Source organism: Lutra lutra, chromosome 4 (genome assembly GCF_902655055.1).
Source record: "Lutra lutra chromosome 4, mLutLut1.2, whole genome shotgun sequence".
Taxonomy (NCBI): domain Eukaryota; kingdom Metazoa; phylum Chordata; class Mammalia; order Carnivora; family Mustelidae; genus Lutra; species Lutra lutra.
Genome location: NC_062281.1, coordinates 189287614 through 189424015, shown reverse-complemented (window position 1 = coordinate 189424015; position 136402 = coordinate 189287614). Strand labels below are relative to the sequence as shown.

The window sequence follows — 136402 nt, the reverse complement described above, 5'->3', positions numbered from 1 at the left end:
TGCTGGGCCAAGCTGAATGGACCAGGTCAGGGGCCCGTTTCCAGAGAACACTGCCACAGGGACAAACCATGACAGCTGATAGTCTTTCAAAACCAGTGGGGGCTCCTTACCACCCCCAGGATTTAATCCAGCCTAGCTAATCACCGACTGCCTGCCTTAGAATTGGTTGACACACGCCTCTGACACCAGCGATATGAGCACCATTAAATGGCCTTTGGCCTCAAATGTGCGGTAGAGGACACACACTGGACATACACTGACAAAGCAAGGTTCTGGGTTTAAATCCCAGCTCCAGCACGTGTGAGTTGCTTGGCCTTGGCCGAGTGTCTGCATTCAGGAACATTCCCTTCTCTCCCACCCTGGAGGTGCCATCCACCCATCCTTCCATTCATGCCCACATCTGGCACATATTTATGGTGTTGGGACTGAGTGCCAGACTGTGCTAACAGCTGGAGGAAATGGCCATAAGCAAGACCCGTAAGATCATGGAGTTCACTTTCCAATGTGGAGACAGACGTTAGCAGGCAATTTCACAAATAATTGATTATAATCACAGAGGGACCACAAAGGAGAAGCCCAGAAGACCCAACCAAGTTGGACAGGCGGATGTACTAGGAGAGATTTTTATGAAAAATGAAAATTTGAACTGAGGTCTAAATGAAAAACCAAGAGAAGAGGGTGGGGAAAGCATAAAGCGCTCTCAGCATCAGGAAGAATATGTGCAAAGGCCCTGGGGTGGGAGCAGCAGGGGATCCCAGTTTACAGGGACCTGAAGTTTATACAACCTGGGTGGGAGACAGGGCTTTAAAGAAAAAGAATGCAAAATCAGGCATCAAAATTAATGTTTATTTAGAATGAAATAAAGTTCTAAATAAAGTTTAGAATGAAATAAATGTTTATTTCGAATGGAAAACACATTATAAATTACATGCTTTCTAAAGCTGACAAATAACATAGACATCACAAAATCCAGGAGAGAAAAATATACTTTTATTAACTGTTTAACACACCTCTATGATATTTTCTTACATATACTGGCTGCAGACTCTTGGATTCCCTCTTCCTATGTCAAGATTTTGTAATATCATTTCCTAGAGGATGGGATAATCATCTGATAATCCCTCCAGCGTGATTGAGGGAAATACACACATGTGCATGCATGTAAATACACATTATGTAATACGTATATATGTAATAAATATATTTTGTTATACGGGATGCATAAAGCATGTGGCCTCACACATGGATACACCTCAATGTCTGTAGAGCTACTACAGATGTATGTCCCACTGTGGTCAGCAGAGTAATGACCCCATGGGACATCTACACCCTCATCCCTGTAAGCTATGAACATGTTAGGTTACATGGCAAAGGGCAATGAAGTGGCAGCTGGAATCAAAGTTGACCCTGAAAGACAGAGACAATATAAGACTATTTGAGTGGGCCCCATGTAATACCAAGGGTCCTTAAAAGTGGGAGTGGGAGGCAAGAGGGAGAAAACCAGAGACAGCAGTGTGAGGACTCAGCCCAGTGTTGCTGGAGGCAGGGGCCACAAGCCAAGGAGTGTAGCCAGCCTCCAGAAACTGGAAAAGGCTAGGAAACAAATTTTTTCCATCAAAGCTTCCAAAAAGGAAAGCAACCCTGTCAAGACCTTGATTTTAGCCCTTGATGGGAGACCTATTTTGGACTTCTGGCCTCTGGAACTATAAGATACCAAATTGGCATTGTTTAAGCCACCGAGTTTGTGGTTATTTTTTGCAGTGGCAGCAGGAAAGGAATGTACCCCCAAACACAGGAATTCTAATCAGTTCCATTTCACATGATCACCATTGAGAAAGGACACACACACACACACACACACACACACAGTGTGTTTATCCTGGTATATCATGTGTTTTCAAGGATCTTCCTGACTGAAGAGAACTGGTTTTGGCAAGATCTTTGTGAGAACCACTTAAGAATTTCCACATCCAGGATGCCTGGGTGGCTCCGTCTGTTAAGTGTCCGACTCTTGATCTCAACTCAGGTCTTGATCTTAGGGTTGTGAGTTCAAGTCCCACATTGGGCTCCACACTGGGCATGGAGCCTACTTACAAAATAATAATAATAATAATAATAATAATTTCCACATCCAACAACTGACTTCCTGCTCTACATAAGCCAAACCACATGCCAAACTTTCTGAGACAGGCACCTCAGGACACACACACACCTCCCAAGTCAACTCAACCCCTAGCCCACGTCTTCACGTCATGACCTTGGGCAAGTCATGGTTTGGAGGTAGTAGGAGGGCTCCTTAACTAAACTCAGAGATTGTGAGCCACATATGTAGATCCTGCTTAAACCACACCAAAAAGTGTCCCCTCAGCTTAGCCTTAGATGGATTCTAATGCTGTCATGGCCACCCCAGTCCCCTGACCCATAGGCAATGGGAAAGCAGAGCGTCTGAGTGGAAAGAGATGACAGTCTTAATGGGCTGCAGTTAATACATCTCCATTAGCAAAGTTTACAAACACACCTAATGGTGTGGACATGATGTTAGGGGAAGGGACCTATGTACAAGAAGGACTTGAATCTTGAGCACCAAGCTTGGGCAAATCCACGTTTATCCCATTCAAGTAACTCAAAGCAGGAGCAGTGCCTGGGGTACAATGGGCCTGGAGGGGTGATAGGAACAAGTGGTGGGCCAGATGGCTGGGCCTTGAACCCATGTGATTCACCAGTGGTGACTGAGACAGTGACAAGGTGAGGTCACAGTAGCTGCTAGATGTGAACAGCTGGAGGATGGGCTGGATGTGGGAAGGTTATTTCAGGGGTCCCAAGAAGAGCTGATGGAGGCTGGGGACAGGGAGGAGGAGCAAAGTAGGAGAACCACAAGACCTTGGGACAGACTGGAGGTGGGGCTTGAGGAAGGGGCAATGTCAGGGGTGACTCAGAGGTTCTGGCTGATAGACGGGAGGGTTGGAGTGGAGCAGGGGCTCCAGGAGGAAGGGTTGTGAGGGAGAAGAGGAGACCCTATGTGCTCACCTCTCCTTCCATCCACTGAACAGAGAAAGGAGTCTTCCCTCACTTCCCCTGCAGCCAATGAACCACGGCATTGAGACCAGACTAAGATCCTGCCACGCTAGTGCTACCAAGTGCCTCAGCCTGGGAGGAAGTGCAAAAACTCCAGAAACAGAAATGGGTTCTTTTCTTGGGGACAATTTCTTGCAGCTGTTCAGGCTCCCACTGGACCCGACCCATTCCCAAGGCCAGTGCTTATTCACCCCCACTGCTCAAGCCCCCATTTCTCACCCTCTGGGGATATCCATCCCCCCTACCCCAACTCCCAAGTCAAGCCCAGAGTCTTTGCTAGTGCTTATTAAGCTACTAATTAATTGAATTTTTCCCCCTCATTGCATGCTGTTAATTAGTTTCTTGTAGTAACAGAGACTATTATTCTTGGAAGTAATAACTTGGTCCAGGAGGCAGTTTTAATGTTACTTATAATTGCTGGAGAAGGCGGGTTCTTGGGCTCAGGTGGGTGGAGCTGTTTTAGGAAAGGAAGTAAAATCGACATGATTCTCTTACCTAAAAGATGACTTTTATGTTTGACTTTTTTTTTAAGATTTTATTTATTTATTTGACAGAAAGAGTAAGAGAGCATAACCAGGCAGAGCTGCAGAGGGACAGGGAGAAGCAGGCTCCCCATTGAGCAGGGAGCCCAATTCGGGGCTCAATCCCAGGACCCTGGGATCATGACCTGAACCGAAGGCAGTTGCTTAACCAACTGAGCCACCCAGGTGCCCTGACTTTTGTATTTGTCTTAATCTTGTCCTGTGTTTTCCAAATTTTCTCCAATGGTAAACATTGTCTTTATAATATCAAAAGTATGGTAGAACTAATACATGAATTTAACAAAGTCTCGGTTTATAAAAATCAATGTACAGAAATCTGTTGCTTTTCTATATACCAATAATGAAGCAACAGAAAAAGAAATCAAGGAATCCATCCCAATTACAATTGCGTCAAAACCGGTAAGATACCTAAGAGTGAACCAAAGAGGTTCAGAGTACACTCTGAAAACTATTGAACACTTACGAGAGAAACAGAAGAGGATACAAAGAAATGGAAAAATATTCCATGCTCATGGATTGGAAGAACAAACATTGTTAAAATGTCTATACTACCCAATGCAATCTACACATTTAATACAATCCTCATCAAAATACCACCAGCATTTTTCAACAGAGATAGAACAAAGAATCCTTACGTTTGTATGGAACCACAAAAGACCTTGAGTAGTCAAAGAAACCCTGAAAAAGAAAAGCAAAGCTGGAGGCATCATGATTCTGGACTTCAGGCTCTATTCTAAAGCTGTGATCCTCAAGATAGTATGGTACTGGCACAAAAACAGACACATGGAACAGAATTGAGAACCCAGAATTGGACCCACAACTATATGGTCAACTAATCTTTGAAAAAGCAGGAAAAAATATCCAATGAGAAGACAGTCTCTTCAACAAATGGTGTTGGGAAAACTGGACAGCAACTTGCAGTAGAATGAAACTGGACCACTTTCTTACATCACACACAAAAAATAAATTCAAAATGGTCAAGAAACCTAAGGAAGGTTTCAAAATCCTAGAGGAGAACACAGGCAGCAACCTCTTTGACCTCGGCCATAGCAACTTCTTACCAGACTCATCAGCAGAGCCAAGGGAAACAAAAGCAAAACTGAACTGTTGGTTCTTCATCCAGCTTCTGCACAGCAAAGGAAACAATCAACAAAACTAAAAGGGAGCCTACGGAATGGGAAAAGGTATTTGCAAATGACACATCTGATAAAGGGTTAGGATCTAAAATCTGTAAAGAACTTATCAAATTCAACACCAAAAAAACCCCAAATAATCCAGCTAAGAAATGAACAGAAGAGGGGTGCCTCATGGCTCAGCTGGTTAGCATCTGACTTGATTTGGGCTCAGGTTGTGATCTCTGTGTCGTCAGATGGAGCCTTGCATCAGGCTTCATGCTGGGTGTGGAGCCTGCTTAAGATTTTCTCTCCCTGGGGCCGCCTGGGTGGCTCAGTGGGTTAAGACTCTGCCTTCAGCTCAGGTCATGATCCTGGGGTCCTGGGATCGAGCCCCACATCAGGCTCTCTGCTCAGCAGGGAGCCTGCTTCCCCCTCTCTCTCTGCCTGCTGCTCTGCCTACTTGTGATCTCTGTCAAATAAATAAATAAGATCTTAAAAAAAAAAAAAGAGTCTCTCTCCCCTTGGCACTGCTCACTTGCTCTCTCTCTCTATCTCTCTCTCAAAAAAAAAAAAAAAAGAATGAATGAAAGAGGAAAGAATTGGGCAGAAGACATGAATAGAAAATTTTCCAAAGACATCCAGATGGCTAACAGACACAGGAAAAGATGCTCAACATCACTCATCATCAGGGAAATTCAAGTCAAAACCATAATGAGATACCACCTCACACCTGTTGGAATGGCTGATAATAACAGCACAAGAAACAACAGGTGTTGGTGAGAATGCAGAGAAAGGGGGACCCTCTTGCATTGTTAGTGGGAATGCAAGCTGGTGCAGCCAACTCTGGAAAATAGTATGGAAGTTCCTCAAAATGTTAAAAATAGAACTACCCTACAATCCAGCAATTGTACTACTAGGTATCTACCCAAAAGATACAAAAATGCTGATTTGAAGGGATACCTGGACCCCAATGTTTACAGCAGCAGTATCAACAATAGCCAAACTATGGAAAGAGCCCGTCGACAGATGAATGGATAAAGAAGAGGTGATCTATATATGCAAGGAATATTACTCAGCCACCAAAAAGAATGAAATCTTGCCATTTGCAATGATGTGGATGGACCCAGAGTGTTATTTTAAGTGAACTAAGTCAGTCAGAGAAAGACAAATACCATATGGTTTCACTCATAGGTGGAATTTAAGAAAAAAACCAGATGAGCATATGGGAAGGGGGAACAAAAAGAGGAAGAGGGAAACAAACCAGAAGAGACCCTTAATGATAAAGAATTGAGGGTTGATGGAGGGAGGCGGGTGGGGGAGGGGCTGGATGGGCGATGGGCATTAAGGAGAGCACTTGTGATAAGCACTGGGTGTTGTATGTTAAGTGATGAATCACTGAATTCTACTCCTGAAACCCAATTTTGTTCTGTATGTTAACTAATTAGAATTTATCTTTTTAGAAAATTTTATTTGAGAGGGAAAGAGAGAGAGAGCACGGGAGTCCGATGCAGGACTCAATCCCAGGACACTGAGATCATGACCTGAGCCAAAGGCAGATGCTTAGCTGACTGAACCACCCAGGTGCCCCTTAACTAATTAGAATTTAGACAAAATTTTGAAAATATATATATATATATATATATATATATAATATCTAAAGTTTTTTTTTTTTAAATGCAAGGCAGGCAAGGCCTCAGAGTGTCTAGGAAGATCATGCCGGGGCATGGAGCCACAGAGTGCTGGGCTGGGAGCTGGGAGAGTGGGCTCCCTTTTCTCCCACAGCTTCTCTCCCAAGCTATCCCTTCTGCTCCCTCTCCATGATCCCACAGCTAATAAACAACACAACCAGGGTGCAAAATCTGGGCTCTGACTCAGAGCCCAGGGACCTCATGTGGACCCCCCAGCGAGTTACGGAAAGAAAGCAGCTGGGAGCGATGTCTTCCCCAGTCAGGAATCGGGGGCCACAATGAGGAGATGATGAAGAAGCATCTGAAATCGTACCCCAGACTGCTAAATCCCTCCTTCCCATCTTCACAGAGTTTGCATTCTTTTTTTTTTTTTAAGATTTTATTTATTTATTTGACAGAGAGAGATCACAAGTAGATGGAGAGGCAGGCAGAGAGAGAGAGAGGGAAGCAGGCTCCCTGCTGAGCAGAGAGCCCGATGCGGGACTCGATCCCAGGACCCCGAGATCATGACCCGAGCCGAAGGCAGCGGCTTAACCCACTGAGCCACCCAGGCGCCCCAGAGTTTGCATTCTAGTGAAAAAAAAAAAAACAAGAAATAAGCAGAAAATAAAGTGAAAAAGAAGACCGTGGGAACAGAGAACCACACCGTCGCTAGGATGGTCAGGGTCTCCCCGAGGAGCCGACACTGAAGCTGAGGTCAAAAGGATGAGGGGGAAACCCAGCCTTACCACATGGGTATTCTTGAGGACATGTCTGGGTTTACCTGGGAGGAGGGCCTCAGCGCACCCCATCCTCCCCGGCCAGATTCCTGCCTAGTCCTCAGAGCACAGCAAAAAACTATCACTCACACCAATAAAAGCACGAGTTGACCTTGATGAGACCACAATTAGCCCGCAAGGTCTTAACTTCATCATTAGCCTGGGCGTGGGAGGGGAGGCCAGTGGGAAGCACATCAGATTCCCCAAATGGCCTGTGGTGTTGAAAAGTGGCCAGAGGCTGAAAACACCTGACTCTTCCATGGGAGTTCATTCTGTTGTTCCTCAGTTCTCCCCAGACAAAGCAGCGACTTGCAGGCAAGAGGGGCATCCTTGGCGGCTCCCCAGTACACCCCCATCCTTGGCGGCTGCTTCAGAAGACAACACCAGTCAAAGAGCTTAGGTGCAGTGATGTGCCGGCGAATGCTTACCAGCCCGCTCTCCAAGGGGGGAAAGCCCTGATCTGCGGCATCTGCCAACGCCCGTGGTGTAGATATTCCCACCAGGGCCCACTGCAAACAACCAGCCTGACCTTCCTGAAGACCAGGTTGGGAAGAGATGCAGACGGGGCACCACTGCTCAACCCTTGGCAAGTTTCTCATCGGCAAAGTGCAGATTAAATGAGGTAAGGTAAGTCACCGTCACCATCAGGAAGAGCTTGAACAAAAGTCAGTGTTGATAAAATAAAGATTTCCCTTTCCCACCCAAGGGAAGCGTGGGAGTCCCAGCACAAAATTGGGACATGTCACCGGAGCATTTAGGGATCATATATCCTGTTTAACCATCTGGACAGAGATGGCATGGAGTGGGATTGTGGGGGACAGGCAGGACACAGAATGTAGAAACCATCAATTCCCAGTCCCCACCAGTGCTCAGCGCCATCGCAACTCCCGGGTAGTAGCAGAGGGAGGGGTCCCCAGGACAGGGGCCAGGCTTGGCTGGTTCACCCCTGCGTGTGCAACCACCAGCCCAGTGTACAGCAGGAAACAGCAGATGTTTGAGAGTGTATGCCAAATGACTGAATGAATGAATCATAGAGACCTCTCCAAACGAGGGAAGGTAGCCTCCCCCTCTCAGCCCACGCACATGCACGACAAGCAGCCTAAATCATGATCACCAGGCCAGCACCCCCCACCTCCCAGACCCCCACCCCCCACCCCAGGACACTGGGAGAGTATCATGGGACCCAAAGATGGGCATGTGGTGCTGTGTGAGAGCAGGTTGGAGACAGCTCCGTTATTCATAGCAGCCAATGCCTGGGAAATAAATTTCACACTGCCCTAGCCCTTCCCATCTCAGCCTCTAATATCCTTTCCGCAGAAAGAGGCCTTATTATTCAGTGCCCGTGGTGACAGCTAATGAGTAAATCAGTGGCCTGGAGATTGCTCCCTGGGGAAATTGACTATGGCTTCCGGTGGCAGCCATTCTGTAGGGGCTGTGTGGGAATAGGAAGGGTCACACTGGGGCAGGAGTGGGGGCAGGGGTTGGGTATGGAGAGAAACTCCCCGCCCATCTCCTTGCTTCTCGTGAAACCCCCTCCCCACCCCTACCCCATCCCCATGCTGACACTTGCCTTCCTGGAATAGAACCAGCTCATGGGGGAAATAGAGGCACAATTCAAAGGAAGTATCATATAGTCTTCTGGGCACTAGCTCCCCCAGGACCCATATCTTGGAGGCAAATCCACCCTCCTGGGCTGGAATGGGTAAGAACCAAATTCACCAGTAACAGTGGTAAGAGATCACCTCTGTTCCCCCAGTGTCAATACCTGATTCTTAACTATTTGTCTGGCACATAATAACCCCTCAATAAATATTTGTGAATGAAGAGATGAATAAATGAAGGCACAAAGGAATGATAACAGAACAGGCATGGCTGTGCATTTTCTTCTATTTCTCTGCCTCGTTATCTTCCTAATCTTTCCAAGGACGCACCACCACTTTTCATCACTGCAGTGATATAATTCACTGGGTCACACCAATTTCTAGTCGCCTACTTCAAGCACCGTTTGGTTTTGCTTTCCCTTTCTCCCACAGTCAAAGTGACACCACCCCAAGGTCCTCTTCCTCCCTGCAGATGGTGGGCATCGTAAGCAAGCTGGACAACGTCCTCCTGGCCGGTGTAATGTCTTCTGACATCCCCAGCAGGCCCCCATGTGATGGCCTTCATAGAATGCCAGATGCTGGGCCAAGCAAGGAGATAGTTTGGGGGTAAGAGGGCGCTCCTATTGCCTTGAAACCCCACAGAAGAGTAAATTTCAGGGGACAAGTGCCTATGGGGCTCTGCAGAGAACGGGATCCACGAACTTGGTGAGGGTAAAAGGCCCAGTTCTGAGTTTTCCCCAAGGTCAGCAGGATACAGCAGCACCAATCCTGCTGCCTGCCACTCTGGCAAATCTCTCTCCTAATTATATCTGAATTATGCAAATCAATACCAATGTCAATATACGATTTCCTCTAACAAGTCAAGAACATGCAAGAAGGGAAGACCTGGAGAGATGGAAACCCATCTAATTAGGAGTGAGATTCTCTGTTTTTCTCTTGGCTGTGGGAGTAGTTGGCTGCATGATAACCCCAGGGAAGAGAACACTGGGGTACAGAGCAGGGCAGAGGGCAGACAGAACATGAAGATGGGGTGTGGGCAGGAGGGGTCAGGAGACAGGGGCCATGGTGACAGCATGATGAGTTTAGTGCCAGTCTCAGATCAAGCATGTAACCTTGGAAACTCTCCTTCCACTAAGCAGTTTCAAGTGCCTCGAAACTTGTTGTTGGGGGCCCAGGAACACAGAGAAGGCAGTCTGCTCCCCTTGGACATGGGCTAAGAAGGAAAGAATGAATGAATGAGTGAATGAATATTATAGTTATTATACATTGGACTTTCGCCAATTGTCTCTGCTCAACTCTGTGCCTCCAGGCTTTCATTTAATCTTCAACACTCTGAGTCAGATACTACTACAGATACTACTATGACCCTATTTCAAAGATGAAGATGGTGAGGTCAGAAAGGGGAAGTGTCCTGCCATGGTCCCATGACTATAAGTAGAAGGCTGGGACACCAGCCCTCATTGTCCCACTGCACCCCACTGCTTCGTTATGTACAAACTGGGGGATCATAGACAGAGTGTGGACAGGCAGAGTTGCCTATGGAAGGGTGGGAGAGGGAACAAGAACACCTGCTTTAAAGCCATGGGGGCCTTGGGCACAGTGACCCCTCCTGCAGGCCCCTCATGCAAGGAAGAAGTACCAAGACCTGAATCCAAGAAGAGGAAAGTCATCACAGGAAGGGGCTGGCTGAACTCCATTTGGAGTGTATGCCCAATCATTTTGTTATAGCATCTCTTCCCCAAGGGAGACTGGAACACCTGGTGAGCTCTGAGGGCTCAGCATGAAGCACTATGCCGTAGTAGCTAAGGACCTGGCCTCTGGAGGCAGACTGTCTCCAATCCCAGCTCTGCCACTAGTGGCCATCTGGCTTATAACAAATTACTCTCTATGCCTCAGCTTTCCTATCTCGAAAATGGGACTGATGGTAGTACTTGACATATAGTAGGACCTCAATAAATGTTAGCTATCGTGATTGTTCAGGGCAGAGCACCAGGCCTCAAGATGAACAAGGCATCATCTCTGTCCTTGAGCAGTTCATAGTACAAGGAGAATGGGAAAAGGCAGCACTGTGATAAGTCAGTTATGGAGGTGAGCAAAGGGACCATGGGAGACCAAGAAGGAAGTCCTTACCCTTGCCTGGCTCAGTGCTCTGGGGAGCTATGGAGCAGTCAGGGAAGGCTTCCCAGAGGTGGAAACACTAGGGCTGAGTCGTGAATGATAAATGGTGCTTACAAGGTAGAAAAGAAAAGCAATGGTTTTGCAGGCAGAGGACCCAGCCTGTGCAAAGGCCTGGAGGCATTCAGGATGTGTACATCAGCCCATAGCAGGAGCTAAAGATGGAGAGGTGGGCAGTACCTTGTCTTCCAGAGCCCTTGAATGCCAGGCTGAAAGATTGGGATTTTTCCTAGAAATGCCAGGAAGACCCTGAACACGGACAAGATGAGATTTACACGTTGGAAAGCGCGCCCTGCAGGTGAGTGGAGACTGGAGCAGAGATGTGGAGTGGGGAAGGCAGGAAGCTGTGTCCTGGAGCCTACGCCCCAAGCTCCCAGCTCCCAGCCAGACTCCCTCTGTGGGGGCTGAGGTGGGAGCCGGAGCTCAGCAGGACCAGAGAAGTTATTAATCGCTCCACAACGCTGTAGGCCATGGTCCATTTGCTGCTTTTCTTGGTCTGTTTTGAAACTGTGAAATGAGCTCCAGTCTTCAAGGCGGCTCTAATAACCATCCCGATTCTGACATTTAAATTACAGATGGCATTTTCAATTAAACAGGCGCTCTCAGCAGGTTTAATCTAGCTATCAGTTCTGGTCTGTTCTTTAAGTGCTTAAAAAAAAAAAAGGCCAACAGTGAATGCTAGGTCTCCTTCTAGGAGGAGGGAGGGTCTAAGAGATACTACACCAACTCTCATCTTCCAGCTCCCCCAGGGACTGACACAGCCTCCTGTCAACAGTCACACTCCACTGAATCCACCCTCTTGCACATCCAGTGACAGTCACAAAGCCACACACATAAATACAGACTCAACCTCTCAGCTGTAAGCCCAACAGCTTTGGAGTCATCTTTGTCACAAGTGTACAGAGGCTGTGCCTCTTCTGTCTGATCAGAGTCATAGTAAGAGATTCTAGAGCAAGACAAACCTTGATGGAGGTCCATTCTCTACACGAACCAGCTGTGTGACCTGGGACAATTTGCTTAAACTTGATGAGCCTCAGTTGTCTCAGCGGTAAAATGGGAATGAAGATAAGGCCAAGTTGGAGTAATGTATTAAGATGTCCAGCACTAGTGTGGGCTTATATGAATGCCTATTAATCCTTGTGCCCCCTACTCTCCTTCCCTTAGACTGTGCTACCCTGCTGTCTTGTGGTTCTCCCATTCAGGATTTCCACTCCTGGACTCCTGGATTCCCCCCCACCCCCGCCCCGGGGGCGGTGGTGGGGGCAGGGGGAGCTGTCGCTGTCCGCAGTGCTGAACCATGCTTATTGCTGGCTCTTAGTTCCAGGTGAGTCATCTCCTGTCCCCCTAGCCTGCTTCGCTTGCTCTGAAAACCTCACCACCACCCCGCAAGGCAGCCCCAAAGGCCCAAATGTCCTCCTAAGGTTCTGCCTCCCCATATCCTAAAGTGATTAAACCGAGCTCAAGGGGCGGAGACACTGAAAGGAAGTGCGCCCAGACCTCCAGCCTGTATCGACACAGAAAATCCCCAGCAATAGTCCAGCTGCTGGGCTCTAGCATGTGTGTCTGAGGCTTGTGTTGTTCTGGTTGATCCCTGCTCTCTTTTTGGGTTCTGGTTTTCTCTGAACTTTTGTTATCTGGACTCCAAAGTGCAGGCAATAAACCTTTGCCCTCTCCTTCCCTCAGCCCTAGTTCCACTTGGTCAGAAGTGGATCTGGAAGGGAAAGGACAGGCGGTCCATTCAAATATACCCCAGCTGGCCACTTGCAGCTTCTCCAAAGCCAGCTTCTCCCTGAAACACTGGAATGAGCACACACTGTGCATCAGGTCAAGTCTAGAGATCCTGTCCACCCCAAGGCCAATAGACAGGGTGAACATCCTCCTGAAGACATTAGAAATTGGGGGGCAGGGAGGACATGAGGTTGCAGCTCAGAATCTCCATAAAACAGTGTCTCCAAGGGAGGGTTTTATAAGAGAGAAAATTCTTCCAGTCGAAACTTATTTGCAGAAAATGAACAGTTCATAAAGCACGTTCTCAACCACCCCCATCACTGGTTCCAGCAGGTGTTCCATGTACTAAGTACTATTATCCTATTTTACAGGGAAGGAAGCTGAGTCAGAGAAGTAGAGTAACTTGCCTAAGGCCCCTGGGAAAAAGCAGCAGTATGCGGACTTGACATCTGGACTCAGGAAGTCCCATTCTCCCTGTCCTCACGCCCCAGGCCACCATACTCAGGAGGGTAGGGCAGTTGGCAGAAGACGAGGGTCAGTGCCCTCTCAGGGCAAAACATGGAGCCTGAACTGAAGCCTCGGGAATTCAGCCAGACATAAGAAGGCAGATGGGTGTACATACTGCCCCCACCAGGCTCTACACACCAGCAATAGGTACTTTCAAGGCAGGGCACACCTGGGCTCAGCAAGGCTAAAGCTTCACCTCCCCAGACAAGTTCTCTACTTTCATCCCCTCATGGTCCTTCCTAGCATTTCTCATCTGGGTTCTGTGCTCTGTCTCCCAAGCCACAGCCTTTAGGGGAAGCTGTGCCCAATGAGGCCCCCTTCAGAGACCCCACCTCTCCAGTATGTGCAGGACCTCATAGGAGATTTGAACCCCTCCCTGCACACATCCAAACCAGATCCATACCAGTCCTCGGTGAGCACCTGGAGTGTGTCCAGTGCTGTACACAGAACAAACTTAGCTCTGGAGTACGTATCATGATGTCCATTAAAAAAAATCTTACTGAGATTCTAAGGGGCACAGAACTTGTGCAAAGCCCTCCAGCTCACTAGGAGTAGAGACACATTTGAACCCAGATGCTGCCTACATTTTTTCCAACCATGCCCACTATTACAGGTTGATGGCTGGGAAGTGGGGGCAGCCTGGGGAGACGGAAGGGATTCTGGAAATTCTTGGAGGCAGAGCACTTCTGGACTCCCCCAGATCCAGCCTCCACACTGCCCCAGCTGCCCCCACCCCTCCACAGGTCCATAAGCTTCCATCTCCCATACCACCTCTGTTGCTCCTTCCACAAACCCCTGTGGACTACAGGAAGCAGCCTTGGATGACCTCACCCCTGTCCTTCATAAGGCCTCTAGCCCTGGCCCCTCTTCCAGAGCCCTCAAGTGCTTTTATGCCCTAGAGGAAATATAATGCTCATGAAATCGAATATTTGTTTTGAGCCAACCATGCCAGGTGTTGCACTGTGCCTTACACACCATCCACGTTCCTTCTCATGACCACCAAACAAGGTAAGCCCAGTATTGCTCCCTATTTGACAGTGGAGAAAACAAGCTCAGAGAAGTCTGGAGTCTTACTCAGAGTCACACAGCCAGCAAGGGCTGGAGCTGGTCACTCTGCACCCATGCCTGAGCTGAGGACCTCGGCACTGCCGTGGCTCTCAGAACCTGACCCCAGGTGTGCTCTCTGTGTCAGCACCAATTCCTCTGGCTTTCTGAGGTCCCATGGACCAGGCGGTCAGATCAGGCACCTGAAGACACCCCCCCCCCGCCAAAAAAAAAAAGCCCAGTGTCTGCCAGCTGTTCCTACTTCCTACTTCATTTCCTTTCTGGCTCCGGAGTCTTCCTGATGCACACACACCCTTCCCCAGCCTGGGTTCTCCTCCACCCAGAGGACAATGGTGTAGGACGCAACCCCCCCCTCCACACACATCTGATCCCAGAACCAAGGTGGCTGACTCGCAAGGAAGGCATGTTCACTCCCTCCTGTAACATGGCCTCAGTTCCCCCATCTGTATCTGGAAAGGTACAGAATAGGGGGTGCCTGGAGTGAAAACACCTAAGACAGAATGTGCCAGCAGTCTATGGTGAGTAGGAAATAGGACGGCTCCTCTTTTCCATCCTCTTCCTCCTCCTTCTCCTCCTCCTCCTCCTCCTTCCTTGATCCCTGGGGCAGGTGTCTAATGGATACAGTAGAGTCCATCAGAATCTCTCAGCATGTGTTGGGAGAAAACACTTGTAACATAAAAAGGCAACCGTAATATTATAACATGACTTTATATTTGGGGAAAATAAAACAGATACCTAGGGCTTTCACAATACAGGCTAGATATAATCGAGCCTGGCAAAATTGTCTTGGCCATTGGAGATCGTTCCTGCATGTGGGGGATGGAACACTGATGGGGCATCGAGGAGAGCAGGTACCCCTCAATAGTTGGCAGTGCCACTGCGGCTGAGCTGCTCTCGGCTCGGGGGCACAGAGCCCCCTCTGCCCCCACCCCTCTCTCCCTGGCCAGACCTCCAGCTCCTGCAAAGCCCCAGCTTCGGCCCCCTCCCCAGCAACTCCCTCGGCCCCAGCTCATTAGCCCTGAAAAACCTGCTCAAATCCAGGGGGAGGGTTTTTCAGCTAAAATAGCTCCATCTTGAACTAGCTTTTTCCTCTCTTCCCCACATCATTAATGAAAATGAAATCTCAGCAGCTCCTGGGCTGTGTGGGGTGAAGAAACTCCCCCTCCCTAGGGACCCCTGGCCAGGCAGAGGGCCAAGGCTGGGATCTGGCCTGGGGGTGGGCTGGGGGAACAGATGGAGTGGGAGACCATGAGGGAGGCAGAGAGTCTGGGCAGAGGCCGGTGTATCCTGCTCAGGCCGACACCACATCGTCCTCACTGAAAATTGGCAACACTCACTGACAGCAGGACCGTGGTTGGCAGACTGCTTGTCCTATGTCCTGCCCTATGTCAGACACCTGCTCATTCTTGCCTGGAGCCCATGAGTGGTGGGGCTCCGTCCCAGGACCCAGTCCCCCTTCTTCAAGCCCCACAGCCCTCTACCGCCTTCTCCCAGCCTGTGGTCCTCCCTGGGTGAGTCTATACCAGGTCTTGCCCACGAGAGGGCCATGACTGGCTCAGAGGCGGGTGCGGGAACCCACTGGACTTAATGTTGGGGGTGCCGGGCCCCTTCCAGAGTGAGCCTGTCTGGGATGAAGCCACACAGAGCCAAGAGACAAGGAGAAAACCCAAATCCTAAATATGCCATTAGAGCCCCTGGATCCAGCTATACCTGAGAGAACTCTACACTGGGCTTTTCTGTTATGTGAGCCCCAAATCTGCTTTTTCATTAAACCACTCTAAATTGCATTTCTGTCCTTTGCAGCTGACAGAGTGGCAGCCAGTACAAGGATTTTAGTAAACCAATTTTTTGGATTGGGAAACGGATGCCCAGAGAAATTGAGCTACTCTTCCCAGGTCACACAACTATGCCTGGGCAGAACCAGTATCCCAGAGTGAAAAGCTCTTCCAATTTGTTCCAGCTGGGATTTGGCGGGGGGGGGGGGGGGGGGGGGGCGGGCAGGGACAGGGGGATGGATTTGAGGCCATTTTCAGCTTGGCCCAGAAAGGGAGGAACAAAAAGGTAACAGGTTGCCATAGTTACTAGTTCACTGTGTGGCCTCAGAAAAACAACCTCACCTCTCTGAGCCTCAGGCTGGGAACAAAACGTCTCACTCCTGCAAAATGCAGGCGGCCTCTTGGGCAGGTGAGACAACTGCCTCTTGCCCCCCAGCCCAGAGTACTGTGAGGAGGGGGCTTCCCCAGCCAGGCGATAGAGGCCCCCGTGGTCGTCAGACACTCCCCACCAACATGCACACTCCACCTGGTTTTAAATTGTCTCGCAAAGACCAAATCCAATTTGGTATAACTCCGCCAGCTCTGCAGTGCAGAATTCATCGGATGAGGAGCCTGCTTTTGGGGGAATAATTCATTTTTCCGGTGTCGGAGAGCAGAGTAATTGATCCAGGGGGCCGATGTCTCCCTCCCTCCTCCCTCCCTGGGACCATCTGATTCCAAATGCAGCCCAAGACGGTTAGGTCAAAGTCACGGCAATAAATAGGAGGGGGGCTTCTGCTTTAATATATTGGATTATTCCACTCAGTGGTGACGAAAAACAAGATTTAATTCCCCGAGAACGCCAGCTGAGAAAATCATTTCCCTGCCTGCTTCTCCTTTCCTTTTTTTTTTTTTCCTTTTTATTTTTTCCAAAGACATCTTTGTCATTATGCAGGCCAGGAGGGCCTTGCTACATCCTGTACCACAAGAGATTTCTCTGCACCTGCCCAGGGTCTTCTATCTTTAGAGAAGATTCAGGACCCTCTTGGCCCACCACCCTCAATCGTGGGTCCCTAAGGACACAGACTTCTGCTCAAATCCACAGGACACTGTGGTGCTGAGCACATTGATAAATTATAACAAGAAGCCCCAGGAAATGACCGGTTACTACCGCGGCTCTGCCTGATGAGACAGGAAGCTAAGAGCCAGTTAGGGAAGTGATTTACCTTCTCACTACTCCTCAGATCGAGAGTCTACTCACTGCTTCCTCCAGGAAGCCCTCCCTGATTAAGGTCCAACTTAGATGCCTCTCCTCTGGGTTCCCAAAATACGGTGGGCCTTTTCCTCATAGCCCTTTTACTATTGATTATAAGCTGCCAGATTTATTCATTTTACTTCTTTAACAAACTCACATACAGTACTTGCTATGTGCAAGCCCTGACCTTTACAAATATTACTTTGTGCATTACCAATATTCATTCATTCAATCCTCATAACAACCTTATGAGGTTGAGTACTATGATCAGCCCTGTTTTATAGACAAGGAAGCTAGGGCGCTGACTGGTTAAGTGACTCGGCCAAGGTCACACAGCAGGGAGGGTCAGAGCTGGCAAACTAGGTATTACCCCCTTTCGTTAGTGAGCTTCTAGTGGACAAGCCCTTCAGGGGTTCACTGGAGCCTGAGACTCATGCCCTCCCTCAATCCCACCCCTTACAGGACAGGATCTGCCATGAAAGTCAAGTCATGTGGGGACAGCCTCTTGGTGTGGACAGGACTCCCTCCCTGGAGTGGATTCCAGCTGTGTGGCCTCCGGCAAGCCTGCGTTCTCTGACCCTTGGTGAGAGCCACAGTCTCTCACATGGGAAGGGAAACAGTGCCCAGGTGTGCTGGAAGGATTCAAAAGCCATGCACCAGCGCCTAGCACACAGTGAGCACTCAGTAGGTGTGCAATACCATGAACTAGAAAATGCGGACTTCCGAGATACTCTTGCCACACTCAGAAAACAACAGAACCTTATCAATCCTGGTAAATGAAGCAAGGCCTGAGATCTGGATGGAAAGGTGGACTATTTCTTAATAGTAGTAGCAAGATGGGTGAGTTGCCAACAATTACCAAGAAGAATTTTGCAATCAAGCACAACCCATTTGCTTCTGGGAGTTACTGAGATGCCAGAGAGTCTGAAATGGAGACCTACTGGGCCAGAAATGGCAAGTGAGGAATGTTTCATTCATTCAGCAAGTGTAGGCTGAATGCCTTCCAAGTGCATTGAAGCAACGTGGAGTGGGGGAGGGGCACAAGCCCAAGGGCCTCTCAGATCCAGGTCCATCCCAGCCAGCTTTGCAGGCCACAGTTTGTGATCTTGACCACTAGACCCCCCTCTCAATGTGTCAGACTTCCCTTCCATAAATTGGGGTGACAAGTGAAGCTTCCCCCAGGGGCTGTTACGGGGAGTCTGTGAGATAATGTAGACAGGGCAGGAGATGGACAAATGTTAGTCTCCTCCCCTACACCTCACCTCTCCACATTGGCCCCAGCGGTGTGGCAGTCCCCCTGACCCATGCGGCCCCCTGTCTTATACAAAGAACCCAGCAGGTGCCAGGAACTGGGCCTGGAAGCATCAGTGCTTGAGTTCCTCATAGATGAAAAGCAGGATGGCATGTGGGGTTGCAGGTCCCATTTTGCAGCTGAGGATGAGGGGCAAAGCCAGATGAAACCCAAGTGCTCTGTCTCCAAATCCATGCTCTTAACCCCGATTCCCAGGACAGGAAAGGAGAGGGCAAGGAGGGTGGGGAGAAGGCTGGAGACCCCTGCAGGCAAGTTCATTTACCAAAGCAACCCCCGAATGGAGCCCATGAGGCTGAGACAGGTCACCACGCGATACCCTAAGGGAGGACAGGCAGAGAAGGGTGTCAGGTGTCCTGGGATGGAGACGGGTGAGAAGTCAGGACCTTAAGGAGCAAATGTCTTGAATGGTTAGGGACCCAGATGCTCCTGGGGAGCCTCCCTCCTTGTCCTACAAACCTCACCTGGCCAGGTGATTCCATACCCTTCACAATACCCTCCTTGGCTTCAGCCCCTTCTCTCATCTTAGTTCTTCCTAACATCTAACTGAAAGTTCTCCTGCTGCATCACCAGCAGACCCCTGCTGGAGCACTAGGAGACAGCCCCCAGCCCTGATCACCCTGTCTGTAAGATTAGCGGTGGCTCCCGGCTCAGGGTGGTAATCCTGCTGACAATTAATTGGCTTTTGTTGGAGGAGAAGGAATACCGCCTCATCTTAATCTTCTTCATTATTCTCCTTGTTCAGCAGAGTCAACACAAGATTAGGTTTAATTTACGGGGGAAAAAATAGCAAAGTCATTACTCACCAGGAGATCAGGACCGTATCTGCCTGGTGTTCTGTGTTCACTGCAGGGGAGGGGCCAGGAGGAAGACGCCAAGCTGGGGGTGAACTAGCAGGGGTGGTGGCAGGGGAGGGGGCAGGGACGATGTCTAGGCCCCCAGACCTGTTAGGGGCTGGATTCCCGGAGACCACAGTCATCCTAATCTTAAAGAACACTAGCCTCAGAGGACCTAGCATCCTAAGTATCTCTTGGTAGCCTTTGGCATTAGAGCAGCCCCAAAGCGGGCAGGAGGCCCAGCCTCTCAGGCCCAGCCTCAGCCCCAGACAAGAAATCAGGCTTGGAATTCAAATCCCTCCTGCTGATGCCCCCCTTCCTCTGCAGAGATCCGGGCAAGAGGAGCCCAGCCTGGGAACTCCCTTGACGATGCTGACACCTATTGGTCGTCTGAGGAACTGGTCCCTCTTCCCTCCTCCCTATACTACAGCCACTGCTGAACGTACCATGCCTACAAAAATCCCGGTTTACAAAGAAAATAAATCAGAGGCGAAAAGGAGAACTTTTTCCCATTGCAAAACTGCTAAATAGAGGGCCCCATCAAGAAATCTAAAAGAAAATTAATTTTACCTTCCCCAGCCCCATTACCAAAATGACCCAGAAACACTTAGCATCCCCTCCTTCCGCCTGAGGCAATCAATAACATACTTAGAAGGCCTGGAGCCCGACAACCCTTGTCATCTCCACTGTTTCCATGCTTAGTCACCTCAGAGGCTCTAGCTTCTACCCGGGCTCTGTCACCCGGCATGTGCCCACCTTTGACCCTGTGCCAGAGGGAAGTGGCTAGGACTTGAGCAGGAAATTCAGCTCAACCGGATTTGAAACTGGAAAGTCATGACTATCTACACATTGGTTATATCCCTGGGCAAGTTACCCAATATCTCAGAGTCCAAGCTCTTTCATCTGTAAAATGGCAATATCTGTATCTACCGGAGAGGTCGAAGGAGACGGTGTGCTTAGCACAAGAATGGGCCCCCACCAGGTCCCAACCGATCCCTGTTATCATCCCCATCACTGCTGTTACTCTTGGGAAATTTGGTTTCATCACCTTGACTGTAAGCTGCTCGTGTCTAACCCCCCATTCTTAGGTCCTGCTGGATAGAGCAAAGCTTTTTCCTTTAAACATGTATACTTTGTAAGACAGAGCACACAGCAGGTGCTCAGGAAACTCTCAGGACTGCCTGCCTATATTTCCAACCTCACATCAAACCACTTCCCTACTTGCTCACTGAGCCCCAGCCTTTCTGATCTGTGATGAGTTCATTTCCACCTCAGGGCTTTTGCACTTACTGCTTCTACAATGCTTCCCCCCCCATACCTGCAGGGCTGGTTTCTCCTCATCCTTCAAATGCCCCTTCCTCAAAGAGGTCCTCCTTGATCAGTTTGACGAAAGAACCACTCTCACTCTCTAGTTTGTTTACTTCACTATGAAAGTCAAGTGCCTAAATGGCTAAGTGAAATTCCAGTTCCACCAGATATTTGCTGTGTGGCCTCAGGCAAGCTGCTTAACCTCTCTGTGCTCCGGATTTCTCTCCTATGAAAATGCAAGTAGTAATAGTTCCCCCTCCATAAGGTTATTTTAATGAATATATATATATATATATATATATATATATATATATATATCAGAGTATTGCCTGATACGAATGTTAAGTACTCTATCATGTTGGTAATTATCTTATTTATTTATAAATACCTTATTTATTTAGCCGCTTGTATTTAGTTTTCTCTGTCTAGGCTGTATATTCCAGGGGGCAGAGTCCTCGTCTAGTTTAACCCTTCCTGGCAGATAGTAGGCGCTCAATAAGCACTGACTGATTAGAAAGGCCCTTCAGGAACATGCACCTCTCCTGAGTCTATGTTCAGGGACCAGAGCCATGCGGCTGACCTGTCCGCTATCCACACTCTCCCAGGCGCCCCCTGCTGGTCAGTGTAGCTTTTCCCTTGAAGGAAGCAGACACCTGCAGTCCTATAATCAATGGGGGGGGGGGGCGGTTAGGGATGAAGCGCCCCCTGTTTGAAGCCCATTGCACCTAGGCTGAACCTTGTGCTTTTCAAATGAATCTGTGAGCCATATGCCAAGTCTTGGTTTCTCAGTATCCTCAAATGTACGGCAGGGTTAACAATGCCCTCTCCCACTTCCCCATCATCAACTGGGTCATGGGGATGGTGTGACAGGCTGTAACCCCATGCATGGCAAGCTTTGCTGGCCCACCTACCCCCTGAAACATCAGCCCTTTGATGACTCAGGAGCAGCTGTCTGGTTTTCCCAAGCTAAATGCCACCAGTGTATCCAACTATCCCTCTGGTGACAGGCACTGAGGGACAGTGGGTCTGAAGCACCCCATTATCTGAACCCCTCAGGTCTCTTCTATGGGTCCCATGCTCTGGGATCTTAGGGCAGAGAATCTGGTCTCTGGTTTTCTGGCTCCCTTCTCCTGAGAGCAGACGATTGTCTTCAGGTGGCCTCACAGGGCTTGCATCCTTCTTCCCCCCTCCCCCGTTCCCATCTCCCTGACTGCTCTGTCTCCCCCATCGAGGCCCTGGAGGCTAAGGTTTCTCTGTGCCCTCTCCCGCCTCACTCCACATTCGTCCCCAGCCCTCACCAGGGGCCTTGGCTTTGGCTGCTGGCCACATACGCTGCCACATACGATCCTGTCTCTCCAGCCCAGAGCCCCAGACCTCTCAGGAGCCTCTCTTCTGACTGCCCCGTGATGCGGGGGAGGGGGGGGCTCCTCCATCTGCGGCACCTCCCATCCCCACATCACAGCCCTGACATCCCATCCCCACGGGCACCTGGATTCAACTCCTACCTCTCACGCTCACTGAGTCTCCATCCAGCTTCCTCCTGTTGCCCCAGGGGGAGGTGGGGGTGTCCCAGTCCTCTCCCAACTCACCCTCATGGGGCTCCCCACACGCGCATCCTAGCCCATCGCCCCAGAGCACCACCTTGCCTATTACTCTTTTGTGTAAACCTGGAATCTCACCGGGGTGGGGGGGTCTTCCTTGACGCTTTCATCAAACCCATCAAGGCATCAATTCCCCTGACTGGCAACCCAGGTAGGTGTGGATGGTGCCTTCCCCACCAGACTGTGTGAGATCCCCTAGAAATGACTAAGGGTGCGCATAGGGCAGGGTCTCTGCCTCCACCTTCAGACTGGGAGTTCTCTGAGAGACTGAGGGTGTCCCAGAGATGGGACTCCAGCTGGACCCCCCCGCCCAGGACACTGGATATCTCTTTCCAGGGTGCCCCATATTCCTGGGACAAAGAGTGTCTTCCTCACCCCTGGACCCTCAAGGCCCTGCACGGAGCCTGGCACCAGGGCTGGGGCTTCAGGAATCATGAGTGAATGAATGAACCTGTGAACAAGTGCCGGCTGGCCCAGCTCAAACCCTGCCGTCCCATCTGACCAGCAGGTGGCAGCAGGGCTCAGAATCAAAGGAAAGCTGGACGGCCGCTGAGATTTTATTGGTCACCATTTCCAAGAGGAGAGCGGCTGCCTTGAGACTCTTGGTCACCCCCAGGACCAGCGTCCTGGGTTTGAGAGCTGCTGGGGAGGCCAGAAAGAGTGCCGGGCACCACAGCCCTGGCCCTTCCCCTCAAACCAGCGCTAAGGGGCCAGCCTCTGGGCAGGGCTGGAAAATGACCAAAGACCAGATGCGAATGACTCCTGCTCTGTCCAACACCAGAGACATCCCAAAGCCACCCTCTCCATCTCCCCATCCCCACCCGGGGCTACTGTCACCCATCCCTGGGCTCAGGAGAATTCCTATTCTAGGTGAGCGGCTAACAATCCCCTCCCCCCACCCTACCCCCAAAGATCCTGCCCTCAGAAAGGAATGGGATGGGGACCAAGGGATCCAGAGAGGCCTGGAGGGCAACGCCCCCCCGACATGCCCCGTTCTGGCCTCTGGGCAGCTTGGGTGTCAGTCAGGCGCCGGGCCCAGCTCCCCACTCCTCGCCCTCACAATCCCAGCCTTTGTCCAGCCGGCCCAGGCCTGGCCAACTCTGCACTGGCCCAAGGGCCCCTGGAAACCAGAGCAGCTGGAGCCCCACCAAGTATTTTTCCAGGCCGGGCCAGGGGCCCTCAGGAGACAGAGGATGCAAAGGGAGCGGTGTTCATTCATCCGTTTGTTCATTCATTCCTTCCTTGGACAAATATTTATTAGGCACCCACTTTGTGGCAGGCATGGTACTAGGTGCAGGGGGTTCAGCGGTGGGCCCAGCCCAGGCCCAGACCCTCACCCATCTTACTTTCCAGATGCAAACGGATGCCAACAAAACCCCTCTTTCCCAGTGTGGGGGCTGGGCTTAGAGTGTGGGGCAGGAGAGGCTGTGTGGGGGTCGGGGTGGGAAAGGGGAGGAGGCTACCCACTAGATCTACATACCCCAGACCTCTGCCCCTCCGAGGCGGCTGAGGTTGGAGAGGGGGGGCGTCCCTCAGGGCTCCACCCACACGCTGCTGTTGGTCACCCGGGCCCCGAACCAGCCCTTCCAGTAGACGGAGTCCTGACCCCCGTGCTCGAAGCGGACAAAGCGGACGCCGGGCCCATAGTCGGTGAAGGTGTGGGAGATCTGGGGAGTGGACGTAGGAGGGTCAGATTAAGGCCCTGGCACCTCCCCCAACCACCCCACCCGGGTGCACTTTCCCGCCTCTAGCCTCCCCGGCTATGCGGGATTTCTCAGCTGGGGTCTCTCTTCCACACCTCCGCCAAGTAGGCCCTAACCTCGTTCCGTGGGCGGGGTTCCCACGAGCCCCGCCCCTCTTTCCCAGGCCCCGCCCCATCACCCGGAGCCTCCAGACTCACCTGGATCCAGCCCGCATCGTCGCTGTCTGGGGGCACGGCCACCTGCCCGCTGCTGAACTCAGCCAGCACGTCCTCGTGCTCCGACAGCAGCTTCACGGTGAGCTCGTACAGGCAGCCGGCGTCGCTGCGGCCCGAGTACCTGCCCCGAGGGAGGGAGCGCTTGCCCGCCAAGCCTCGCTCAGCTGGTGCTATGGGCCGTGCCTGCTACAGAAGTTCTTATTTCCGCCCAACCCCGCCGGCCTGTACTGCCAAGGTGCCCGTTTTACAGATAAGGAAACTGAGGCCAGAGAGAGAAAGGACTCGCCCAAGGTCCAAACCCAAGGACTACACCCCAGACCCAACTCTGAGGCAAGCCAGCGGGCAGTGACACGTTTTGTTTTTTTCACTGGCAACATTTAGAAATCAGGAGGGGAGGTGGATTTCCACCTTCTCCTGAAAACCCCTGGCCCACGTGGCCACGACCACTAGAGTTGGGATGCAGTGGCCCCTGGGGCAGAGTAGCGGCTCCAAGCTGCCCTACACACACACGCGCACACGCACACGCACACACACTCCCTGCTTCACCTCCCCCCCCCCATCCTGGCCCGGCCCCATGGCCACTCACCAGTCCTTCGCCACGATGGCCGGCTGAGTGGTGTCCAGCAGCTCCTCCCAGTAGCCCTCAGCCTGCAGGTCAATGACCTGCGCTTTACGACACCACCTGGGGAACTGGAGTTAGGAAGGGGTGGCGACCCCTCTCCCCCCTTTGCCCTCCATCCCCCTTCTCCTTACTCAAAGGACGAGGCGAAGTACTTCTTGACGCTCTCATCGTGGATGAATTCCACCCCACAGTCTCCGGGCAAGTCCTCCACCCTCCAGCCGTCCCCACCGTGCTCCACGTCGCACCAGCCCTCCAGGTCCTCTGTAGGAACAGGACAGCCCCACGCTGGTCACCCACTCCCTGCTGAGGGTGTGCCTGGGCTGGCTCTTTGTCTGATAGTTGGGGGGGCGGGGAACTCGGGGCTTGAATGGTCGGTGTGCTCTGGGCAGATGATGGTGCGGGTAGAACGGGAGGCACTTCCTGTCCGTCCCCAGATTCTCTCTCCCGCCTGGGAGGGTCCTCCACGGGCCGGTCTCGCCCTGGCTCGCTGAGAGTGGAAGGACCTGGGACCCCACTCCCCGCCCCCAGGGAACAGGCGGCCAGGGAGGCAACATATTTGATGTACAGTATTTGATGGGGCCCCTCTGCAGGGTATCGGGCCAGGGCTTTATCTCACGTAGCCCTCCGAGCGGGCTAGCATTGTTCCTGCCCATTTTGCAGAAGGGGAAACTGAGCCCGCCCAGCCCCTTACCTTCTCCACACGGATTGCGCAACAGGTTGCGCCGCCGCTTGCTCAGGAAGTAGAACTGCTGCCAGTGGTCGCGCTCGTCCTCGGCGCCGCCCTCGGGCACCAGCCCCTCCTGCTGGCACTTGAGTAGCCAGAGAGGGGCGCCGTCCACCAGCTCCTTCCAGCGCAGGCACACCAGGCGGCAGGCCTGCACCAGCTGCGCGGCGGGCAGCTCCGCCAGCACGCGCAGCAGCAGCGGCTCGGGCAGCTCGTCCAGGTACGGCGCCGCGGCCGCCTCCTCCTCCTCCTCCTCGGGCCGCTCCTCCCCGGCGCTCGCCTCCTCCGCGCCCGCCTCCTCCTGCTGCCCCTCTGGGCTCACCTCCTCCTCCGGCTGGCCCACGCTCTCTGCAGGCGGGGGCGCGGGGGGGGGGGCGGGGTGCTGTGACTGCTCAGACCGTCCCTCTCCGAGCTCGAGAACCCCCACGCGTCGGGTATCTGCCTCCCACCCACCCTTGGATAATCCGCAGCTGGGGCCCGAGATTCTGCGCCCAGAGACTGGTGCCCAGTGGAGGAGGCCCACCCAAGGATGGGGGAGGGGTGAGGACCACAGACCAGCCCCCAATCCCAAGAGTGGCCTCAGAGGCCTCAGTTGTCCCTGCAGGGCCAGTAAACCTGAGAAGACAAGAGCTGATAAAATATTCCTATAAGGACATGCATGCATTGCACAAACTTGATGTGTCACACCTCCACTCCTTTATCCTTACCACCACCCCCTGAGATCCCTGCTCCCCTCACCTCCTCCCGGGAGTGCTCCCAGACTTCCCACCAGGACATCTTCCCACTGTGGAGCTCCTGTCCTGCCTAGCCATCGTCCTAGCGTGCGTGTGTGGGCTTGGAAACACCTCTCTCAGGACCAGACTCAGCGCGAGAGGGCAGGAACTGGGTCTCGGACACTCACAGCTTCATCCCAGTGCCTGGCATCTGGAACCCTCCCTGGCACACTGTCAGCAGCTAATGTTTACTGGGCATTGAGCAAGAGCTAGGCATAGTTCTAAGTGGTTTCTTTACTCTAAATCCTTACAGCCTCTCTTTGAGGTTGTTCCTGCTGCCGTTGCTGTTTCATTGATGAGGAAGCTGAGGCGTGGAGAGGGGAAACCCTCCGGGATCACACAGCAAATGAGTGGTGGGAGCCTGGACTTGAACCCAGGCAGTCTAGCTCCAGAGCCACCATTAACCACCATGCCCTCAATGAAATAAGGTGTTGGCTTTGGAGGCACCGTTTTGAGTTTGGTTTTGATTCACCAAAGGTTACACCCCTAGTATGAGGGCAGAGCCATGGGGATCTGAGGTTGAACAGAAGGGCATGGGTTGGAACCCCCTGACAGCAACAGCTGGGTGACAGGGATGGGGGGGTGCTTCCTAAAAGAGAGCAGGTATACGGAACAGGGACATATAATAAATGCTGGAGAAACGAAGGTCGTTTCACTCCCTTCTTTTCCTACCCCCAGCCCTCTGTTTCCTCATCTGTGAAATGGGAGTAATCATTGGGCCAGGCCACTGAAACAAGTGCTAATGTTCTGATCCCCTGAGGAGGGGGCCAGGGCACTCTAAATTGTAAGGAGGGGGGGGCAGATGTCAGGAGCTGCAGGCTGGACTGTCTCCTGGAACCCAGCCGGCCTCAGCTGGGCCATCAAAACCTTGAGTAAGCAGATACTGAGTGCAGTGTCTCCGGAGGAGGAAGACAGTGGCGAGGAGATGGGGCCACTCCGGGTGATGGGGGGAGGGCAGTGTTCTCAGACCTAGGATGGTGATGTTGGGGGGGGGTTCCTAAGGGTTAGAGACTGGAAAGCCCAGGCAGTGGTAGAAACAGGCTGAGCAGTGGCGGAGGGCACAGGCAGGGTCTAGACCCAAGTCAGGGTGTTGCCAGGACCCCAGCCTGCCAGCACTTACCTCCCTCCCATGTGCAGTATTTTCTCCCCCTCCCGCAGTCAGACCCTTGAGCTCAATCAGGGTTTACCTCTTCTTCAGAGCCCAGAGCACAGTTAAACCTGCATAACACTGTCCTTCGTTAATACCTCTTTTCTTTTTTTTTTTGAACACATCTTTATGATGTGGGGGTTTACCCTTTCTCTTTTCCAAAGAAGAAACTGAGGCCCAGAGAGGCTTACTAGCTTCACTCAGGAACAAAAGGCATGCAGAGAGGAAAATGCCAGGCCCCAAAGCCACATCACCTGCCTGTCCTGGTGCCCACAGCTCTCTGGGGAGCTGGGCCCAGTGTCCTCACCTCTCCACCCCTCCCCCTGCCCTGCCCTGGCCCTGGTGGACACCTGATGCTCCCCCGAAGGGTGCACCTTGCCCGGTCCCCTCTCCTGGCCTCAGGCCTGGCTCTCCAGGCCCCAGATCTGATTACAGGCCCCCCCCACCCTTTTCCAGCACACACAACTCCCCACATTGTTGCCGTCGGAAAGTTATCTGGCCCCTGGAAGCTGCCTCCCAGGCTGACTCACCTGCACTGGGCCCTGGAGGGGAACAGCTGAACCCTGGGAAAACAGCAGGGCCCATTCTGGGGCCCTATAGAGGGTGTGGCAAGGGGGTCATGGATGGGGAGCAGGGGCTGAAGGAACTGGGAGTTTCAGTGCTAGAGGAGAGGGGCTTGGCTGCCTGAGCGTGCATGAGTGTTTCCCGTGGCCCGCTCCAAGCAAGGCCCCCTCTCAGATGGGCCTGGTGGGGGCAGGGGTGGGGGAATCTGCAGACACGTCTTGTTCCCACCCTGACTCAGCAGGCAAACCCTACAGGCTCAGTAGGGAGTTCAAGGGATGGGGGGGGTCTCTTGTGCCAGACAAGATGACTGGGCGGTCTCAGAGGGCCCTGAGCTTAGGCAAGAGCTGTGCCCCAGCTCCCACTCACGGGCTCGTCTGATCCCCACTGGGCAACCAGCAACGCAGTTGAAAAGCAGCCCCACTAGCCAAGGGAGCCCAGGAGGAAGACTGGGATGGGGTGGGGAGAGGCCGGTAACCCCAAGAAATCCATGGGGATACAGGAAGCTGAAGGGCCACAGCTGGCAAATCAAAAAAGTTGATGGAAGAAAAAGGCATGCAGCCTCCTGAGATGTGTCCCAGACCCGAACCCAACAGACCCTCAGGTAGCGGAGAGGCGGGGAACGTGGGATGACTCCTGCGCTCTGTGCCTGGTAAACAGGACCCAGGAGCCCGTCACCTCTGGAGGCCTCCAGCCCGCCAAAGGTCTGTGCTCTTTTAAGAATGTCTCAAGCGGTTTGCTTGGGTGAAAGTTTGCCGCGCTGGATGTCGGGGACCCCCTCGCTCTCTGATGCCCCCTCTCTGAAGCAGTCGCCCGCCTGACCCGGTCTCCCCTCCCGGGCTTGAGCGAGTGGATCCGGCTGGCGGCAGCTACCTGGTTCACCGTCTCCGTCCATCGCTGCGGAGGGCGGTCTTGAGAGGAGGAGGAGCCGGAGCGCTGCGGGGCTGCCCGAGTCCCGCGGCGGAGGCGAGTCCAGGCGCTGTCCGCGTCTAGGTCGGGGCCCGGCTGGCCGCGCCTCTTAAAGGCCACAGCCTTCCCCCCCCGCCCCGCCCCGCCTTTGGCCGGGCGCCGGGACGCCCCGCAGTCTGGAGCGCTCGGCCCCAGGCCTGAGGCTACTGGTTCCTCGGCGGACCCAGAAGGCAGGGAAAGGTCGGGAGTCGGGTTTTTTAATTGGGGGGGGGGGGGGATCCGATTTGGGGAGTCTTCCAGCTCCCTCCAGGGGTGGCTGTTGGGAGGAGGAGACGATGGGGTAGCGAGTCTGGGTCAGGCGGAGGGTGCGGGGCGCGCAGCCCAGGAGGAGGGAGGGGGACAGAGGCTCCTCCGGTGCCCCCCCCCCACCCCAGGTAATTTTCCTACAGCGCAATGGGGAGGCACTGCACGGGGCAGGGCCGAAGGGGCGGGCCCGGGGCGGGGTCTGGCGGTCCGGGGCGGGGCCGCACGCTCCAGCTTGGGCAGACCGAGGCCCGCCCAGCCCCCCGGCGGAGCGCAGGTGACCGCGGGGAGTGGGCGCTGGGAGCTCCGCGGTGGGGGAGCTGGCGGCCCAGGGCCCTGCGGGCGGGCGGACTGCGCGGTTTCCGGGCAGGGCGCGAGGAAGGCCCGGCGCGGACAAGGCCCAGGCCTCGGGGACTGCGCGGCCGGCCGAGAGCGGCAGCGGAGGCGAGAACCCGGGCTGGGGTGGCTAATCGATGATCAGGGGTTGGAGCCCCTGCTTTGGGGGGTACTTGAAAGCCACAACGCGAGGTGGGAAGGCTGCAGGCGCGCCGGGGATCCTGGGGCTGAAGCCCACCCGCGGGGGTGGAGGTGGGCGTCTGGGAAAGGCCTTTCACCATCGCCCATCCCGTCGCGAGTCCCAGCTGGGCAGATCATTTTATTTTGCGGCCTTGAGAAAGTCTTTTGAGCTCTTTGGACCTACGTCGGAGACAATGATAATTATCCCCTGCCCCCAACCTCTCTTCCACCTCCGTTGGAGGACTTGCTGGATGGTTCTGCCGGACTGCGCATTGTTACTTACACTCCATAAATACAGACTGGCCTGCTGGAAAAGGCTTGCTCTAGAATCAGAGAAGACTCCGTCCTCCTTCCCTGTCCGTGTGACCTTGGGCAGGTACTCGCACGCCTCCCGGCCTCCTTAGCGTCCTTTAGAGGCTGTTGTGAGGTGACAGTAAAATCAGTCACCTTTTTTTTTTTTTAAGATTTTATCTATTTACTTGAGAGAGAGCGAGAGAGCATGAGCGTGGGTAGAGGGAGAAGCAGACTCCCCTGCTGAGCAAGGAACCTGATGCTGAGCTGCATCCCAGGGCCCTGGAATCATTACCTGAGGCTAAGGCAAGAGGCTTAACCGACTGAGCCACACAGGCACCCCCAAATCAATCACCTTTTATCAAGCATCTGCTGCATCAGGTTATCTGAAACCATTTTAGTACCATTCCTGATCCCATTTTACAGAGGAGGAAACTGAGGCTCAGAGAAGCACAGTGAATATCCCGAGATAGTAAATGGCAGAGCTGGGATGGGAACTCCGACTGCCTTGGGGTGCTGCAAATTTTCAAGTCTGGGGAGGGAGCCCAGTCTATATATCTTTCTATATATCTCTCAATAACTACAGGGGGCGTCCAGAAGCCACCCGCCATGGCCGTGGGGAACATCAACGAGCTGCCCGAGAACATTCTGCTGGAGCTGTTCACGCACGTGCCTGCCCGCCAGCTACTGCTGCGTTGTCGCCTGGTCTGCAGCCTCTGGAGAGACCTCATTGACCTGGTGACACTCTGGAAGCGAAAATGCCTGCGGGAGGGCTTCATCACTGAGGACTGGGACCAGCCCGTGGCTGACTGGAAGATCTTCTACTTCCTCCGCAGCCTCCACCGGAATCTCCTACACAACCCGTGTGCTGAAGGTGGGGTACAGAGCGGGTCTGTCGTGCCCCCAATGCACACACTGTCATGATAGCAGCTGGCTTTCATTATGCACTTACTATGAGCCAGGCACCCTGGATGGTTTAACTCCTTTAATCCTCTCACAATAATCCTAAGAGGTAGAGGCTGTTAGCGCTCCCATTTTTCAGACAGGCAAACTGAGGCCAAGAGTGGCATTTTTGTATTCCAAACCTTATTTCCCCAGTGACCTTTTCTAGCTGTGCCCAAGATACAAGACCAAGAAGTCAGAGCCATATTCTGTAGGCCTAGTTTCAAAACTCCAGGGCTAGGCTTCCTAGGACTGCCCCAAGAGTGCAAAGAGGACTTTACTTATGAAAGAATGAGAGATCCAGTCTTCTTTCCAGCATATTAAAACAACAGGTAAAACAAAATTTCTGCATCATCTAGAGCTCCCTTTGTCCCTTACTGTTCTGTAACTCATTGGCTCCACACTGGAATGAGATGGGAGCCTCGTTTCCCATTATGTGGCCAAATTCTGGAGCAAGATAATAATGACGTGACTCCAAGCTGTCCACAGTTTCAGATGCCTGCCTCCCTTGACTTCCCAACAGCCATGTTCTTCACCACCAGTTGGTATACTGTGGTCCATAAGCCAAATATGGCCCAGAAGCTAAAAGTCATTTTTGCAGTTTTAAATGGTTATTAAAAAAAAAAAAAAAAAAGACTGCAAGAGAGATAGATAGTATATAGCCCACAAAACCTACAGTATTTTGGCCCTTTGCAGAAAATGTTTGCCAGCCCTTGTTCCTAACTCTGGTTTATAGCGGACAAAACCAAAGCTCAGAGAGGGAAAGCAACTTATCTAAGGTCACACAGCCCAGTATCTGGACAAACCCCAGATCGGCCTGGTGGGGGTCAGAGTGTTCTCCATCCCAGAAGGGTCATTCACGTGGTCATTCACTTGGTCACGTGTCTTGGGATTCCCAGTGGAAATCACCATGATGCTGGGCACATAGGCAGTATCTAATAGAAGACAGCCACTGTTGATCTGCAGTGTCCTACAGCACGGGGCTCGAAGGCAGCTGCAGAGATTCAGGGAGAGGATTGGGGAAGAAGGGGCTCTTGTGAGAAAGAGACCACTGGGGAGGGGGGCGGCTTTCCTATGATGTAAATTCTGCTTTATGGCCAGAGGGCTTTGAATTCTGGAGCCTGGACGTGAATGGCGGTGATGAGTGGAAGGTGGAGGACCTCTCTAGAGACCAGAGGAAGGAATTCCCCAATGACCAGGTCAAGAAATACTTCGTGACTTCTTATTAGTAAGATCCAAGGCTGGGGAAGTATTGGGGTGGGGGAAAACCCAAGACACTTCGCCCTGGGGTCTCCTGCTCTGGGAAGGGCAGTCCTAGCCCCCCCCCCAGTGCCCTAGTGCTGAGCCCCAGCCCCTCCCAACCCTCTGCCTGCCCCCAGCACCTGCCTCAAGTCCCAGGTGGTGGACCTCAAGGCCGAAGGGTATTGGGAGGAGCTGATGGACACCACACGGCCGGACATCGAGGTCAAGGACTGGTGAGTGCCTGGGGCGAGGGTCTGGGGGAGGGGGGCCTGCCACTCAGGCGCCCCACCCCCACCCTGCCCCCCATCTCCAAGGCCCTGATGGGCCCTCCCTCTGCCCGCAGGTTCGCAGCCAGGCCAGACTGCGGGTCCAAGTACCAGCTGTGTGTTCAGCTCCTGTCGTCAGCACACGCACCTCTGGGGACCTTCCAGCCAGACCCGGCAACGATCCAGCAGAAGAGCGATGCCAGGTGGAGGGAGGTGTGTGGTCGAGGAAGAGGGCAGGGGGCACGTCGCCCAAGGTGGAGACTGCAGTCAAACAGGCTTGGGTTCAGATCCCAGCTCTGCTGCTTCTCACCTGGGCCTTGGTTGCTCAGGGTCTGAAATGATGCTGGTAAAGCCATATTCAAAAAGGTTGACTGTTATTAGTTATTAATATCAGTTATTACTACTATCTACACCAGGGACACCAAATATTTTCTTATCAGGCCAAATACAAATATTTTGGGCTTTGCAGGCCGAGTTGTCCCTGTCCCAACTACTCAGCTCTTCAACTCTGCCACTGCGTGGTGAAAGCAGCTTTATGGACATGGCTGTGTTCCAATAAAACTGTATTTACAAAATTCTACAAAAGGGCAGTGGGCCCCTGGGCCACAGTTTGCCAACCTGACCAGTGCTGTCCAGTAGAATTTTCTGCAGCAATAGAAATGGTCTGTGTCTGCACCTGTGTGGTATGGTATAGCCACATGTGACCATGGAGCGCTTCCTAAGAGCCAGATTCTGCTGTGACTGAGGAACTAAATTTTTAATTTTATCTAATTTTCATGAATTTCAGCTTAAATAGCCACACATGCCCAGGGATGACCATAGTGGACATCTTTTGGCAGTTTACAGACTTTCCTTCTGTTCCCTTCAGTTCCTTTGAGCTGCCCTTGGGTAATCCTGTGGAGTGGACCCAGGAGGATTTTGCTCCATTTTACAGATGAGGAAACTGAGGCAGAGAGGGGAAGTGGCCTGCCCAAAATCACAGAATTAGAGCTAGCACTGAGTTCTGCAGACTCTTGGTCCACCACTAAGACCTTGGCCCCTTCCTTGCTCTTGACCTCTCTCCCTCTCTCCACCTGTCCCCCACCCAGGTCTCTCACACGTTCTCCAACTACCCGCCCGGCGTCCGCTACATCTGGTTTCAGCACGGCGGCGTGGACACTCACTACTGGGCCGGCTGGTATGGCCCGAGGGTCACCAACAGCAGCATCACCATCGGACCTCCCCTGCCTTGACACCCCCCAAGCCCTGACCCGCCAAACCCTGACTGCTGTCAGAGAAGGGCTGGGTTAGGGAAGGGGAGGGGGACCAGGCTCCCCCAGACCTCCTAGTTCATCCTTGCCCCTCAGTTGCCTATTTTGTGGAGTCTCTCAGTTTGTGCGGCCCTCACAAGCCGTGGGGGGTGGGCAGTGCTCTAGGCCCAAAGTCTCAACCTGAATGACATCAGGGGAGGCCTGGTGTCGGGCTCTTTAAGAGATGGGGCCCCTGAGGTTGGGGAGGTGCAAGGTGTTCTCCCAGGCTCCTCCAAGAGCGGTCTCCAAGCTCAGATGCCAACCTAGATGTGTGTCTCTACCTTCCCCTCCTGGGTCCTTCCTCCCTGTCTCCATTGGGGGCCCTAGGAGCAGGGACAATATGGACATCTGGCAAGCCTGTGGCTGCTCTGGATAGTGCAGATGCTGGGAGGTGACCATGTAGCTCAGCCAGATCTGGGAGTGGAAGGGGGGCTGTGCTGGCCTGTCCTCTGCCTCATCCTGCCACTCCCAAACTCTTTGCCTGCCTGCTCAGAGACGTGACTTTGACCCAGAGGCTCAGGTCTAGTCTGAGAGGGACAGAGCCAAGATGGAGTGGGGGCCAGGTCAGGTCTGGACGGACCTCACTGTCAATGAAGCCCAGAAGTCAGATGGGTATCAGGTGGGGGTAGGATCTTCAAAAGACCCCTGGAATCCTGTGCATGGTAACCCAGGGCAGGGGAGGGGTGGATCAGACCCTGAATCTGAGAGCTGGGGCACTTACGCCCTGGGAAGAGGTGAGTGGGTGGTTTTCAAGGACCCCCTGTCCACCTCTATGCCTAGACCAGCTTCCCCGGGCTTGGAATGTCCTACCTACCCTTGGAACTGCCTTTCCTTGCACCTTCCCACCCTGCCCAACCTCACTCCTGCCTCTCCCTCCTACTGGAAGGACAGCAGTGCTCGGATTCTGCCCCTGCTGCATGCAGCTAAATAAAAGGTGTTTCCAGCCCTACCTTTGTCCTGTGGTTTCTGGGAGGAAAGGCAAATTTAATGGGAGGTCCTGCCCTGGACCTGCAGAAGGTGAGCCTGTGTGGCTTCTGTCCAAGGTGCAGGGAATGACGGACACTTCAGGAGGCTGACTATGGCAGGACCAGGGCCCTCATACAGACTCCTTAATGAGCTGCCAACATCTCACCCCAGCAGCCCTCCAGTACTGCTAGCTTCCTCCAGAGGCCCCGCCACAAAGCTGGGGTGAGGGGGGAGCAGTGGATATCTGAGATACACCTCATGCTGGGTGTGCCGTCGCAGGCTCACTGTTCACTGGTATCTTATTTACTCTGCCAAGAGCTTTACTGACATTAGGTGAAGCCAAAGCATTTAGAACGGTGTATGGCACACAGTACGTGCTCGATGTACTGTTTAATTATCTCAGTAGTCAGCTGGATTAGGGCCTCAGCCTTGGCAGGGACACCACTCACTAGCTATATGTAAGTTAGCAGAAGACACCCTTGGGGGACATGCAGCCCTGACGAGTTAAAAAGGTGGCCTGGGCCGGGCACCTTTGCGCAGTGCACAACCTGCACAACCCTTTCTGGTTGCCTTAAGTAGGTGCTTGATGATTACCTGTTGAAGGAGTTAAGGAATTGATGACAAAAATGTGGAGATTTTTACCCTTGAGTAAACTGAGGTCTCCCTGAGGCCGAACGCTAGTGAAGGTAAAAGCCCCGCTCCAGCCCTCTCGAGTGTCAACAATCTCCTTCCGGGGAGAGTCCCGCCTCCCTCCCTACGGCGGAGGGAACTCGCTAAGCGGCCTCAGAGTGGTCCGCGCAGAGGTGGAGACTAGGTTAGGTGAACGCCCTCTCTTCCCAGAAAGCAAAGGGAAGCGGTGGGACCCTGCTGCTGAGCCGCCGATTACCTGGAGGAGAAGACAGGTTGAGGCTACGAGGTCGGGGGAGCCCGTCGCGCGAGCCCCGGCACTGCGGACCCCAAGAGCCCCGCCCGGTAGCTGCGGTAGAAACCGGCTGCGGGCCGGGGAAGGCGGTGGGCGGGGCGAAGGCGGTGGGCGGGGCGAAGGCGGTGGGCGGGGCGGGGCGGGGCGAAGCGGTGGGCGCGGCCCCGGAGCCCGAGGGGGCCGTCCGAGCGCGCGCGTGACACGGGGCGGGGCGGGGCGACAGTAGACAGCGCCGCGGAGGCCGGAGGCTCCAGACCGACGCGGAGGTCCGGTCCCGCCGGGCGTCCCGCCCCGCGTCCAGGTCGCGGCCCAGCTTGGGGAACGGGCGCGGTGGGGGAGACAGGCGGGGGAAGGGCTGGGGGTCCTACACCCGAGGGCGGGGGTGGCGGATGTGGGGCGGGGCGTTAACTGAGCCGGTGGCGCTGTCCACCGCGGGCCTCCGGGACCGCGGGGTAGGGGCCCGGGCGGCGCGCGGTACGCGCGAGACCAGATCCCGCGCGGCCGGGCCCTGGCTCAGACTCCGGGAAGTGCTGCCTGGGAGCGACACCCTGGCCACAGCTCGCTGGTGACGCCCCAGCCCAGGGCCGATCTGGGACCTCCCGGCACACGCACGCCCTCCGGTCCTGGGACGGACCAAACTTTTCCAAGCCCCAGCTTCTGCTTTTGAGAAACGGGCTTAGTAACCGTGCTTACGGGGGTCGTTGAGAAGGTCGCGACTCGGGCCGGGCACGTGGGAAGCACAGGGACACCCCCCCCCCCCGGTGGTGGGGGAACCTCACCCCATGCCCCATTCGTGCGCAGTCAGGCCTCGCCCTAGACCCACGAACGCCAGAAACTAGGGGAGGGGGTGCGACGAATAACGTGCGACCAGAGCCAGAGACCAGACTCTGGACGCCTGGGTGAGGAGCATTTCGCACCTAAGTTGCCTCTGACTCCCACCCAGAGACTTTTATTTGATCTAGACGGTGCTTTTAGAAGTTGCCAACATTTAAAAACCGACAGGTTTCATATTTTCGAAACTGCTTATGTAGAGTTCCTTCTGAAAAAGCAGAAGACCTAGCCACATGGAGTTTTTCCCGTCATAGCATTTTTGCACAAGGTACAACTACCTTATTTATTGTTCTCTGCCGGGCTGACATGTTCCTGTCTGGGCGGGAGCCACAGGAGACGCTGTGCGTCTGCTCTCGTTTTTGCTGGGATGGTAGCTTTGAGAAGTCTGTGGGAGGATTCTTTGGCCAAGTCTCTGTGGAAAATGAGAAGCCTCCTCAGAGACTTCACCTGTGGGAGGAGAATAATCCCTCCCTCTCCCACCTGTGAGCGGATAAGGCCCATCTGAGTGACAGGGGCTGGCCTTCCCTCCCCGACCCCACCCTGGGGTGGGTGGGGGGCGGGTCCCCTTAGCGGGTCCCCTTAGAGATCTGAACAGCCAGGCAAGATTCAGGCCGGGGTAGTGGCACTGTAAAATTTTCCAAAACCCTTGTACCATTCAGGTGTAGAGGGAGGAAGGTGTTCTTGGGAGCCGCTGACTACTACTGAGGAGCGTTTTTGCTCTAATGATAGAGAAGTGATGTCCGCCCGGTGCTAAAGGCTTGCCTTGTACTAACTCAGACCTCCCCGCCCTGCTGAGGCTGGGACAGTCATTCGCTCCTCTTAAGGCTCCCCAGCTAGCCACTGCAGGCCAGGATTGAACCCCCAGGGCGGTCTTGCTCAGGGTCCCTCAATCAGCTTTGCAGTCTGAGCATTTCAAAATGGGCTCTGGCCTGATGCCCCAACCAGGATGGAGAGGCAGGTCCTCCTCGCTGCGGTGTCTTATCACATCTGGCTTCCAGGTCAACGTGAGCGATTTGGGGAGAAGTTGGTTTTAGCAACTAGCCCCACCACTTAATGAAGCTGTGACACAGAACGTGAAATCTTTCTTACACCCACAGATGAACAGTGAATTCCTAGCACTGAAATAACCTGACCACAGACTTCTGTAGAGCTTGCAGACAGTGGCATGGCCTTGGCAAGGTCTGCCAGTTCACTGGGCCCGGCAACTTAAAATAAAGCAATTATTTTTTTAACAGGGCAGGGGGATAGGGGAGGAATGGGTGCAGGGGGTGGGGGTCAGGAGAGGGCCTCTTTAAATATTAGCCCCTGAAGTCTTTGTTAATATTTTTATTACACTCTTTCAAATGTGTGTAACGTGTGAGTGCTCTGTATTCTGACGGCCCACTGCGTACCCAGGAGAAGGCCCGACCCCTCTTGTTTCACGAAAGAAAAAGGATGAAGAGCCCCTGGCCCAGGTCCCTGGAAATCTGAGGGGTCCACCTCCTTGGTCAGGGCTCATAAACACTGTTGCCCCCTACAGGCCTGAGGGCGCCCCCCGCCTCCCCCCCCCACCCCTCACCAGCCATGGCCTTGGTCAGCATCAACGAGCTGCCCGAGAACATTCTGCTGGAGGTGTTCACGCACGCACCCGCCCGCCAGTTGCTGCGCTGTCGCCTGGTCTGCAGCCTCTGGAGAGACCTCATTGACCTGGTGACACTCTGGAAGCGAAAGTGCCTGCGGGAGGGCTTCATCACCGAAGACTGGGACCAGCCCGTGGCTGACTGGAAGGTCTTCTACTTCTTGTGCAGCCTCCGCCGGAATCTCCTGCGGAACCCGTGTGCGGAAGGTGGGCTGGGGGCTGCCCCGGGGCTGGCTTCCCACCTTTCCTGAAACCCAGGGCCTTTGCGCCTGCGATTCCCACACTATGTGGAATGTTCTCTCTCACAACCCTGACACCTATACCACTCGCCCTTGGTTTCTCCTCGTTCTTCAGGTCTCCGACACCTGGCCTGGTCCCCCTGCCCCCCCATCTTTATCCTGTCTGTCCCATTTCGTTTCTCCGTAGCGCCTTCATAACCTGTAATTATGTTTTATCTCATGGCTTTGGGGTTTTGTTTTTTTTTTTTTCTCTGCTACAGACTTCAAGGTCCAAGGGCCTAATGGGTCTTGGTCACCACTCTACAGACACAAGTGTCCACAGGGATGCCTTCACATAGTGCTTGAAAAACATTTGTTGAATGAACAAACTGCACGTTCAGCTTTCCCTCTCTTGCTCCGTCTAAGCTGCCTGACTCATACAGAGGGTCCCTCCGTGCTGGGCCCTAGACTTCGCTGGGCTCGGGGCTTCACAAATGTCCTTATCCTCCTGTTGTCCCCATTACCCAGAGGAAGGAAAGGATTTTCAGAGATGACTGTAATCACATCATTTGAGGCCCCTGTTTAACTTACTAGGTTCTCTTGTACTTGCCAGGGTCTTTTTCCTTCATTGAGCACCTACTGCATACCACGCACCAGGCTTCTTGTGGGGACTAGGGCAACAGTTAATGGTGTGTACATAGTTTGTACACTTAGAATCCCCGTCGTGTCGATTTTCTCTCTTGAGCCTCACGAGGACCCCGGGAGTTAACCAAACAAGCAGGGTTGGCTCCATTTTATGGGTGGGGAGCGTTAGGGCTCATGGTGAGGGTCCTGCCCTGAAGCTGCCCAGTTGCCGGGGCCTGGTCCTGACCGATGAAGGCCCTCAGGCCCCTCTCAGAGTCCCCATAGACCATGGCTCAGACAATCTCTCTGCCTGCCCCAGATCCCGCTCAGAAGCTGCCCAGCCAGGCCGCCAGCTCAGCTCGCACAGCTCCACGGAGCCCGCCTGCAGCCCCAACTTACACTGGGCTGTGGGCTGGCAGCCGTCAGTCCAGCCTCGCTTGGACCTCCTTGAGCCTGAGCTCGGCACAGCCCGCTCCTGGATTTCTGTGGTATTCCTCTGCTTCTCTCCTGGCAGGCCCCAGGGCATCTGGGGAATAGGTGCGGGCTCCTAGTAGAGGGAACAATTTGGAAAAGTTCCCTTGGTGATTGTTCTGGAAAGCCTTGGTAGGGAAACACTGCTGGGTGTAAGGTCCTCTCAGTTCAGTGTGGAGGAGGAGACCGGAACCTGCCAAGCCAGCCTGGTGGGGATCGCGAATACGGGGTCGCTGTGCGCCTCCAGCACTGAGGATGGCCACCTTCACGGTTATCCCTCCCACCCTGGGCAGAGGGACTCCGAGCTGGCACAGCAGCAAACCCAGAAAATTGTTCCGTGGGCCCCCCGGGGTCTCAGTTACATAGTTAGGGTGTCAGGGGAAATGCGAGTCATCACGTAAGTGGTCTGCATTGGGACAAACGGACATTAGTCATTGAACAGAAATATTATCATAGGCCCTTCATAACTTCCTGTTTTGAGAACTGAAACTTCGGTATTTCCCAGAATCCCGCAGCAACACCAAAGGAAGAAAAGGCTAGTTTAGAATTCCTGGTAATACTTTTTTTTTTTTTTTTTAACCCCCTCCAGCCTCATGTTAGGAGTCAAACCAGTCAGGGACGAAGTGGGAGAGAGAAGGTCCCAGATCAGAGCTGATGTGGTGAGGACAGGTGGAGACGCGCTGGGAGGAAGGGCACTGTGTTGGGGTGCTTCGAGGCACAGCTGGGGTGCACACTTGAGATGGGAGCCTGAGCAGGCCATGCCTTAACCCCCTCCTCCCTCCCTGGCCCAGGTGGGCAGGACCGGACCAAACATTTACACAGGGGATCTGACCTTGGCTTCTGTTTTTCCCTAGAGGATCTGACATCCTGGCAAATTGACTCCAATGGCGGAGACGAGTGGAGGGTAGAGAGCCTCCCTGGAGACCATGGGACAGATTTTCCAGACTCCAAAGTCAAGAAGTACTTTGTCACATCTTTTGAGTAAGATTAACAACCGAGCTGGCAGTGTCGAGAGGGAAAAGGATCAGGACCCCTTTTGCCAAATGTAGGCCTAAGTGAGGGCCCCCCTGTGCACCTGGAGGAAGGCAGTTCCCAGATGGGCTCAGAGTCCCACTTTCCTAGAGCAGGAGTACTCAGTGGCCACAATTAACAGCCGTGGAGGGTGGAGACCAGTACGGGGCCTTGGGAGCCACTGGGTGACTAGGGTGAGGCAGAGATGCCTGTAGGTTCCTCATCTAGGAACAGGGGTTCCTGGAGGTGCCCTTGAACTAAATCACGTGCCACCTAGGCACAGCTGGGTCAGGGCCCCTGCGTGTTTCTCTTGGGCCAGCGACAGCCAGAGGCAGACGTCCTGCAGCAGTCTGGGGACACTGCTGGGTCCTGGCCATGCAAAGCACACCTGGGAACATAAGCCTTTCCTTTTGCTCCCCAGGATGTGCCTCAAGTCCCAACTGGTGGACCTCAAGGCCGAGGGCTACTGGGAGGATCTGCTAGACACGTTCCGGCCTGAAATCGAGGTTAAGGACTGGTGAGTGGGGTTCGGGCCATGCTCCGCAGCCTTCCCTCCTCTCTTCCTGAGGATACCTAGAGGCAGTGCCCACTCTTTGCCTGGCGGTGTCCTGGGGTAGGCACTGCCCCGGGAGCCGGCACTTGCTCATTTCACACCTCCTGGCCTTCCTGCCACTGTGCATCAGGAGATGCTAATTCCACTTTACAGATGGGGAGACCGAGGCCTACCCATAAGCTGTCACAGATGGTACTAGAGCCTCAGAGGCAGCACGACCCAGCTTCCCTGGACCTCACTCCCTTCCCTTCCATCCCATCTGCCTCCCCGGCCCCTTCTCTGGGCTTCCCGCAGCTCTTTCCCAGGCTCCTGCTCTGTGCCCAGAGCTGTGCAAGGCTCTGGCTTGGCCCACAGCGGAAGCAGGACCCCAGTGCCAGCCAGGGCCACCACTCTAAGGATGTGTGGGGGGGTGGTATTGAGGAATGTGCAGAGGGGTGGACAGCAGGGCTAAGCAGAGGGTGAGCTCTGCCAGCTCCCATCACACAGGCCGCCCCTTGGATCTCCCACTGAACCCCCACTTTGAGCCATGATAACATACAGATGGCTCAGCTCCCACAGCCCAGGCCTTTATCTCTGTAGAGAGCCTTTTCATGTGTTAAGGGAACATCTTCACTGGACACCCAAAAGGGTTGCCACTTTGCTCTGATATGGCCCCACACAGAGACTGCAGACCCCAGGGGCATAGGAGGGCCCAGAGAGCAGTGAAACCAGCTGGGCCTCGGGCTCCAGTCTGTGGGTCTGCTGCCTGCCCTCTTCCAAGGCCACCTTCTCTCTGGGGGTGCACAGTGCTGAGCCCCACCTGCCCCCAGGTTCGCCGCCAGAGCCGACTGCGGCTGCACGTACCGCATCCGAGTGCAGCTGGTCTCAGAAAACTACATCGTCCTGGCCTCCTTTGAGCCCCCGCCTGTGACCATTGATCAATGGAACAGTGCCGAGTGGACAGAGGTGAGGCCTTTCCTGCTTGGCCCTCACCATCCCCTTCTCGGGGACCTCCTGCGGGACCTTCCTCTTCCCCTCTCCAGCAGAGTGATCACCCCATCTTTCCCCTCCCCAGTCCTGGTGATCTCTTCTTCCTCTCCCTTCCTCCCAGGTCTCCCACACTTTCTCGGATTACCCGTCAGGGGTCCGCCACATCCTCTTCCAGCACGGGGGCAAGGACACCCAGTTCTGGGCAGGCTGGTACGGGCCTCGTGTCACCAACAGCAGCATCATCATCACCCCTAAGATGACCAGGGACCGGGGGCCCCTCCACGGCTCAGCCTGAGACCCTGTAGGGGCAGGAAAAGGCTGCCCACCTGCCCTCCTCACTTCATCTCCACGGGCCCTTCTGACAGTCTGACATCCGCTGGCCATTCAGCCATCCTCTCTCTGGGCCGCTTGACTTCCGGAGGTCCCCTCCAGCTGAGCCTGTAGTGGGCAGTGAGGGCCCCTACCTTGGGAGCCCCTACCCCAGTTCCAACCTTGGGCAAACCCAACAGTTTGTGGCCACTCCCTGTCATATACTCTGACATTTCATGACAATAAATGTTTTCAGTAAAACCAGCCTGGGGTGGGGTCTAGTGACGGAAGCCCTGGTTGCTCCGGTGGAGAAGCTGCCCCTCCTCCCAGGTTAGTTCGGCTGCTCCTGTCCCTCCCACTCCAGGTAGTGACTGCCCAGCTCAGCCCTTGGGGCCATTTATTGAAACAACTCACAGCACAGTATTTGAGACAGACAGTGTTGGCCGGCCAAATCCCAGGAGGCTAAGATCAGAAATCACAGTCCGAGCATCCTTCCCTGCCTTCCTGGGAAGAGTTTCTCCATGAAGGCAAGCAGCCCTGAGCAGCGCCGTGCTGGAGGGTGGGCGGTCCATACACAAAGGCAATAAGAGCACTTGGAATCAGGGTGACCCTACAGCACTGCCCTAGGCTGGGGCCCCCAGTGTCCAGCGGTGGGAGCGTCCACGGTGGGGGCAGGCACACCCTCAGCTGCTTTTATGAGCTCGCTCTTCCACGTAGAGCTGCATCTGGTGGACAGGAGTACACAGCCAAGGTCAGGAGGACAGCCTGGGCACCTCCTGAGGAGTGCCCACAAGCCCCGGGCAGATAGATCTCTGCCAGAGGCTGGGGTCGTGTGGCGCAGCCACCGGTTAAGAGAAAGGCAGTTTGGAGCCTGACACCAGGCACTCCCTGGTCATCTCCCACACACCTTGAGCCACGCAGAAGCCTCTGGCAAGGCCTCAACACACCTTCCATAAAGCTTACCAGGTCCCCACGCAGCTCACCTTTAAAATGTCTGACGTCATGGTTTTTAGTGGGATCAGCCGGGGGTCGTGCATGTGGACATCCTGCTCGTCTGCCAGGATCCAGGGAAAGTCCTAGGGTGGGAGACCGGGGGACGCTAGACCGTGGCCTGCCCTCACTGCGCGACGCCCTCTCTCTCCAGAGCTGGGGATCCTCAGACCTCAGGGAACAGCGGGATCACTAGGGCGCTCCCAGCAGGACAGATGCCCAGGCTCCTGAGAGGGCGAGTCTACAGATCCGAGCTGGGCTGGGAACCCAGTGGTTTAACTGGCCCCAGGCACCAATTCTGAATTGGGGCGGGGGGGGGGGGGTGGCAGCGAGAACTGCCACCAAGCCAGCAGCCCCAGGACATGGCTCCGCCCTCCTCTCCGTGCTGAGTGCCCAGGCTGGGCAATGACAAGCGTGTGACCACCCAGGAGACATACCACAAAAAGCCACCAGCTGCTGGGCACTGCCGTAAGCAAGGTAATGAGTGCGCTGTCAGCAGCACCCCTGCCTGCTCTGGTTTTCAGGGCCTCCCGGTTGTGTCTCCCTGCCCACCTTCCCCAGCCCGCCTCATCTCACCTTGATGACCTGAATCTTCTCCATGTTCCGCGTGGCAGCTTCTCTCGTGTGCACTAAGACAGTGAAGGTACAGCCTGAAGAGGCAAGAGTTTGGTCAGGGCCGGGCCACCTCATGCCTGCCACTGGGCATAGCCTCTTCCCACCTCCCCAGCTGGCTCGGCAGCCCCCCAAGAGGAGAAGAGTGGAAACCAAGGACCAGGACAAGACAGTCAGTAGGGAGCCCGAGACAGGTGGAAATCAGGGCAGCTTCCTGGAGGAGGTGGACTCTCAGAGAAGTTCTAAATGGCAGGAAGGAAGAGAGGCGGCTTGCTGCAGCCAAGTAGGAACCTGAGAACACAGACCAAGCCAAGGGAGCCCTGGCCATGCCTGAGGGCGGAGGCGTGGGGGGTGAGCACACCTGGAGGGTTGTGGTCCAGGACAGCATCACATACACTAATCTTCAGGATGAAGGCTCGGAGCAGCTGCTCCACATGAGACAGTAGGGAGTCTGAGCTGGAAGGAGAAAAGGAGGGTCTCCCATCACCCTGGTGCCCCCTCCCACCAGCAGGCAGTCAACCCTGGGAGCAGGCCTGGGGGCCCAGAGCCCCTCTCTGCTTCTGAGTGTGTTGGTTTCTAAGGGCCTGGCTACTTATCTTGTCTACACAGTTAAAACCATCTGAAAACCAACGTCAAGTGCCATCCCAAACTAAGTCCAAATGGGACACAGGGAGCTCCAGTAGGTCGTTCTAATATGCAACCCAGTCTGAGAACAAGGACACAGCCCAAGCCTGTTCATACCCTGGGACACCAAGCCAGGAAGGGAGAGGGATTGCCCGAGCCTACACCTTGCCCCAGGAAGCCAGCAGCTGACCAGTCAACAACCTTGCCCAAGGTCAGCTTCTGGTTGCCTACAGACTGGACACTTGACTGGAAAGGCAGAAAACTGGGTCTGTGTCCTAACTCTGTCACCATTTGGGTGACCCTGGGTAGCTCATGTCATCTCTCCGGTCCTTATCCATCTGGAACATCAGGTTGGGACTAGCCCTTCAGCAACACTATGATCTTCCAGGTGTGGACATCACAGAGGTTACATGGAGAGAGCACTGGGTGGCCAGCTGTGGCTCGGCTGCTAACAGGCCTTGGGATGGTGCACCTTGCCATTCTTCTCTTTACCAAGCTTCCTGGAGTAGGTGGACTCTCAGAGGGGTTCTAAAGGGGAGGAAGGAAGAGAGGCAGCTTGGTGCGGCCAAGGAGGGACCTGAGAACGCAGACCAAGCCAAGGACTTCAGGGGCTGCCTAAAGCGGTGAGCATGAGACCTGTTTCTAGAGACTTCACAGCAGTCTCCAGGAGACCAGGAAGAGGCAGTTTACCTGATGGACAGCAGTGGCGGCTGGGTGATTTCAAAGACGAATTTCTCCACTGGGCGGTGCTCTTTGTCCAAAATCACCACCACCACCTTCTCCACGTCATTCTGCAAGAACAGGAATCCCCTATTCCAGAACCGGGTAACCCACCACTACCACCACCTCCCCGCCCCAGGGAGGATGGGAAGGACCCACGCACAGCCCTGTTCAGCTTCTAGGCTGAGGGTCCCTGAGAGCCCAGAAGGTTTGAAAAGTTCAAGTAGGCACACTCCCTGACATGAGTGGTACAGACTGAGACAGGAGAGGCTGCCTGGGCCTTAATGGGGCTACATCTCAGAGAGAAGGAGGAAACTCTGAGGGGCCAAGCCCAGACAGAACTTAGGGGTGGGAAGAGAAACAGACGTGAGCTCTGGGGCAGTCAGGCCCCAATCAGCCAGCTCCACTCACCAGGGCTCCCGGGCCCCAGCACACAGATTGTGGCTCATGTGTCCTGACATCTGTCCCTGGGCAGGGACACTCCAGGACACTCCTGTACCCACTCCAGGGTACAGGAGACAGGCTTTAGGGTGTAGAGTCATTGGGGACCCTGCACGGTCCCAGCATCACCCAATCCTGGAGTGCTGAAGGAACAGACTGGGGGTAGAGGTGGGCTGGGGGACTTGGTGCCCTCACCTTCTCCAGGAGTGGCTTGACACAGTGCAAGGTGTCCTGGATATACTGGTTCAGCTCCGGGTGGCAGGACATCTATACACAACCCCATGATGGCTCGTGAGGCCCAAAGCACCAATGGGAAACCACCCGACACCCCTCCAGGAGCCCAGGGAGAGAGGCCGGCAGCTCCCTAGGGCTCCACACCCAAGACACTGACTTCCCATCATGAGGCTAAGAACTGCAAATTATCCAGAGAGGGACAAGTTAGAAGAATTCAGTCCCAACATCAGCACTTAATATAGCATTGGGGGTTTCTAATGGGTCCATGGGCTCCTCCAGGGGCTGAGAAGTCCCTAAATTGTGTGTATTTGGGCATACAAGCATTTTTCCCAGAGAAGGGATCCAAAAATTCAATCAGTTTTCAAAAAATTGAGAATCTGGAACTAAGAGCTATGTGGCCTTAGGTAAATCACTTAGTTTCTCTGAGCTTGACTTACTTCATCTGTGTAAGATCTCGTAAAGACAAAGTGAAGAGTGGATAAGCACCCTGTACACAGCAGGTGCCCAATAAATGCTATTCTGTTTTCACTGTACATCCTTCAAGCCTCCACCACCTTCCAGTATGGGGTCATCTATTTATTTTAACATTTACTAAGTGCCTTCTAAGGGGCCAGCACTTCTAGAGTGGGGAGAGGGGAGCACATACTTACTGCTTTGTCTGCCTTTTGGACCTGAGACAACCCATTACAATGAAGGCTGAAGGAAAGCACCTGAGGTTTCTAGGAATCACCTCCTCAAAGCAATCATTCATTCATCAGCCACAGGAGCTCTTTTAAATACAACCATGCCCCACGGGCAACTCTGATCCCAGGGCCTGGTCCCTAACTTCAGGCAAGGGAACTCCAAGGTCAGAGGGGACGAAAAGCAAAGTCACCGCAGCAGGGGTGGGAGGCTGTCAGGCTATCAACTGAGAACTAGAAGGCAAGGCCAGGGGCACCTGGGTGGCTCAGTGGGTTAAGCCTTTGCCTTTGGCTCAGGTCATGGTCTCAGGGTCCTGGGATCGAGCCCCACATCGGGCTCTCCACTCGGCAGGGAGCCTGCTTCCCGCCCCCTCTCTGCCTGCTGCTCTGTTCTTGTGATCTCTCTACCAAATAAATAAAATAAAATCTTAAAAAAAAAAAAAAAGAAAAGAAACAGAAGCCAAGGCCAGCCTGCTGGTGAATGTGGTGGGGGAAGGGGCCTGAGCCTGCAAGTGGAGGATGGTTCAAAAATCCACCCTCTAGGGACCCCTGGGTGGCTCCGTTGGTTAAGTGGTTAAGCATCTGCCTTTGGCTCAGGTAGTGACCCCAGGATCCTGTGACAGAGTTCACATCGGGGTCCTTGCTCCTTGCTCAGCGGGGAGCCTGCTTCTCCCTCTGCCTGCTGCTCCCTGTGCTTGTGCTCACTCTCTCAATCTCTCTGACAAATAAATAAGTAAAATCTTAAAAAAACCAAATCCACCTTCTACCCACCCTGTGGTGACCCAGTGGCCCCCGCCCAGATGCGGGGGTGGGGGGTGGGGCGCTCACCTGGACAGGCACGTTGTACTTCTTACGCTTCTGGAAGATACCCACCGGGTAGACCTCGCGCACGTAGAGGATGAGGTGCACAGCTACCTCCAGGAACTCGCAGAGTACGTCGGCCACCACTGCCAGGGGGACAGAAGCCGGTGAGCTGGGAAAGCCCGCCGGCCCAGGCACCCCTCGCCCCCCACCCGGAGTCCACAGGCCCCGCCTCCCTACCTTGACCAAAGTTGAGGTCCTGGCGCGTGAGCGTGGTCATCCTTACCGCCACCTAGGGAGTGCGGCAGGAGTGGGGGCTAGTTCCAAGGGGCAGGGAGCCGCAGGGTCCGCCGGCCTCCACCGCCCCTCCCCTCCATCTGGGTTCAGGACGCTCCCCCTTCACACAAAATCAGGGCCGCTAGAATGGACCCTCCCCCCGCGCTGGCGTCCCTGCTCGGGGACATCAGCTGCGCCCGATAGCCCTGCTGCCTCGGAAAGGCCAGAGCTGGGAACGGCGGGTTGAGCAGGCCCGCGAGCGTAAAATGGGACGCGCGGAGAGCGAAACTAGGCTGGAATAAGACTCGCCAGGCTCTGCCTGGCCGGAAACCTCCCCCGAGGGAGCCCCGCCCCCTCCCCTCCCTTCCCCTCCCCCGGTACCGGCTCCGGCTTCGGGGCCCGGCTCGGGGCCCGGCCCCGGCGCGGGGAACCAGCGAACCAACCACTCGCGCCTCCCGCTCAACCAGCGGCCTGGAAGCAGCTCCGTGACGTCCGCGCGGCGCTCCCGCAGGTCCTAGTGACCGCCTCCGGCCACGCCCACTTTCCCGCGCAGCCAACCGTGGGGGCGGGAGGGAGGAGCAGTCGGGGGCGGAGCCTGGGAGGGGCGGGGCCGGCCTTGGCGCCAAGGTCCCCAGGCAGCGCTGCCTCCCTTCCCTTTGGGGTGGGCGCGAAAAATGACAGCTTTGCAGATCGCTACGCATTTTGCTCCCTAGGCCATCTTTCTCGCTTTGGGAAGCTCTGAGAGGGGGCGGATAGGTGGTGCTGGTGAGAACCAGGTGGAGGGCACAGCGGGGGACTAAGACAGCGACATCTACTGCTAGCTCCAGAGTCACCATCCCCGGACCTCAGCTGCCCAACCGAAAGCGAATCCGCCGGCTCCGGGGGCGAGGACAGCGGAAGACAGGGTGCACCAGGGACGTCCCAGTCCCGCCCCCACCCGGAAACCAAATGCAGCCTGGGTTTACCTCCCACGGAGATAAAACCTCCCCGGCCCAAGCATCATAGGGGTAGCTGCCCTTAATAGGGTGCCAGCCCTGTGCGAGGCCCCGGGCTAAGTGTGCCAGCGGATTATCTCACTAAATCCTCAAACCAAGTCCGCGGGACAAGTACTATGATTGTCCCCACTTTACAGATGAGCCAAACGAGGTTCAGAAGGGTGAAGTAACCTGCCCTAATCACACATCTTTTGAGGGAGGGGATGCGTGGAATTGTCCTCGGCCACAAACACTTTACAGTTTTGGAATCCCCTAGAGACACGACTCTGGAAGGGCTGAGAGGCCCCTGGGATATAATAATAGTAATGTTAATCGTCACTAGTACGTATTGAACATTTATCTGTGAAGCACTGATTTCTTTAATTCCCTCATTAACCCTCAGAGCAAAGCACCCATTTCCTAGCCCCACTTCATAGATGGTAAACAGGCTCAGTGATGTTCCCTAATTTGTCAAAATCTCACAGCTGGTAAACAAACCCAGTTCTGACTTCTAATCTGACTCCAGAGCCTCAACTCATTTTCAGCCGCTTTATCTTATAGGTGGGAAAACTAAGGTCAGAGGAGCATGACCACAAGCCTGGGGAGCCTTCCCTGACCTCTGGGGACATAAGAGCTTGTCAGGAGTCACGCCCACCTGTGGGTACACAGATCTTGCCAGCAATGTTTATCAGTTACAGTTCAGTATTGGAAACCTGTACTCCTTTTCACTCCGGATGCCTTCAAACCTGCATTTGCCCACTTCTGCTGGGGTGAATGCAGGGGAGAGGATAAGTAACCTGGCCCATTAAGCCAGGAATACCAGCAAAGCATTTCTCAGAAGCAGTCCTAGAAAATCTGGATCAGAATCCCTGGGGAGCCCATTTAACACCTGGAACCCAGGGCTCACTGACCCACTGGACCAGTCTGGGTGCAAAGTGGGGTACTGGCCCTTTAACAAGTTCCCCAGGTGCCCCGATGCCCCCAAAAGTATGGGGATGGCCTTAGCAGTCTGGGCTGTTCCCAAGGAAAGTCTGCATTTCATGCAATTTCCAGGCTTACCCCAAAGTGATAGATGAATTATTTCAAGAATTGATACACTGGGGGCGCCTGGGTGGCTCAGTGGGTTAAGCCGCTGCCTTCGGCTCAGGTCATGATCTCGGGGTCCTGGGATCGAGTCCCGCATCGGGCTCTCTGCTCAGCAGGGAGCCTGCTTCCCTCTCTCTCTCTCTGCCTGCCTCTCTGTCTACTTGTGATCTCTGTCTGTCAAATAAATAAATAAAATCTTAAAAAAAAAAAAAAGAATTGATACACTGGCAGCCCATTTCGGGCTTGTAAACAGTGTCTGTCCCCTGCCTCCTTGAGATTTAATCATCTTGGATACTTTAGCACTCGAGACAGAGGTCCTTCTTTGTCCCTCTCTGGGGCTGTTCAAACAGCTTTTCTCACTGGCGACAGGAAGTGGCAGTCTTTCAGGGGCGGGGCGGGGGGTCCAGGGGCAATTCCTTGTAAATTGTTTCTTAGGATTGGATCTGGGGTGGGAAATTCAGAGTCCAGCTACTCCTGCGGGCTGGCTTCAGGGTACAGTGTGAGCAACATGGGAACTCATGCCTGGTCCCCAGCCTTAGCCCCCTGCCCTGAGAAGACACAGTGCAAGCCACCTGTCGGTCTCCCGACCCACGGAGCTAAAGCACGTCAAAGAAACCTTGGCGGACATATGACCCAACACTCAACATCTTTCAGACACAGAAAATGAGGTCCCAACAGCTTCTGTTTGACTCCGGGGCACCTCCTAGAAACTCATGGACGAAATGCCTACCTTTGGGGCTTTGGATTCAAAGCCAGACATAAGCAGAGGAAGGCAGGCTGGGAGACAGATGAGGAGGGATTCAAACTGATCTGCTCCTGCACCCCCAAAAGGCCTCTGTCTTTGTAAAATGAACAGGCTGGACAGATGTTCCCTAAACCCCTGGTGGCCTTGGGTTCCGGCGGGGGTAAGAAGCTGGAGAGGGGTGGGGGGCCAAGGGAGAGCTCTAGGAGGACTCATCTGTCAATTTTATCCATAGGGCTCTGCGGCATCTGGCTTTCTAGATCTTAAGCACATCAGTGTGATGGATAGTCTTGGGACCCAGATTACATTATGGGGTTAATTTATTACATTTTTGAATACCCATTTGCTGGGAGACTGTTTTTCAAAGTTATTTGCATATTTTTCATCATAATGACAATATGTAGGAGGGCATCTGGGAGGAAAGGATGGATGTTTAGGAGGAGAGAGCTTATTTGCCAACTGGAGCAGGTCCCTGAGGGTCTGCAATGAGGACAGAAAGAAAATCATTCTCAAGAGACATTGAAATTGAAACCAAGAGAAGGCAAGGTGTAACAAAGTCTTGCAACGACCAAGGCCTTCAGGGGCAAAGGAAGATTCCTGGGGTCCCCCCGAACAGACACGCAACGAGTGAACTGGCTAAAACAATGGGCACTGGAGTGTCCAGACCCCTGAGATGCTTCCAAAGTCCTCCCAGACTGAGAGACTCAACATTCGTCCCATCCCTGCCTAAGATTCCTAAAATGCCAAACACAGGAGGGGACTGGGGGGGCAGTCACAGAGAGTCAGCCACATATAGTCTAGTGACAATCCCACTGGTCCCCCGTTGCTCAAGGACCATTCCAGTTAGAACACCCACTGAGGGGTGCCTGGGTGGCTCAGTGGGTTAAGCTTCTGCCTTCCGCTCAGGTAATGATCTCAGGGTCCTGGGATGGAGCCCCAAGCCCCTCAGGGAGCCTGCTTCCCCCCACCCCTCTCTCTCTGTCTGCTGCTCTGCCTACTTGTGATCTCTCTCTCTCTGTCATATAAATAAAAATAAAAAGAACACCCTCTGAGCAGAGACCCAGCCCTGTTCATTCTTTTGGTCCAGCACCTAACCCAGGGCCTGGCCATACCCAGGTTCTCAGTGAAGGCATGCAAATGAATTAATAAAAGACAGGAGAGAGAAAGCCATGGTGCACAGTGACTCATTACCACTTGCCCCACTTGAACCCTAACTTATTCTGGATGAGAACAAACCCGTGGCTTCCACGCCTGCACTACGGGTAGCCACGTGCAGGGAAGAGCGGCTTTCAAAAATGAAGCAAGAGCTGGGGGGCCACTATGTGCCCCTCCCCTCACCCACCAGGCTGCTCCTGGGCCTAATGCACTGCTCCCCTCCCCACCACTGGTCCTTAGTCAGCTGTAAGGCCCTTCCCTCTCTGAATTGCAGGTTCCTCATCTGTAAAATGGGATAATGGTAGCACCAGTTCCATAGAGCTGGGGGGGGGGCGGGGAGGGGTGGAAAACAAGTGAGATGTTTGTAAAAATGTGAAGTCCACAATATCTGGCCCATACATTCTCAATTGGTGCTGTTATGACAATGAGATTAAGATCTACACGCACTGGGGCGCCTGGGTGGCTCAGTGGGTTAAAGCCTCTGTCTTTGGCTCAGGTCATGATCCCAGAGTCCTGGGATGGAACCCCGCATCCAGCTCTCTGCTCAGCAGGGAGTGTGCTTCCCCCTCTCTCTCTCTCTACTTGTGATTTCTGTCAAATAAATAAATAAAATCTTTAAAAAAAAAAAAAAGATCTACACGCACTATCCAAGCCCCTAGAGCAAGCACTCTGTCACCAGCCACCATGCTTTTCAGAACCTGATCTAAAACACCCTCGGGCTGCATCCCCTTCCCCATTTCCAAAAAGGCAGCCCCCAAGGTGCCTTACAGGAGGACATGCATCCCCACGCCCAAGATGCCTGAAGACAAGGGACTGTGACCCGCACTCAGCTCCTCCCCTCCCTGATCTGGCCTTCTGAGATGAGGCCTCACTAACATAGCTCCCCAGATCCTCTGCTGACCTCAGACCCAAGCCGGGGCCCTGACCTTAGGCCTGCGACACAGGGGGCTTCCAGCACCTCGGCCAGGGCAGAGTAAACACATGCTATCCCCTCCCTGGTGTTCTGCTGACTCCCCAGCATCATTGACCCCTTGTTCATCAGAAGGACCTTACAAATCATCTCTTCTTAGACTTAGAACCTCCACCCAGAGACACAAAATGTCTTGCACAAGTTCAGGGGTTCCTGGGCCTCTGAAGTCATCTCGGACCACAGGGTAAGAACCCTTGATCTGGGTCAACTGCCACTTAAAAAACAAACAAACAAACAAACAAACAAACAAAAAAAACGCTTCACTCGGGGCGCCTGGGTGGCTCAGTGGGTTAAGCCGCTGCCTTCGGCTCAGGTCATGATCTCGGAGTCCTGGGATCGAGCCCCGCATCGGGCTCTCTGGTCTCTCGGGGAGCCTGCTTCCTCCTCTCTCTCTGCCTGCCTCTCTGCCTGCTTGTGATCTCTCTGTCAAATAAAACAAAAACAAAAACAAAAAAAAACGCTTCACTGAGATGTAGTTCGCGAACCATGAAGTTCTCCCTTTAAAGTATGCAATTTAGGGGCGCCTGGGTGGCTCAGTCGGTGAAGCGTCTGCCTTCGGCTCAGGTCATGATCCCAGGGTTCTGGGATGGAGCCCCGCATCAGGCTCCCGGTTCAGTGGGGAGCCTGCTTCTCCCTCTGCCTCTGTCTTCTGCTCCCCCCTGCTTCTGCGCTCATTCTCTCTCTCTCTCTCTCTGACAAAGAAATATATAAAATCTTTAAAGTATGCAATTTAGTGGGTTTGAGTAAGTTGTATGGCAATCAGCACTAATTCCAGAACATTTTCATCCCTCCAAAAAGAAAAACCCCCACATACAGTAGCGGTCAAGCCCCACCCCCATCTCCCCTTCTGCCAGCCCCAGGCAACCCCTAGACTACTTTCTGTCTCAATGGGCTTGCCTATTTTGAACATTTCATATAAATCCTACAACAGGCGGCCTTTTATATCTGGCTTGTATCACTTCCATAATGTTTTCAGGATTCATCCACACGGTGGCATGTATTTCATTCCTTTTTATGGCCTAATAATATTCCATTGTATGAACCCCTCCCGCCCCCCCCCCCCCCCGCAGATTTTCTTCATCCTCTCATCAGTCAATGGATATTTGAATGGTTTCCACTTTGGCCATACAACTCTGGGGAAACTGAGGCTCAAAGTCACCATAACCACATGGGATAGGAGTCCAGGCCTCTCCTAACATCTGTCTCCCTGTGCATCACTCTGGGACAACCCAGACGACAGAGAGCATGGCAGAAGATCACCCCATTGGTGAACAGCCAGAGGAGCAGCCTTTGAACCACAGTCCCAGGGGATACTGCCGGAGTCTCATTCCTGAAAAGGAGAATCACGCCCACAGAGGCCCCTCCCATCCCAGCCCCCATCACCCTTCCCAGCCACAGTTCCTCACTGTCTGCCCACTTTTGTCCTTGCCCTCCTGCAGTCTACTCCCAACTTTAGGAATTGGAGTGAACTCGTAAACCCTATCAGGTCATGGCTCCACTCTGCCTAGAACCCAGTCCATCCTGGTGCCCATCGGGCTGATTATATTACACTTAATTTTTCTAGAGCATTTCCCCGTGAGGCCAGGATCTTAGCAACATTATTTCCTTACAAAGGTCATCGCACTTAATCCTTGAACTCTAAGAGTTAGGGATGATGATGAGCTCAGAGAGGTTAGGCGCCTTGCCCAAGGTGACCAGGAATGGCGTCCGCAGATAAGCCCAGGCATCTGGCCTGACCACAGAACGGAGCTCCTAAACCTCTGAGCCGTAACTGCCACATTCTGGAGGAGGAGGAAAACAGTCGAAGAGGAAGCCACTGGGTGAGCTCCGGGCGCCAGGCAAGACTGCCGCTTCTCGCGCGACGCTGTCCCGCCCTACTGTTCTTTGATCCTCGCCGTGCCTGTGGCCCCACTGACCCCGCCGTGAGTTATGGGGGCCACGGGACTCATAACACAGCATTCCCGGACTCCCAGGGTCGTCGGGACGCGGCGCCCCGCGCGGTGATGGATGAGCCGCCTCTGGGGCAGGCTTTGTCCCGGCTGGGCTGGGCTGGGGAGCATCAGATGTACTTTGGACAGGGCGTGGCTAGAGGAAGACTCTGTGCGTGCGTGTGTGTGCGTGTGTGTGTGTGTGTGTGTGTGTTGGGTAGAATTCTATTTCTACCTTCCCTCCCGGGGCGGGGGACGGGGGGGCACACATCAGTGCGGCCGTCACGCCCGGGATTCTCACCTGGTAACGTTTGAAGATCCCCCTATACCCCACATTGAAGAGCGACCTCTCCCAGAACCCCGCCCCCCGCTCTGCGCACTTTCCGAGGCTACAAAGGCCCTGCGGTGCCCCGTCCCGCCTTCCTCGCACCGGGCATTTCTTCCATCCCATTTGACAGCCTGGGCGGAATAATCCTTTTGGGGACTGGCCGGCCCCTGCCCAGCCAGACGCTGCCGCAGCTGAGCGCACAGCTCTGATCCATTGTTGGGGTCCGCCAGGGACCCCCTGCCGCGACCCTTTGTCGCCCGCTCCCGGCAGGGCCGTTCCAGATGCGCCACTGCTGCCCGCGCCCCGCCCGTCCCACGCGCTCCGGGCAGCTCCGAGGCGGCTCTTACGCACCGGGAGGAGTAGGCCCGCCTCGCCCGGTGCCCGCACTGCCGCCCGACTGCGCCCGCCTTTGTCTGCCTCCTTTGTCTGCCCCGCGCCCTCGCGGCGGCGGCCGCTGCTAGGCCTCTGGGGAGCTGGCCCCGAAAGCCGAGCGCAGCTGGCGAGGGCGCGCTGGCCAGGAGCGCGTGGGACCCGGCCCGGCCAGGGGCTGCCCCTCAGCAGGGGGCTAGCCTTGCCCGCTCCAGCCGCCCCTCCCCCGAACCCCTCCCCGCGCGCCCGCCCCCTTCCCGCGCGCCCGCCCCCTCCCCTTTCCTCCAGCCCCACTCAGCCTGGGCACATCCTCCTGCCGCCCGCGCACCTCTCCGTGCGGTCCACGCTTCGCGGCTTGGCCCTCGGCTGCGCTCGGCTCCCGCAGGCGCTCGGCCCCCGCCCGGCCGGCCGGACAGGTAAGGCCTGGCCTTGGGCCCGCCCCTGGCCCCGCCCTCCCGCCTCACCTGGTAGCGGGCCGGGACAAAGGTGGGCTACCTGGTGCGCTTAGGGGCGGGGCGCGCTGGGGTCTGTGGCCAGAGGTGAGGATCCCGCTTTCTGCCCTGACCACCCCGCCTTCGGAGCCGTGGGTCCGTGTGTCCGCCGCCTCCGCTCCTCGCCGCGTCTCGGCTGAGCTCCAGGCTCTGCTCCCGGTTCTCCGCTTCAGCCCACCTTCCCGCCGGACGCTCACTTTTCTAAGCTCTGACTCTCTGCCTCGCGCGCGCCCTCGCCGCCCTCTCTGGGTCGAGGCGTCCTCCCGCTCTCCTCCTCGATTTCTCCCTCTGGGACCGCGTCTCTCTTTGTCTCTCTGTCTCTGAGTCTCTGGGTGGTCTTCAAGGCCGGAGAGTAGACTGGGGAGTCCACCACCGTTCGAAGAAGCTTCGAAAACTCCTTGAGCCCTGGACAGAGCTGGCAGGTGTGTTCTCCTGGCCCTTTCGAGGCTGCCGGGACGGGCTGGGGGGCGGCAAAGTATTTCTGGAAGAGGAGGTTCTGGGTGCGCCCCTACTGGTACTGCTGGTGGCCCCGCGCCTGGGCCGGTTCCGCGCGGTAGCAACCCCGACAGCCGGGGCTTCCTGCCCACTGGCTTTTTTCTGTTCGCACATCTGGGTCTCAGCCGCCTGCGGGAGCCAGGAGCCCAGATTTGAGACCAGGGGGCTCTTGGGTTTCCCGCCAAGTCTTCTTGCTTTCCTCCACTGGGTGTTTCCTTGGCCTTGGCCTCCGTCAGGTCTCCTGCCTGGCACACTTCTCCACGCTGTCTTCCTCCCGGCCTGTATGGCACGCCGAAGTGTCCCGGGGCGGGTTCAGCACCATCCCTCTGTGATCCAGGAGACAGAGGCCCCGGGAGTGATCTTGGACAAAGGAACGCATGTCGCTGAGCCTCAGTGTCCCCTTCATAAAACGGGGATAATAGTACCTACCTACAGGGACGTATGTTGGAACAGTAAAAAAGAGCAGATTGTATACCAGCTTGCTTGGGGGTCCTGGGAGAGGCCTCAGTCCCTGGCTGGGTTGGGAATGGGGGCGCCACAGCAAGGAGGAAATGGACCACCAATTCCAGCCTTAGAGATGCTGCAGAGAAATGGCACTGTGGCCCTTTCCCGCATGGAGGTCACAGTTGCAGCCCCGGGCCATTACAGTTTCCCGCTCTCATAGGCACTGCCCTCTCTTCTCCATCCTCCTCTCCACCTGTCCTAAAATCAGTTTAAAAATCAGGGTGAAAAGGGTCTCTGCTTCCCAAATGAGATGAGTGTCGCTGTGTCAATGTTGCCAACAGCTGGTCATTCATCATGAGGCATCCGTGAGACTCATTCCCAATTCTGAATCTCTGCCTTGCACTGATTTCTTTTTTAATGGCCCTGGCTCACAAGCCATTTCCTTTCCTCTGGGGGCATTGTCTTGCTGTATCCTGGACCTGCTGTGTAATTGCCCAGAGCCTCTGACCGTTATAGCATTCCTGTCCTCCTAACAGGTGACACACACGCAACACCCCCACCCCCAGGAGTCCAGCAGGGACAAGGGCCAAGTAGTTTCATGAGGGTCACTTCAGCGGAGGGAAACCTTCTCCTAGCCAGCAAGTTCTAGGCTTCCTTGGCTAAGTGCTGGTTTTCAGCCCCAGCCAGAGCTGGCAACCTGAGCCTTTCTCTTTAGAGAGGCAAGGGAAGGACTAGGGGCACAGGCGCACCCCATCCAGCCTCCGGCTCATGCTCCTGCATGGCAGATGGGTCCATCTTTGCAAGCCGGGACCCTCCTGCCATGTCTGCCTCCTCTGGCCATAGCTTTCCTCAGGAAAGCCAGCTCAGCAGCCCCTGCAATCCCGCAGAAATCTCCTCCAAGCCGCCTTGCCCTTCACCCACTTTCTCTGCGTCCTCCTCACTGCTCAATCCACCCCCTCTCCCCAGCCCTAAATCCTGCAAATGCTCCCTGTTACACTCAGTTAAGGACTCTACCTGCCTCCCACAATACTCTCGTTTGCATCTTGGGTTTCAGCCACTGCGGAGGGCTGAGCATCTCCAGGCTGACTTCCTCCGAGCTTTTGCTAGGGCTCTTCCCTCCATCAGGAATGTCTCCCCTGCCCTGCATTCAGTCGAAGGCTGCCCTCCTTGCAGGCCAAGGTTAGCTGTCCCTTCTCATGGGAAGCCCTCCTGCTCCCCACTTGCCTCCCTGTCTCTCTTGGGGTCTGCCCTTCCCTGGGGCAGGGCTGGGTCCTATTTCATTTGTGGTCCCAGTACACAGAGTAGGTGCCCTGGGCACATGTGTTCTATCAGCTGGAACGCTGGTCACGGGGTTAGGAGTGAACTGAGAATTGCAAGCCACAGGTTATCCAGGGTTGGCCATAGCCGGGAAGGTTGGCGGGGGAGCAAGCCACCTGGGTACCAGGGGAAAATCCCTCTGGTACCAGGGGCTCTTCATCCTTCTGGAAGATGAGGATGATTTTGGTGCCCGGTTATAGACAGGGAAGTGATCGCCCAAGCCCCGCAGAATGGGTTTGAATCCCTGCTGTTGGCCTCCTCACCATTTGACCTGGAGAGAGTTGCTCCACTGGTTCAGGCAGAAATGTGGGGAAGCGGGAATTTGCATGCTGGCCTCCCTGATTCTACAGCCTGGAAAGAACAGGAGCTCCCTCCAGAGAGGGGTCCTGGGCATGTTCCCAAGAGTGGGTGACATACGAGCATCCTTATTCTGTCCTTTTCAGGTGACACCTGCCTCCCTGGCTGCCCCAGCCCCTCTGACCATCTTCGGCCAGCCCTTCCTCTTGAGTGGGCCGTTCGGCCACCAGAGCACAGGCCTTCTCCAGGAAGGACGTAGGAGGGCAGCTGAGCCCTTGCCGCTAGAGGCCCTGCCCCTCACCCCTGCCAGGTCCCAGCTTTGGCCACTCTCCGTACCACAACGCCATGGTCTGGCACTGACTATCTGGTACTCAACACCGGACTGGGGGGGGGGGGCGGCGGACAAGGCCCCTGCTGGAATCCAGACCTGTTTAGATGGAGTCATTGCAGAAAGTACGTTTTTTGAGGCTCTCTCTGCGCCAGGCTCTGGCTTACGGCCCCCCACATACGCCATCCTTGAGAGTCCCAGCACCCACATTGGTATGGGTCCCTGAGGGTAGCATGAAGAATGGCCAAAGACCCTGCCTTTGGAGTCAGATAACCATGAGTTCAAGTCCCAGCTCTACCACTTTCTCTACCGTGTGACCTTGGGCAAGTCCCACAAAGCTTTGCCCTGATACTGAGTCCTTTTTGCCCACTTCAAAGGGCTGAATTAGATAATGGGCATAAAGCTCTGGGCCCTGATTAGTACATGGCCCATACAGGATGCTCAAGCAACACATTCCTCTTTCACATGTGAGACTGAAGCCCAGAAAGGTTAATTGCCTTGCCCAGGGTCACTCAGCTATAAAGTGCCGGTGCCAGGATTCATCCCCAGGCTTGCCTGACACCAGGTGTCTTCCCACTCCACACTGGCCTCTGCCAGAGCCAACAGCAAGCATTTTGTCACTTGATGATTAAGTGGTGGGTCTGCCCAGACAGCAAAGTGGTGTTAAATTGTCTGGGTACCAAGATAATGAAGTTTGGGGAAGAGGGGCGCCAGGGGATTGCTTGGTGGTGGTGGTGGGGAGTGGTAGCTACATATAATGTAGCAGGAGGCAGGATTTGGACTCAGGAGGTGGGCATGGGACACTGGGAGCCTCTGGGAGGGGGGCTCCTCAGCCCCCCAACTCAACACCCCTATGTAGGTTTTTTGAGGTGTGAGGCCTTAGGGGGGTTGCCAATTCCCAAGGTTAGGGTTGGAAACAATGTAAACAGATGGGGCCGCCCCTGTGGGGAAGCCAAACCTCATTTGCCAAGACAATGGTCCTGTCCAGGCAGGCCGGGGCCTGTCCTGCCCCACCCCACGGAAACCATCGATCACCCCACTGAGGACTGAGGACATGGCCACCTGCGCTTGCCCCCCTACACACACAGGCACAGATGCACAAATGCTTCCAGGACCAACCCCACTCCCCCGCCTCCACTGGCCACCCACTCCCTCTCTCCCTTTCCCTGTGACAACCAGGGCTGCTGCTTATTTTGCCCTTACTGGGGACTGCTCACTTTATATACCTTTACGTCTCCTCCTCCGTACAAGGCCTGGCATTTTACAGAAGAAACTGAGGCCCAGAGAGGTTCGTTGACTTGCCCAAGGTCACACAGCTCTTCCCGCTCCACTCCATGGACCCCTCCCACGGCTCCGCTTCATGGATTTATGCTGCCCTCTGTGTTTGAATCAGTTCTAGTTACGTCTGGGCCTTGATCTGTCCTTTTTTTTTTTTTTTTTTTTTTTGAGAACGAGAATGAGAGAGAGAGAGCGCGCATGAGAAGGGGTAGGGTCAGAGGGAGAAGCAGACTCCACACAGAGCAGGGATCCTGGTGGGGGACTCGATCCCAGGATTCCAGGATCATGACCTGCACTGAAGGCAGTTGCTTAACCAACTGAACCGCCTAGGGCCCCTAAGGCCTTGCTCTTTCGTTAGACCTGCGGCCTCTCCACCTGGTCAGAGTGGGGACGCCTGGAGCACAGGGGACTGTGTCTTTGCCCGTAGACTAAAAACCCCCTCCAGCAAAGGATATGTTTTCCCCGTGTTCTGGGAACTTCCAAGGCCCAATCTGGAACTCTCCTATCGGGTTGGGAAACCCCTAAGGGCATCACTGGATCTGCCCCTTTAGACGGCAGATTTCCTTGGGTCCAGGGCTGAGGGCTCCATGTGGGCAGGAGTGGTGTCTCTCTTATCAGCCTAGGAGTCCTCTCTCCTAGTCTTCCAAGGCAAGACGTGGATCTCCCCCATCACACTGGGAGCTCCCTAGGGCCCGACCTAGTGTCCCCACTCAGACCAGCAATTATCGGAGCAGAGACCAGGTCTCCTCCTTCAGACTGGACCAGGCTGACGTGACATCTAGGTCCCACACCCAGAGGGGCTCAGCAAGTGGTGACCCCCTGGTGTCCCTCTCCCCACAGCCTTCATTACAGAGAAAGCACCCGATGCTCAGCCGCTGGGGCTTCACGGGTTAAGATACCGCATCCTCTGCATGAGGCCAGATTGGCTTAAAGTCCTCTGGAAGGGTAGGTGGGGTTCTGGCTCTTCTGATGCCCCTTCCTATCCACCAGGGAGAGGGGCAGGGACTAGCTCAAGACTGTCAAGGCCTCAGAACATCAGTGAGCACCCCCCAGGGCAGCACCCCAGTAGTGAGCTCCTCTTTGCTGCCTTCTACCCCATACGCACTACTTGGGTTCCATGCATACAGGAATCTCCTCCCCCCCCCCCCCCATACACACAGCACACAGAAATACTGATTTCCTAAATAATCTTATGTCGTGACAGGCTGATAATCCCATTTCACAGACAGGGACATCATGACTCATGAGGAGGTCTGATGGTGGGAGTAGCTAGAGGGGTGAAGTCTTGTCCCAAAATGCCTTGGGAAGAGCCCAGCCCAGGAATTTAAAAGCCACCTGCCCCCCCCCCCCCAACCCAATCTAGGCTATAATGGTTTTGATTGAACGAGCAAAATTACCCATTTTCCAGCCCTGGGGGAGTCAGCTCCCTGTAAAGAAGACAGGAATCTGCTCCCATGAGCTCTAAGACCCCCCAGCCAAAGCTCCAGCTTGGGCAGCCCTATTGTTCTAAGAGCAGAAGAGCAGAAGGAGGGCCTGGGGATGGCCCCCTCCATTCTCCACTTCCAGTCCTTCCAGGAAGCCACCAGCCTGGGGAGGAGGAGGCACCAGAGGGAGGAGTCAGGCAGATGGGTTCCAAGTTAGGACATTCCTAAAATCTTCATGGACATATGGGAACATAGAACCAGAGATGATTCTTGCATCGAACAAAATCTGTCCTAAACATTACTGAGCCAGGCTTCCAGTCCTGTAGTCACTCCCAGGTCTCCCAGGCTGGGGGTGTCAAGAGGCTGGGAGTAGGTGAGAGCTCTTTATTTTTTAAGTTTTTATTGATTTATTTGGCAGAAACAGAGAGAGCACAAGCAGGGGGAAGGTCAGGGAGAGAGGGAGAAGCAGGCTCTCGGCCAAGCAGGGAGCACGATGTGGGACTTGATCCCAGGATCCTGGGATCATGACTGAGCTGAAGGCAGCCGCTTAACCAACTGAGCCACACAGGTGCCCGAAGACCTTTCTATATATTGAGGAGTTCATCTCTTGTCCATTGGATAGGTTGCAAAAATGTCCCCCAAAGAGTTTTAATTAAGCTTTAGAGGCAGTAATCACATTTGTTCTTCTGAGCATAAGGCAGAGAATGTTTTGGTGAAAAGCAGGAGCAGAGACACAAGGGCAGCGGGGGGGGGGGGGGGGGGGGGGGGGCGGAGGGACTCGGAGGCTGCTGCTCTGAAGAGCAGAATCATCCCAAAGAGAACACTGTGTTGGCCCCAGGGTGGATCCCAGCAGCTCTGGGGGTTAGGGTCCCACTGGTGCCCTTTAGAGAGATGGACAGAAAGATGGACAGGGCTCCTCCAAGAACAAGAGAGAGGGAAGGCCAGCCCTGGCATGGGGTTGTTACCATATGATTGTGCTTTAATTTTTAGCATGCGCCAATATGTCCTCTGAGTTCACGCTGCTCAGGAGATGGTCCTAGACCCTGGGTCCCTACTCCAGATCCTGGAGGATATCACCTGTCACTGCTCCCCACAGGGGCTGTCAGTTAGATAGGCAGGCAGATGGAGAAGGCTTGTCACTCCGGTGGGTCGTAAATTCCCAGGCTTCCGAGGCAGACAAGACCCTTAGGACACCCAACTTGTGACCAGTGGTCTTTTTCTTCCACTCCCCTCACCCCAACTTTTTTGAGCAGTGCAAATCATTCCCCATGGAATCTTATTCATAATCCCAACCCATCAAACCGAGAAAGGGAGTGTCCTATGAACAGAGTCCCCCCACCACCCCCACTGAGAATCTTTTCCTGGAATCAATTTTCTCTGTCTCAGGTAGACACAACTTCAAGCTCTCCTAAGCAGTCAGCCCCCTACGTAGACATGCCAGGTGACAACCTTATGCCCTCCGATTTACAATCCTGCCTTAAAGCAAATCAGTGAGAAAAAAAGAACTCATCCCCAGTGATACGATGGCATGGAGTGGATGTGGTCTGCACTTGTCCCCAGAAGGCTGGGCCTCTAACTGGCTTCATGGGTCACATCCAGAGAATCCCAGAGTGGGTACATAAGTAGGTGCAAATGGTCACAGTTCTTCTTTGAAACTGTTCCCCTTGCATCCTGGGGACAGTCTTCAATGACCCAGGAGAAGCCCGAGTTGTGATCGCGCCGTGCTTGCATTCACATCTGAGCAGAGAAGGCGTTTGAGAGCGTCTGCTGTTTTTGTTCCAGAATAGTTGGCTTTCAGAATAATTTAAAATATATTTTTAAAATGAGACGTTAAAAATGGAACATCTAAAGGACCCCTGAAACATCTCTACCAAATGTGGGGGCTCCAATGTGTTGTTTTCCCGCGTGAGGAGGAGATGCAAAGTCAGGGAGAGGGGTTCTTGGGCCAAGTCCTCCCAGCGGGTGGTTGTCTGGCTCACAGCCTGGACTGAGCTCCACACTCCTCAGCTCCATCAGAGCATCACTGATATTCCTGGCCCAGATCCCCAGCAGCCAGCCCTCCTCCCATCCCCATCTAGCTCCCCGCTACTCCCCGCCCCCAACCCACCATCCCCCAACCCACCGCGCCGAGTGAGCTGATCAACAAGGTAGGAATGTGAGTCCTACAGCTGTCCTGGGATGCCCAGTGGCAGCCCAGCAACACAGTTGTTGGCCAGGCATGTGGGGCAGGAGTCCCCCTAGTCTCCCAGCCCCCACATGCCAGGGTGTTGGTGGGGGAGGGGCTCAGGAATCAAAGCCAACTCCAGGCTCAATTAATTGCCTTCATTTGCACGTGCAGCCTTTGGATGGGGACAGTTCACAAGTCAACTATCCCCAGCATGCAGGGACAGCTTCAGGACATGTCAGCTCTTTCCCCTCTGTCCCCAGCCGCCAGTGCCCGGTCCCCTTCTTGGGCCCTGACTGCACTCACAGCAATAACCAGCTATGAGGGGGAGGCAGGGGACCCCTGATGAAGCTTAGTGCACGGGCAGTGGCGTGAAGGACCGTCCCGAGTGCATCCTGAGTGGCATCATCTTGGATGTGTGACTGAGCAACCCTGCCCCAGAGTGTCCGCTTCCTCGTTGTAAAAAACATGGAAAATGGTGTGCTGTGTAGGGCAGCGGAGAGGACTCCATAAGAAGTGGGTGAGATCAGCATGTAGAGCCGAGTTTCCCCAGGAAGCGGAGACTCCGAAGATTACTGTTTCCTTTTGTTTTGTTTTGCTTTTAATGAGTCACTTAGATCTCAGTTATGAGAGGACCGAGGGCCACCTCTGGGCTGTGGACGGTCTTGATGCCCCTTGACAACTCTCATCCAGGCTGCGGGGGAGGCGGTGAGACCCAGGCCCAGAAGAGACTTTGTGAGCGAGCAAGCCACAGGCAGAAGCATCCAGGGCTGACGGGGCTGGGGGAGGCGGGCACCTGCTGCCCCTTTCTGCCTGGATGCCTGGCGCTTTGTGACACTGCCTCCAGCCGGCTTCCAGAGTGACAGAAATGGATTGGAGCCCTTTATCGCTGTGGATCCCGGGCACGACTTCTGTAGCATCCCACGTGTGCTGAGTGGCGCTTTGCCAGGCTGGCATCTTGGCTGCGGGGTCGGGCCAAGATCCTCATACAAACCCTGCGGGCTTGGAGAGAGGGCTCCGTGTAGTCCCGGGGCAAAGTGGTGCCAGGATCCCAGCCCTCACTCCAGCAATCTTTCTCAAACCCACACACACAGACACACGCATGCACATGCGTGCACTTGTGCACACACACGCACACACACCACCACCACCACGCCCTGAGAATTTATGATCTCCCACTCGGCTCTCAGTTTGTGCTCAGTCTGCTTCCATCCCGACCCAGAGTTAGTGCCTGTTATTTGCAGGGTCCTATAGATGTGATAGGAACAGAGAGAAGGGGATGGAGTCCCCTAGGATCTGTGGACCCCATCAGAGTCTTTTTTTTTTTTTTTTTTAAATGGCTGATTGCCCCAGCAGAAGGCACGGGCGGTCTTCAAGAGCTGGGCAAATCTGTGTGGGAGCACTTATAACTGGGGGACTGATGAGACTTCCTGGGGGAGAGGACATTTGGGGTGGACCCCAGAGGATGGGCAGGATTTGGACAGAGAGAGATGGGGGTGGAGAGAAGAGGTTGTTTCAGGCAGAGGGAACAGCCCAAGTGAGAGCAGAGACAGGAAAGAAGGGTGTGTTCGGGGCTCAGGAAATAGTCTCTATTGGCTGTAAAGGGGAGGAAAAAGTCAAGGTTGCGAAATCAGGTCGGGGCTACATTACACAAGGTCTTAAGTGCCAAGGTCAGGAGACCATGGTTGAATGGGAAGGCAAAAGGGAGCCAAGGACAGTTTTAAGCAGGTGAGGGTCAGGGTCAGAGGAATCTGTCAGCAGTATGGGCTGGTCTGGGACAGGACAGTGCTGAGAGAGGGAGAGAGGGACGGTTCCCCGTGGGTCCATCCGCACTGCACCCTGAAATCCCCTTCTGCTGGCCCCAGGCAGGCTTGTGCATGATTTGTGGGGTGCAAAGGGAGGGAACAAATATGGTCCTGAAATTCATTGGGATACGTTAAACAGACCCACAGCCATTGGAAGTCTTGGCAACAGGGTGTCAGTGAGAGAGAGAGAGAGAGATGGCAAAGGGTGGGCTCATGTTGCCTGAGGGTGTGGGATGGGCCTCCTCTCCGGGTTTCTGCAGAGTAGGGGGTGTCCTCAGTGCTCAGACCGCTCAGACCTCGGCTCTCCGAGTCACTGGCTAGCTTCCTGCCAAGCACGCTGCCCATATAGGCCCGCAGTCCTGCCCACCCCTCCTCCTGAGCCAGCCTCCCCGGCCCCTTCCTGACCTGCCTCGCTGACTCCCACCTCGGGAGAGGGGATTCCAAAGCTTCCCTCCCCTGAGGCCGCTCTGTGAGCTTCTCCCGGGCTATTGTCCCTGCGAGACAGAAGGGCTGGGCCGGGCGGGGACCGCATTCCACACAGCCTCCAAGCCTTTCTCAGCCACAGGGAGAGCGAAGTCTGGCCAACACCAGTCTGGAGAGTGGCCCGCATCTGCCTCAGGCCTGGAAACCCTCTTTGAGGGGTTTCCGGGAGCAGAACAATACTTGACTGACAGGCCTTTAGAATGGGCCCCTCCTCTCTCCCAGCTGCCTCAGGAGCTTGGAGCAGCAGGCCTGGCCTGGCCGCCTGAGCTGGGCCTCCAGGGCCCTCATTAGGGAAAGGCTGGAGGTGAGGCTGAGGGGGCAGAACCAGCTCATGGCCCGTGAGGCGGCCAAGACAGCGGGGCCAGGACTGCCTGGTGTCCGGTCCTCAGAGCAGAAGGCTGTGTGATGAGATGGGAGCTGTCACGCCAAGCCACCCCACGGTGCCACTCTCCCAGAACGTGCAGGCAGCTCCCAACGTGTGAGGGAATATGACAGACTCTCTCAGCCCATGGTTCTAGAAAGAGCAGAGCTGAGGGCAGTGGTGGGGACAAGGCCTGGGCCTCGCAGGGGACCAGCACACTCCAGGCTGGGAGGAAGGGGGAACAGGCAAGGTGGGAGGAGCTATTCCCCACCCCGCCCTCTGGTCCCCCTTCTCCTCAGAGTGGGTCAGCCTGGCAGGGCCCCAGCCTCCCTGTCCCACCCACCCTCCCCACCCATTCCCAGGGCCTCACTGGGCATTGGCTAAAGGTGAACCTGGTATGGGTGCAGGGGGGTGGTGAGGTGAGGGAGAGGACTGGAGGGAGAGATCCTAGGAGTTATCATGGGCCCACCAACCTTTCCTCTGCCCTGCATGATCCCATGGCCACAAATCACAAGGAAATGTTTGTGTAAGCCCCCTTTCCAGCTTAATGGGACACATAGGAGGCCCGGGGAGGCCATAAAAATGCAATCAGCCAGCTAACCTGGTGCTGAGCTTGTCCGGACGCCGTGAGACTGGTGCAGGGTGGGGGTCGTGGGGGAGGGCTGCAGGGGGTGGTCTCCGGACTTCAGTAGCCTTCCCACCCACCCCCAGCCACAGGACTCATGAGCCTTATCTCTGAGGTCCTCCGGGACATCGAGGGTCGCTCCCTCCTCCCATAGGAGGATACCCCACTTCTGATGGGGAATGGGGGGGTGACCCTGAGGTTAGGTCAGGGTCAGCTCACCCGCTACCCCACCTGCCGGAGGCAGAGCCAGGCTTCCAGAGTTCTGCAGCCCCAGCAGGGACAGGGCTGGATCAGAACCTGCCAGGCCCTTAGAGGGAAAGAAAGCAGTGAGGACAGGACTGGGCTGTCTGGGTAGCTGCGAGGCAGGTCCAGAGCACAGACACAGCAATGCCAGTTCATTTCTGCTGCAGGAAACACTAGGAACCACCTTGGATGCTTGTCGGAAAGACAAAGTGACATAAATTCCCATGAAGCACCAATAAAGCTGATTCCTGCCTGGGGCCCATACTCAGGGGGCTGTTCTGTTTGTTTGAATTTACGCTTTGAGTCAACCTCCGGGATGACAGTCCTGTTTCTCGTTCTGGGGTACTTGGCAAAGGGCAGAGGTGTGTACAGAGAAAGGGATTCTAGACTCATCTGGAACTGGGTGCTGCTCACACTATTTAAACCAGGGCTCTCCAGCCTTAGCAGTGTGGTCTCTCCAGTCCAACAACTCACTATGCTGGGGCCATCCTGTGCACTCGGGGGTGCCCAGCAGCATCCCTGGGCCCAGGCCCTGGAATCAGAAGCACCGCCCTGCTGTGGCAACCAAAAATGTCTCCAGGCATTGCTAGATGTCCCCTCGGGGCAAAGTCGCCCTCCGTCCCTGTCGATAGACACTGGGCTCTAATAATGTGGGCAAGGGGACTTGGAAGTAGGGAAGCAGAAGAGGAGGAGGGCTCCTGGGCTGTCTACTCACGGTGCTACTTTTCTTCCAGACCAGAGCTCATGGCTGGGCCCAGCACCCACATGGTTCCTATGCTGTTCCTCACCCTTCTGGTGCTCCTGGAGCTGAGCCTGGCAGGCTCCCTGGGACCTGGAACCTCTGCTCGGAACCTCCCTGAGAATCACATCGACCTCCAGGAGCCAGCACTGTGGATGCCTCCAGCCAGCCACCACCGCCGGCGGGGCCTGGGCAAGAAGGAGCGGGGCCCAGGCATGCCTGGCCAGGCCCAGGACGGAACTGTGGTCTCCACCACCAGGCAGGCCTCCAGGCTGCCAGAGGCAAAGGAGCTCCTGCCTGGGCAGAGTCCTGCAGGCCTGGTGCAGGACAAGGAGCTGTTCCTGGGGTTGGTGCTACCCTACCCTGAGAAGGAGAACCAGTCTCCTGGGTCAGAGAGGGTCAAGAAACGCAGCAGGGAGCACAAGAGACGCAGGGAGAGGTTGAAACTGCACAGAGGTAGCCGGAGGTCTGCAAGGGGGTGGGGTCCTGCCCCGGAAGGGAGGGGTAGGGGGATGGGGGAAGGTCATACCCAAATGACCAAGGGGGCTCTCCCAGCAGGAGGGGGAGACCATGAGGGAAGTGTGAGAACCCTGGGAAGATATTCAGAGCCCCCAAAGAGGGCAGGCAGTGAGCCCCCAGAAGTGGGGAGGGGTCTCTCAAAAGTCAGAATGATCTGGGAAGAGGAAGGAGCTGGGAGAAGCCTGGTGGTAGAGCGTGGGAGGAGAGGGATACACAGATGTCGAAGCTCCATCTTCACAATGAACAATCCTCCTAAATCAGGAAGTTCTACCTTGGGTCTGACCTGAATCCAGCCCACGATGAGCCCTGAATGGAGATGCACTCCTTCGGTGCCCTCCAAGCACATCCCTTAACCAACTCTGAAGCCCAGAGCGGGGGCCAAGCATTTAGACCCTGATGCTGGGTCTGCCCAAGTTCAGGTTGTGACTCTACCACTTCTTGGCCGTGTGCCCTGTGCAAGTCACCTTTCTGTGCCTCAGTTTCTCCCTCTGCAAAATGAGGATAATGGCCCCATCTACCTCCGGGGCCGATTCATAGATGATTTAGATGCTTAGAATGGTGCCTGGCAGGCATCAGGGGCAATGAGCATAACTAATTCTCAACTTGCTCTTGACGTGGGAATCGCCGGCCCCTGACCCGGATGCAGATGACCCAGGGAGAGACGTGGTGTCCTTATCCCTCCTGTCTCTGCCCTGCGTGTCTCTTGAGGTGCTCCCCAGCAGCCCTGCTCACCTTCTTTTAGGTCTCCCCACAACCCCAAATCCCTGTGAGGGCCCTGCTGTCCCTGGCCCCAGCTGCCCCCTCCCTTTGCCCACTCAGTCCTTGAACAAACACACCCCAGCCACTCTGTCCACGTGGCTCCTCCTGTCTCCCCCTGCCCCAAGGCTACCAGGCAACCTCGGCTTCAGGTGACCAGACAGCCTCCAGGGGCAGACCAAGTTTCACAAACGTGGGACAGGTATTCTGTAGGAGGAGAGTGATAGAGACTCAGGCCCCCCGTCTCTTGCATCAGTAGGGGCTTGCTTCTCTGCCAGGCCTCCTGAGACCTCCCCCCAAGGTGGACAGAACCCAGTTGAGAGACCCCAGCTTAGACTCAGCCTCCCACCCCTGGAGGTCAGTGTCAGGTTGGAGAGGGAACGCTGGTATCCCCAAGGCAGGAACTCATCCTGGCTCAGCCCCAGACCCCAGCTCCGTCAAGCCAAGGGGGCCCTCCGAAGGGAGTCAGCGTGTTGGGTGCATGGAGGAGGGGACAATGGAGGTCTAGAAGCCAGGCCCAGCCCTGCTAACTTGCTGTGGAGCTCCGGTTGCCTGAGCCCCAGTTTCCTCTTCTATAAAACGAATGGAGTGGATTCAGTGGTCCCTAAGTCCCCTTTCTACTCTCTGCGGTTAGTTTCTGGAGGGTGAGGTGGCCCCAACGGACCCAACCAATCTTAAAGTCAGATCTTGCCTGAGAAAAAGAGTCAAGGATGAGCTCGGGTCCCCCAGCTTCTCTCAAAGTCTCTTTGCTCTGATCACCCCAACCCTGTACACTCTGTCCCCCTCACACTTAACCTACCCCAACGACCATGGGTCTTGGAAGGCAGCATTAGTTGTTAAAAAGCATTGGCTTTGCACTCAGATGGACCTGGGTTTGAATCCAGGCTCTGTTGTCTGCTAGCTGTGTGTTCTGAGGCAAGTTGCCTAACCTCTCCGTGCTTTAGTTTCCTCCCCTGTAGATGAAACTGAAGGAGCACCCATGTCCTAAGAGTTCCTACGATGGTTAGATGAAATAATGCTTGTAGGGCAGGACCCAGCATGTGACAAGGACCCAGTACACAGCAGGTACTTAATAAAAAGGGGGATGATTATCACCACATAGGAAGACTCATTTATACATGATAAGCTGTAGCTCTTACCTTCTCAGTCTTCTCCCCTACTGCAATGCCTCTTAGCCTCATCACGTTACGCCCCTCCTCAAACTTCACCTCTGCCAGGAAGCCTCCTGTGGTTAATCCCACTAGTTTCCATTTGTTGCACCCCTGGCTGCACCCACCAACCCGGACTTGAACTTGCGAGAACATTGCTCTAGAGAGAGAATCCTTGGGCTGTCCCCTCAGCAACACCACAAGTTCATTCAAGACATTCCCTCCCTCCTCTTTCCTGCCAACCTGAGTCCCCCATTTCCACCTCCCCAGGAAGGGAGCAGCAGGAATGTTGGCTGCGCCAATGGCTTTTCCCATGGTCCCTGCCACCTCCTTGCTTGGCGTTGGAAACGTGAGTTTTGCTGTGGGCTGACCCAGGATGGTGAGCAATAAAGCCCCTATGTGTCCCCCTCCGTGTCTCAGGCCGAGCCGTGGTCCGAGGTCCTAGCTCCCTGATGAAGAAGGCAGAGCCCCCCAAAGACCAGGCACTGGATGCCACGATGGAGGAGTCCTCCACCGGCCTGGCCCCCACCAACCTCTACCTAACCACTTTTGAGGCAGCACCTGCCACAGAAGAGTCCCTGATCCTGCCTGTCACATCCCTGTGGCCCCAGGTAAGGGGCCCCAGAACAGCCTCGGAGTATATGCAGGGAGACTGAGGCCAGGGGGTGGGAGGGAGTTGGTTGAGGCCATCGAACCAGGTCTCTTGATGCCCGTCCAGGTCGGGTGCACCCCAGCAGACACTGTCCAGGAGAATGTGGTCCTAGGGGCTCACTCCAGGGGCAGCAGGGAGGCGAGGACCCTCTCTGCACAGTGACTCTCCATGGAAAAGAGCCGGGACCTCGGGAAAATTTTCATACAGACCCAACAGTCCAGAGAAGAAAAATTTTTAAGACCATGTCCCTGGGACGCCTGGGTGGCTCAGTTGGTAAAGCATCTGCCTTCATCTCAGGTCCTGATCCTAGGGTCCAGGGATTGAGCCCTGCATTGGGCTCCCTGCTCAGCGGGGATCCTGTTTCTACCACTCCCTCTGCCCCTGCCTCCTGCTCCTGTGCACGTGCTCTTTCTGTCTCATATGAATAAATGAAAAATCAACAAGATGTGCATCCTTCTTCGGCCCCTTTTGAGCCTTTGAATATTTTCCAAATAAAATTATTGAAGATCAATAAAGTATATGTATAGAAGAAGTCAGACTTTTTAAGCAGTAGGTCATCCTCACTCCCTTTTGGGTCTTATACCCCCTCTTGAGATTCTTTTTTTTTTTTTTCTAAGTCATCTCTACACCCAATGTGGGGCTCGAACTTACAACCCCGAGATCAAGAGTCACAGGCTCCACTGACCGAGCCAGCCAGGCGCCCCACACCCAGGCCCCGCCTGTGTCTGATGAAAGCTGGGGACCATCTCCAAGGAATACACGGTGTCTCATGCTGTCCGAGGCACCCCAGAAGCTGCTCGGTTGAGAACCCTGCCCTAGAAGATGCCTTTATTGCCTATGTCTTACCATGTGCTGATCCAGCCCTGAGACCTCTGGCCAGGGCTGTGAGTCCAGCTAAGCTATGGTCTCAGGGTGCCACAGAAAGCTAGTAATTTTGCAGGGGAGAGAAGGGACATCAGGGAAGTGAGTGGCTTGGCTTCATCCAACTCCCCCGGCTCCTGAGGAGTCCCTCCTTTGCCCTCTGGATCCGGGTCCCACATTTCCGCTCCCACCGGTTGGGAGCTCCAACCTCATTCCTCTTCGTGCCCCTTCTGCAGGCTCAGCCCAGGCCTGATGGGGAGGTGATGCCCACGCTGGACATGGCCTTGTTCGACTGGACCGATTATGAAGACTTAAAACCCGAAGTCTGGCCCTCGGCTAAGAAGAAAGGTATGTCTACCTCCCCTGCCACCCCCATGCCTGGGCTCCCTTCCCTCCCCACCCTCTGTTGTGACGGGGCGGCGCTGGGGGAGACCAGTGAGCCCAGCCTGACCTACAGATGTCCAGAGTGGAAAGGCATGGAGTCTAACCCGGGATTGACACCCAGGACGCCAATGCCATTCTCAAGTGCTAATCGAGGGCCAAATGTTTTCCTCAACCAACTCATTTTACCCTGAAAAACAATCTGTTGGGTCTATCCTGCTGTTGATCCCATTTTAGAGAGGAGAAGACTAAGGCAGAGAGAGAGGTAGAGAGTCTCATCCACAGCACACAGCGCGAGTGGCTGTATGAGCCCCGGTGCTCAGTCCCTCTGCTCTGCTGGGCGTCAGCTTCTGATGACACATCTTCTTGTCCCCAGAGAAACACCGGGGTAAATTCTCCAGCGACGGTAATGAGACATCACCCGCTGAAGGGGAGCCATGCGACCATCACCAAGATTGCCTGCCAGGTACCCAAGCAGCACCCAGGATCAGGGCAGGAGGCTGGTGCAGGGGGGTGGGGGGAAGAGCCCGCACAGGGGTGAGAGCCTTTGGGGGAGGACAAATGATAACAATCAGGGCTACCCCTCTACTGAGACTTGATGTTCTACTGTAGTAAATCTTCATAGCAACCCAGAGAAAGGGCCCCTCTCATCCCCAGGGTTCAGGCAAGGAAATCGAGCCTCAGAGAGCCTAAGTGTCTTGGCTGAGGTCATACAGCAAGGAGCTAACTCAAACCTGGGTCTGTGTGGTTCTCCACCCCAGCCCTATGCTGTCTCAAGTCAGGATCAGCCCTCACTCAACTTCTTCCTCTTAACACCTGTTTGGGCTTAATTCTGTCCTTGTCCCCTTATGACACCGTGGGGCCTCATAGGGGGCTGGGGGGCGGGGGGGAATGCCATCATCACATCCTCCCTGTAGAGCAGCTGTGCCCATCATACAGTTTATAAACAAGGAGCCTGACGTTGGGACTAATGTCTCAAACTGCTGGCCCTTGTTGGGTCAGTTTAGACCCCCGGAAAGTGGATACCGAGGCGGGGTTCCAAGGGCAGAAGGTTTATTCTGGGGGAAGTGGGAAGGCCTGTGAATGGCAAAAGTGGGGAGGAAGCAGGAATGGACCCAGAAACCTGGGATGCAATCTCAGCCAGCCCGGTTGGGGAGCTCCGGAGCAGGATGGCCTGCTGATGGAGGTCACACTGGGCAGGACTGGCCAGGCCCTGGTCCCCATGCTAGGGGTGTTGGGCTGCTGGGGAACCAGGGTGCCATCAGCCCAGCCCTAAAGGTGCTCACTGCTGTCCTCACCTCCGGACAGCATAGGGCTGCGGCAGAGGGGGGAGGCCAGGGGAGACCCAAGCGGCCACAGTGCCATGCTTGTTAGTCCAGCGGCCGGAATATTTCACAGAACAGCAACCAAAGAAGCAGTTTTGCACTGTTTAAGGCAGACCACCAGCTCCTGGACAGGTTGCTTCCTCTCCAAACCATTGTTTTCACCCTGAGCAGAAAGAAAAGTCTTGAATTTGGGCCAACTGGACAGTCACCCTAGGAGCTGGCCAGGTCTGTGCGGGGGAAAACCCGGTCCTCAGGCCTCCCTGGGGCATCCTTCGGGCCCTCCTGCTGCTCCCCTGGGCCTTCAGTTTCCCCATCTGTCAAAGAAGACGCTGGCGGCAATGATCCCCGAGGCCCCTCCCAGCTCCAAGCTGATTACTTACACACACACACACACACACACACACACACTGCTCTGCCCCCTCTCCCTGGGAGGCCAGCCTACACTGCCTTCGCTCGGCCATGATCTATCAATTACCCATCTGGGGCAGCTGGGGTCTCTGCCACCGGCCCCCCCCGGGCGGGGGGCCCTGGCCATGATATCCATTGGTGGTCCCAGCAGGGAGCCTTGGGCACCAGATGGCCCACCCTGCCAGGGCACGGCCCCGCCACAGAGATGATGGATCTCCTGTCCGGCGGGACTGTGTGCACGTCGGTGGGAGGGTCCGGGCAGCCGGCTGAGCCTGACCGTAGGCTTGCTGTGCCGGCAGGCACCTGCTGTGAGCTGCGAGAGCATCTCTGCACGCCCCACAACCGTGGCCTTAACAACAAATGCTTTGATGACTGCATGTGCATGGAAGGTAAGCCCGCGCTCTCCAGGGAGGGGGTCCCCCGTGCTCCAGAGCCAGTAAACCCCTGCTCCTCCAAGCTGGATCTGCACAGAAAGGAGGCCAAGACTTCCCAGTGGAGGGTGAGCCCAGGGGCCGATGGCAGAGCAGAGGGTGGCAGGATCCCTCGGGAGCAGAAGACGCGAGCAAGAACAGCTTTGCTCGGTGCCTTCCAATCTGTGAACTCATTTAGTCTCGATTCCTGGCATCGTTTCTCAGATTTGCTTTTCTCACCTCTTGAAATACAAGCTGGCACGCTCTCCTAGGATCTGGGGGTGGGAGGAGGGAGGAGAGGAGCACATCTCTTTAAATAAGATCAAATCTGAGAAGGCTGGTACCCCAGACTTCTACCCCAGGGTAGGCATTCCAAGTGTGAGAATGAGGGGTGGGGCTATCCCAGCCCAGTCATGGCCGGGGCGGGGCTGGGGGGGTGCGGGTGCACTTGGCCATCTCCATCCTTAACTATTCTGACCTCCCACCTGCAACGGGCATGTCCTCCTGCCCAGGTGTGCCCAGCGTGCCAGGCTCTGTGCCCAGCACTTCATTCCCCTTATCTCCAATAATCGTCACAACCATCCTGAGAAAGGAGTTCCTACCACCCCCATTTCACACCTGGACGCACTGAGGCACAGAGAGGTTAAGCGACTTGCCCATACTCACACAGCTAGCAAAGTTGGGGAATACTTTTAATTTTATATTCCAAAAAACTTCAGATATTCATGTTTGAAATAAGGAGCCTCCATTTCCCATCACTCAGTTTCAATACTTACCAGCTCACTGCCAGTCTGGGCTGCCTCTCCCCCACTCAGTTCGCCATTCCAGTATGATTTTGAAGCAACTCTGGGGAGTTTGCCAATCATTCATCTGTGAATATTTCAGTATATATCTCTAAAAGATAAGTACTCTCTGAAAAATAAAATACCGGTCGCCTGGGTGACTTAGTCGGCTCAGCGTCCGACTCTTGATTTCATGCTCTCAGGGTCGTGGGATCGAACCCCATGTGGGAATCCGTGCTGAGTGTGGAGTCTGCTTGGGATTCTCTCTCTCTCCTCCCCCTTCCCTGCCCCTCCCCACTGCTCGCACACACAGTCTCTCTCTCAAGGAAAACAAGCCAACACACACGAACAGTAATTACTCAATATCATTCAGTAGCTAATTGTTTTCTCACACGCCCTGAGTTGGAGAATTTGGTCTTGGTCCTTCTATTAGCCATCCTAAGATATGAGCCCTGTTTTTGCTCCTAAGAGCCTCAAAAATTATCTGCTGCGAAAGCAGTAAAGCTATTTGGGCCTAGTCAGTCAAGAAATATTTACTGAGTGATCACGATGTGTCTGGTACCGTTCTGGAGACTGGAGATTCAGCGGCGAAGGGAACAGGCAAACCGCCCCCCACCCTGGATTCCATTCTAGTGAGATGTGCAGATAGTAAGCAAATCAGGAGATGAGATGTCTTTTTTTATTTTTATTTTTATTTATTTATTTGACAGAGATCACAAGTAGGCAGAGAGGCAGGTAGAGAGAGAGGAAGGGAAGCAGGCTCCCTGCTGAGCAGAGAACCCGATGCGGGGCTCAATCCCAGGACCCTGAGATCATGACCTGAGCCAAAGGCAGAGGCTTTAACCCACTGAGCCATCCAGGCGCCCCGGAGATGAGATGTCTTTAGAAAGAAATAAGGGCTGTAACGAGAATCAGGGAAGTCTGATGAGAAATCCAGGCTGTTTTAGAAAGATTGGACAGGAGGGGACAGCAGAACCAGCCAGCTGAGGATAGGGCTGCGGAGAAGGAGGGAGAGCCCCAGGCAAGAAGCAGAGCAGAGGCCCAGAGCTCAGGTAGGAATAGAGCTGGCATGTTTAAGTGGGCCTGGCACACAGTGGCCAGCAAAGAAGGTGGCCTCGGGGCCGGTGGGGAGAAGCTGACAGGGAGGATCACACAGGGCTCTGTCAGCTTCGTTTGATTTATAATTGGAAGTCACAGGCAGGTTTTAAACTGGAGAGTGACATGGTCCAGCTGTAGGACTCTTGGGGGGCAGGAGTGGAGACAGAGAGGTGAGGGGATGGAAGTGGGCAGGGTTGAGAGGGGCAGGAGATGCTGGAAAACTACCTTCTGTTACCTGTGTGCAGGGTTGGGGCCCCATTTCACAGAGTAGGAGACTGAGGTGTGGAGTGGGCCAGAGGGCACTCTAGTCCACAGGGTCCAGAACAGTGCTGAGGCCCAATCACAGTCCTTGGCCTCCAGGTCCAACCCTGGTGCCCAGGCGAGGCGGGTGTGGCCCTACTGAGTCCAGGAATCCTTCCTCTTTCCTCCCCTGGACCTTGGTTGGGAGGGGTGCAGCTTTCCAGGCACCCAAAAGATATATCTGCGCCCAAAGCCACATCTGTTCATTTCCTCTAATCCCTCTGGCCGTCCCCGATCCTGGAGGAAACTCTTGCCTCCTCCCTGGAGACTCAGGCTCCATAAAAAGAAGAAGAAGAAGAAGAAGAAGAAGAAGGAGGAGGAGGAGGAGGAGGGGGAGGGGGAGGGGGAGGGGGAGGGGGAGGGGGAGGAGGAGGAGGAGGAGGAGGAGGAGGAGGAGGAGGAGGAGGAGGAGGAGAAGGAGGAGAAGAAGAAGGAGGAGGAGAAGAAGAAAAAGAAGAACGAGAAGAAGAAGAAGAAGAAGAAGAAGAATGGAAATGACAACTCAGGCAGCTCCTTAAAGCTGGTCCAGGAGGACGTTGGTCACCAAGATGCCACACTTGAGGGATCTAGGTGATGCCAGGAACCCTCAGGAGGAGCAAGAGTCCAGAGGACTCCTGAGGGCCCAGGGCTGAAGTCTGGCAGTCAAGGCTAGCCTGGGTTGTAGAGGGTTCTGGAAGGGCTTCTGCAGGAACCAGGCACTCCTGCTCATGAATCCCCTGCCCCTTTCCAAGTGTCACTTGTGTGACCTCAGGACTGGATGCCTAGTGACCCAGTTGTAAATTCTAGGCCCCTAAGCACAAACTTCACAGCATTTCCTTTATTCTCTTGGTAGTGATAGAAGTGAATCTTCAAGCAGCAATGTCCCATCTTCCTGGGACCCTGAGACCAACTCCTAACCCGAACTGTAGGGATTGCTCAAGCCACACTCACATCTCTTGCCCCCACCACCAAGAGGAGGTGGCCTTCTGAGGCCTCAAATGAAAAATACATCCACCCATGTATCTCAGGGGATGCCTGTGGTCATGACAGAGAGAGCTTCAGCTCTGAAACCCACCCACTGGTAGGCCACAAGGGCCACACAGACTTTGGTTTGAGTGGTCAGGGAGGGTCTCTGAGACCTGAAGGCCACAAAGGAGCCAGCGATGTAAAGAGCTGGGGAAGAGAGTTTGGCTGAGAGAAAAGCAAGTGCAAAGGCCCTGAGGCAGAACATGGGTGGGTATTGAGGAAAAGCAAGAAGACTGAGTGTGGCTGGAGCTCATGAAGAGGAGAGTAGGAAGTGAAGAGGGCAGACAGGAGGCAGGTCCACGTCCCAGGGGGTCTTGTAAGCCAGAGTAGGAAGTTTGGATTTCCTTTTGAGGACAAGGGGGAGCCACAGGTTTTATAGGGGAGAGCAGAATCTGCATTCCTTCACAAATTTTTTTTAGGAGATCCTTTTTTTTCCCCCTAAGCAGTGTCGGGTTTACAGAAATGTGGCACAGAAAACACTGTTCTCCTACGCCCTCTTCCCCTGCACGGTTCCTCTGCTATCACTTGCACTATTTGGTTCGGTTTTTACAATGGAGGAACCAACGTTGACAAAGTCCATAATCTGCATTCGCATTCAGTCTCTGCCCTGTGCATTCCGCGGGTTTTGATAAATGCATGGTAACAGGTATCCACCATTACAGTATCACACAGAGTAGTCTGGGGGCCCTGAACAGCCCCTGTGCTCCGTCTGTCCATCCTTCCCTTCTCCCCCAACGATCGCCTTTTTGAAGCCCATTCAGGCTGCCCTGGGTGGGTTGCAGGGCAGCGTAGGGTGGTGGTGAGAGGGTGCAGGGAGTCCCAGAGGGCTCAAGGAAGGAAGGGGAGGAGGGCCCCGGCGGTGGGCACTCCTGACCCCCTTGCCTCTCTTCGCTCAGGGTTGCGCTGCTACGCCAAATTCCACAGGAACCGCAGGGTCATGCGGAGGAAGGGGCGCTGCGTGGAGCCCGAGACGGCCAACAGCGACCAGGGATCCTTCATCAACGTCTAGCGGCTCTGCGGGGGAGGCGCCTCCCCACCGGCCGCGCGGGGGTTCGGAGAAGCCGGGCGATTTGTTGAGAACTAGCAGTGGGAGATCAGGTGGGGCACGGGATGACCGAGGCTGCAGGCTCGAGCTCGGGACCCTCAGCCCCGGAAGGGGAGCCCCGGGCGTGCTGCCCCCGCCCGGGCGCCGAACTGCCGCACACCTGCGCCCACCTCCCCGCCCCCGGAGGACCCGCACCGCCTGCGCCTCCCGGTGGCCCGGTGCTCCGCGGATGGCAATGTCGGGAGTGCCCTCTACTGCCCAACCTCCGCACTGCAACCGCTTCAAGTCCAAGAACGAAGAGACTTCTGAGCGCCTTGAAAGGGAAACTCCGGGAGAGAGACAGAGAATCCCAGGAGATGCGTGCGGAGCACCTGTATGTACCAGGCGCTGTGCTAAATGCGTGCCATGCGTTATCTCATTTAGTTACCACAGTGACCTTTCAAAGGATGCATTACTACCCATTTACCAGTGAGGAAACGGAGGCAGAGTTGGTTAGGACTTGTCCAGGGTCCCAGATGGATGCCCCTCAAAACTTAACCTGTGTAAGAACCCCTGGGATCTGGCTAGAATGCAGAGTCTGGTGGGGTCGCTTCTGCATTTCTAACAAGCTCTGGGGGGCATGCTGCCGCTGGGGAAGCCCCCTGGGAGCACCCAGGTCCTAGGGAGGAAATGCCGGAGCTGGGATCTGCACCTGGGCCAAGCCTGTCGGGTTCCTGGGCCCACATCCTTGCCTCTCCACAACCACAGACTTATTCCAGGTTCTCCATGGCCTTCAGTGAGAGAGAAACGTTCCCTGGGAGTTCCTTTCACGGTGGTGAGATCTGCAGTTACGGGCTGTTCCCTTCCCTCCCTGGCCAAAGTTGTATCATCTTTACAAACAAAGTATGCATTAAGCCCCTGCTTGCTGGGAAGGAATGATTTGGGAAGATTGGCCGCTGCCCTCTGGGAGCTGGTAATATGAGACGCGATGTGTTTGGAAGAAGCGACAGTGCTGTTCCTTCTACTTTGGTGGCTCTGCTCATGCAGTCCCAGGACACACACTTTGACATTACCCCGATCGCTTCCTTAGTTTCTGTAGTTCATGCCCTTCGAGAATTGAATGCTGATGTGGGCTCAAAAAAATACACGCATTGTGCATGTGCGCCCATTTTGCATACTGCCATAGTGGCTTCCAGGCCTCCCACAGACCGGCTCTAGACCGCCCCCTCCATCCCACACTTCTGCAGCAGAGCCTCCTGACGCACTGGCGCACCTTTGAGTTCAGGTGTTGTCTGAAACTAACTGGCCCCCACAAGCTAGACCCACCACGATGCCCACCCAGAACATCTGCCCCAGCAGATCGGGCTCTAAGGGCCACTTCAGGAGCCACTTAAACCCCCCCACCCACCTCACCTGGCACCTCACTCCTGGTCAGCCCTCTGGTCCAGGGCAAACCAGGTTGCAAACGACAAAAGCCTTCCCCGTCCAAATTCCTCTCTGGCCTGGATGCCTGCCGGGGGGACCACACCCGCGATGCCAGGGCTGTTTACTCCATTGGGAAAATCAGTCAGGGTCAGGGGTCTGGCACCAAGCAAAGCAGACGGATCAAAGAGAAACGAAATATCCTTGCTCACGTCTCCTTAGTCAAGTTCTATGGGCAAAGGAATCTTAGGGGTGAAGGTGGGGCAGGGGATGAAAGAGATCAAAGCCGGCTGTTTGGAAATCAAACCCCCCAGCGGTTTTGTCTAAGACTGCACCAGAAAACACCCATGCCATGTTTTTCACTGGGGGTGGCTGATTTGAGATTGTGCTAGAACCCTAAGGGCGTAGGCTGCAGGCAAGAAACACAGCATTGCTTAAGTCTGGGGGGTAGCAGCTCAGATGGCCCTAGGGCCTCAGCCATGGAAAGCACAGAAGGTCGGGACAAAGCTGAAAGGCTCCATGGAACAATCCCTGTCTAGCAGGGGAGTTCCACGTTTGGACCTTCAGGGCCTAGCTCTTTGCCCCAGCTACCTTCATTTTGAGGTCGCAAAGGTAGACGGTCACAAAAGCTCCTAACCCCGGAGCTGGGGATCCCGAAGCGCCCCCTCAGTGTTTAACAAACCTCTCTGCTCCCGGAAGTTCTGCCTTAATTCTGTCTTAGATTTCCTTGGCTAGTACGGAAGTCAATACCCACCAATCCAGGATTCAGCAAACGTTTACCGTAAGGGCAGGTAAATGTTTTTGGCTGTGTTCTCATAAAACTACTGATGGATGCTCAGGCGTGAGTTGCGTATCACGTTCACATCTCGCAAACTACTATCCTTCCTTTGGTGTTTTAAAACCCATTTCTAAACGTAAAAACCTCTCTTAACTTGCAGATTACCCCAAAACAGGTGGCGATTTGGATTTGACCCATGGGCCATAGTTTGCAGATTCCTGCTCTAGTCCACTGGGCTCAAACCTGGCTGCACGTTAGAATAATTTAGGGAACTTTCAAAGGTACTGATGATGGCCCAGGTAGAGGTGATGGTTTCATTGTTCTGGGTTGTGTCTGGGCATCATGTGTGTTCAAGGCTCCCCCAGACGACTCCAATGTACAGCTGGGCATGAACTCTGCCCTCGTGCTCCGACCATGGGAATGCCACTAGTGACAAACCGCCTGTTCCACCTCTCACCACCGTGGTGACCTTAGGCAAGTTACTTTTTTTTAATTTCTTCATCTGTAAAATGGGAATAATGGCTCTCCTGTCATAGGGATGTTGTGAGAAGTAAACATAAAATCCTCATAGCATGTTTAGAACAGTGCCAGGCACAGAATAAGCTCTCAGTGTTGGCTGATTTGTTTTCTAGGATAATTTTAGTAGGTGGTCTGTTCTGTGACAATGATCCATCAAAGTCATGGTTTAGGCTCCATCCCCGGGAACCCTGGGGCCAGGAGATGCTCCTTTAGAAAAGAGAGAGTGGAGTTCTGGGGTCAGAGAAGTTTGGAAAACTGTTCTGGGCTCAGCCTGAGGCAGCAGGTTCCGATCCGGGGTGCAGAGGCAGAGCAGGAGGAGGGGTAAGTGCCCTTGGTGTGGGGTGGGATTCATGAGTTTCAAAAAAATACTACCGGAGGGAGAGCTGAGCAGGAGGCCAAGTGGAAACCAGTAGCTGCTGGGCGGGAGGCCTGTGCCCTCCTGCATTCCTTCTGCAGAGTCGCACACCATTCCCCAGAGTTTTGCTCGGTTCCCACGGGACTCCTTTTTGGGATTCGTCCGGCCATGTCAAGAGCGGCTCCCAAGCCTGCTGGGAACGGGCTGAGGGGCACAGGACATGAGAGCCGAGCCTCATGGGAAAGTGACAGCTTCGCTTGCCCCTTGAGGGGTGATGAAACCCCAAGTCAAATCCCAAAGCCACGACCCCTTCCACCGCTGAGATGGATCCTTACTCGAAGCCATATTCACCCCACCCAATAAAATCTACTCTTGAGAGGGTGGGCGCACAGCTCCCTGGGATGGGATCTGTCTTGCAGCAGGAGAGGCAGAACTGCAAGGAACGTGTTGATAAGACAACAGAACAGCAGGGAAAGTGGGTGCTGGGAGGGACACTGAAGGAGCCAGGAAAGCAAACCATGTAGGGCTTCGTGGGCCTGGCACCATCACCTCTGGGAGGACCTTTCCTCTCATGGGGGACAGGAATGCATGTGTGCCTGTGTATGTGTGTGCATGTGTGTGTGCGTGTGTGTGTCAGGGAGGGGGCAGCAGGAATTGACTTGCAAAACCAAGGAATTTCATTGCAGGGAGCATGTTTTCTGAATTCTAAGTCAGGACAGGTAGTCTGATCCAGCTTCTTCTGGGTGCACAAGGCTTCCTAGTCCCTCCTTCCGCAGAGTGTGCTCCTGGACCAGCAGCAGGGAGGGCATCACCGAGGAGTTCAGCAGGAATGCCAGGTCCCAGGGCCCGACCCTGATCTGCTGAACCAGAATGGGGGGTGCAGCCACCTGGGTTTTACCGAGTCCCCAGGCCGTTCTTGGGCACAATCAAGTTTGAGAGACCCAGGTCTAGGATTCCTAAGAGGAAACAGAAAAGTTGGACGGTCAGGGACTTTACCTTCAGGTGTGAGTTGGCAAATCTGAGATTGAGTTTGCCTGGTTCATAACCAGCAGTGACGGACTCCCAGGCTTAAGGCCCCGGCCCCTGGGCTGGGAGTGGCCTGTTTTCAGGGGAAATCAACTGGAGCCCCTGGACTGGCCCCACCACAGTCATTGGCTTTTCTGACTCTTGGGAACTTCCTCTATAAAGTGTGGGGCAGCAGGGGGAGGGGGGTGCTATGCCCTTGTAGTCCTGTGACGGCGTGTTGCATGTGCTCTCTTGAGCTGTAAATAAAGAGCTGATGGTTAATTAGCTGCCTTCGTGTTTCCGTCTGCCTCTCCTGGAGACGATCTGTGCGTGCAGGCGGGGAGCACGCTTAGGGCATTTGGAGGGGACCCTAAGCCTAGTGTTTCCTCTGCCACATCTTGGAGCGTTTGCTCTGAGCTCGGCCGTAAACCAGACAGAGTCTCTATCCTCACCTGGCCCTCATCCTTCTCCTTCAACCAGAGCTCTTGGTGGGAATTTCGTATCTTGACCTCCTTCTCCATTTTAGGGTTGGGGCAGCTGAAGTCCCAAAGAGATGACAAGACTAGTCCCAGCAGGCTCGCCTCATTCGGGACCTGGGTGGCCACGTGCAGAGAAAAGCAGACGTCACCTTCAGCAGGACAGGGAACAAAGTACCGCCAGCTGACACCGCTGGGGCCTGGGCAGGCTCAGATGCCGTCTTGGGAAAGGGCATACATTGGCAGTGGGGTGGGTGGGGAGGCTAGCTTAGTCCATGTCTTATCTCTGCTGACCAGGCCCTGCTAGGCCTGGCTGACTGTAATACAGAAAAAGGCTGTGTTATGGCTCTGAGTGGCTCCACGTTCCAAAGCCAAGCCAGGGCCCAGACTCTCCTGGGGGTTAGGGTGACCACAGACATGGGAGGCCCTTAAGGGCCTGTTGTCCCTGTGGGACTCTCCCTGCCCAGACACCACTGATGGACCAGCTTCTGCAGCTTGGATGGTTGGGAATCCTGGGTGTCCCAAAACACAGGCTGGGGATTCCCAGCAACAGGATCCTCTGGAGGAGAAAACCCAAGTTTCCGAGCCCCCGGGCCTATGACTCAGAATCTCTAGGGGTGTGGCTTGGCAAGCTGCATATTTGATGAGCCCCCTGACCTAGGTTTGAGAACTGCATCCTCAAACCTTCCTGAGAACTCACTTTCCTCCCCACTCAGGCCTCCAGGTGGCTGGTGAGCCTCTCGCTGGGGGATGGATTTAGGGAACGGAGCCCAGAAGCCCCCTTTCGTAATAGCCTCAAGAGTCCTTCCCTTGCTGGCCCAGCTGCTCAGCTCTGCCATCATAGTGCACGGCAGTCAGACAACACTGGACATGGATACGCACAAATGACCGAGCGTGGGTGTGTTCCAGTAAAATTTTATTCACACAGAAGGGCGACAGGCTGGATCTGCCCATGATCCGTAGTTTGCCAACCCCCTACGCTATACTGCTGACTCCTGGGTAACTTGTTTTGCAGAAAGGTATGCTAGGCTTTTAAAAACTGTTCTGTCCTGGGACGTCAACTCAAATCCCTCTCTACTCATGAAGGTCAGAGCAGTACCCAGGTGAGGAGTCAAGGTCAGTTGAACCCAAGGCCACAGGGATTTCTCTGCTGGCGGCCTGGGTGCTGCCCTCAGGGGATTGGGTAGCTGGATGGGGTGCGTATCAGCCAGGGTTCTCCAGAGAAACAGAACCAATGGAATTTGTATTTATATATCTTTAAATATGTCTGTGTATTTGTATTATTTCTTCTCTCGATAAATATTTATACAAATTTGTTTTAAGGAACTGGCTCACGTTATGGCAGGGGCTAGCAAGTCTGAAATCCATAGAGCAGGCCGGTCAGCCTGCAGGAATCGGTACTATAGTCTCCAGACCACATCTCTGAGACCTCAGTTTTTGCTTTTAAAGCCATCAACTGATTGGGCAAGGCCCACCCACATGCTGGAGGGTACTCATGTGCAATTAAATCCTCACATACTCCAGCTGGCCAAGCTGAGACAGAAAACCGATCATCACAGAGGGGCCTCTAGGGCTCAGCTCCCCAGCTCTGAATCACAGCCTGTGGGCACATGACAGAGTTGTCTTTGGTGTGTCCTGAAGTTCTGGGCTTCCTCTCTCCTTTGTCAGTTTGAGTGTCAAGTGGCAGCAGTGACCGTCATCTGTCATGTAAGTAGGCACGTGTCCCAGTGTCAGGACATGAAATCCTGGTGGGCATGGGGTGGGGCCAGGTGTATGACGGACACTTGGAAAAGCAAGTGGCGAAACAGAGGCACTCCTGTCCCTACTTCCTACCCCTCCATGATGGCGTATCCTGAAACCTACATATTTGTGTCCGGGGGACCACACCGGTGACTGGTCCATCCAGTGGGGCAAGCTGGTCAGCTCTGGGCATTGTGGTCCTCAATGGTCTCTCCATGCCCCAGCCTTGACCTTGTGTCAGCGCCTGGCACAAAGCGGAGTGCATGGTGAGAGAGGGAATACATTCATCCAAACACAACCGTGAGCTCATTTATGGAGCTGTGCCTACGACCAGAGGCACCCTCCTCTTGTGTAGCTAGAAATTTGCAGAGCCCCCTTTTCAGAGCAGGCAAATGAAGCATCGAGAAATAAAGGTCACCTGTCCAAAGTAGTGTAGCTGGTCAGTGGCAGCGTCCGGAACCTCAGCCAGGTCTCTCTGACTCCAAAACCTGAACGTGTCCACCAATGTCACGTTGCCTCTCACATCCCACAAGTTTGCTGAGCACCTACTAGGAGTCGGTCATCAGTCCTCCTTGTCCCCCACTGTCCCCCTACCCACACCTAGGTCACAAGAGCTGCTCAGTGCATTTGGAGTCACCAAGGGGACAGGAGTTCTGCTGGGCAGGCTCCAGCCCTGGGTTGCCAGAACCGGAGATCATGCACTCACCAGGCCGCCTTCTAGAAAGCCCCTCGGGTTGAGATCCCTCTCTGGGGCTTCCCAGAGGGTGGAACCTGCAGAGGTACCCTGCCTGACCCCAGCATCCACTTCCCCATTCTGCTGTTATGTCTCCCCCCGCACCCTGCCACACACCTGGGCGCAGGCTCCCCTACTGTCCCCCAGCAAGGAACGTGAGACCTCACGGAGCCTGTTGCAGACCTGGACCCGAAAGCCCTCGGCACTGAGCTGGCCCAGCAGAAGGGCGTGAACAGCAGGATAAAGGCCCACGGCAGATAGGCATCTTGGGGGCTGCAGGGCCCGGGGGCCATAACTGGCTTTGTTTGTGTATCTGAGCAATCACTAAGGTATAACCACACCCCTCAGATGCCTCCCTTGAAATTCCAGCTCCAAGCACACGGAGAGATGGGAAGCCTGACAGAAAAAAGGTGGCAGCCTGAACTCAGGACAGACCGACAGATCTGGGACAGGCGGTGGGAGGCAGGAGGCACGTAGTTAATGAGAGCCTGGGCACGCACGCGTACACACACACACACACACGCACTCACTCACACACACGCACGCACACAATGACATAAAGAGGGTTGCTGGAGTATAGACCAGGGGGTTGAAAGGTACAGGGCGTGGAAGGGGTGTCCTGGCAACAGCTTCTTCTGGCTGCCTTCCCTGTAGCTGGCATCTCACACAACCTTTGTTTTCTGCCTCTTCCACGCTCACCAAGAGCTCCACGGGGCATTCTGACGTGTTCCCTGACACCTGCCATGAGCTGCGGGCCTCTGTGGGGATGGGTTAATATCACAGAGTGTCCGGTGAGGACAGGACGGGGCTCACCCTGCAGCCATGTTCATAGGACCCTGATGCGGTGGCCAGGCCACAAGGACATTGGGAATTACAGTCTCGTTTTAAAGCTCAAGGGAGAGTCTTCAAGGAGCCTGACTGGAACCTATGAAAGTCAGCCATGGATGCTGCTAGAAGCTCGAATTCTGTGCCACTGGAATAAATACATCAGAACCAGCCCCCACCACCCTCCACCTGTGTTTTGATTAATCATAAAAACAAGTGTCCTCTAGAAAGGAGTTCTCTCCCACCTCCTGGCAATGTCCAGGCACCTCTAGAAAACCAGGAAAAGAGAAGTAGTAGGTTCGTCCACCCCAGCTCCCTCTGGGCCCGGGGCTGCCCCAGGATCGTGTCTCTCTCCTGGCCCTGCGTGAATGGTGCTATGGACACGGTGACTTTCCTGACGAGTTATATGGCATTTGATACTTTCAGGATCTTGGCATCCACTAGAGACTGGGTTGAAGGACAGGGAATGAAGCCTGGGAGCCTGAGAGAGTCACCCCAACCCCAATCCTATAGGGTTCCTTTCTATTCCATCATCTCCTGCCCCCGTGCCCTGCTGTCTGCTCAGGGCAGCTGGCCTTCGGAAAAAGGAAGACCACAGCCACGGATCCAAAGGCCAACACCTACCAACAAAACTCGCAGGCCTTTCCTGCAACCCCACTAGACCTTAGGTCAAGAAACAGAGCCAGCGGGTTGGAGACAAGCTGACACAGACGCTGGAGGACAGGTCTCCAGATCAAACCCCAGAAACAAGCCCTGTGTCAGCAGGGGACACGGCTCTGGGTCTGCTTCCAGGCCCTTCTCTGATGCACTTCCTGCCGGGGCCCTGCTCTCTGGCAGGCGCGTGTGACTTTCCGACAGTGTTTAGGTGGTGTTCTTGGCTGTCCTTCTTCCAGCTTGATTTGCCCACTCGGGAAAGGACGTGGCTGGGCCCCATCACGAATGTGGGCCTCCAAGGGCGCTGAGAATCAAAGGCCGTGGGTTGGTGGGTGGGAAACCTTCTCAAAACCTTTTCGTATTCGGTGCCTCCTTGTGCCTCACGCAGCGCCACCACCACCACCCCCGCCACCCCGGGGACTGATGATCACTGTTCTCATTGTCAAAATTCAGAGGGACTCAGTGACAGATGAAATGACATAGATACAAAGTGGCAGCTCTGGGGGTGGGGGTGAGGCGGCAGGGTGAACCACAGAGTCTCTGCTAATAGGAAAGGGGGGAAGGGCATCTTCTCTCCATCAAAGAGGTCTGCCAGGCATTAATTGTGGGCCAGGACCTGCTGGGAGACGCAGAAAGATGCTGTGGGGGGGGGGGGGGTCGCTTTTTTTGCCTTTGCCTACTGAGCATTTATGAAGCGCCAGGAGCTGGGCCGAGCACCCTTTGTAAAGCATCTCACGTGACCCCAACAGTCATCCTGGGGCTCTGTGTGGCTCCCTAATTTGCCCAAATCACTTTGCTAGGAGGGGAAAAGGCAGGGATCCAAAAGCACATGTTTACCCGAAGGACACCAGCAAGCCAGGGAAAGAGAGGGGACAGTGCTTGCGATGCAGGCGAGCTGCGTCTTGAGCACCCCAAAGTGGGAGGTCTGGCAGACCCACCAAGAGGGTCCTTGGCTTTGTGCGGGATGCAAAGAAAACATGCACCAGAGGAAGTGACCACAGAGTTTAACGAATAGGGTGAGTGACCACATGCAGCAGACGGAGAGTCCGGGAGACCCGGACAGGAGAATGAGACTTGTCGTCAGCCGGGGTTAGGGGTTTCCACTGGAAAGGCCTCTGGGGTATGTGTTCCTTTGGGAATCCAGGGTAAGGTAGGATCAAAGACGAGTGGTGGTGAGTAACAGGTGGTATTTTTTTTTTTTTAAGATTTTATTTATTTATTTGACAGACAGAGATCACAAGTACGCAGAGAGGCAGGCAGAGAAGTGGGGGGAGAAGCAGGATCCCCGCTGAGCAGGGAGCCCGCTGTGGGGCTTGATCCCAGGACCCTGGGATCATGACCTGAGCCAGAGGCAGAAACTTAACTGACTCTGCCACCCAGGGCCCCAAGGAAAGCCTGTTTAAAACCAGGCATTACTAGTGACTTTCTGGTGTATCTCCTTAATGAGCTCCTCATTGTCCTAGCGGTACGCTGGCACATACGCCCATCTTCATCTCCGGTACCACGGAAAGGCCTTGTGCCTGCACAAAACCCTGGGCATCCACCGGCAGACTTTGAGGGGGTCTGCATGTTTTATGTACACAGCTCCCATGCAAGCTTTGCTCGTTGTGACTTTGGCTACGTCATCCAAACTGTAACCATTTCTCCATCAACAAAGCAGGAGTTGCTACCCTACCCCATGAGAATTAGAGAAGTGAAAAGAGTGATGAGCCTTTTGAAAACCAGCAGGACTGACTGAGTGGCCTCCTGGGCAGATCCTGACACTTAATGGCACCTGGGGACAAGCAGGGCTGGGGGCCGCTGGCAGGTCTTCCAGGGGCCTGTGATGGGAGGAAGCGGTGGGCACATACGTGTTCAGCGGGTGTGTGCTGGTTCAGTCCCCGAGTGCCTCCTATGTGCCAGGCACGGGGCTGAGCACGGAGGACGCGAGACACAGTCTGGCTGGCGGGACAGATACGAAACTGCAAACAAGTAAACGGAGAGGCAGTATCTGCAGATATTGGTAAGCGCCACAAAGAAAATAAGACGGGATGCCACAACCATCTTGGAAAACAGTCTGGCAATTTCTTAAAAAGGTAAATAGAGGCCTGCCATATGATCCCGTCATTCTGCTCCCAGATATCTACGCAAGTGGGTGTCCAGTGACTGTGCCCTGAATGAATGAATGACTGTTCTGCATGTCTGTATTGAAGGTACAAAGATAAAACTTGGCTGAGGCAGGCAGGATGGGCGAAGGATAGGGCAGAGTTACACTTGAATTCCAGAAGCGTGCTCATGAAAGCTATCACCCCAAAGCCTCGTGGAACGTGCTGTGTGAGGGCCGACGTGTCCTGCATAGTCGGGACTGAGTCATGGCAGAAACTCTGGCTCCTTTGAGAACAGTCACTCTCCTTTGTTCCTGTGAGCTACCCTCCAACCCCAGCCAGCTGGGCTTTGTGCCCCTCCCACCATGCCTCCTGCGCCAGCTGGTCAGGGTGAACACAGTGTCACTGTGTGACCGCCGGCAACATTCCACAGACCCAGCCCTGTGCTTCCCCCGCAATCTGTCTTCCCCTCCTTGCCTTGCCCCATCCTCTGCATATCCAAGCCTGGGCTATGGTTTCCTGAGATGGGGCAGTGGCGCTAAGGGGCGAACGTCAAGTTCCCAGAGCCAGACCTCCTCGGTCCCCAGCCCAGGTTCATACCAACCAGTGACTTGGGCAATCCTTCCAACTTCTCTTAACCTCAATCGTTTTAGGTAAACAAGGATGAGGACAGTACCCACACCATGGAGTCACTGTGAGAATTTACTACTGAGAATTCACTGCAGAGCGTTTTTCACACTGCCTACCACAAATTAAGTACTTAATTAATGACGGCCTTAATCTAGGACTTGCATTTTCTCCTTCTAAGGTGATCATGCTCTTGTTACACACCTATAGACGTGAATGAAACACCTCTAGGATCTCAGGTGGTTGGGGACTATTTCTTAGAAGAGCACTGATAGAGGCGCCTGGGTGGCTCAGTTGGTTGAACATCTGCCTTTGGCTCAGGTCATGATCCCAGGGTCCTGGGACCCAGCCCTGTGAGGGGACTGAGCCTTGCCTCAGGCTCCCCACTCACAGGGTAGCCTGCTTCTCCTCCTCCCTTTGCCACTCCCCCTGCTTGTGCTCTCTCTGTGTTGTCTCTCTCTCTCTGTCAAATACATAAATAAAATCTTTTAGAAAGAGAGAATTGATGAATAATAATGTAATGTCATCATATCCACCATTTATTGAGGAATTGTGATCTCTTCTAGGGATCACATAACCAGTAATTAACAATTATACTGAATAATAATGGCCAATCCTGATTTAGCACTTACTATCAGCCAGGCCCTGTTCCTAATGCTTTTTGTGTATTAACAAATCCTAACAACACTTTGATGAAGAAAAACTATTATTATCCTCATCTTACATATGAAAAAACTAAGCACAGAGAGGCAAAGCAACTAGCCCAAGTTCAACCAGTAAGTGGCAAAACCAGGATTCGGATGCCTCTTCCCCTGTGTGCTAACTCTGCAAAGATCAAACTAGGTGTAGTCGTTTCCCAGTTCAAGATCCCAGTGGCAGGTGTTGGGGTGCTCTGTCGCCTGGGCGGGAGGACTGTATCTCCAAACAGGGCATCAAATTAGGCCAGTGGTCCCTGGAGTCCTGCAAAAGTCCCACTTTCTTTGTGTCTGGAGAGAGTACTCGTCTTGATACCATCTCGGGACCCTCCCACTCCTCACCACCAATTCCAGGCAGTCTCGTGGTTTCTCCTTCCCAGAAATGAGAACAAGCACTCAGACCAACTCTAAGGAGACCCTTCCCCCAAGTGACTCTAATAAAAGCTGGTGTTCTCCAAATGAAAATTTTCTCTGGTTATGGATGAGGGATGGGGTGGGGAGGGATGGGGGTGGGAATTACTGTTCTTGTTTGGGATAGGGAGAGCGTGGTCAAGTCTTAAGAGAGATGCCAGGTAAGACAACCTTTTCTTTTTTTTTTTATCATTAATTTTTAAAATTTTTTATAAACATATAATGTATTTTTATCCCCAGGGGTACAGGTCTGCGATTCGCCAGGTTTACACATTTCACAGCACTCACCATAGCACATACCTTCCCCAATGTCCATAACCCCACCACCCTCTCCTGACCCCCCTCCCCCCAGCAACCCTCAGTCTGTTTTTTGAGATTGGGTCTTTTATGGTTTGTCTCCCTCCCGATCCCATCTTCCTTCATTTTTTCTTTTCCTACCCCGGAAACCCCCAACGTTGCATCTCCACGTACTCATACCAGGGAGATCATATGATAGTTGTCTTTCTCTGATTGACTTATTTCGCTAAGCATGATACCCTCTAGTTCCATCCACGTCGTCGCAAATGGCAAGATTTCATTTCTTTTGATGGCTGCATAGTATTCCATTGTATATATATACCACATCTTCTTTACCCATTCATCTCTTGATGGACATCTAGGTTCTTTTCACTGTTTGGCTATTGTGGACATTGCTGCCATAAACATTCGGGTGTGCGTGCCCCTTTGGAGCACCACGTTTGTATCTTTAGGGTATATACCCAGTAGTGCAATCGCTGGGTCATAGGGTAGCTCTATTTTCAGTTTTTTGAGGAACCTCCACACTGTTTTCCAGAGTGGTTGCAACAGCTTGCATTCCCACCAACAGTGTAGGAGGGTTCCCCTTTCTCCACATCCTCGCCAGCATCTGTCATTTCCTGACTTGTTAATTTTAGCCATTCTGACTGGTGTGAGGTGGTATCTCATTGTGGTTTTGATTTGTATTTCCCCGATGCCGAGTGATGTGGAGCATTTTTTCATGTGTCTGTTGGCCATCTGGATGTCTTCTTCACAGAAATGTCTGTTCACGTCCTCTGCCCATTTCTTGATTGGGTTATTTGTTCTTTGGGTGTTGAGTTTGTTAAGCTCTTTATAGATTTTGGATACTAGCCCTTTATCTGATATGTCGTTTGCAAATATCTTCTCCCATTCTATCAGCTGTCTTTTGGTTTTGTTAACTGTTTCTTTTTTATTTATTTATTTATTTATTTGACAGATAGAGATCACAAGTAGGTAGAGAGGCAGGCAGAGAGAGAGGAGGAAGCAGGCTCCCTGCTGAGCAGAGAGCCCAATGCGGGGCTCGATCCCAGAACCCTGAGATCATGACCTGAGCCAAAGGCAGAGGCTTAACCCTCTGAGCCACCCAGGCGCCCCTTGTTAACTGTTTCGTTTGCTGTGCAAAAGCTTTTGATCTTGATAAAATCCCGATAGTTCATTTTTGCCCTTGCTTCTGTTGCCTTTGGCGATGTTCCTAGGAAGAAGCTGCTGCGGCTGAGGTCAGAGAGGTTGCTGCCTGTGTTCTCCTCAAGGATTTTGATGGATTCCTTTCTCACATTAAGGTCCTTCATTCATTTTGAGTCTATTTTTGTGTGTGGTGTAAGGAAATGGTCCAATTTCATTTTTCTGCATGTGGCTGTCCAAATTTCCCTGCACCATTTGTTGAAGAGGCTGTCTTTTTTCCATTGGACATTCCTTCCTGCTTTGGCAAAGATTAGTTGACCGTGTTGAGGGTCTATTTCTGGGCTCTCTGTTCTGTTCCATTGATCTATGTGTCTGTTTTAAGACAGCCTTTTCTTTCCTCGATTCTTCCCATTTACAATTGAGGGGTAGACAGTGTTTAGATAAAATCTGTTTGTTCTCCAGTTTCCTTCCTTCTGGAGACAAGTGTGTCCTATAGGTTTCCTGCTGGTTTTCCAGCTAGATTTTCCTAACGTTTCTGGCATACGGACTCCAGCGGACTCCAACCATCATATCGATAATGACCTTCTGTATTGGTAATAACAAGAGCTCCAGCGTACTGCTCATTTACTACATGACAGATGCTGTTCTGGGCACTTGACCTTGACAAAGACACTATCCTTGACCAAATTTTCCTTAGGTTCCTCTGAGCCCTATTCTAAACTAGGCCTGGCCTTCTCTGTTCAGCCCGTCCTTGCTGGGACTGCAGGATCCGGTTTTAGCAAGAATCCTACTGAGTCCGTTGAGCGAGTTTCCCCCAACCCTTGATATCTGGTCACCCTCCATATCTGATCAAGTTCCCCGTTCCCCATCTTTGGTGTCTAAGTCCCGGGCTGCTTCTGGCAAGAATCCTGCTGTTTAGCAAGAATCTCCCTACCCTTTACATCTCCTCTCGGTGTTTTCCACCCACGGATCCCTTCCCTCCGTCTGCGCCTGTGCTGTCTGTCCCGGAAAGCGAGTTTCCGCACTCTCCCCCTATTGCAATACCCCTCTGGCAACAGTCCTGAATGAACTCTCCCTTACCGCTCCAGCAAGTGTCAGAATAGTTTTTCATCAACGACATGAATGAGTTCAAGGATCCTAAGAGGTAGACGAACAGTCAACGTCTCCACTTAGAAGCGAGGACGGAGGAAGGAGAGAGGATGCCCTCGGGGGTGAGACTTCAGGGGCTGGCACCTGGACGTTCCCCCGAGTTCTTCGGCTGCGGGTGGTCCCATCAGTCCATCTGTGGGGATCCTAACCAAGCAAGATACCGCGCCCTTGGCGACACAGATCCCCATACTCTCCAGCAGCCCGCCGAACTGCGTGGGAAGCAGCGGGCGCGAGAAACCCCGAGGAGGGCGCACGCGGCGGGACGCCGTCTCCTAGCAACCGGGTCTGGGATCACGTGACCTGCCTCACGTGGCCGGGCGGGGCGGGGCGGGGCGGGACCCGGCAAGTTTGTTTCCCGAGTTTGGAGCCCAGGAGCCCCCGCGGTTGCCGCGCAGGTGCCCTTCGCCGGGTCGGGATGGAGCTGCCTGCCGTGAACCTGAAGGTGGAGACGGGCAGGGCGCGGTGCGGGCAGGGCGGGTCCCCCAAAGTGTGCGGCCGGGGCGGGGGGACGTTTGATTTTTTCAAGAAGGATTTCAGAAGGGAGAGGATCGACAGCTCGGGGCAGGAGGGGGTGGTAGGGGGACAGCGAGAGACGTGGACCCCGGGCGGGCAGGACGTGGGCAGACCGACCGTTGGAGGGAGAGGGATCCAGGGAAAGGCCCGCAGGAAGACGGAGGGCGAGCTGGAGGCGGTGGAGGAGGGAAAGGGCCGCCGGTTCCCCTTTCCGGCCTCGGCGCCTCCGGCCGCTTGCCCCGGGAGCCCGAGGATCGCTTCGGCCTGCGCGCCCAGAATTCCCCTGGAGAGAGGGAGGGAGGGAGCCGCGGGGTCGGGGCGGGCCCTGAGAGCCCGGGGCGCGGGGGTAGGGTCCCGGGGCGGACACCTGCCCGTCGCCGAAAGAGGGGCTGGACGGTCCACCGGCACGTCCAGCACCGCCGCGCTGCTTCGTCGGCTTCATCAACTTAAGAAAACCCGAAACGCCCAGACCAGTGGTTTCCAAAGCGCTTAAATCCAGCGTCCTAATTTCGTAAGAAACAGGAACTCCAATAGTAGTTACTTAGACACAGAAAACCCCAACTTTGTGCCTTTAGGGAGACACTGCGAAGCTTCCTGGGCTGTCTTCATTTCCTGTGGCATGTCCTCAGCTCCTGGGTGCCAGCGGCTTCTTCATTTTGTCCCCGCCCCCGGCGGGCTCTGCTTCTGGGCTGCGCGGGCCCCAGAGGGGCTGGGGCCTTTAGCTTTGGGCTGGAAGGTGTGAACGTCGGCCCAAACCTGCCAGTTGGGGTCACGGTGCTGTCCCCTTGAGACTGTATCTGAAAACACCCTTTTACTCGCAGTGACAAAGCATTTAGCACACGTGGTACCCAGCACCGAAGGCCTCTGAGGGACAGAGGAGCACAAAAGTACACATGATCCACGTCTGGGTTACTAGGACTTCACCGGGCAGATTTCCCTTATCCTCATTTCCTTCCCAGAGGCTTCCAGCCAGTTTGATTTATAGGAGGAAACCGAGGTTTGTTCCTATCAGCATTCCCTGTGTTCCAGGCAGTGTCTGGAGTCAGTGCCCCCTGCCTTTTCTCTGATGAGAGTTTTGCCTAAAATCATTCCTAAGAGAGCATCAGGTGAAACGGAGAGGGCAGGGAGCCCTGGTTCCTGGAGCATCTGTGGCGTGCCAGGCAGTTCATTTGATCACAGCCACCTTCTGAGAAAGCTGATATTGTCACCTTTTTTACTCCTGAGCAAACTTCGGCTGGGGCAGATAAGTAATTTGCCAAAGTCCCACAGGGATTAAGTGGCAGAGTCCGGCTTTGAACCCACTAGGGTCAGACTTCAAAGCCTTGCCCTTTCCTGGCCACCAGTTAGGGCTGGCTTTGGCTTTGATGGTTTCCATCCGCTGGGAGGGCTTAGTCTGTCCAGGGCTTTTTGGTTTTTGTTTGTTTGTTTGTTTTGAGCAACTTTATGGGCCTACAGTCGAAGCACGCCCACAGGTATGAGCTGTGCTGGCTTTCTCTGCCCCAGAGTGAAGGGGGGCCCTTCCCTTGGCTTAGGAAACAGGACCCCGTGTTTCCAAAGGTTTTAGCTGCCACCAATCATAGATAAGTCAGTGCTGGGAGGCCCTGAAGGGCCAAGGTTGCCAGGAACATAAAGGACATCCTGTTGAATTTGAATTTCAGATCAACAGTGGATAATTTTTCAGCGTAAGTCTATCCTAGGCAATATTTGGATCATACTAACAAAAGGCTTATTAACCAAAATTCAAAACGAACTGGGCATTTTGTATTTTTGTTGTTGTTAAATCTGGCCACCCTAGGGAGGGCGGCTGTGGACTCCTTGCTTGTAGGCGCTTAAGTGGGATGTTGTGAGATCAGGGCTGCCCGGGAGGCTGGGAGAGCGCACCCTGTGGATCTGCCTTCCCTCATATCATATTCCGTGGTATTTGGTTGAATCCTGCTCATGCCCAGCCCCGCCAGAGCGGTCATTCGTGCCAGTTGTCAGAAACAGCTGCCCCAGGCCCTTCACACAAAGGGCCCTAACTGAGTCCCACCTGGGAGAAATGACATTGTGACAAGCTTAGAAAGGAGCAGACTTGGGCTCAGGAGGTCTTGTGAAAAAAGGCCAAGGGAGGAGGGCCCAGGGAGCAGTGTAGCATTTGGTTAAGGACTCAGCAGGCCAACTTCCTAATGGTGATGGCGATGAGAATGGCCGCACACTGAGGGCTGACTACCCGGCGGGCACTGTGTTGTGTTTCGCACGCCTCTCCACCTCCCTGTACCACTAGATCCACAGAACAACCCCGTGACACAGGCGTGATGGTCCCTACTTCATAAAAGTGCAAACGGCAGTTCCGAGAGGTCAGGTGACTTGCCCAAGATCACACAGCGTCCACGGTCATGGAGCCCTGGCTCCCTGGGACCAGATCTGCATATCTGACTTCGTTGCCCACACAGTTAACCACTGCCTAACTTTGCCTCCCTGGCCTGGCATTCCTGACTTCGGTCTCAGCCTCAGCTATCCTTGGAGACCTTTTTACCTCATGTAACGGGCTGTGTTTACACAGGACTAAGAGAACTGGATTCCCCATATTAATCTGTCGACCTTAGGTCTGTCTACCGCCTGTCTAGGAAGTCTCCTCCTGCCCCATTCGCCCCTGGGCCTTCAGTAGCAAACAAAGGGTCTGAGTCCTGGTCCCCACGTCCCCTTGGCTTCTCCTTAGCCTTCCCTTCTAGTTAAACCTCCTCATTTCCATCCTCCCTTCCCTTACTCTTCGAGATCCTGATGGCGAAGCATAGTCATGACCGCTTACTAGCTGTGTGACCTTGAGCAGGTCTCCTAACTTCTCTGAGGATCCTTTCCTCACTGTACAAGGAAGATAAAAATAAACCCTACCTTCTAGGGTGATAAGAGGAGGATCCCGTGGTCCTGGAGCTGGTGGGGCAGTACATTTTTAGTAGCAGAAAAAGTCAGACCAGATAGAGCGATTGGGACACTTGGCTCTGAGCTCTCTTTCTGTAAGCGTCACGGTGTGGGCCGATTGCTTAATCTCCCACTGCCTCAGTATCTTCATCAGTAACAGAACATGACTGCTCCCCCCCGACACATGGTGGCCAAGTGTTCAGGGCAGTGCAGACACATGGCAGGCAGGTCCGGGCTGGTACCAGGAGTTGTGTTGTTAACGCTGTTAACACAGGATACCTGTTCCATGCAGGTACTTACGGTCATTATGTGGATTCATTCAGTGACCGTGAGACACCTGTCTCTGTGGTTGAGGGATAGCAGGTGGGAGAGGGGGAAGAAGGGATTGCCTCCATTCAGAGACAAAACCTGGGGCACAGACACAAAGGGACATGACCCCTGGACCAGAACCCACGCCTCCACTCCAGCACCTGCAACCCCCGGCTGCCTTGGCTCATCTGCCCTCTCCTTCCCTGTCTTCTGGGGAAGAGCCAGGCAGCCCCCGGGCGCCGAGCACTATATGAAGAGTCCAGGAGCTCCGGTCTGTCTTTGCTCTGGCCCAGCCGGGAAGGGCTGCCCAGTCACATTCTCAGAGGCCAGTGCCTCCCTCCCCAGTCTCTCAGGCAGTACCTGAGAATCCCTGGTGTCCCCTTGGTTACCAGAAACATCCCCAGCAGCGGGCAGACAGTCCTTTGTGCTGAGATGAGTCACTATTCCCTCCTGTGTCGGGAAGAGCTGGGCCCATTTGGCTCGGTTGCTGGTTGGAGTGCTCCTGGACAGCAGGCCTCTGGAGGCCTGGGTGGCTGTGCCCTCCCATTACAAAGATGGGGAGACTGAGGAAGAGGAGACTTTGTCTTCTGGGGCTTTCTTTTCCCAGGGGCTTAAGAGATGTGATCAAAAGCTGCTAAGTTTCTTAACTATAAAACAAAAGTGATGGCACATGGAGGGGACACTGTATGTCCTTAGGGATCCTCTGTATTTCCAGGTTGTGCTCTTCCCAAAACAGGTGGCTGAATTTGGACTTTGGGCAGGCGCTCACTGCATGTTCCAGGTCTCTCTGGCTCTTGGATAAATCTTTGTCTCGCAGGTGACACAGAGCCCTTTCCCCACAGGCTTGCCTGTGTATCCGCTGGTTTCCGGGTCTCAGCTTTTCACCTCCCCTTCTTCAAGCAGGGCTCTGCAGGGCCAAGAAGCACCCAAGTGTTAATGACCCGTTGTGTGTGTGGTCTGGGTGTGAGAACCAGAGCACCTGAAAATGAAGACGGTTTCTGGAACAGAAGCCAACAGCGGGCAAGTCTCAGGTGTTGATTTTCAGAAGAAATGTGTTCATGTGAGCTGCCTCCCCCGTGCTCCCTTCCTCGGTATCTTCTCTTAGTCTGAAAGCCGGACACCAGGACCACTGCGGCTGGTCACATGCTATGGTCTTTGGGGCAGGGTTTCTCCCCTCTGTGGGCAGGGTTTCCTGTGAAGACAGAGGGGGTAGTGGTTGGCTCTTGAGATAAAGATCAGAATTCTTCCCCACAACCCCCAGGCCTGGTCCTGCCCACCCCCAGCTTCCTGTCTGTCTTCCACTGTCTTCCATCCAGCTACATTGGCTTCTTTTCCATTTCCAGAATGTTCTATGCCGGGTGAAATGTTTGAGAAACTTAGCGCCATTTCATCCTGTCTCTTGAGAATTCTGGGAAAAGAAACCCACGGCCGACTAAGCCTCCTCTCCCTCGGTCTCCCCATCTTTGTAATGGGAGGAGCACACCCGCCCAGCCCCAGGGAGGCCTAGTGGTCAGGCAGTACAAGGGTCACAGTCAGGTTTGAGCTGTGGCTCTGCCACGGGGCAGCTGTGTGACCGTGGGCAAGTCACTCGCCTCCGAGCCTCCCAATTCCTCAGCTGTAAGTGGTGCCTCCGTGGGCTGTGAGGGTTAAGCGCGTCTGTGTACAGAACACAGCGTGGTGGCCACATTCAGGAAGCGTCCAGAGCAAACAGAGGTAGCCGGTCATGGAGCTGCCTTCTAGAGCCAGCCTTCTGTGGTGCAGACATGGCTCATCAGAGGCCCAGCCCCTCCGCAAGGTTAGGAGCCGTAAGGTCCTTGCAGAGCTCTTCTCCCAGCCTAACGCCTTGCTTTCGGGCCACGGTTTCTTTGGGTTCGCTGGCACGGGGCCTGGGGGTGAAGGTGGGACGTCCCGGCCACCTGCTCTGATTTGAGCTCCCCCCCACGTGCAGAAAACGTCCTCGTTTGTCACAAGCTCCCCTCCGCTGAAAGCCCAGTCTCCCCCCGCCCTGTGAAGGTTGGGAGCAGTGGAGTCAGACTTACACTTGAACTCGAGTTTCACCGCATACCATCGGTGGAATCTGGATCAGCTTAATTTTCCTTGGAGTCTAGTTTTCCCGTGTGTGAAATGGGAACGATCATGGTATCTGTTCCAGAGGCTCTTGTGAGGCCCGAAGAAGGGGGCGTGAGGCGTTTGGCGCACAGCAAGTGTACGATAAGTAGTACCTCTTCTCGGAGGGCTTTCCCCTCCACAGCCAGAGTTTTTTCCTACAGGTGCAAGCCGCACTTCTGCCCTTTCACCGGTCCGGAAGCCTGGGCTGTTCACTGCACACCCTTGCTGTGTCTGCCCTCATTTCCAGGCTGGTACACTGCTCCCGCCCCAGGCTCTTGGCACCGCCCCCCCCCCCCCCAGCTTACTGCCCTCAGTCCCTTGAGTAACTCCTTTAAGGTCCCTCGTCTACCACTGGGACCCCATGGAAGCTCCTGACGCAGGACTTCTGGTCCCCTGCCGGTTCGGGCCCACCCCCTCCTCCTCTTTTGGGCTCTGGGTCCTGCCTCCCCATTGATCTTCCTACGTACCCGCTCTGGAACACCTCGCTTTCCTCCCTTTGGCCTGGCTGGTCCCTGCCTGTCCCTGAGTACAGAGCGGCCTCCGGTTTCGGGAGCTCCAGCCAACAGCTGCCCTCCCTTCCCCAGAGCGTCTGCTCCCTCCTTCTTCATCTGCTTTCCAAGAGGGACCCTTTTGATTACCAGGAGTAGAGACAAGTTCCTAGCAAAGGGGGCTGTGATTTTAAGGGCTGTGATTTTTAAGGACGTATGGGACAATGAAAGGGGTTGTGGAAAGGTACAGAAATCTAGAAAAAAGCCAGAGGGATTTTTTTTTTCTTAAACCCTACCAAGTTCCTTGCTTGCAGAAAAGCCTTCCTTGGCTTCCCTCCGTGCACTTAGGATGAAATCCACGCTGAGGCCCTCAAGGCCCGCCTCTCCCCCTGGTCTCCCGCTCCCCTCCCCCTGCTTTTCCCCTTTTGCCTCTGGTGCTCCCTTGATGCATGGGGCAGACAACGCCTGTGCCCCATACCATACACCAGCCCCGGTGTGCCAAGAAACCAGCCTCTTGTGAGTCCCACGCCGCCCCTCCCCCTCAGCCGTTTCCAGTCCAGGTATATCCTCTGATGCCAGAGCTGATTGTGAAGCAGGAGGGGGTGTGGGTGTCTGCTGCCCCAAGGGAGTAGGGCAGAGCCACGTGGCGGCTCCCCCAGGCCTGACCTGCGCTCTTCCTCCTTCACGCCTGCTTTGCTCACTGTTGCTGGTGTTCTCTTGTTTTTGTTTTATTCTGTTTTGTTTTAACAGACATTTGTAAAGCCCTGTTAGGCGCTAGACAGGGGCTTACTGTGTGTTCTGCCTCCAGAAGCTCTCCCTACCTCTCCCCAGATGGTGGTGTCACTCCTCGTTCTTTTCTTTCCTTCCCGCAGATGATCCTGCTGGTTCACTGGCTGCTGACGACCTGGTGAGTGACTTCGCAGGTGTCCACTCCTGTGTCCTCCTGTCTCCCGGGATCCGGGTCCACATCCCCCCAGGCTCCCGTCCACGTGTCTCCCTGCCAGTTCCAGAACTAAATAACAGCTTTGTCAAGAATGTCATCAGCAAGCTCCCCAGGTCCCAAGAATGTCTGAGGGGCAGGCAGTTTCCAGAGGCCTCTGCCATTACTCCCCCCCACACACACCCAGAAGCTTCAAGTGTTCATCCTAGGGGAGGTGGCTGGCCCAGGACAGTCCCCACAGCTCAGATTCTCCTCCAGACATGCTCAGGTCCTTTTGGGGGCTTGGCGTGACTCTGGTGCCTCCCTCAAGGCCTTTATATCTGGAAGGTATGAGGTGCTGAAGCCAGGGGGCCAGTCTCACATAGCCTGCTGGACTCCCCAAGGCAGCCAGGGGTGTTTGCCAGCCAGAGCTCTGTGTGTCTTTGACCTTGGGTCCGTCAGTTAGACTCCCTGAGTCATTTTGTCACCTGTAAAATGAGAGCATGACTGACCTTTCTGTTTACCTTCTAAGGTCATTGGATGGTGAAAGCCCCTCTTTAGAAACTGTAATAACCACTAACATTTCTTGAGGGCGTCCAGGAGCCGGCTTAGCAAGTGGATACTTCATGACCCTAGACCTGGGGTGGGGTCACTTGCTTAGGGGTGGGCCGCAGTCTTATATCACACTCCTGCCCAGAGATGGTAGACAGAGATTCAGATGGACCTGGCGAGGTCCTGGGTGAGCCCTGGCCCATCTTAGGTTTCCATCTGTAAAATGGGTATTAGGATGGCACAGCCCTCAGGGGCCGTGTGGGAGAAGCGTGTTGCGTTCATCCGACCCCAGGGCCTTGCGACAGAGGAGGCTCGAGCATTACGGACTGATCTCATGATTACTGTCTGTTTCACCTGCTGAGCTGTGGGGCCATTGCCCTGCGGAAGCAGGACTGGAGACCGCTGGCTTCCGTGTGCCTGTTGCTCACCTCGATGTACACTGCATGTGTAAAATGGCTGGGAATAAAGCAGACGGTGAAGGTCATGGCTAATGACTTGGGGAAGCAAGGTCCAAATAGAGACTTCTCAGTCATACCCCCGAAGATTCTGAGTGGAAGGCAGGTGACTTGTTCAAAGACTATCGAGCCAAGTCACGTTCTAGACTTCACAGCTTTGCCTACGTTCTCTGTAGGGTTCTCTTCAGAGTCATGTCAGTTAATGAGGCGCCCCACTGCGTGCCGGGAGCTCCCATGACTACTGTGGGTGAGGGCGCGGCCTCTGGAGCCGGGCTGTCTGAATTCAAAGGCCACCTCCGCCCCTTAGAAGCTGTGTGGCCTGGGGCAAGTTACTTGATCTCTCTGTGCCTTAGTTGCCTCATCTTTAAAATGGGGATAATAATCATGCCTCCTTTCTAGAGTTGTTAACATAAATGCACATAAGTGAGTTCATTTAAAGCATCGAGAAGCGTGCAGGACATTTTTAGGGGCTCTGTGTTAACTAATATTTTCAGTGGGTTGACGAACCAAGAAGTAAACCTATCAGATGGTAGTTGGTAACGATGCCCTAAAAAATAAAATAGGAAGTCACAAGCTGGTATTTAAAACTAGGCGGTCTGGGAACGAGTCTCGGCGTCCCCATGGGGCTGAGACTAACACGACAGGGCTGTGTTCAGGGAAGAGGACGCTGTGCGGGAAGTGGCTGGAGGTACAAGGGGGCGACGACCGCATCACGGGCCGTGGCCCACAGGGCTCCTCAGGCCACGAGAAGAGTGTATTTTGTTGCAAGTGGGAAGGAAAACTGGGGGAGACTCTCAGCCGAGGAGTGACGTCCCTAGATTTACACGACTCCTGGCTGTTTGGAGAAGGGCCTGGATGGGCAGGAGTGGAAGTAAGGAGGTGCACGGGGAGAGGCTGCGGTGACAAATTCTGGCCGGAGAGGATGGGGTTTTGGAGCCGGAGGGATGTGGCCAGATTGGGGATCCACTTGGGAAATACAGGCAATGGGCTTTGCTGACGTTTCCAGGACCCAGCCGGGGAGGAGGAGAGCAAGTGCCCTGTGCCCTCCTCGAAGAGGGCCCGGGACTCAGGAGTGGGAAAGAGGGGGCCTGCGGGAGGGGAAGGGGTGGGCCCCTGTGGGGCGGTCACCGGACATGACCTGGGTGCTCCTTCCCACAGGGGCTGCATCACGTTCTCGGGCCCTTACCCCTGGGCCAACTTCACCATCCTGGCGGTGGGCGTGTGGGCCGTGGCTCAGAGGGACTCCGTCGACGCCATAAGTCTGGTGAGGCGGGGGGAGCAGGGTGGTCTGTGGCCCCCACTCTTGCCCCCTCACCCATCCCAGCCCTACCTCTTCCTTGTAAGCAAAGGGCCCCCCACCTTGCTCCCTGTTTTCCATTAAGCCTTGTGAAGAAGCCGTCCCCAGCTACCAGCCCAGGTGTGTCCTCTCTAGCCTGGCCCGTTTCTCGGCCTGCGTGGCTCCGAGAACCCAGAGTCTGCTGATTGCCTTCCCCGAAGGAAGCACGGGTGGGTCCCCCCAGGCGCCCCAGCTTGGCTCCTTCTCGAGGGCACTGGAGCATGTCCCCGGTAACCCGCCTCTAGGGCCCTATTAGTCGGGGGGGAGCCCCATGGAGAGGGAGCTCCTCTACCTCGTGAGGTCAGAGCGGACACAGCCCCGAGGGGCAGCGAGAGCTCCCACACGGGCCTGTCGGGATGACTGAAAAGTGGACTCCCATGGTGCAGATGGATTGAGTGAACTCTATGGGACCTTCCATTTCGAAGGCTCTAGAACCAAGTTTGGTGCCCCACGTCACAGGGGGAGTGGTGACAGGCTGGGTCCAGACCTGGGTCCTGCAAGCTAGCCGATCTGTTTTCCAGCAAGACCTAAGGACACAGGCGGGCAGGGATGGAGCTTCCATCTGGCTTACATGGTAGGGCAGCCGTGAGCACGGGACGGAGCATCAGGGAGGGCACAAACCCTAATGGCACGTGGTCACCCTTGCAGTTTCTCGGTGGCTTGGCAGCCACCATCTTCCTGGACATCGTCCACATCAGCGTCTTCTACCGGCAGGCCAGCTTCACGGACACACAGCGCTTCGGTGCCGGCATGGCCATCCTCAGCCTGCTCCTCAAGCCCTTGTCTTGCTGCTTCGTCTACCACATGTACCGGGAGCGTGGGGGTGAGCTCCCGCTCTGTACTGGTGAGGCCACCACCTCTGGCTGGCTCCCTGACTGACTTCTTGCTGGCCAGGGTGCTGGCAGCGCCGTCTACCACGTCTCCCCTGTCTCTGTCTTGCCTGACCCGCAGACCAAGTGAGCTGACCTTGCCCTGGGGGACAAGGGCTCAAGGCACAGGGGCAGTGGGGGCGGGGCCTGGTGCCGACCCCAAAAACCAGGCTGGAAGGGATAAAAGCTCCGGTCTCTGCTGCACGAGCCCAGTGCTCCTATCCCCGCCTCCCGTGAGCTTTCCCGGGCATCCGACTGCGGGCAGAGTTGGCAGCGGGACCAGAACCCCCTCTCAACCCCAGGGCTGAGCGCCGATGCAGCTGGGTGTGCCTCAGTCCCGCCGATGGCTCTGGGCGGCCTGCAGCCTGAGACCTGTCAGCATTCCCGAGGCTGGCCCCTCCTCTCAGCACCTGCCAGCTGCGGGCCTAGAGCCTGCCCTCCTGCCGTGTGGGGTCTGGGTGGCCAACAGAGAGGGGCTGCTGGCATGCACCATGGAGCCTCGGCCGAAGCTGGCCCTGAATTTGCCCTGCTCACGTCCCGGTCACCTCAGCCTGGCCCACCGCAGCCCCTCCCACACCCCCTGCTCATGGTGGCTGGGCCGTTTTCCTGTTCTCTCTCACATACTGCTCATCTCCTTTCTCTCAGAGAGGTGGGGAGAGAGTGGGGGGTGGTCTTCCACTGTTCCCTCCCAAGAAAAGCAGCCCAGAGGGGCCCATGACCCACAGAGGGGAGCATCTGGGCCTGGGCAAGAGGGGCCTGCCACCTCCCTGGGACTGATCTCCGCCCTGGCCTGCCCTGGGGCTAGGGGGGGCCAGTAATGTTTCTCCCATTAGGCAGATGAGGGAGCTGGCGCCCAGAGCCCCTGGGACTTGTTCAGGGTCAAGTGTGCAGGGCAGGGAGGGGAGCAAAGAGCATGGGCACTTAGAGCCCTCGCCCCTACCTTGCACCCCCAGCTCAGGGCTCTGGGCTCTGCAAACTGCCAGCTCTGGGCCTTCTGGATCCAGTAACACGGTGTCCACTGTGCCCGGGAGAGGAGGCTGTGAGCCCACGGCTGGGTGTCCCTCTGCTCAGATGCGTGCTGCTCCGAGAAGGCCCCAGCGTGATGGCCAGGAGCACTGGCATTGGGCTTATGCTGCCTTGGCTTGAATTTTCATGTCCTCTGCTTCAAGCACCGTACTGGGGGCAAGTCAGTTCAACTCTTTGACCCTCAGTTTCTCCATCTGTAAAGTGGGGCTGCCCAATACCTGCTCTGGGGGGTTATGGGACGGTTGGCTGAACACCTGCTTAAAGCTGGGGGAGCTGCTGCCACCGTCACTGTCGTTCCTGGTTAATCTTGGTTTGGACTTACAGTAGACCGTCGTGAGTCTTCACCCTTCGTTTTTTCCTTCCCCCCTTATTCCCCCCCACCCCCAGGTTTCCTTGGACTGTCACAGGAGCGCAGTGACTACCAGACGATTGACTCACCAGAGGCTCCCACAGACCCCTTTGTAGGCTCAGACGGGAGAGGTCACTCCCCGCAAGGGTACTGAAGCCAGTCCGCTTTGGCCCAGCGCAGGGGCCAGTGGAGCAGACCCCAGAGATGGCCCAGGATGCATCGCCCTCCTCGTGCCTTGGATGGCATTCCAGAGCTGTCCCTGACCTCCACGCCCCTTTCCTGGACTGTGTTCTCCTGTTCCCCATCACCCCAGGCAAGTGCCCTGAGTGGCCAGGAGCCCCGTGCACATCCGTCCCAGACTCCCTGAGGCCTCCGCTCCCTTCAAAGTACCCCACTGGTCTGAGGCTGGCAACTGTGGTCTCTTTCCTTGCCTCCGTTAGCAGCTCCGGGCAGCCCTGTCCAGCCGTACCTGAGCCAGGCCTTGCCCACAGTTGGTTAACCTTGCCCACAGAAGCTCTGAGAGCTTTGGGTCATGATCAGCCCCCAGAGCAGTCCAGCATGGAAGTGAGGCCCCTGTGCTTCTCATGCCTAGCAACTTGGTGCTTGGGGACCTTGGGGCTGGAGGCAGGAGACGTCTGCAGCCCTGAGAACCCCCATGGCCGCCAACTGCCCTTCCCATGGCCATGGCACTCAGGTCTGGGGAATCCGTAGCTGGGGTGTTTTGAGCCATGGTTAATCTCCCAGCTGTGCTGGGGCCTGGACCTGCCATTCCTGGGAAGGTTTCTCCTTTGAACCCGCAGGGAAGCTGGCGGGGCTTAGCTGCCGGCCCTGCTGTGGCTGGAGGAAACACATGCTGGTGACCCAGCTTTGGCCTAGCCTCGGTCCCAGCAGCAGAGGGCGCTGTTCAGTGCGGCCAGTGGGCATCCGTGCCTCTGAGTCCGATGACTTGGGTATGGGTTTGCCTCCCTCTCAGCCACTTTCTGGCTGTGTGCCTTTGAGCGACTTAACGTCTCTGACCTCAGTGTCTTCTGGGAAAGGGCCAGTGCCAGCCCTGGGGGTGATGATGTGAACCGAGTGTGTAGTGCCTGGCCCTGCAGCTCCCCAAGCCACAGTGAAGCTGGCGGGTGGCTCCGTGATCCTGTGACGATGTGGGGTCAGTAGGCAAGGGGCGACCTCTTCCTGGCAGACCCCGTGTCTTGGTTTCAGGGCCGACTGGGACCAACACCCATCCAGAAGCCCCAGGCGCCCCATGGCCAGGGTCCTAATCTACATCAACTGGACCGAGTGTTGACCTCTGGCTCTCCCAGGCCATCCCGGCTTGTCTCCGGTACAGAGAGATCAAGGCCTAGTGCACAACCCCACCACCCGCCTGTATCCATCCATGCCCTGGGGCTCGGTACCTGTTACCGCTGCACGAGGGCCGCAGGGCTCAACTCTGGTGCCTGCTCTCAGGAAATAGACTTATTAAGAGTCCTCAGTCAGGAGGCAAGAGCTCCAGAAGAGACCCCTGGGAAGGGACCCGTGCTCTGGACCAGAGTGGCTGCAGCTGCAGGAAAGCCGGAAACAGCTCCACCATCAGAAGGGGACAAATAGATAATCTGTGGCACATTCATTGTATGGCTGTGGTTTGGCAGTTTGTGGGAATAAACCAGATCCCCTTTCTGTGGACATGAGTCGCCCTGTTGTGAGCAAAACAGATTCCAGGATGGTATCAGCAATGCGAGAGTGTTGGCCTGAATTTAAAACCTCCAAGCAATACCATATATCGTTCACGAGTGTGTATGGAGTGGAATAGAGAAGTGTGGACTAGATGGAGAATCTTTCGAGTCCGTGGTTGAGGCAGCCTTGGGTAGGGGAGAAGTGTGGCGTTTGGGGTATGGGACTAAAAACCCCAGTTCTGGTTCTCTTGTTCAGACCGGGTCTTGGCACACGACAGGTTGTGCTGTGCCTTCCCCTGGGTGTATGTGGTCAGTATGTCAGTTTCCAAAGGGAATAGAAAGGTGGGGGGGGAGGGGCACAGCTAATAGAGCCTGTGTCAAGCGGAGGGGAGGGTATGTTCAGAGAGTCCGGTTCTTCATAGTCCCAGATCCTCAAGTCCAACCAGATCTTTATGGGGTTCGAGGAAGGCCCCCGTCTTAGGTAGGGGTCCCCAGAAGCAGACACTGAACGCAGTGTCTGGCTTGGTGCAAAGCAAGGGGGCCCAGGCTTTCTGGTCATTGGCCAAGGGCTGCCCTATAGTTGAGGACAGTGACTTGACTTAATCTTCTAGGCCCTTCTGGCTCCCTGGCCATGCAGGACAAATGGTCCCAGGAGTTGGAGGGCTGTCCTGCAAGAAGAGTGCCATCAGAGACACAGGGATAGTGAGGGCCACCGGTGGGATGTCTTTCCAAACAGCTGATCTCATAACTGTCATCCTAACATTCATTCAACAAGCAACCAAGAGCCTATGGGAGCTAGAGTGTTCTAGCTGTTGGGGATACCAGAATTGGGGGGGGGGTGGATTCAATATGGCATGAGAGGATCCAGGCAAGGGAACAGCTCACAGGAAGGCCTGAGCAGGTTTGTGGCTGCCCAGCCTGTTTCTGGGCACAGTCGGGAGGCTGGAGTGGCTAGAGCCACGGGAGGGAAGAAGGAATGAGGTCGGAAAGGCAACAGGGACCAGGTAGCAAAGGGCTAGTAGGTCATTTTGAGGACTTTGGCTTGTTCTCGGTGAGACGGGGGCCGCTGGAGGGCTTTGGGCAGAATGGGACACAATCTGACTCACACTCTAAAAGGACAATGTTGGTGGCTCGGCCTGGGAGGCAGAGATGCGGATGGTGACAAGTGGCCGTGTTGAGCTGAACAGTGGGCACCGATTGTCCCTTGCAGGGAAGGACATCAGGCAGTTCTGCCCACTGTCAGAGCAATCGGAGGCACCAAGGAAAGCCGCGCACTGGCTGGACCACGCTTTACTCACACCAAGAAAAGACCACATCAGCCTCAGGGTGGGAGGGTCACGTCGGTCCCCTAGGGCTGGCAGTAACTGACACAGGGCAGTGGGCTCACTCTTCACCTCTCTCCTGCCACAGGGGAAGGACACTCCCCTTCCTCCAGAGGACAGACATAGCCATGGGCAGGAGAGGTGCCATGAGACACTCATGTGTAATCAGAACAAAAGAACAAACCTGGCCTTGAAATGGGATGATATTCCCACACGAGGTGACAAGGTCAGCACAGGCTGTCATGGGCTCTTTATCTCCTGGTAAGGAAGTGTTCCAGCCTCAAGGCTCATTGGTGCCCAGCCAGTGGGTTTGAAAGGAATTCGCCCACCAGGGCTGCTCTTGGAGATGTTCTGAAGGCAAGGTGCTGGATTCACCCATGGACAGGACGGAAGAGAAAAACAAGAATGCACCATTGCAAGGTTTAGGGCCTGAGCAGCCTGGGGTTCAATCTGCCACTGACTGAGAGGGTGGGCGGCAGAAGGCCAAGTTCAAGGAAAGGCCAGATGAGCCACACTGAGAAAATGGGGCTTCTTACATTGGCTTCTCACATTGGCTTCTCACTGTGAGGCCAGCTTTTGTAGACACTTGGAAGTACTCTGTATTTTAGTTTAGAGCGTCTGCCATTCCGGAAACTGTTGGCCACAGGAAGGAAATTTCTCATGCCTCTGGTCTCCTGTCGGTGAGGGCTGAAGCCACTTGGCTAGTTTCCAAATCTTGTATTTCTTGTTTTCACAAAGCTGAGCCTCCCAGTTGAGGGAACCAGAGGCAAGCCCTTGTCCCGGGAGAGGTCACTGTCTTCTGTTGGCCAAAACGGGGCCAGAGCCATCCGTACCTGCAGGAGCCCCCGCCTTAGGCCCATCCTATGAGTCAGTCCCCAGGATAGCCTCAAAATCCCAACTCTCCCAGCCTCCCTCCAGACTGGCCCTAGAGCCAGCAAGCCTTGATCAAATCCCTACTGCAACCCGGGACTGGCTAGGTAAGAGACATGACAGTCTCTTAACCTCACCGTGACTCAGTTTTCTCATCTGAAAAGTGGGGGTACTCACAGTGCCTGACTCAAGGATTAGTGAAGTCTGACCATGTGTAACATCAGTGTTTCTCATTCCCTGTTTACTGGGTTAATATTCAGAGAGAGAGGGATGGGGTGGCGAGTGTAGGGGAGGAAAGAATTTTCCTCAGCCCTCTTAGGGTCCCTGGCTGGGTCTGAAAATTAAACTGACAAAGATTAACAGGAGAAAAAAGCATGTATGTTTTCTCAAACTTGTACATGTATACGAGAACCTTCACAAGAGAAGGAAGGCCTGAGAAAGTGACGAGACCAGGGGGCTTTTATAACTTTCACACAAGAAAACAATAAATGTGTGAAATATTGACAAGACGGGGGTGCTGGGGTGGCTCAGTTAGTTAGGCGTCTGCCTTCTACTCAGGTCATGATATCAGGGTCCTGGGATCAAGCCCCGCATCAGGCACTTTGCTCGGTGGGGAGTCTGCTTCCCCCCCCTGCTTGTGCTTGCTCTCTCTTTCTCTGTCAAATAAATAAAATCTAAGAAAAAAAAAAAAAGGAATTGACAAGACAAAGGGTCTGGCCTGGGGTAGTGAATAGTGAAGAATTAACCAGGAAGTTAAGGGTTAAATTAACAAGGTTTGTTTATACAGATTTCTTGGCTATAAATTCCCCGTCTCTGGTGATAAGAATCATCTTCTTTCCTCCTGGTACAGGGAGAACACCTTTCACATAGGAGATTCAGGACCTATTTCAGGAAAGGGTAGGGTCAGAGTGACTTTCCTGCTTCTGCCATTTTTTTCAAACGCTGAGGTTAAGATGTTCGGTCTGTCACAATGCCAGAATTTGAGGGGAGCATGTCCTGAGCCCCATCACCAGTCTGACCATCTGTTTGTGTATTCATTTATTATCAATTCTATCATAACTTACTAAGTGCTTTCTACAAGTTTTGAAAAAATGGTCAGGAAGTACTAAACAGGGATTGTCTTCACTGGCCACTGCAGAACCCGGAGGGCCCAGTTCCCCAGGTAGTCGAGAGCTTGTGTTCATACCTATGAATCTAAAGACTATTGACAGATTCAACGGGTTATACTGTTAGGGTACGGAGTCGACCACCCCTCACTTAGAGAACACTCTCGGTAATGCAAGTCACACAGCGAGGTTTTATTTCCAGCTCGCTGGGGTCCAAGTATCCGCCCGGAGCAGTGGGTTTCAACAAGGACCCCGAGCACTCGACGCTAAGGGTTTATACAGCATTTTCAAGGCACTTCTTCATGGCTACATACATCTCTTGCGCCCCACTTTGACAGTTTAACTTCGTTTAACCTTTTTGCCACCCCGGTGTCACCCTGGCGGTTAAGTGAGATTTAGAAGAACTTTCACCTTAACTACATTTCCTTCTGCTTCAGCCTCCCACAGTTTTGTGGTGGGGAGGGCGACCTTTGGCTTCGAGGCACTGAGCCATTTGTCTCTGGAAATTGGGCCATTGAAGAGATGGCCTTTTTGTTGTAAATCACCAGGACATTTGCAAACCAAGGGAGATTCCTGTCTTGCAGGATTGTGATCTGTGCAAGTTAACTATTTGTTTTTCTTTAACATTTGGTCCTGGTAGCACCACCACCTAACCGCCCTGGTGGTATATGATTAAGTTGTTTTTTCGGGTTTTAGCTACTTTCTCTTGTCTCAAGTCACGTATGCCCTGTGGGCTGGTTAGGGACGCTCAGTGAAATGGCTTCCGGGCCTTCAGGATGGCCACTCTGATGCTAACCCACTCTTCCAGGGCAAGGTGCCGGCTTTTGCTTTGCCAAGATGGCTGTACTTACGTCAGGGCTAGGCTCCAGGTGGGTACAGTCTTGTTTTTCTTGGCCTTCACACCTGGAGCTGGTTTCGGGGACTTGTTTTTAAGTCCCTTGGGGGAAGGGGAGCAGGGACAGTTTATTGTTTAACTTCAATGGAAGCCTCTGGCTAAAATAGAAATATAAAAGAGGTCCTTGCAACACAAAACATTATCATAGCGAAGATCTACACACAGATTCACAGACTTGAGCTTAGAGCTCCCGTAGCCCAGCAGTTTGAGACGTTTTTCCTTCCCTCGGTTCAAAAGAAATCTTAGCCAGGGTATAAAACAGAGCGGGTCTGACAGAGCCCCCCAGTGCTACCGCCACGCTGAGGCTGGGGCCCCAGGGCACAATATGAAAGCTCTTCTCCTATATCCACCTTATTCCGCAGCTTGGGACACAGGCCCCCAAAGAGGAGATGTGGCCAAGGGCCCGTGGAGACTTCTTGGTTTTAGGGTCAGGACGTGACAATGCGGAGACTGGGGTTTCGGGTAGAATTTAAAAGGAAAGCAACACAACTTCTGCAAATGCACAGCTAGAGACTCGATGGTTGGGTTAATTCATAGAATAGATATAGCAGAAGAGAGAATCTGTAGCCTTGAAGATATATTTGAAGGAATTACTCAGAATGGAGCAAAAAGCACAAAAGAAGAGAGGTTGAGAAACAAGGGATAGCATGAGCAGTTCGGACGTAACTCTGTGGGAGTTCTGAAGGAGACCCTGGGAGAGAGGCAATGTTCGAAGGAATAATGGCAGGGAATTTTCCCAAACAGAAGAAATCCACATATCTAGTTCTCATCACAGCACTGTGTTCAGCATTGCTTACGTGGCACAGTTCCAGGACACAGCAATACTTTATAACAAATATAGAAACAGGGATACCCAGGTGGCTCAGTCGGTTAAGTGTCAGCCTTCGACTCAGGTCATGATCCTGGGGCCCTAGGATCGAGTCCCCCGTTGGGCTCCTTACTCAGCAGGGAGTCTGCTTCTCCCTCTGCCACTTCCCCTGTTTGTGTTCTCTCTCACTCTCTCTCTGACAAATAAGTAAATAAATAAAATCTTAAAAAACAAAATAGATATAGAATGAATGGTGCAGAACACCAGAGACGAACACTAGGATCCCCAAAGCAGGGGCTCCTGTCTGGCTCAGTCAGTAGAGCATGCTACTCTCAGTCTCAAGGTCTGGAGTTCAAGCCCCATGTTGGACAGTGGAGATTACTTTAAAAAGCTAATTTAAAAATAAAAATTTAAAAATTCCCAAAGCAAGCTGGTAGAAAAGATGTTGTCCTAAAAGAAATGACAATTAACACTGGCTACTGATGTCTCACCAGCAACAAAAGGAGCCCGAAAACAGGGGAATGATATCTTCAAAGTCGTGTGAAAGACAACTGTCAACCCACAATTGTGTACAATGAATGAGTTACTTTCAGGAATGAAGGAAATAGGGGCACCTGGGTGGCCCGGTCCTTAAGCATCTGCCTTTGGCTCAGGTCAGGATCCCCACATCTGACTCCCCGCTGAGTGGGGAGCCTGCTTCTCCCTTTCCCACTCCCCCTGCTTGTGTTCCCTGCCTTGCTGTGTCTCTCTGACAAATAAGTAAATAAAATCTTTAGACAAACAAAAAAAGAAGGAATGAAGAAAACAAAGGCGTATTCAGAGAAATGACAACAGATTTTTTTTTTTAAGATTTTATTTATTTATTTGACAGAGATCACAAGCAGGCAGAGAGGCAGGCAGAGAGAGAGGAGGAAGCAGGCTCCCCGCCGAGCAGAGAGCCCGATGCAGGACTGGATTCCAGGACCCTGGGATCATGATCTGAGCCGAAGGCAGAGGCTTTAACCCTCTGAGCCACCCAGGCGCCCCGATGACAACAGATTTTATCACCAACAGACCTTTAATACAGAAACATCTAAAGAACCTTCTTGTGGAAGGAGGACATTTTTCCATAAAGAAAATCTGATATACACAAAGGGAACAGTAAACATATGGTTTAGTGTTCAGAACAATGCTGGTACATCTCAGGAGGGGCGGGCCAGGCACAAAGTATTACAGAGTCCCTTTCTGTCTGGAAGGCGGGTAAACACCGCATTAACTTTAGACTTTGCCGATTTAATGTCTTGGAGAACCACTGAAAGAGTAGAAACAGAATGGGTCATTTCCAAGACAGTGTTGGGTGTGGGGTGGACATGGGGGTTGTCAAGGGAGAGAGACTTGATCAAGTCTTGTTTTGTTTGTTTGTTTGTTGTTGTTGTTGTTATTTTGATTTTGTTGTTGTTATTTGATCACTTCTTAAAAAGCCAAGAAAAGAGAAAAAAGAAACATGAATTTGGACCATGGGCAAACACAAAACTAAGATGGGTTTTATATATCCACGTCATGATCATACCTTTGTCAATGATTTTCTAGAAGCTTCCAGCCCTATTGTGTTTATAAAAGACACATGTAAAATAGACACAGGAAGGCTGAGAGTACAAGAGTGAAAAAAGTTAAACCACGCAGGGGCACCTGGCTGACTTGGTCAGTGGAGCCCCTGATTGTTGATTTCTGCAGCCTGAGTTCGAGCCCCACGCTGGGGGTGGAGTTTCCTTAAAAGTAAATCTTAAGGGACGCCTGGGGGGCCCAGTTGGTTGGGTCACTGCCTTCGGCTCAGGTCGCGATCCCAGCGTCCTGGAATCCAGTCCCGCATCGGGCTCTTTGCTCGGCGGGGAGCCTGCTTCCTCCTCTCTCTCTGCCTGCCTCTCTGCCTGCTTGTGTTCTCCACCACACCCCCCCCCCGACAAATAAATAAATTAATTAAAATAAAATCTTAAAAATTAAAAAAAAATAAATCTTAAAAAAAAAAAAAACCACCAAACCGGCTAAGGGAGCTGGTGTAACCAAATTGTTATCTGACCAACTTGCCTTTAAGGCATCAACTCTTGGAGCACCAAGATCTAAATAACAAAAGGTTCAATCCACCAGATTTAGGAGGTGATGTTAGCTATGCAGATTCAGGGAGGAAGTAATAATTACCCCCTCCTTCAAGAATTGCTTTAGACTTTTAAAAAGTTCTTCGGCGTTGATTTGTTAAAGGTTCACAGCAACGAGTGAGATAGTAGAGGAAGTGTTACAGCCTCGCCTTTGCAGATGAAAAGCCCGAGGGTCAGAGAGGTTAGGGTCTTGCTGAGGCGCGCAGCAGCAGAAAGGCTGGCGATCACAGGTTCTTCTGACCCCAGGTCAATTGTTCTTTTCTCTCCCGGTTTGCAAAGGGAAAAGCGTACAGTCTGGACAGGGGGCGGAAAGGCTTGGCAGGGATCCATGGGGAACAGCGTGGGCAAAGGCTTGGCAGGTGCGAACAGCCTAGAGGGCGCTGTGACTGGGCCCAGCGCGCCCCACGGGAGGGGGTTTCAGGGGGACCCGACAGCCAGCCGCGTCGCCTATCCCGCACGTGCAAGAGGCTTGCACAAGGCCACGTGCCTCGCAACTGGAGGCGCGCCAGGACCGGGGCCCTCGCGGAGGACGCGCGCTCCAGTGGATGCCCCGCCCGCGCCCTGCAGCCCTCGCGGCGGCCCCCGGTGGCCGCCCTCCCGACTCCTGGAGCCACCGCGTGCCCCTCCAGGCTCCGCGAGCGCTGGGCGGCGCGTTCTCTGCCGTCCCCCCAACCCCACCCGCCTGGGTCGTTAGTTAGCCCTCGCCGGAGAAACCCTCCAAGTTCAAGCCCGACGGGGAGAAGGAGGACAGACGCCGGAGGACCGGCCCAGGAGGCCAGGAAAAGTGACCGCCGGTTCTTTGGGTAGAAAGAGAAGGGAGGCTCTGGTGTCCTTCATTGGGCAGGGATGGGGGGGGGCGTGTCCAGGGGGCGGACAGAGATGGGAGAGGTGAGGAGCACATGGATGGACAGACGCGCCCGGGCTCGGGGTGGGGACTCCAACCTGAGGGTTGAGCTGTGTCTAGGCTTTTTTGGAAAGCGTTGGCGGGGGTTGGGCGGGGGGGGCGCGGTGTCCTGGTTCTGAGCATGCGCTGTGGCGTTAGTCCCCTTTCCACCCCTGGCCCCTCTGCAGCCTCTGACCCACTGCGGCCGTGGGCTAGACCCGTAGCCCCTTTAAGCTCCAGCTTCCCCATCTCTAGAACAAGCGACCTAATGCCTACGGCTACGGTGTCGATTTGACAAGGTGTGCGCTAAAGGCTGCATGCCCTTTGCCATGGGCCCTGCGCTCATTTTGCATAGTGTAGAAGCCCCTTTATGGGCCAGGTATGAGTCCAGCTGCAGCAAATACTGAAGGGGAAGAAAAGACAGTGGCTCGCAGCTCCCTGGAGGGAGGGGAGCAAACTGTACTTTCTTTTCTCTGTTAGGCGGTGGCAAGTCATGGAGAAAAGTCATGCAGGGTAAAGAAAGGATAGAGTGGGGATGCTGTGATCTGATGTGGGGTTCGGGATCGAAGAGTCAAGAAAGAATTCTTGAGAAGTTTTTGGTGCAGAAAAGGTTTTCTTAAAGCAGGGGGACAGGACTCATGGGCAGAAAATGCTGCACCAGGATTGTGAGGAGTCACTGATTCTAGACTTTTAAGTCTGGGGAGGAAGAGGTGGGGGTAGAGATCATGTGAGTTCCTCAGGAATTTTTGTGTGCTGAGATCAGGGTCTGCAGGACCTTGGAGGTCTGGCTGTTGTCAAGATAAGGCTGGTTTTCGTATCTAGTAAAACATCAACGTGAGGGCAACCATGAGTTCCTTGAGGAAGGTCACGCTCTGCCTGTCTCTGGAATTCAGCAATGGCTGCGGGCTGTAAGGAAATGTAATTTAAGCTACATTTCTCTGGCTTTTGTTGTCCTCATCAGAGACCCACTACAGTCAGGGGAGAATGGTCAGGGAAGGGCTCACTGCCATGGTTAAGGCTGGCCTTGAAGGGGAGAGGGAGAAAGTTCCAGGCAGAGGGAACAGCAGGTGCAAAGGCCCTGAGGGACACACACACAGCATTTTTGAAGAACAGCAAGGAGGCTGGTGTGTTTGGAGGAGAGAGATCAAGAGGGACAAGGGGTGAGGTCAGTAAGTTAATGAGGGAGGGGCTGATAATGCAAGACAGGGGGTCAGCAAACGTTCTTAAAGGCCAGAGAGTAAATGGTTTAGGCTTTTTTTTTTTTTAAAGATTTTATTTAATTATTTGATAGACAAAGATCACAAGTAGGCAGAGAGGCAGGCAGGGGGCGGGGAGCAGGCTCCCCGCTGAGCAGAGAGCCCGATGTGGGGCTCAACCCCAGGACCCTGAGATCATGACCTGAGTGGAAGGCAGAGGCTTAACCCACTGAGCCACCCAGGCGCCCCACTGGTTTCGGCTTTGATGACCATAAGGTCTCTGTTGCAACTACTCTGCCATCATATCAAGAAAGCAGATGAGCCATAAATCACTAGAGGTAGCTGGGTTCTGAGAGAACTGGACTAACATAAGAGACAGGCTCCCTGGTATTGGACCTTGAGGGCACAAGCTCAGAAGAGGAGGAACCAAAAGAGGTGAGTAGGAAGGAGGCGGCAGGCAGGAGGGAGGGAAGGAAACTCAGTCAAAATCCAAACTCTGCACACTGAATAAAACCAAGCAGAAAGACTTGAGTCATGGCAAGGTTCTCTCCCTGCGAGCCAGGAAACTCAAGGCTACAGAAGCGTTGAGTTCTGACTGCGCACAGAGTAAGAGGGTTTTATGGGATAAATGCAGAAGTTATTTGGTTTTTAGAACTGATTGATCTGGAGCTAATGGTCTTTCTTACTTGGATTCAAGGGACTCCAAGGGAACAAGGAAGTCCAGAGAGAGCATGAACAGACTTTGGTGGTCAGGAATTGGCTGGTGTCCTTGGCTGATTTGTGAGAAGGACTGTAATTCCTGTAAGGTTAGGTTAAGTGTCCTTTATGCACCTGCGTTGGCCATCTCCATTCATCTCCATTTTAGTTTGGTTCCACACCTTAGAAGAGGGCATCCTAGAGTCAGGGAGGCCAGGGGTCCCACGGGGACGAGTGAGTGAGCCCCATCCTCTGCGGTTTCTGCATCCAGAAGGCCCAGGGCTGTGGGCTGGCCAGGGGCGTGGCATCTCGGGGATCAGCTGGAAGAAAGCAGCTTTGGGCAGGTGGGAGTGGGGGGAGCCGATGGCAGGGAGGGCAGAAGAGGTGGAGATGGGAGAGGAATTGGGATTTGGGTGTGGTGAGAGTGGGAGAGGTGACCTGGAACCTGGAGGCTCAAGAAGGATGATGGGGGATAGTTTTCCGTTGTTTCGCTTTGTTTTTTTAAAGTTAGGAGAAGTACTCAGAGCAATGATTAAGTCCTTAAGTGCTTGTAGGAATGATTCAGTATAAAAGGGGGAAGGGGGAAGCTTTGGTGGGGGTTGGTTTCTGGAGCAAGGACACCGAACCAGTGTCCCACTGCCCAAGCTCGCCCCCCCCCAGTTCAGGCCTGAGTCTGCTGTGGGACTCTGGGGGTCATGGGTGCTTTTCCTGATTCACAGAACAGCACCTGGGAGGCCAGTGGTGGCCCTGGGCGCTGTCCTTGAGGAGGCAAGATGGGATGGCCCCCGGAGGGCAGAGGGGGGTCAGGCTGGGAATGGGACCACACAGGATGGGGGAAGGAGTAGGAGGCTATGGCCCGGAAGCTGGCTGGCAAAGGAACACAAAGCATTTCTCCTCCGATCACCCTATTTTCTGACTGCAGCAGAAAGCAAGGGCTGCTGGAAGGGGAGGGGGGAAGAAGTGGTGGAAGGGGTTTGAGGGCAGAGGAGAAAGTGTGACTTGGCATCTGGGTGGGGGGAGGGGGGCTAGGGTGTGAGTCTCCCACAACCTTGCCCTGACTTGGGATGGAAGGTGGTCATTTGGAGTGAGGTGGTCCATGCAGCAGTAGGTGAAAAGTACTGATGAGTGTTGAGCAGAGAGAGGAGGGGTGCGGGGCCAGGGGGAGGGTGTACCAAGGGTGCTTATACGCCGCGTGGTTAAACCTTGGAAGGAGGGATGAGACAGCAAAGCAGCAAGGGACTGTCGGAGGTCGGCAGGGCCAGAGGATAGGGTCTGATGGGGGAAAGACCACTGTATTGGGTGCTAGAGGGTGGGGGTGGGCTCTGGAGCCGAAATTATGGAGTGGGTGCAGTTATTTAGGGTGACCGAGTCTGGGGGCCCCATGGGAGCAGGTGGTTGAGATGGGACAAAGGGCAAGATGGTGGGAAAGGAGAGATCGAGGACTCTGCACACCAGGAGTAGGAGGTGTCGGCCGTGTGGATGGTGAGATTGCCAAGAACCGTGGTGTGTGTTGGAGACTGCAACAGTGAGCCAGAGCTGAAACTTTCAAAGAACGAGGGGACAGGGCCTGGACTGGTTTCAGGGCCTGCCTGGAGCTTCGGACTAGAGTGTTCTGGAGAGAGGTGAAGGCGGGAAGCGGCAGCAGGAAGCAAAGAGGGCCCCCTCTCCCGGCCCAGTGGTCTGAGAGAGCCCACACCTGAGAGGGCTGCCTGGGAAGCAGGGGCCACAGAGAGAGAGGTCTGTGGTCAGCGTTAGAAGGAGCAGGTGCTGGAGGACATGAGACATTTTCAAAGGAAAGCGGGTAGTGTGGTCTGACCAGGACAGCTGGGGTTGGGCCCCAGGGCAACCAGGGGTACTGGTGAAGGGTGAGGTGTGGACCAGGGCTGGGCTGTGGCCTGGCGGGGACCGGGCATCCTGTCCTTGCCCTTCAGAACCCATCTCATCAAACAGGTCAGACTGTTGGCTGTGGTGTGGACCAAGGACGCTGTCGCCTTGGCTTTGCCCTGGAGCCTATGGAGCTGAGACCTGACGCTAGCCACAAGGAGAATGTGCCCCCCAGGCCCGCGGTGCCCCTGAGGCCAGGCAAGACGCTTAATGGGTCTGGGCTAGGTGTGGCAGGAGCAGCTATTGGCCCACAGCTCCCTCCCCATCAGGCCAGCCTGGGACCTCCCTAATTCCGGCTGTACCAGGACAGCAGGCCCAGGACAAAGTCTTCCCAGCCTGGGGCTGAGCGGACCATGAGTGGGCTTGGCTGGGACCCCTGGCTGAGAAGGGACCCACCCCCCCAACTCCCAGGATGGTCTGTGCTGGGGTAGTGGCTCAGGCTCTTGGGGCTTCAAGAAGGCGACAGAGCTGGTCCAGCCAAGGACAGAAGCTGACCCCGAGCAAATTCAGATTCTGAGTCACATGCCACTTTCTCCAAGTTCTAGCTGTGTGACCCTGGGGCGAGTGGCCGAACCTCCCTGAGCTTTAGTTCCTGTCCTCAAAGGTGCAAGTCTTCTGGCCCACTCCAGATGCTGGGTCCTCCCAGGCAGCCCCCAGGAAGCCTAGTCTCCCACTGTGCAATGGCCTTGGGGACCGGGGAGACTATACCCCACCCCGAGTCCCCCAGAGCCGCTCCCTCGCAGCTGTTGGAGGTGTTGTTGGGTCTTGTTCTAACCTGCAGGGCTGTACCCCATCACCTCTTCCCAAGCCAGAAATCAGTCATCCTTGACTCTTCTCTTCCCTTCACGTGCTCCCTCCCGCCCCCGTTCCGAGCCTCCACAGCAGATCCGAATTTGTCTCCAAATTCCCTCCTCCATCCCTGCCACCCCTGATCCCAGCCCTGTCATCTCTCACCTGGGATGCCCTCAACAGCCTCATTCCTGTCCCCCCGCTTCCCGCTCCCTTCCTCCCTGCCTGGACCCCAGCCCTGCTCCCTGCAGCCAGGCACCGAGTCAGACCACCTCTTGGTGCACTGGGGGAGTCCTGAGCCCCCCACCTGGGGCCCTGTCTCTGACCAGCACCCCTAACCCACCCGAGCCCTGACCACCAGCTCCTCCCCAGGGCACGACTGTCTCTCTTCTCTTTAGAGCAGCGGAGATTCCTGAAGAGCCCAGGTGTCAGCCTGGGCAGCGGCCATGGTCAGTGGGTGCTCGCAAGCCAGGCCCAGAGGGGAGGGCCTGCCATCACCCCCTCCCCAGGGGCCGTGCTGTGCCAGAAGCCTTGCCGAGTCCAGACCAACCTGGCTGGACAACCGAGCCCCGACCTGAGCCCCGTCCTGAAGGGCACAGCTGGCCAGCTGATGAACGCAAGCTTGCAACAGCAGAGTAACCTGCAGCCCCCCGCCGGCACGCCCCAGGGGAGGGCCAGAGAGTTCGCCATCCAGCAAAGTAACCTGAGCAAGAGGGGGACCAGCTCGGCTCAGGGCAGAAGTCCCATCAGCCACCACCTCTGGCCCCACCTGACACCTCAGGGAAGGCCTCGCCCTCAAGGATCACTGGCTTGCCCGTGGTCCAGCCTGAGACAGTCCCAGCTGCTGGCCACAGACATCCCCGGCCCAGATGTCCAGCCTGATGCAGGCTTTGGTCCTTTCAGTGGGCACACACGGCCAGGCTCCAGACCCTGGTGTGGCCTGGGGAGCTGGCCCTCTGGGCTCAGAGGGAAACCCCTCACCCTGGAAGACCTGACCATCCCTGTCCAGAGCCAGGCTCAGACCCCATCCCAAACGGCCATCCGCCAGCTGCTGGCCTCCGTGCGACACCTGGAGCGCGCAGTCAACCATCTCAGGTGCCAGGTGTGCCAAGAACCCAGCAATGGCCAGGTACTCCCTGCCCACCCCCCGTCCAGCCAACCTGTGCCTGCTTCCTGGGATGGGAGGGAGGAACACCTACCTACCAGGTCTCAGGGAAACTGTGCATTTCCCAGAGACACAGGGGACCCAGGCTACCCTCTCAGACTCTCAGGCAAGCAGGAAGCCTGTGTCCCTAGAGACCATGCTGGGGATCCTGACTGGGGATTTCCTTGACCCTAAGCAGGGCGACCTCCAGGCCAAGCCCCTGAGGCAAGGAGAGAACTTCTCCCTGGGTCTGACATACAGCAGCGGGCAGAGGGGAGCACCCCGGCTCCCTCAAGGTGCGGGCAGCAAGGAGGCCAGACTCTGCTCTTCGGCCGGCTCCTGGGCTGCCTGGGGTGTCCCACCCAGGCGGGAAGGAGGAGAGTTGACTCCACAGGAGCAGGTCCGCAAGGAGGAAGAGAGCGTGGCTTCCTGCCCGCAGGACACAGCCCCAGCAAGGATCATCGTGCAGGTGGAGGCCAGAGGAGGCTGGGCATGGGAACTAGGGGACCCCCGGAGGGCTTCTCCCGGGAACTCTCATGGCCAGCTCGCTGCCACTACCCTGTTGGGCAGGCAGGCTTGGCAGAGCGTGTCCTGTCCTGCTCGCTCCTCAGCCTGAGAACTGTCATGTCTTTTGGCTTTCCAAGAAAAAAGCCCGAAACGTGCTGAGCCTGGAGTCCGAGACAGCCTGGTGAGGCCATGGGATGGGGGTGGGGGCTGGCCACCCTCCTGGGAGACCTGCTCCCCCATTTGCCTGGGCCAGGGGAGACGAGCCTCTGATGGAGGTCAGGCCCTGACGGCAGGTCCTCGTGGGCAGGGGACTCCCTTCCCACTACCCCTGCTGGGGAACGCAAGGTCCCTCCCTGGCCCCAGGGACAGGGACATGGGGACTGCTGTTGCTGCTGCTGGGAGTCTGTAACCACTAAGGCTGCCTGGCACTCTTGGCCATCCAGGAGGCACTCTGCGGCTCCGGGAGCTTTCCTGGCCAGGACTTGCTGGGCTGGCCACCAACAGAGGGTGTTGTTCCAGCCCGCAGCTGGTCTTCCTGCCACAGCATGGGGCATCAGGGCTGGGCAGGTGCCCCGGGTGGGGCGCGGCCCCCAGCTGCTTCGTGGGGCCCACCCCTCTGATCAGCCCCGGTCCGGCCCCAGCTGGCAGTGGCTCTCCAGATGTTTCAGAGCGTGGTGGCACTTGGTGCAGAAACGCCGGGCGGAGGCTGCAGCAGTGGCCCTGGGCCACCAGCAGCTGCTGCGCAGAGGCCTGTGGGCGCTTCGCCGGGCTCCACGGCTCCGGGGGGCCCAGCTGGAGGTGGCGTGGCGGCAACACACTCAGGCCCTGCTGGCCCAGAGCTTCCAGAAGGTCAGCGGCCTCCCGGTTGGGCCATGGGGCGGTGATGAAAGGCTCGTATGTTGGGGGAGGGCGTTCCCCTGGGCACCTGTTCTGCATCTCCTGAGTGATCTGCGGGAGAGCAGGTGGAGGGCCACCCAGACACCTGCACCAGCTCTGCTTGCAATCACATCCTGCCTCCACTACTTTCTTGGTTCCACAATTTCTTGCTGTGTGACTTTGGGCAGGTTGCTTAACCTCTCTGTGCTTTAGTTTCTTTTGCTCCAAAAGGGGATGATAATAATAGTACCTACCTCTCAGGGTTGTTGTGAGGTTAAATTAATACAGAGAAAGGACTTAGAACCCTACTTAGCACATGGCAAGTGCTCCGCCTTATGGGTGGTTGCTGTCTTTTACTACTGGTTAGCTAGCCAGGACTGGCAAGACACGTCTGTATTCTTCCCTCCTTGGGAAAGGGGGTGCTCTGGGAGGGCCCAGCTCCCGATGTTGCCTCTCAAGGAAAGCACTGCGTCTTGGGCTCTTTCTCTGTATTCATTCATTTATTCCCAAAGGGGCCGGGCAGTCTGCAGGTTAAGACCGAAGGCTCTGTGGTCGGACATTTCTGTCCCCACACCCCATCCAGGTGCCTCCTCTTGGGGTTTGAGGCTGCCGCTGACATCCTTCTTTCCCTCTCTCTTCCCCAGTGGAGAAACCGGACTCTACAGCAGAAGCAGGGGCAGCCCCACGTCCAGACTGGGCCGGGACCCCCACTCTCTGGGGCAGGACAAGGCCAAGGCCCCTCAGGAAGGGAGCCAGTGGCAGACCCCATCAGGAGAAGCAGGTAGTCCTGGACAACCCTGTGGCGCATTGGTCGGTGTGGCCTGGGCAGTTCGGGTGGCCTCCCCTTCCCCGCTTCCTGCCTCAGTGCCCAACCCCCTCCCGGCTCCCCCCACAAGAGAATGAGGATGAAGTGGGCAAAGATTTGTAGAACAACGGTACGTCCACAGCCGCATTATTCACACCTGCCTCCTACTGGCGTTATTTCTGATCGGAACAGTCACACGTGCTTGATTCAAAAAAACACCCCAGATAGTTATCTGAACCTTTCACCGCCCTTCCCCACGTATCCCCCTTCCTAGAAGCAGTTTCCTGGTATTTGCATGGGATTTTTAGTGACGAGGATAAATGGTTGTGCTATGTTAGATGGGGGGAAAGGCTAAAAAATGGTGCGTAAGGTATTTTTCGTGCACATGAAACGATACAGAAGGAAAAACAGTGAAATGTCGTACAATTACTGAGCACGACCGAACCGCGCACTTAGAGATGGTTAAGACGGTAAGTTTCATGTATTGTGTATTTTACCACCGCTCAAAGTGAGAATCAATAAATATTTCATCCAAAAAACATGCTGAAATAAACAGATAGCGCTTAGTGAAATTCAAGTTGGCCATTTCCTCTCCATTTCCTCAGTCGTCCGCTACAGCAAAGTAAGGGTTTTGTTCCTCCTTATAAATGAAACAAACGTGTTTAAAATAATTATTCAAATGCCATTTGTTTGAATACATGTTTGCGGTAAGAATCCAAACAGGATTGAAGGGGCACCTGGGTGACTCAGTGGGTCAAGGCCTCTGCCTTCAGCTCAGGTCATGATCTCAGGGTCCTGGGTTCGAGCCCCACATCAGGCTCTCTGCTCAGCGGGGAGCCTGCTTCCTCCTCTCTCTCTGCCTGCCTCTCTGCCTACTTGTGATCTCTGTCTGTGAAATAAATAAAATCTTTAAAAGAGAAAGAAAAAATAAATTTAAAATTCAAACAGGTTGAAGAGAGTGAAACAGGGGCACCTGCATGGCTCAGTCGTCAAGCGTTTGCCTTTGGTTCAGGTCATGATCCCCGGGTCCTGGGATCGAGCCCTGCATCGGGCTCCCCGCTCATTGAGGAGCCTGCTTCTCCTTCTCCTTCTGCCTGCTGCTCCCTCGACTTGTGCTCGCTCTCTGTCAAATAAATTTTAAAAATCTTAAAAAAAAAAAAAAAAGAATGAAACAAAGACAGAATCTCCCCCCAAGTTGCTTCCATAATCAGGGATGACATGGAGAGAATGGGGTCGGGGAGGGGCAGCTCATCGCACCTGTGCACATGCCGTGGTGGGTGGCGGCCAGGTGGCCAGGCTGGGACTGTGCACTCTCCCTCAGCCCAACCTGGGTCATCGCTTCCTCTCTCTGGGCAACTTCACTTGCAGTCCAGGGAGTTCGAGGGAGGAGGCAGGAGCCTGGCCGAGACCAGCTGGAGGCGATGGGGTAGAGCAGATGCTGCAGGTCTTACAACAACTGGCTGGTGAGCTGTGGGCCCCCACAGGCCCCAGGAAAACAGGGGAGAGGGAGTGGGGCTGGCCCCGAGCACCCACACTGGGCAGGGCTGCAGCTCCCACACGAATGAATGTTTACTGAGCATCTCCTGGGACAGCTTCCCAGACACGATCTCATTTGAGCGTCCAGGGACCTGGGCAAGGCTTTGTGCCCAGTGTACGGTTGGGGAAAGTGAGGCACAGAGAAGTTAAGTGACCAGCTCAAGGGCACACAGTATGAGAGGTGCACATCCTGTATTCATGTCCCGATGCTAATTCAGGTCCTGCAGAAGCTTGAGTGTTCGAACCAGAGGGTCCCTCAGACATCACTCACTCACGGGGAAAACGGACGCACAGAGACGGGGAAGGACAGAGCCTCCTCCTGTCCTGATCCTCCCTACTCTCTCTCTTCTCGCTCTTCAGTCTTCCTCTTGTGGTTCCATCTGAAGGAATGGGCCTGGCAGGAGAGGGGGGTCCAGAGAGAGGCCTCCCAGGTCGCACTGAGGACTCAGAGGAGGGGGAGGCCGCCCCTAGCCCCGTGCTCTCCTGTGACATGTGCACCCAGGGGAGCCTCTCCGGACCCTGAGCAGCGGAGAGCCTGGCTCGGCAGGTAGGGAGGAGCGGAAGAAGGTGGGAGTGGGGACCCCCTTCCTTGAGGCAGAGGGGTTTGGTCCTCAGCAGAGCTCGGTGCTGGCCGCCCCCCAGCCCCCCTCCAGGAAGCATGGCCATCACAGTGGGTGTGCCCTAAGTTAAAGTGTTGTGAGGGGAAGGAACACAGTCCCGTAAGAGGGTTTTTCCCGTGTTAATTTTTTACGATGAGACATTTACATCTTACACGAAAGTAAAGAAAATAGATACTAACCCCCAGTGTGCCCATCACCCAGCTTCAAGAAAATCACCTCCTGGGGACGCCCGGATGGGGCAGTGGGTTGCGTGTCTGGCTCTTGGTTTCAGCTCAGGTCACCATCTCAGGGTCCTGGGATCGGGCTCCATGTTGGGCTCAGCGTGGAGTCCCCAGGAGCTTCTCTCTCTCCCCGTCCCTCTGCCCCTCCTGCTCATGCTCTCTTACTCTTTAAAAAATAAACCAATAAAATATTTTAAAAAGAGAAAGAAAAAGAAACTCACCTCCTGAAAACCCTGTTTCATCCATACCCCAATTGCTCTCCCTACGTTATTTTAAAGCCCCCCCATCGGACCGTTTCACCCGTAAATACTTCTGTAACGTCTCTAAAAGATAGGAAATCTTTTCAACGACATAACCCCCGTGCCATGATCACGCTTAAAAGTGAACATTAATTGCTTAATGCCAAAAAACATCTGGTCAGACTTTACATTTCCCACTGTTTTACAGGTGCACATTCTGTTAGAGCTTGTTTGAACCGGGATCCAAATAAAGTCCTTATGTTAAAGTTGGTGGATAAGCCGTTAAGGTCTTTTTGAGCTCTGATGTCCCTTCTAGTCTTTTGAGTTTTTTGTTTTTCTTTGCAATTTATCTGTGGAGGAAACCAGGCTGCTGGTTGAGTAGAGTTTCCCTGGGTCTGATTCCTGCAGACTGCATTCCCCCGTGTAGCTTTTTCTCTCTTTTTTAAATATTTTATTTTTATTTATTTGAGAGAGAGAGGGAAGGAGGGAGAGCACAGAGGGAGAGGGAGGAGCAGGCTCCCAGCTGAGCAGAGAGCCCCACGTGTGGCCCCAGGATCACGACCCGAGCCCAAGGCAGATGTTTCACCCACTGAGCCACCTAGGTGCCCCCCCCTCCCCCACCAGTGCCATTTCCTAGGAGAACTTTGAGCTTGACCACAGTTTCACGGAGATGTGAGGGTGAATGCTTGGCCCATTGAGGGAGAGCCGGCAGGAGAGCACTGGGCAAGGGAATGGCGCAGGCAAAGGCCCATGACAGGGGAGTGTGGGAAACTCAAAGGACACCTTGGTAGCCCAAGGTGGGGAGCCTGGGGGACAGGGGAGGGTTTAAGGTGATGATGGAAAGGCATGCGGGGGCCAGATCACGCATGGCCTTGTAGGTGGTGTTGAGGAGCTGACATTCTGTCCTAAGCTCAAGGCAGGGGGGCGGGGCGGGGTGGTGCTGGAGGTTTTCAGCAGGGGAGTAAGATGACGGCATTTGAGCTTGGGAAAAGATCATTCTGGCCACGGAGCTGCCACTGCCTGGAGGGGCCCCGAGTGGATGTGGGAGGCCAGACAGGAGGCTGCTGAGGCCATCCGGGCACCCGGGGGTGAGGGCGTGGTGGCCTGAACAGGTTCAGAGTGTGAAGGGGCTTGTCCCCGGCCTCAGCAGTGGCACAGGGCAGGTGGCTGTCGCTGCCGTCATTACTACTAGTACTAGCACCTTCTCTTGGCTCCCCAGGTGCTTTGGGGCCTGGCAGAAGTTCATGCTAAGAGCTGCCCGGTACCGGGACCGCCTGGCCCGCCGCCGGGCAGGGACCCTGAGGTTATGTCTGCAACAGTGGATGTGGATGAAACAGCTCCGGGCCTCAGATGGAGCGAAGGTGACCCAGCTGTCCCTCTGCCGCCAGAAGGCCGGTGAGCGAGTGAGGGGCAGGTTGAGGGGCTCCCTTTCCCTCCCACCCCAGCAAACGTTGTCACCTAAGCTCCTTCTGTGGTGGGCCCCAGGGGAACCGATGGCTTCTCGTGATGGGGGATGGTAGTACCCGGAGCATTCTGGGGGGTGCAGTCTGACGGCCCAGGAGGGTCCAGGAGGGGTCCCCAGAGCGGGCAGGCCTTGGCTGGGCCCCATCCTCACTCCGGGTCATGAGCTGCTCTAGGCAAGAGACTTTGTTCCATCTTCCGCTAGGAGGGGATGTGGTCGCTGCTCTCAGAAGTTCCTGATCTGGGAGATAATTCACAGCCCTTGTTTCCCTCCCCCAGGATCTGATAGGGGAAGATGGGATCTCCGAGGTGTCTTGGAGGGGAGGATTTGGAGGCAGTGGGTGGGGGCAGTGCCTGGGAGGGGAGTTCCTAAGGAGGGGTGAGGCGGGCTGAGGCTGCCACAGGTTCCACCAAGGAAGGGCTTTTGGGTGGAAGGAGGTCACTGGGGATGCGGCTGATTCATCCTTTGACGGCTCCTTAGGGAACACAGCCCTCTGCAGCTCGGCGCCCGGAGGGGCCACAGCCCAGGGCCTGGGGGTCATGGCTCAGGTCCAGGGGCTGCCCCCGGAGCAAGGCGGGGGCTCCCTGCAGGAAGCCTGCAAGAGATTGGCCCTGCACCGGGTGCTGCTGCTCTGGAGAACACGGCTGTCCCAGCGCCAGAGGGCTGAGTAGGTGTCTGCAAGCCTGTGACCCAGGGTTGGGGGGGGGGCATGTGAGTGGAGCTGAGCCCTGGGAAGTGCCCCATGGGGGATGGGCCGGGTCCTGCTCTTCCCTAGGCTCTTGCAGAGGGCACCCCCCTCCCAGGGCCCAGCACGCTGTGATACTGGTGCAGGGCTCAGGGAGGTGGCCCAGGGGCCTGGAGACAGTGATTGAGCAGAGAGCGAGCTGTGGGAGCCATGGGTTAGCCGGGGACGCAAACGCTTGTTAACACAAGAGCTTGCAAACACAGGAGCTTGCTTGCTCTTCTCCAGGATGGGTGGGAGCCCCCTGGTGGCAGGAACCGTGCCTGCATTGCCGTGGTCTGGCAGGTTGGAGGAATGGTCCCGTGCCCCTGTCTGCCTCATTATAGAGCTAGAGAAACTGAGGCTCAGAGGGCCGAGCAGCTTGCTTGAAATCACACTGTGAGTTAGGAGCAACTCTTTTGGTTGCTGTTGCTTTTCTACAAGTGCTGGGACCCAGATTCCAGACTGGTGGCTGCGGGGGAGGGGGTGATGGGGGTCAGGAGGGACCTGCTGCCCTGGTGGAATGTCAAGCAGAATGTAAGCCAGCGGTTGCAGGGATAAGTTGAAAGCCCCATAGTGGGATGTCTGGGTGGCTCAGTCAGTTAAGTGTTTGCCTTTGGCTCAGGGCATGATCCCGGGGGTCCTGAGATCAAGCCCCAGGTCAGGCTTCCTGCTCATTGGGGAGCCTGCTTCTCCCTCTGCCCCTCCCCCCACTCATGCGTTCTCTCTCAAATAAATAAAATCCTAAAAAAGACAAAGCCACATGCCAAGTATCCATCGTCCCACACCCACTTGGTCCACTTGGACCCTCTGTCTCTTTGAATGAAGCCCCTAGAATTCCCAGGGAAGTCAGTTCACCGTGATCCCTCAGAATGTAGCTCTCCCTCCTGTAGTCCATCCTCTAGCCTTTGGGCACCAGGGAACAGTCAGTATCTCCTTTCAACATAGCTGGGGCTGTCCTGTGCTCTAAAATAAGTTTTTGGATACCCCTATCTTCTGCTATTTGGAGTTTGGGGAAATGGCCTTCCACCAGGCCTCAGTTTCCCTATCTACATAACTGAGCAGAGGCAGAAGTACTGATGTGGTCATACGCGTGGTCCCCTGAGTCCGGGGTCCTTGGGTCTGGGGCCCAGCTCCGTGTCCCATCAGGAGTGTGGCAAGGATCTCGAGCTGATACAGGTGTAGAAAGTAGTGGCCTCAGCCTTAGATGCTCATGAGAGTCACTCTGGGAGTCCTGGAAAAGTCAGGAAGCCCAGGCCGCAGCTGGACTGCCAAGTCAGAATCTCCGGGGGGTGGGACCCCAATGGGCACAAGTATGTCTTGGAGCCCCCCACGCAGTCCCCTATGTGGCCAGCTTGCAAGGTGATGCTCTAGCCTGGTGTTTGGCATGGGTGGCCCCTTCCAGATCAGCTCTGGCAGAGACCCGGCTGGGGGCAGCACCTGCTTGGCAGTCCCATCAGCCTGGGGGTGAGACTGGGGCCCCGGGGATTCACCTGCCCCTTCCTGTAGCTCCTTCCTCCAGGGCATGAGGCGGCAGGTGATTCGGCGTATCCTGAGGGGGTGGCATTTGAAGGTGTGGGGTCCGAGCACCCCGTCAGACAGTGCCAGGACCACCTTGGCCCCAGAGCTCCTGGGCAGCATCCTGGGAGGGGAGCCACTGCTGGACGGCAGCCCACCCCGGAGCTCACTAGAGAAGGTGAGGGGAAGGGGGTGGGAATGGGCTGGCGTGGGTGGGGGAGAGGTGGGAGGAGACAGTGGAGACAGGGCAGGGCCCGAGGATCCAAGACTCCCTTCCTCCTTCCCCAGGCTTCCAGGACCCCCGCCCTCTTGGAGACCCTCCCACTGAGGCTTCTGTGGGCATCTGGGCAGCGGCAGAGGGCACAGTGCCTTCTGCCCTGGCAGGTGCGGGCTCAGCACTCCCAGGGTACAGCGAGGTGGCACCGGAGTACTCTTCAGAGGCGGTAGGGATCCCTCCCCATGGTGGGTGAGCCACGCCGCCCACCGCTCTGTGGACATCCTGTTCCCAGTCCCCTTCCCATTACTCCTTGACCCTTGACTCCCATTACTCCTACATCCCTTTGGGGTCTACCTCCCAGAGGGCTCCCACCCCATGCTCCAATCCATTGGAACCAAGATTCAGGTCCTCTGGACTTCTCCTGCCCTCCCAGCCTGCTAGTCGTTTCTCCCAGAGACTTCGTAGCTGTGGTTCGTTCATTCATTTATCTGCAGCACAATGCTTGGGTCCACCTGGGTTCTAATCCCAGCTTTGCCCCTCCCTAGCTCTGTGATCTTGGGCAAGTTGCTTAACCTCTCTGTGTCTCCATCTCTCCGTTTGTATGGGGATGATAACAGTAGTCACTCCAGTGGGCATCAACAAGGTAGGGGCACAATCCCCTAGCCCAGTGCCTGGCACATAGTAAGCACTCAGTTCATAAGTGTTGATCGCTAGTGGCTGAACTCAGGACTTGGGGTCTGTGATCCCATCTCATCCCTAACCTGTTGTTATAACACTCGGAGTAGCATTTGAGCAGTCCAGTCCCCAGCAAGCCACGCTCCCCCATGATGGAAACAGGGAGAAAAGTCCCCCCTCCAAGCTCCTGAAGGAGGGGATGGCTGGGAGAGCCCAGGGTGGCAATGACCATCCTCAGAGTGGACGCTCCCTTCCCCACCCTTCCTAGCATCCTCCTCAGCTGGAGCCACTGGGCCACAGCCCAGGGGGCCCAGAGAGAGCTGGCAGTTGCCTGGGCCTGGGACCGGAGCTGCAGGGCCGCGCTGGGCTTGTGGCGGCGACGGCTGGTGCAGGGGCGAGAGGTGGAGCAGTGGGTTCGGGCACGGGACCGCACACGGGTCCGAGGTGCCCTGCACCATTGGCACTCCTGCTGGCAGAGTGAGTCGGGGCCTAATGCCGGGTCACTGAGGGGGAGGGAAGGGCCAGGTCAATCAGGGAGACCCAGGGTTTTGTGCCCTCCAGCAGAGTCCAGGGATGGGACTGTCATGGAGCACACCCAGGACGGCGGTCGGGGGAGGCAGAGCAGAACTAGGGGCTTGGACATTGCCTGTCCATTCCCCAGCTGTGTGGACCTTACACAAGCTGCACAACCTCTGCAGGCCTCAGCTTACTCATCTGTAAAATGGGGATCACAGCAGCACCCTCCCCAGAGGCTGATTCTGGGGAGTCTAGGACACCATCCCCCACTGTTGGCTCAGAGCTCAGTTCCTAGTAGGTGTTGCTGTCATCATCACCGCCATCTTCTTCACCCTCATTCTCATTATCCTCACTTGGCCTTCAGGAGTCTCGGGCCTGAGCACCGAGTCCTGGTGTCCTCAGAGCCCAGCATAGGAGGTGGGGAGCACTGGGGGCCATTTCCGAGGCTTCCCACTACACCAACACATCGTATCAGGGAGCTGGTGGGTGGGGACCTGGTTGTTCTGGAAAGTTCCTGTCCTGTCCACTGAGGACAGCTGCTTCTCCAGCCCAATCGTTGTCCAATTATGCTGACCTCGTTTTCAAGGAAAAGCTGGAAATCTAGATTTTTACGTGAATTGTCCTGATCCCTAAACGTTTCCAAGAAATGAAAAACAGTGAGCTGGGTTGGCCTGTTCATCACAGGACACTTGTAACCCAAGCACTTAAACCCAAATGGCTAGGGCGCCTCCTCTGTCCCTGCTTGAGTCACGTGCAGAGGGCTGGCCGAGGAGGGGCCCACAGATACCCCGGGGCTGAGGGGCGGGGCTGGGATGAAGACCCGGGGGCATCTCAGCCTCTCTCGGGTCACAGGGCAGCAGTCCCTGCGTGCCAGGTGCCAGACGTGGGTGCAGGTCCATCTCCAGGCCTTGAGGGGGTCTGTGTTCCAGGACTGGCGGCAGGCGGCAGCTCATTGGAGACACCCAGGGCCCTCCCCAGAGCCGTGTCTACTTCACAGGTGGGTGGGCCCGGGGGTAGGAGGATGAGAGAGGTTATCCCCACTCTGGAAAAAACAGAGATAAAGTCCAGGGGACCTAACGAGGGAGCCATAGACCTGTGACCATTGATTCCTTTACCTGCTTTGTTCGAGATGCACCTAACTGATGTCCTGATGAGCCCCGGGTCTCCAACTCCCGGCCAGGTCAGTCCTTTGGTTTGAGGGGACACAGGAAGGGTGGGGGACGTCCACGCCTCCAACACCCACCATTACGTGTGTCCCAACATCACGTCTGTGTCTTGTTGAGCACAAGGAAGTTCTGCTCTATACAGTTGCCAAATGAGTGAACTCTTCGTGAAAATAGAGATGTTCCAGTAAAATGTATAGCGCTCGCTCATGCATAGTTAGAAGCAGCGGGAACGGGTGATGCTTTCTCCCACCGTTCAGCTACAAATGCGCAGATGCTCACGGTGTCCCCGCACAGGCGGGCGGGCGGCCGTTGATGGCTCAGTGGCCGATACCAAACTTTCAGACCTGAACAGTGGATACTGTGCTCCCCTCACCAGCCTTCTGCCCCTGGATGGGCTTGTGAGGGGCGACCAGGCCTCATTGCTCCCCCAGGACTTGGCCCCATACCTGCTGGGTTCCCATGCTGGGGACACCTGCCCTCCTGAGTCCGTCTGCACGTGTGGAGGCCCTGGACCAAAGCTGGCACTTGGACCCATTACACAATCGTGCCTACGTGCTGAAGGCACAGAGTTGTGTGTGCAAAACCATGTATTACCTAGGACACTTAGTGGGGGGATTTGTGGATGGATTTGGAATAAATGGGACTTTTTGACGTCAAAAGCCAGCTGGGCTCCTCCCTCTGCTCCTGTTTTTCAGCCATTTCCAGACCTGGCGTGGAATTAAAAGAGACACAGGGGTGGTCCCGGCCATGGGAGCCTCTCAGAATGGCCCGAGAAAGGCCGTGGGGGCCACATTTGCCACGTGACAGGATGTCCGAGCAGCCAAGGCCTGGGCACAGGAATGGCATGTGGCCCAGGCCTCCGTGGCCTACTGCAGAAGCCATGTGCCGGGGGGGCCGGGCGCACAGGCAGCTGAGCAGGGCCCGGGCCCAGCAGGCCTTCATAGCACAACGAGCGGCTCTGGGCCGGTGCTGTGAGGCCTGCCGGCGGGCAGAAGAAAGTGTGGCCCTGTGCCAGACCCAGTGGGTGCGTGAGTCCTGCCTATGCCAGGTCAGCCGAGCCTGTGCTGCCCAGAAGCTGAGTGGCAGGTGGGTGCCCGAGCCCTGCGGGCAGCCCCACACGGTGCTTCCAGCTGAGTCTGTTTCTGAGGCCTTGGGCTTGCTGTTGTGAGAGGTAGAGGGTATTTGGTGGCTGGCCATGGGGCTTGGGAGGTTGGGGTCAGAGGGAAAGGCGATCCCAGACACCGCAGCTTGTCCTGGGGTCCAAGTCCAGACCCGCACTTTCCAGCAGAGCAAACCCTCTCTGAGCAAGTCTTTGAAGGACAGAGGAGGATAACAGGCCCACCTTAGGGAATGCATGCGAGCACTGGGCTCAGGGCTCAGAAACACGGCAGGTGCTCATTAAACAGTGCTCCTGTGAGGGAGAGCAAGGCGAAGACGGCAAGACTGCCAGCTCTCTGTCCCTGGGGTGTGATGTTCTGCTGCTCTCTGGGCCTCTTTTAACCCAATTTCCCCAGAAGAGGGATGAGGGGAGGATCCAGCAGGGCACTGGCTGGGAAGGGTTTACCTTCTGCTTCACACACATGTGGGCTCCTCCCTCTGTCCCAGGATCCTAGAGGCCTGGGCCCAGTCAGCAGCCAGGGCCCGTGACCAGCGAGCCGCCATCACCCAGTTCCAGCAGGCTGGGTCCAGACGCCTCCTGTGGACCCACTGGGCCCAGTGGCAGGCAGCGCTGCTCAGTATGCGGTTGGAACCACAGGGGAAGGCCCCGGAGGCCCATGCTGTTGACCTTGGGCAGTGGCCCACGGTGGCCAGCAGAGGGCGCCTTCTAGCGCTGACCCCAACTCCAGCCCTGTGGAAGCAGGTGAGCCGGCCTAGGTGGGGTGGGCCAGTGGCCTCAGAATCGGCTTGCTTCAGCCCATGGTGGCAAGCGTGGCTGGATGCTTATCCAGGAGACCCATTGGTAGGGACACTACCCCTACCACGTTCTACAACCGCCTCCCGGCTCTGGAAGCCTGCCATCTTTGGGTCCATCGGCAAACATTTACTGAGCACCTACTAAGTGCCAGCCCAGCACAGGCCCGCCACAAAGACAAATGCTGTGGTCACAGTCTGTTAGGGAGACAGACACCTGAGCTCATATGTATCCTGGTGCAGCCTAGGGTCGGGTACATGGGGATAGGAGCAACTGTTTGCCAAGTCCCTTTTATTCCTTATTGGAAAAAATAAACCTGCTCATTACAGGAAAATCAGGAGGTATAAAGGAAACGTTTCTTTCATAACCCCCTCCACTCAAAGACAACCACCAGTCCCTCTCCAGACCCAAAGCACTTAGTTCTGGGGCGCCTGGCTGGCTTAGTCGGTGGAGCATGGGAGTCTTGATCTCAGGGTTGTGAGTTCGAGCCCCATGTTGGGTGTGCAGAGTACCTAAAAAGAAAAGAAAACCTTTAAAAGAAAAAGAAAAAAAGGAGGCATTTAGTTCTGACACCTGCAAATGGTGACAAGAGCCTAATGGCAAACAGGACTGAAGAGGCCTCAATGGAAGGCAGGCCCAAGAATGGACACCGCATGGCAGTCTAGGGATGTCACTGGAGGATACACAGCCCCAGAGTTACTGGCAGGCCGCGCAGGTTCCTAAAGATGTACAGGAATCATCCAGAATCCTGTTTCAGAATGCCAGAAAGCATGTAATAGATTCTAGAAAGGTTCTTAGAAAAAAGATTAAATTGTTTTTATGAAAGATCCTATTTAGAGAAAGAGAGTAGGGGCGTGTGAGTGCAAGCGGGGGGAGGGGCAGAGGGACTGAGAATATCAAGCAGATTCCACACTGAGCACGGAGCCTGAGGCAGGGCTCCATCTCACCACCCTGAGATCATAACCTGAACCAAAATCAAGAGTCAGACATTGAACCGACTGAGCCACCCAGGTGACCCTACATTGTTTTTTTTTTTTTTTAAGATTTTATTTATTTATTTGACAGAGAGAGCTCACAAGTACGCAGAGAGGCAGGCAGAGAGAGAGAGGGAAGCAGGCTCCCCGCTGAGCAGAGAGCCCGATGCGGGACTCGATCCCAGGACCCCGAGATCATGACCCAAGCCGAAGGCAGCGGCTTAACCCACTGAGCCACCCAGGCGCCCCCCTACATTGTTTTTTAAAACGGAATTGAAAGGGCCTCGCTTTGGTTATTTGCAGAACCCATATATTCACGCGCACAGCGGGCGATGGCAACAGCAGCTCCTGGGGACTCGGCATTTTATTTCTAGATCCGTGTCACAAGCCAATTTTACTTTTGGTCTGTTTAAAAATATTAACATTCCATTCTTTTTTTTTTTTTTTAAGATTTGACAGAGATCACAAGTAGGTAGGCAGGCAGAGAGAGAGGGGGAAGCAGGCTCCCTGCTGAGCAGAGAGCCCTACTCGACTCGCAGCTCAATCCCAGGACCCCGGGATCATGACCGGAGCCCAAGGCAGAGGCTTTAACCCACTGAGCCACCCAGATGCCTTTAACATTCCATTCTTATCAGCAAAGGCAGTCTGGATCCCCTGTGCTGATGGAGAAAAAGAGGCGTACCAAAACCAAAAGTAAATGCGGGGGAGAATAACAGGGTGCTTGGCTCCAGCCCCTCTCCCCGTTTCTACCACAGGAACACATGCACCCAGGCAGCCTTCCCCGAGTGGCACAAGCTGGTATTAGGCCTCCCCATGCAACAGAGGCCCTCTGAGAGCCCCTGGTCTGTAGCAGAGCCGTAGCTGGGCTTGGGCTCCGGAGTCAGGCAGGTAATCTCGCTTTGTAAAACCCAAGTGGGGACGGACTGCTCTGGCACAGGTGAGCCCTCACCAGGCGGTGTACATGATGGCTCCGCCCCTCCGCTTCCAGCCCCGGCCATGCTTCGAGGACAGGGGAGGCAGCAGGGATGTGTGCTGATGGCCCCCCTAAGGGCAGGTGTCTTCCCTGCCTCCTCTGGGAGCCTCGGGGCCACACAGGAGGAGGCCCTGCTTCTGGTCAGGGCAGGGCAGGAAGGACCCTGCCACGTTGCCTGGGATGCAGGGGGTCCAAGCCCATCGGGTTCAGGTTATCCTCTCTGGCTGTTCCCACAGGCCCACGGCTACGGGACACTAACCGGCCCAAGCCAGCACCACAACCACGGGGGACAGAGGAAGCCGATAAAAGTCTACTGGGCTCAGAGTAAGGGGACCAGTCCCTGGGGCCAGACATCTCCCAGGCCTGGAAATCGGCTTCCAGCAACGAGGCTAATCCTTTTTAGGTACAGATTTTCTTTTCTTTCCAGACGGCAGAGAGCGCCCCCTCTGCCTTGCCTTCCGGCGCCGATGGCAACAGCCTGGCTGCGCGGGCCAGGCCCAGGGCCGGCCCCCTACGAGACCGGGAGGAGACCGCTACTCTGAGGACCCACCCCTCCAAGGCCCAGGCGAGGCGGCTAAAAGACAGCCGGGGTAAGGGCGGCTGCGCGTGCGCGGGGCCCCGGGGGCGGGGCGGGGCTCAGCCGGGGCGGGGCACAACCGGGCAGGGCTCAGCCGGGGAGGGAGCTGGGCCCTCTCTCCTCCTTGCTCCCTCCTGGAGGATCTGCCCTTCTCCCTGGTCATTAAGGGGTCCTGATGCTCTTGGCTGTCGGGGTGCATGCCAGGGCTTCTCCCCACCAGGAGGAAATACCTGCAGCGCTGGCACCGGGAGGCACTGCTTTCCGGGCTCCACGGCTCCCAGCGGGCCCGGAGCCTGGCAGCAGCATGGCGGCGCTGGGTAGATGTTCAGGGTGCCGAGCAGCTGGCACGGGCGCTGGTGAGTGGGT

General features: G+C 55.0%; 7 protein-coding genes across 23 annotated transcripts; 5 read left to right on the top strand and 2 right to left on the bottom strand.

Moving 5' to 3' along the window:
* Nucleotides 1-23527: 23527 nt before the first annotated feature.
* On the bottom strand, nucleotides 23528-29068 carry FBXO2 (F-box protein 2). Of its 2 annotated transcripts, none has more exons than XM_047726384.1 (6): nucleotides 28936-29068; nucleotides 25549-25929; nucleotides 24989-25118; nucleotides 24822-24917; nucleotides 24218-24356; nucleotides 23528-23984 (listed from the first exon to the last, which is right to left on the bottom strand). In XM_047726384.1, the coding sequence occupies exons 1-6, from the start codon at nucleotides 28955-28957 to the stop codon at nucleotides 23850-23852; spliced, it is 903 nt and encodes a 300-aa protein (XP_047582340.1). In that variant the 5' UTR covers nucleotides 28958-29068; the 3' UTR covers nucleotides 23528-23849. The 2 variants fall into 2 exon arrangements, with proteins under 2 accessions (XP_047582340.1, XP_047582339.1); XM_047726383.1 differs by lacking the exon at nucleotides 28936-29068 and adding an exon at nucleotides 28032-28257.
* A 464-nt stretch (nucleotides 29069-29532) lies between these two features.
* LOC125098030 (F-box only protein 44) lies at nucleotides 29533-34767 on the top strand. 5 transcript variants are annotated; one of them, XM_047726388.1, is made up of 6 exons: nucleotides 29533-29551; nucleotides 30668-30955; nucleotides 32125-32251; nucleotides 32403-32498; nucleotides 32609-32744; nucleotides 33620-34767. In XM_047726388.1, exons 2-6 carry the CDS (start codon nucleotides 30691-30693, stop codon nucleotides 33761-33763), a joined length of 768 nt encoding a protein of 255 aa, XP_047582344.1. In that variant the 5' UTR covers nucleotides 29533-29551; nucleotides 30668-30690; the 3' UTR covers nucleotides 33764-34767. The 5 variants fall into 5 exon arrangements, with proteins under 5 accessions (XP_047582344.1, XP_047582342.1, XP_047582345.1 ...); XM_047726386.1 differs by lacking the exon at nucleotides 29533-29551 and adding an exon at nucleotides 29558-29718; XM_047726389.1 differs by lacking the exon at nucleotides 29533-29551 and adding an exon at nucleotides 29558-29718 and having other exon boundaries at nucleotides 30667-30955; nucleotides 32125-32222.
* Nucleotides 34768-36856: 2089 nt separating this feature from the next.
* FBXO6 (F-box protein 6) lies at nucleotides 36857-42576 on the top strand. The gene is made up of 6 exons (XM_047726385.1): nucleotides 36857-37537; nucleotides 38059-38364; nucleotides 40325-40451; nucleotides 40903-40998; nucleotides 41844-41979; nucleotides 42125-42576. Exons 1-6 carry the CDS (start codon nucleotides 37486-37488, stop codon nucleotides 42296-42298), a joined length of 891 nt encoding a protein of 296 aa, XP_047582341.1. The 5' UTR covers nucleotides 36857-37485; the 3' UTR covers nucleotides 42299-42576.
* Nucleotides 42577-42692: 116 nt separating this feature from the next.
* MAD2L2 (mitotic arrest deficient 2 like 2) lies at nucleotides 42693-48212 on the bottom strand. 3 transcript variants are annotated; one of them, XM_047726391.1, is made up of 9 exons: nucleotides 48072-48212; nucleotides 47655-47706; nucleotides 47442-47560; nucleotides 45895-45966; nucleotides 45229-45329; nucleotides 44276-44370; nucleotides 43879-43952; nucleotides 43296-43388; nucleotides 42693-43037 (listed from the first exon to the last, which is right to left on the bottom strand). In XM_047726391.1, exons 2-9 carry the CDS (start codon nucleotides 47692-47694, stop codon nucleotides 42996-42998), a joined length of 636 nt encoding a protein of 211 aa, XP_047582347.1. In that variant the 5' UTR covers nucleotides 47695-47706; nucleotides 48072-48212; the 3' UTR covers nucleotides 42693-42995. The 3 variants fall into 3 exon arrangements, with proteins under 3 accessions (XP_047582347.1, XP_047582349.1, XP_047582348.1); XM_047726393.1 differs by lacking the exon at nucleotides 44276-44370; XM_047726392.1 differs by lacking the exon at nucleotides 45895-45966.
* A 7275-nt stretch (nucleotides 48213-55487) lies between these two features.
* On the top strand, nucleotides 55488-82749 carry DRAXIN (dorsal inhibitory axon guidance protein). Of its 2 annotated transcripts, none has more exons than XM_047728627.1 (7): nucleotides 55488-55658; nucleotides 67732-68192; nucleotides 70580-70770; nucleotides 71909-72020; nucleotides 72430-72519; nucleotides 74086-74175; nucleotides 78278-82749. In XM_047728627.1, exons 2-7 carry the CDS (start codon nucleotides 67742-67744, stop codon nucleotides 78388-78390), a joined length of 1047 nt encoding a protein of 348 aa, XP_047584583.1. In that variant the 5' UTR covers nucleotides 55488-55658; nucleotides 67732-67741; the 3' UTR covers nucleotides 78391-82749. The 2 variants fall into 2 exon arrangements, with proteins under 2 accessions (XP_047584583.1, XP_047584585.1); XM_047728629.1 differs by lacking the exon at nucleotides 55488-55658 and adding an exon at nucleotides 56080-56155.
* Nucleotides 82750-93641: 10892 nt separating this feature from the next.
* AGTRAP (angiotensin II receptor associated protein) lies at nucleotides 93642-106896 on the top strand. Of its 5 annotated transcripts, none has more exons than XM_047723689.1 (6): nucleotides 93642-93757; nucleotides 100505-100539; nucleotides 102717-102822; nucleotides 102941-103064; nucleotides 103543-103717; nucleotides 105177-106896. In XM_047723689.1, exons 1-6 carry the CDS (start codon nucleotides 93731-93733, stop codon nucleotides 105205-105207), a joined length of 498 nt encoding a protein of 165 aa, XP_047579645.1. In that variant the 5' UTR covers nucleotides 93642-93730; the 3' UTR covers nucleotides 105208-106896. The 5 variants fall into 5 exon arrangements, with proteins under 5 accessions (XP_047579645.1, XP_047579647.1, XP_047579648.1 ...); XM_047723691.1 differs by having other exon boundaries at nucleotides 103543-103738; nucleotides 105177-105314; XM_047723692.1 differs by lacking the exon at nucleotides 102941-103064.
* A 7642-nt stretch (nucleotides 106897-114538) lies between these two features.
* On the top strand, nucleotides 114539-136001 carry LOC125096772 (uncharacterized protein C1orf167-like). 5 transcript variants are annotated; one of them, XM_047723676.1, is made up of 17 exons: nucleotides 114539-114713; nucleotides 118655-118786; nucleotides 119776-120506; nucleotides 120718-120990; nucleotides 121166-121209; nucleotides 121670-121877; nucleotides 122549-122685; nucleotides 124078-124172; nucleotides 124606-124792; nucleotides 126545-126720; nucleotides 127268-127454; nucleotides 129018-129204; nucleotides 129315-129469; nucleotides 130187-130395; nucleotides 131287-131431; nucleotides 133206-133461; nucleotides 135696-136001. In XM_047723676.1, exons 2-17 carry the CDS (start codon nucleotides 118717-118719, stop codon nucleotides 135999-136001), a joined length of 3366 nt encoding a protein of 1121 aa, XP_047579632.1. In that variant the 5' UTR covers nucleotides 114539-114713; nucleotides 118655-118716. The 5 variants fall into 5 exon arrangements, 4 of the variants coding, with proteins under 4 accessions (XP_047579632.1, XP_047579633.1, XP_047579631.1 ...); XM_047723677.1 differs by having other exon boundaries at nucleotides 114539-114732; nucleotides 120721-120990; XM_047723675.1 differs by having other exon boundaries at nucleotides 114539-114732.
* The last annotated feature ends 401 nt before the right edge of the window (nucleotides 136002-136402 follow it).

Excerpts from the sequence above, each read along its gene's own strand:
- FBXO2 (XM_047726383.1), bottom strand. The coding sequence starts at position 28,086 with ATGGGCCCTGCTGTTTTCCCAGGGTTCAGCTGTTCCCCTCCAGGGCCC. Across the intron at positions 25,930-28,031 it reads CCCTCCAGGGCCCAGTGCAG|AGAGCGTGGGCCAGCCGGAG; the intron begins GTGAGTCAGCCT and ends CCCCGCCTGCAG. Across the intron at positions 25,119-25,548 it reads GCGCAATCCGTGTGGAGAAG|AGGACCTGGAGGGCTGGTGC; the intron begins GTAAGGGGCTGG and ends CTGTTCCTACAG.
- LOC125098030 (XM_047726388.1), top strand. The coding sequence starts at position 30,691 with ATGGCCGTGGGGAACATCAACGAGCTGCCCGAGAACATTCTGCTGGAG. Across the intron at positions 32,252-32,402 it reads TACTTCGTGACTTCTTATTA|CACCTGCCTCAAGTCCCAGG; the intron begins GTAAGATCCAAG and ends GCCTGCCCCCAG. Across the intron at positions 32,745-33,619 it reads GCGATGCCAGGTGGAGGGAG|GTCTCTCACACGTTCTCCAA; the intron begins GTGTGTGGTCGA and ends TCCCCCACCCAG.
- FBXO6 (XM_047726385.1), top strand. The coding sequence starts at position 37,486 with ATGGAGAGGCAGGTCCTCCTCGCTGCGGTGTCTTATCACATCTGGCTT. Across the intron at positions 38,365-40,324 it reads GCGGAACCCGTGTGCGGAAG|AGGATCTGACATCCTGGCAA; the intron begins GTGGGCTGGGGG and ends GTTTTTCCCTAG. Across the intron at positions 40,999-41,843 it reads GAAATCGAGGTTAAGGACTG|GTTCGCCGCCAGAGCCGACT; the intron begins GTGAGTGGGGTT and ends ACCTGCCCCCAG.
- MAD2L2 (XM_047726391.1), bottom strand. The coding sequence starts at position 47,694 with ATGACCACGCTCACGCGCCAGGACCTCAACTTTGGTCAAG. Across the intron at positions 47,561-47,654 it reads GGACCTCAACTTTGGTCAAG|TGGTGGCCGACGTACTCTGC; the intron begins GTAGGGAGGCGG and ends TCCCCCTGGCAG. Across the intron at positions 45,330-45,894 it reads TCAAGCCACTCCTGGAGAAG|AATGACGTGGAGAAGGTGGT; the intron begins GTGAGGGCACCA and ends CTGTTCTTGCAG.
- DRAXIN (XM_047728627.1), top strand. The coding sequence starts at position 67,742 with ATGGCTGGGCCCAGCACCCACATGGTTCCTATGCTGTTCCTCACCCTT. Across the intron at positions 70,771-71,908 it reads TCACATCCCTGTGGCCCCAG|GCTCAGCCCAGGCCTGATGG; the intron begins GTAAGGGGCCCC and ends CCCCTTCTGCAG. Across the intron at positions 72,021-72,429 it reads GCCCTCGGCTAAGAAGAAAG|AGAAACACCGGGGTAAATTC; the intron begins GTATGTCTACCT and ends TCTTGTCCCCAG.
- AGTRAP (XM_047723689.1), top strand. The coding sequence starts at position 93,731 with ATGGAGCTGCCTGCCGTGAACCTGAAG. Across the intron at positions 100,540-102,716 it reads CACTGGCTGCTGACGACCTG|GGGCTGCATCACGTTCTCGG; the intron begins GTGAGTGACTTC and ends TCCTTCCCACAG. Across the intron at positions 103,065-103,542 it reads CTTCCCCGAAGGAAGCACGG|TTTCTCGGTGGCTTGGCAGC; the intron begins GTGGGTCCCCCC and ends TCACCCTTGCAG.
- LOC125096772 (XM_047723676.1), top strand. The coding sequence starts at position 118,717 with ATGGAGCTGAGACCTGACGCTAGCCACAAGGAGAATGTGCCCCCCAGG. Across the intron at positions 120,507-120,717 it reads AAGAACCCAGCAATGGCCAG|CAGGGCGACCTCCAGGCCAA; the intron begins GTACTCCCTGCC and ends CTTGACCCTAAG. Across the intron at positions 124,173-124,605 it reads GGTCTTACAACAACTGGCTG|TCTTCCTCTTGTGGTTCCAT; the intron begins GTGAGCTGTGGG and ends CTCGCTCTTCAG.